This window comes from Aedes aegypti, chromosome 2 (genome assembly GCF_002204515.2).
Source record: "Aedes aegypti strain LVP_AGWG chromosome 2, AaegL5.0 Primary Assembly, whole genome shotgun sequence".
NCBI lineage: Eukaryota > Metazoa > Arthropoda > Insecta > Diptera > Culicidae > Aedes > Aedes aegypti.
Window position 1 is genome coordinate 76,096,883 of NC_035108.1, and position 144,179 is coordinate 76,241,061.

Here is a 144,179-nt window from a genome sequence, read left to right on the forward strand (position 1 = left end):
TGTGAACTTCAATTTACCAATCATTGTGATTTGCAGCCGTGTTCGCATCTTGCATTGTACAGAAAATCCTATGAATATATTTAAATAAAAGACGACAGATGCAGCTCGAGAATTGTTATAGCAAGCTTGGCACACTTTGGCGCTCTGCAGGCACAGTTCAAAAACATATGTGCCGACTGAGTGTGTAGAGTGACCGCCCCCTTGAGAAAACATGCCAACTGAAACCATTTGTCCAGGATAAAAACTATCACCATTGGGAGATAGAGGAGTATCTTCCCTTCACCGTAACATTGTTTAATAACGTGTAAATCCATTCGTTTGCTCGGTAATCACAAGCTACACACTCGTTTACCAATGGCTTTTAGGGCGAGATCACAAATTATGCGAGAATTGTACATACAAAAAGCGTTACGGAGGGGGATACGATAACCTTGACAATACAAAAGCCAGTGCTACCAGTACCCTTTTCAAGCAAATCTTAGCTGTGTTCAACGAGCTGCTCGAACTTGGTTGCAACCACTTGCGAGTCAGCTTTTGGTGTTCATTGAGCCACTCCAACCTACTTCGAGTCGCTCGGGTTTGTGTTCATTGAGCCGAGTCTAACCAACTCCGAGTCGCTCGAAACAGGTTGGAAGCTAGAGTCCGAGCTAGTTCAACCAGCTCGCAGTAGCTCGTGTTTTTGACGTTTAAAACGTAAACATTGAGAAAAAAAGCAAAATTCCGAAGCGATACGGATTGTTAAGTGCGCGAATTTTTTTTTTCACGTGGAATTCCGGTAAATTAGTAAAAAGAGTAAAAAGAGCGTTCATTGAGAAAGCAGCTTGGAGTTGCTCGAAGTAGCTTTGACAGATATTTGTTGACAAAAAATACGAGCTAGTACAACCAACCCCGAGCAAGTTCGATCAAAGTCATTGAACACAGCTCTTGTGAACAAATTCAGACATCAAGGTTCGTTATTTGTTTGTTTCTTGCACGTTTCATTCATTTAGTTCAATAAAAGATGCTAGCTTTTTTAAATCAGGTTAATATTTGAAATATTTATCCCGCGGAAGAGCCGAATTGAGTTGGGTTGATTTGTGGCTCCACGCAGGTACACCACTAAAATGGTACATTGAATTTTATGTATACACGGGAAAAAATTCTGTAGTAAAAACTACTATTTTAGCTGACTACGCCCATTCTTAAAACTACCATGGAATTTCATGACATTTTACCATGTTTACGGTACAGCCCACCACATTACTGGTACATTCGACAGAAATAATTTCCTCTAATCTGATTTCGACTACAGACATGGTAAAATCTAGCGCATTTCTGGTCTGCTGAAAATTGCCGGTGCGAGCGCTTAAGTTAACCCCCTAGAATGGTAGTTTTTACCGCACAATTTTTTTGCGTGTAGGGCATTCACTCTGATTCAGCCTTCCGTCCTTCGGCCTTATGACGCAATCCCCAAAAAAAGCTGTCAGATGTGTCAAATTTTAGCTGTTTTGTGGCTGCGCTTTTGCTGCTTGTTCTTGTTCGTTGTCGTCGTCGTCGTCCGCTCGCAAGTCGCGCAGGGGGACGGAAAAAGTGAAACAAAAAAGGGATTAAGAATTTTTCCACCGCCGAAAAACTTCCCGTCATCCTTCCTTCCGTGGGAGCAAAACTAGGACGGTACGGTGCTAGTTCCGGTGCGTGGATTTCTGTGGTTCCGTTCGTTCGACACCGTGCGTTTTGCGGCGATCTGCGGCTGCCCGTCTTCTCCGGTTTTTGAGCACCAAGGTTTGTGTGTTAATTTTTCGCGGTGAAATGCACTTTTTGTTATTGGCAGTGGGATTTAATTTTTGCGATTGATTTGCAGATTAGCTCGTTTGTCTTGTGTTGAATGTGCGGGTAAAAATCTACGCGGACAATGACCACATACGCTACTGATAGCCAAGGTGAGTTAATTGTGGGATATTTTTATTCGTGAGTTACGTGAAACTGTATTTCCGGTCCTCCCGCAGGGAAGTTCATCCCGTCAACGCAGCGTCCGGATGGAACCTGGCGCAAACCGAGACGGGTACGGGACGGTTACGTTCCCCAAGAAGAAGTTCCCTTGTACGAGAGCAAAGGCAAATTGTTCGCCCAAAAGCCTCTGCTTCCGCCGGGGATGTCGCCGGAAATGGCTCAAAAGTCCCGCGAGAAACGCGAACGGGAACAACGAATCAAGCAGCAGCGAGAGGCGGACGCCAACCGGAGACCACCGCAGAATCCCGTGCCGGGATTGCTCATTCTAAACGGGGATAGCAAGATTAACCAACCGCAGCAGCGAGCGGCCAAATCGGCCAAGCCCAAGAAGAAAGCCGTCGAACTGCCGGATGTGTTGCTGGAGCAGAAGCAGAAGGAAGAGCAGAAGCAAGTTCGCCAACAGCAGCAGCAGCAAAAATCACAAAAGGTACGTAGCAAAAAAAGGCGTTGGTTAGATCATTCTATGGGTACAATAATGTCGATTTAAGTTGCTAATTTGTTAAGAATAATATTACGGACATTTTCCGGCGGTAAAAAACCAACTCATATGTGCCCCCTAATTCATGGTATGATGCAGCTTTAAGCTTACCTGTAGTAGTACGATGAAAAAATCGATCCACTGATGTGAACATACACTTCATAGTTGCTACTCCGTGATCAATCAGGATAGTGATATTGTACAAAAAATCACTGGATGGAGCTTGGGATTTGTAGCTTTTTACCATCTTCAATGCATAATGCCTCTACCCTCGATATTTCTAGATTGATAACAGCCATATCGTCCTGATGTCCATCCGGGAGAAGAGGAAATGTTAATTAGATAGCCGTTGTTAGTTGGAAACTAGAAAATCTTTTGCCACATCTATTTTGAAAGTACCTATTTGGGGCACATTGACTTGTCGAGTTTGATGCTTGAGCATTGGATTCATTAGCAGCGCAACTGCTTTGGAATTTGTCATGTTGAATTTCAACTGATATAAGCTTTCAATTCCGATTTCGTCTCTGCATTGTTCGTGAACACCAGAAAATCATTCAAATATGTCGTCACGAATAGCATCATGCCGTCTTCTTCTACATAATACAAACAGGGATCTACACTGGAGCGAATTAGTCCGAACTCCATCCGAGCTACGTCCAGCTGAGTGTTCCACACCCTGCTCGATTGCTTCAGTCCGTATAAAGCCTTTTGTAACTTACATACCTTCGTGGAATCGCCGACGTAGCCTTTGGGTTGTTCCATGTATATCTCTTCATCTTCGAGTTTTCCTTGCAGAAACGCTATAACTGCATCAAGCTGCTCGATGTCGAGATTATGCTGAACTGCTAACGTCATGAGGAAACGAATGGTAGAGTATCGCACTACAAGGGAATAGACTTCATTATAGTCGATGCCGGCTCGTTGGGAACATCCTTTTATTTATTTATTTGTTCATACCTCAACTCATCGATGTCTTAATGAGGATTAAAATGGGAAAAAGCCCTTTTGCATGAACTGTAGTCCAATCAAAAAGGCGTGAAAACCATATATCTTTTCGACGACAAAATACAATGGAATACATACAGATTAAAAATAATGAGCTTGAGCTTGAGCTTGATTGGCCGCCCGTGGTTGCTACTCCAGTATCGCCAGATCAGTTGCACTTACACAAGGAACCAACCAGATGACTGCTTGGGATTAACAGGCACCCTCAGTGTATAAGTGCTGGTGATCATCTATTTTTAGGCGACAATGGTGCCTGCCACGTCAGAATGCAGACCAATGAGGGGAAGGGAAAGGAATTGATGATGCATTCAACTGGCTCCCACGGTTGACCGTATATACTACTGCATCAACGCCAGTTCATGCGGGAAGGGTGAAAGGGTGGGGTAATTTTTATGGCAGAGAGGTTTGCTGGTTTGGTTAGCAGACTGCCTATGTATCAGGCGTAAAGGAATAGCATGAATGATGAACGAATGGAAGCGTAAGGAAACGGTTTATTTCTGTCCGTCTCGGGTTCTAGCAAACGCTATGAACTGTGAGAGATATACATCAACTTTGATATGCTAAGGTGATTATAAAACGAAGCCAAACTTTGAATTTTCAAGAGCACAAGACTGGAGAATGTGACAACACTTCGCGTTAAAAATCAATCAAATTGCTTGCTTGCTGATGGTGACCAATAGGATAAATTTTCAACGCGGAGAGCTGTTTGGTTCTCAAGTCTTGTGCTCTTGAAAATTTGAGGTGTGGCTTCGTTCTATATGGTAGATAGGAGCAAGTGAAAGATACAACTACAAAGTACGAGGAAAGGGACGGGCCTGGGATTGATTCTGCTTATGAAGTAGAAGCGGTAGCCATTAGACCACCAACCCCGTCGATTACATACAGATTAAAAATAATACATAAAAATATAAAATTCAAATCGACATTTCTTCGCAATCAGGCTTTGGAAAATGTAACGATCATTGACACACGAGTCATAATTTCATCCAATTTATTCGGCTGCATTCATACAACATGCATGAAACTTATCGTTCATGGAATATAACGAGCCATGAACGAAAACAAGACAGTGACACACCATCCACTGTTTGCAACCCCCTGCAAAAAGCGCTAGTTCTTGAAGCGTACCACCATCTGTGTGGCGCTATTGCTGGAGTAAACAAATTTAGGCTTTGCCCTCATCAAACCCCGCACGGAAGCGACAAATGTCGTATGAGAAAAACATTATACTATTGATAATCGTATATTGTTGTGCCTAATAAAATGTGGCTAAATCTGATGTGTAGTAACCAGCGACTTATGTTAGCTACGCAATCAGATCCTTAGCTACGCCATTAACTTTAAAAACCTAAGCTAGTTATTTGAAATAAATATTCATTAGTCTTCCAATCTTCGAACCAGAAGCACCTATTTTATTCAAGCTCTGCTAGAGGTTATGGGCCCAGCCGGTAACCGGAAGAAGATTTCAAAAATTCAAGATGGCACCACCAACAGGAGCAAGTTCCGGATCTCAAGCTGGCGGCGGAAACGGCAGTCGACCCGAAGCAGGAAGCGTTCGAGTTACGTGGCGATGCCGGCCATAGAGAAGTTGAAGGGACGCGAAAATTACTCCACAAGGGCATTCGCGATGCGGATGATATTGATTCGAGAGGGAAGCTTGTGTGCCATCGAACCGGCGGAAGGTGAAGTTGTAGCTGCTGATGTCAAGATGCATGCGCTGGCGACAATCTGTCTTAGTCTGGAGAGCTATAATTATAGCCTCGTCCAGGACGCGGCGGATGTAGCGGAAGCATGGAGGAAACTCGGTACAGCATTTCAAGACACCGGGTTGACACGGAAAATCGGCCTACTCCGAAAGTTGACGTCCATCCGGTTGGTGAGTAGATCAAACGTGGAGGAATACGTCAACGAGCTGATGAGCACAACCCACAAGCTTGCTTCGATTGGGTTCAAGGTGGACGACTCGTGGCTGGTGGCGTTGCTGCTGATGGGGCTACCAGAACATTACGAGCCCATGATTATGGGACTGGAGGCCTCCGGAGCAAATCTGACCTCGGATGCGGTGAAAGCGAAAATCCTTCAAGATGTGAAGTTCGAGAGGGGACCAACGAACAGCAACGATGAAGGTGCACTGTACACGCGAGGCATGACTTCGACCAAATTCAAGGGGCAAGCCAAGAAGAAACCCGAGAAGACGTGTTTCAACTGTGGCAAGCCAGGCCATTTTGCGTCGAAAAGTCCGGACAAGTTGGTCAGCAAGACGAAATCGAAGTCGAGCGGGCTCTGCAGTATTTTTGCGATCGGCGATGTTCAAGCAGACGCCTGGTACTTTGATTCAGGAGCGACGTGTCACATGGCCAGACCGAACCAGGTTTTCATGGACGAAACAGCACTGCAGCACGCGGTGGGGACCGCGAACAATGGCAGCATGGAGGCCATGTCTAGAGGAACGGTTGCGTTGCAGATTCCGGATGGCACGATCGATGTTCACGGAGTGCTGAAAATTCCCAATTTGGCAACTAACCTGTTGTCGGTAAGTTCGATCTGCAAGAGAGGCCATACCATGAAATTCACTGCAGACAAATGTGAAGTGCTGAATGAGGACGGTGAGCTGGTCGTTTCCGGCAAGGAAGAAGGCGGCTTGTACCGTTTGAATCAGTCGGAGCGAACGTTTCTGGCGAATGGAATTCAGTTGTGGCATCGGAGGATGTGCCACCTGAACGATTCAAGTCTGAAGCAGCTCAAGAATGTGTCCGATGGCGTGGATTTTCAAGGCGAGAAGGATGGCACGGTGTGTCCCTTCAACAATCACGAAGACCATTTCCCAAGAGCGAAACCAGCGCATCAGAACTGCTAGAGCTGGTGCATTCCGATCTCTGCGGACCAGTGGAGATTCCTTTCATGGGTTCTATGGGTGGCAGTCGATACGTTTCTCGATGACGCAAGCAAGAGAGTGGCCGTTTACTTCCTGAAGGCGAAAAGTAAAGCCCTGGCGGCGTTCAAGTTGTTTCGAGCGAAGGCGGAGCGGCAAACAGGTAAAAAGCTAAAAATCCTCAGGACAGACAATGGGCGTGAGTTCATGAACGACGAATTCCGGAAGACACTGGAGAAAGATGGCATCCGTCATCAGAGGTCGTGTCCATACACTCCGGAACAGAACGGCACGGCAGAGAGGATGAATAGAACCCTTGTGGAGAAGGCTAGATGTCTACTGAACGATGCGCGCATGCAGAAAGAATTCTGGGCGGAGGCAATTTCGACGGCAACATACCTGGTGAACCGATTACCGGCCAGGTCCATTGGGAACAAGACACCGGAAGAACTGTGGACTGGCAAGAGGCCCGATTTGCGCCACCTGATGGTTTTCGGTACGAGTGTGATGGTCCATGTTCCCAAGGTAAAGCGTAGGAAGTTCGATCCGAAGACGGTGAAGGGCGTTTTCGTAGGCTATTGCGAGGACACGAAGGGATTCCGGGTTTACCTCCCGGAGAGCCACAAGTTCGAGATCAGTCGTGACGTGGAAGCGGTTAACGAGGACGGGCAGGTTCCCCGAACCGAGAGTCCTCAAGAGGTTCGACCGGTGCAATTCATGGAGCTGTTAACTGAAGAGACCATTGTGCCCGTTGAATGTCCAGATGTGAACGCCAACAATTCCGATGATGAGGAGGAGGGTGCAGCAATCAACAACACGCTGGAGACGACTGGCGATGATTTTGAAGACGCCTGCAGCGACCACGCGCTCCCACCGCAACAATTAAGACCAGTTGAAAAAAGTCAGGGTTGAGGCGCAGCGGTCGGGAGCGCATTTGTCCAGGCAAGTATGATGATTTTGTAACTTGCGGTACGTTTTCTGGCGAAGTTATTCCCCCCCAGCCATCTGCACCATCGATGCTTGTGGAGGACGTTCCACAGAGCTACGACGAGGTCATGCGGCGACCTGATCGTGATTGCTGGATTGCGGCGATGAAGCAAGAGATGGCGTCATTGAGCGAAAACCAGACCTGGACGTTATCGAATCTGCCAGAGGGACGCAAAGCCATCCGAAACAAGTGGGTATTTGCTATCAAGCGAGGACCTGATGGAAGCCTGGAGCGACATAAAGCGCGGCTTGTCGTGAAGGGGTGTTCCCAGAAGCCTGGAGTGGACTACGAGGAAGTCTACGCCCCCGTAGTACGCTATTCGACCATTCGGTACCTGATGGTGGTGGCAACGAAGTTCGACTTGGATGTGGACCAGATTGACGTGGTTACCGCATTCTTGCAAGGCGAGCTGGGTGACGAGCAGATTTTCATGGTCCAGCCCTACGGATTCGCGGTTCCAAATGGCAAGGACTGCAAGCTGAACAAGGCTTTATACGGTCTGAAGCAATCGAGCCGAGTATGGAATGCGAAGCTGGACGAGGTGCTGCGAGAATTCGGCCTGCAAAGATCGCGGGTAGACACCTGCCTGTACTGGATGCTGGATGGAGAGAAAATGCTTTTCATGGCGATATACGTAGACGACCTGTTGATATTCACAAACGACCGACGATTGAAGAATAGGCTAAAGGATTTTTTGATGCAGCGATTTAAAATGAAGGACCTGGGTGAGGCCACACACTGCCTTGGCATTCGGATCCAGCGGGATCGACGTGAAGGCAAGCTTTCGTTGGACCAACAGGCGTATATTGAGGAGATCGTTCGTCGTTTTGGAATGACGAATGCGAATCCGGTAGCAGCTCCGGCGGATCCGAGCGGTAGACTGGAAAAGTCGATGGCGGTTCAGAAGACTGAATGAGAGAAAATTGAGATGAGAGATGTGCCGTACAAAGAAGCAGTAGGATGTTTGTCGTTCGTGGCCCAGACAACTCGACCCGACATTGCGATAGCTGTGAATACGGTAAGCCAATTTTCATCGTACCCTGGTAGGCAGCATTGGGAAGCTGTTAAGCGTATCATCCGATACCTGAAGGGCACGGCTACGAAGAAATTACAGTACAAAAGGGACGAGAATGGACAACTGGTCGGATATAGCGATGTCGATTGGGGAGGAGATCCAGAATCCAGATAGCCGCAGATCGACAACCGGCTACGTCTTTACGATGCAGGGTGCTGCCATAGCCTGGAATGTGAAGAAACAGCCGACCGTAGCACTTTCGTCATGCGAGGCGGAGTATATGGCGCTCGCCCGGAGCATTCAAGAAGCCATGTGGTGGAGCAATCTTCGGTCGGAATTCACCGACGTTGGACCGGTTACGATGTTCTGCGACAACCAGTCAGCAATCAGCATCGCAGGCAACGGATCCTATAATCCCAGGACGAAGCATGTTAGCATCCGCTATCATTTCGTGCACGAGAGTTTGGAGAACGGCGTGGTCAAACTTGGCTACACGCCCACTTCGAGCCAACCGGCAGATGGATTCACTAAACCAGCAGAAGTTTTGCCATTTTATAGGCGTCGCAGATTAGGGAGGAGTGTAGTAACCCACGACTTATGTTAGCTACGCAATCAGATCCTTAGCTACGCCATTAACCTTAAAAACCTAAGCTTGTTATTTGAAATAAATATTCATTAGTCTTCCAACCTTCGAACCAGAAGCACCTATTTTATTCAAGCTCTGCTAGAAAATCATTTAGCAATTACAGAAAAACTGGATAAAGTAATAGGCACTCAACACCATATTGATAGGTAAAATATGAATGTCGCATTCGAAAACGAGTGTGTCTCGTGCCTAAAACGGTATTTTTGGACGAGCTGTCAAATCACCACCTTCTCCAGCACCAAATTTTTGGCTTCACTTCAGTTGTTCGTGGATGACAGCCGTTTCAGTCCTGTAAATTTCTCCAGGCCGAACTTGCTTCCATCCATACCGGGAACGTGGAAAAATATTGATTACGGGGTGAAAATTTTTCTTCTCAAATACTCTTTCGAACTTTCTACTAAATGGCCTATAACCTATGGGATGTGGCCGTAGGTCGGACCGAAAGCAATAAAACAACTTGAGTGCTAGACGGTCAAATTAGAACTAACATAATTTATTCAAATTCAAATTACATTAAAGTCATGGCATGCTGGGGTTTTCAGTTGAATCAACTTCTACAGTTTGATTGAATGGGAGAGCTTAAGGTAAAGCTGAATCAAAGTCAAACCTTAAATGTTCAAGAGCACAAATCTGGAGAACCAAGCATCCGTTTAAGTTGAAAACTTAATCGATTGGTCATTAGCTGGTAGTGACCAATCGATTAAGTTTTCAGCTCAAACAGATGTTCGGTTCTCCAAATTTGTGCTCTTGGAAATTTGAGGTTTGGCTTCGATTCATCTTCACCCTAAGTGAAGACAACTGTTCTATCCAGGTAACCGGTAAGCATTTTAATAAGCCGCCCAGCAGAATGCTTATAGCACTTGATCTGCTTTATGTTTTATCTGAGCAGTTTGGATGCTCAGCTGTCAGAAGAAGCACTGCTTTCTAAAATTACTCTGTTGTTAATAAGCATTTTTACTGCAAGGGATGTTTTCAGCTCTGAGCAGCCGAAATGCTTGTTTGTTGCTGTACAAGTGTTAAGAAAGAAGAGTACAGGTTGCATGTTACTAATTATAAAGGTGTTCCGTCTCTCTCATGTCAATGCCTCAGGTGTGGGATGGCTTAGCCATCTAATGAAATAGCAGGAGATATATTAAAAACAAACATGATGGCCATTGCGGAAACCAGAACGTAATTACTTTTCGTTCTTTCAACTCTTTAAACGCATGCCGGCTTCACAAAAAATATCTGCTGAATCAAAAGCTGAGGCCATACGGGGGAATGAAATCATTTGCACAATTTCATTTTATTTCAATTTTAATATCATTAGAACGCGCCGGTATCAAGCTCGCTCTTACATATTCTGCATCCGACTGCTCAGAAACAAATCAACGGGTAGCTTAAGAAGTTAGTTCTTTACCATCCACCAGTTCGTGAATTTGGATCTCAATCCAGAGTAAAGTCAACAAAAAAACTGCACCACATCAACAACAAAACATCAAAAATATCAACGGCGACAGAAAGGGAAAGGTCTTTTCTCCTTTCCATCCTAGAGATAAAAAGTATACTGCTTCGCGTTAAAAAATGGGTTAACCAACGTGCGAAGTTTGATTGTTGACTAACTTCGCCGCGTGGCAACTCGATTCTCAATAGTGAGCATAATGCACACGGATGAACACTGAGAAAACGGAACGTATGAGGTACATAAGAATTTCTTATGGAATAACGACATAAGAAGTATTTTGTTCTTCATTCGAGAATCTTATAACATTCCACAACAGACTTATGAAATAACACTCATTACATAGACAGATATAATTCCATAAGAAACTCTTTTTGGATATCAAACGCATTGATCATTGGCATTCATAAGACAATCTAATGGAATACGATTTTCTTAACAATTTCATACGAAAATCTTATGGATTACGTGGAGAGATGCTAATAACAAAATATTCACGATTGAGATTCATAAGCGCGCGTATGACAATGATTAGTAACACTTGTGAAAAACAGTCGACTTCCTATCAAAAATCACGTAAGAATTTCATACGAAATTCTTTTGGAATAAAGACATAAGAAGTATCTAATGAGACTCGTAAGAAAAACTTGTGAACTTCCATCGATCATTGGGTTCATAATACAAATAGGTATAATATCATAAGATACTCTTATGAAGGATCATAGATATCAATTATGGAATTCTTTAGGACCATTATGTATTTAGAGAATCGCTCTTTGAATTTAGGAAAATAAAGATATTCATAAGATCTCTAATGATAACGACAAGAATTTCTTGTGAATATCGGACGTTTTGTGTTTCATAAGAGTCTTATGAAAGAGAGAAAACCAGTCAAAAAATCAATTCGCAAGCGTTCTCTTATGAAATTCGTACGCAATTTCTGGCTCAGTGAAGGCATAGATGCACACTATAGAGAAGTGACTCGCGACGCAACAAAGTTGGTCAAAAATCGAACTTCGCACGTTGGTTCATCCATTTTTAGTCGCGAAGCAGTATATTTTTATTTTGTTTTGCTCTCCATGGGTGGCGTTACTCTTTTTTGACAGTAATACACAACGTTTCTGAAGGAATAGCATTGAAGCAGCCCGTTATTTCGCCAAAACTTGCTTTGGCGAAGCACTAAAGGCAGCTATAGGTTCAAAGAGCATTTAATGCATTGTCGTGCTGACGCATATGATGCTGTATGATTGCTTATTGATTACTTGGGTAATTTCGGTTACCTTTAAATTTAAAATTTGTCTCTAGAAATTTCGACGAAAATTGCTTCCATGGTATCTGGAAAATAGTTGATTCTAAAACAACTTGATTATTTGCGGGAGGCTTCTTATTGGTGATACTTTTGAAGAACAAGCCCCTTGAATAAAAAAAATGGATTGTCGAATTTTCAGCCATTTTTTAATCATCATTAATTTGAATAACTTTCAAAAATCGATCGTCCTAAACGTTGTTCTTTACCTACGAGAAAAAGTCCAACACGAAAAGATTCACAACCAGCGGGACTCGAATTTACGACCCCACATATGGTCTTAAAGAATGTAATCCTAAAAATATTAGAATTAGAATAGGTGAAAGAATGTCTGGAAAAATCCTGAGGAAATCTCAGGACCTTAAGGAAATTTTTAAGCAAATAATAAAGTTCTTGAAGAAAATCATAAAAAAATACTCCGAAAAATGTAAAAAAAACTCCCTCGGTGTCTTATCTGGTTACCAGATTTTGACTATTTGCCGATACAGATAAGCGACCAACTTCTCCGGGCTCATATTGATAAGTTCTGCTCCGATAGCATCTTTTCCATCTGCTTTTAATCGGTATGATCAACTTTCCTTAAAATGAGAGTATGTTGATTACTAATGTCTAACATTCCGATGTCGTCATTTCTGCTGCTGCCGTGAACCTCCGTGCCTGTGCTCCCAGCGCCATTTAAATGTTCGGTGTAGTGCTGTTTCCAGCTTTCGAACACCTCGGGTTCATCCAACAAAATGCTCCCGTCTTTACCGCCGAAGATTAATAATTCTGAGCCACTTCTTTCCAATTACAGGATCACAAAAATACCAAGCCTCACCACCAGGAGCGCATCGAGGAGGTGGCCAAGGCTATGAATGGACTTCAACTAACAAATAACCACGTAGCCAGCGCCTCCGCCGCCGATGCCCTACAGACTGATCTCAGCAAAAAGCTACGCAAACTGCGCAAGAAGATCCGCGAAATCGAAATCATCGAGGAGCGATTACGATCGACCGATGGCGGCCCCCGTCCGGACAAGGACCAAATCGACAAGGCCAAACGGAAGCCGGAGATTTTGAAGGAAATCGAAGAGCTGGAAAAAGGCATCGCGAAATGATGGCCCACTCCGATGGGGACAGTAGCTTAGTTGTCGTCGTCGATGTCGTTCTAGAAGTCCTGGAGATCGCACTTGTCGAATCTTCAACCATTCTCGGTGGTGTACAAAACGCAAGCAAGAGTTGCAAACAAATCTAAACCAGTCCAGCTTTCTTTGTGGAAGAGAGAGAGGGCGAGAGCTAGGGAACCGCAATCTTTAGAATCAATAGTGTGAGATAGTTTTAAGTTTTTTAGCTTTCTATGTTTTTTTTCTGCCCCCCTCCGACTTGGATTAATTAGGATCGCATGTTGTTGTGCACGCTTGCTGCTTATTAGACTTAGTTTTCGGTCGCTCAACTTCGATGTTCCTTCCGCCGCGCTGGTAGGCTCAATGTACTACATACTCCTATATTTGCAGATTATTTTCTTCTATGTTGATTGTATATGCTTTTTTAGTAAAAACAAAGATATTTATTTACAGTTATCTTGGAAAACAGTTTACACCTAGCAATCAAATCATTTATCTAAAATCGTTCTATTTCGTGAATTCACTTGTTTCACTCTACGTGCTGAAATAAATTTTAAAACAATTAGGTAACGTTTACAAAACTTTTTAACAAGAAAAACGAAATATTTTCGGCGGCATTGAATGGCTTAGTGACTGGCCGTGTGGCTCACGGCGTCAATTACGATAATAATTACCGTAGGAAAGACTCCGTAGATTCGTACCATTTCCGTAGCACCTGATCGGACACCGTCACAGTCAGGGAGCAGGTTCTGACACATTTCCAGTAATTTCGGTACTAAACAGAGTGTAGTTAGTAGCCTCATCCTTTTTGGGTGGGAAACATCCAGAACACTTGAAGAAACTATACATAAACCATTTCCAGAGTAGATTCTACGTAGAATTTGGAAAAGAAAGTAGATAAAACACGAATAGCAAAACCGTGTCAGCAGGATTGGAAATGGAGCGTGCGGTCACCTTTTACCGATGCAAATTGTGACGAATGAGAGTGAAACGCAAACAAATATGGGAAAACATACAAAAGAACAGTGAAGCACCGAACCGCGTGAAGTTTGCAGCCGTTTTAGTCAGTGACCCCCTCATAGACGGATGGGAAGAAAGTTTTAAAATGTTGACCGGCGGAGGAAGAGTAATAACATTTAAATACCTAAACATAATTTACACCTAAGTGATTTAACTAAGGCAGTAACAACAATAAATGTTTGAAAAGTATCGTCCTGGCCTTTCAATCTGTTCTAAGCAGCCTGTATGGAACTATATGGAAGTAATCATGAACCAAGATCAGTGTTGCTCAGACTCATTTCCCCGAAAATACCATTTTCCGAACTACGAAGCCACGAACTACTACAACCATGCTCTATCCTCCTAAGATAGAAAAGCAGATGGTTAAGCTTGAGTACTGCACACAAAATCGATCAATTTTGATCCCAGAGAGCCACAATTCAAGTTTCGGTGAAATGAAATGAGTGAGTGAGTGAGTGCGAATCATTTCACCGAAACTTGAATTGCGGCCCACCGAGATCGAAACTGTCGCATCCCATGTGCAACACTCAAGCCCAACCACCTCCCCCTCCATCTCAGGAATACAACGCACAGTTATAACAGTTCATGGCTTCACAATTCGAATTTCGGGGAAATGAGTCTGGTCAACACTGACCAAGATCAAGAATTTTAGGGTTGGAGCAGTTTGTCCGTATTTGATAGGCTTGCTGTCACCCGGGAGCGAAACAAACTGTGGGATTTCTATAACGTTTCACTGCGGTTCATCATTATGTTCAATCCATGGGGGAGGGATTCAGCATACTCTGGAATTCCTTGACTAACTACAGTATTGGACAAAACATTTGCAACTTTTTCGATTTTCCATACAAAATGACCAACTTTGGTAAGCTAGATCTCAGTTATTTATGGACCGATTCGAATGAAATTTTCACAGAACCTCAGATATAACTTGAATTTTAACATATATTTTTGAATAATTTTTTCAATCACGAGTTTTTAAGTAATAACGGTTTGACTAAAGTGGAATTTTCGACGAAAAATTCAAAACTTTTTATCTCAAAATCTGATAGCCCTACACAAAAACTGTCTTCAGTAAACTTATTCATCTCGTTAAAATCTACAACTTTGCTGAAGATACCATGAAGCTATTCCTTCAAGATGTTTAGTTATGTCAATTATAAAAAATCGTCAAAAAATTCACTTTAGTCAAACCGTTACTGCTTTTCAACTTGTGATAGGAAAAATCACTCAAAAATATATGTTTAAATCCAAGTTATGTCTGATATTCTGTGAAAATTTCATTCAAATCGGTCCATAAATAACTGAGATATAGTTTATCAAAGTTGGTCATTTTGTATGGAAAATCGAAAAAGTTGCAAATGTTTTGTCCAATACTGTATGTCGTCAATTTATGAGTGGGGAATCCGTCTGCCGAAGTGATTTCTCGCCTTTCTTTTCCTGGCTTGAGAATTTTCGGAAGTCCTTTGATTTGTTGAAGAATTAGGTTTGCCTCTTTCAAACGAGCCTCGCCAATGATCGCCTTGCAGTTCTTCAGAGTTTTGTCCGTAAGCTTCATGAGTGCGAGTAGTGGATCCGTTTTTTTTTTTTTTTTTTTTCATTTGCTCGTCGTAATCCGTCTTGTCCGTGATCTTCTTCTTCTTGGCATGACGTCCTCACTGGGACAAAGCCTGCTTCTCAGCTTAGTGTTCAATGAGCACTTCCACAGTTTTTAACTGAGGGCTTTCTTTGCCAAAGCTGCCATTTTCGCATTCGTATATCATGTGGCAGGTACGATGATAATCTATGCCCAGGGAAGTCAAGGAAATTTCCATTGCGAAAAGATCCTGAACCAACCGGGAATCCAATCCAGGCACCTTCAGCATGGCTTTAACCACTCGGCTAAGGAAGTCCCCAGCTTGTCTTTATCCCCCTTGATGTAGAACACTAGTTTCTGCTTAAGTTCTTTTACGAACCTCGTCTCGCCCTGGTCTCCTCTGATACGTTGTCCTGTTGTAATGGCCTTTGCAACGATGTTCCCTCCTGTGTTCTAGTCCTTCGCTGGTACGGTTTGTATAATTGCTGATTTTACCCACATCGTAGTGACTGCCTATCCTAATCCTTGTCAATTGTTCCACTGTTAGCTGCGGCGTCGAATGGTTAACTACGAAATTTTCAATGGATTCTACCACCGGAGTAGGAACGCGGTTAACTTCCGTCCTCTAAGATCGTAGGTTGGCTAGCTTCTTCCTGTTTGCTCCGCACTCTTCCGCTCGTTTAACATTGGTCAGGAATAATGGAAATCCTGCCGGATATTCCAGTGCATGTTCTTCTATCAATCACATAAAAATCATAAAACATGGGACTCAGGGCCGATTTCTTCACCTGCGATTAAGCCGTAAACCACGTTTAGCCATATGGTTATGATAGAACTTTAAATAATGGATTTTTTACAAGTTAAGCACTCTAAGATTTAACGTCCAACCGTTTACAAGCATGGTTTATTTCTATAGCGCAAAATTTTGAACGCGTCCTATGATCTACGTTATACCTTGACAGGTCATCCATTAATATCCAACTTCGGAGGGCTTGATGCGCAGAATGACGGGAACACTCGTGCACGGAAGGATGGCCACTTCCGTTACGACGGCCGTCACCAGCTCTGGTGGTGTCACGTCGTAGTGCAAGTTGAGCGGCGTCAGATGACTGATGGACTCCCATTCGGCCAGTGGATTGCAAGATCGGTTCTCCCGAGTGCCCGAGTTCAGGATAAGGTCGTTTGGATTTCCTGCAAAATGAATGATTTAGGTTAAAAATATCCTTCTCTGATTACAAATGAGAGCATACCGATTTCATTATAAACGAAAGCATCCGTCTGAACGCGCTCGCTAAACTTATGTGTTTCGCAGCACACCAGCACCGGGACGTTGTAGGACTTGGCCACCAGTGCTATCTGGGCCGTTCCTACGCGAGACATGACGCATCCATTGGCCAGGAGCGCGTGGGCACTCAGAAGCACCTTGGTAACCTCCGGCATGACGTAGCTGATGGCGTTGATAAGTACGCAGGTACAGTCGATTCCTTGCGCCACCAACTGGCGAAGCATTTCGTGCTCTTGGTTACGCGGTCGCGAATCTACGATGACCACCCGGAAGTTTTTGCGCCGAAACTTGGCTTCCTCCAGAATGTGTTTGATTAGTGAGGAACACCCGTAGGTGAGAATGACGTCCCCATCGTAGATCTTGTCCTGCACTGAAATGCTAATCGCTTCTTCGGCTTTTTCAATCTGGTCCCTCACGTAGGTATCGATGGCTTCCTGGAGACATACCTTTTGCTGAAAGATGTAATGAGTTTTAGAACCGACATTCTCGTTACTTTATTTAAAAGTGGCCACAAAGAACTAGGAATTTATCCGAGGATTTTCAAGGAATTTTCGCCAAAATTTTCGTGCGGTACTTTAGTAGAATTTCTTAAAAATTCCCTCATGAATTTAAACAAGATAAAACAAAACCTGGTCACAGAGGTTCATCCCAAACAGAAACAAGAATTCCTCTAATGATACATCCGGAGATTATATTTCTTTAAGGGGATTGATTCTATAATATCTCCAGAAAAACTTCCGAACATTTTTAGGAGAATTTTGACTGGAATTCAAGCTGATATTGAATACTTTCAGTTAAACAAGAACGGATTTTTGGAATTCCCCCCAAAATTATTACATAAAATCCTAATCAAGATTCCAATCAAGAATATTTCAATGCATATCTTCAGGAATTACTTCATAGCTTGTCTGAAATTTAATTGAAAAAAAACCAGGAGTGTTTTTAAAAGACATCCTTAATCTGATAAAGCTCCTTGAACAACATCTCTGGTTCAATTATTTTGAAAATAATGATAAGAAAAATCATCAAACGCAACTCTGAGTTTTCTCTAGGAATTTTTAAAGGACATCGTTTCGACTCATGGTGAAAAATCGGAGAAATTGCTAAAATACTTCATGTAGCATTTCCTAAAGGAAGCCCTAAGTGATATAAGGTACCGCGGGGCAAGTGGGTAAATGGGGTAAGTGAAAATAATTGGTATATTTAACTGAATATGTGAATTAACGTTTTAAATTCATGCGTAAAACTTTGACGCCATTGAGAACATTACGTTAGGCAAGAGATTTCTGAGATTTTTCAGCCATTATTGCATAATAGAGCGAAAGATTATCACTCCGTAACAAGTTGGCGGCGTGCAATCTGATTTTTATATTTTCAGCGGAAAAAAGTTGCGGAAAATAAATTTCTGTACCACTTCTAAGTAGTCTCTTCTGACAGTTTTAAACTACAATAAAAAAAGTTTTAGAATTAATTCGACATAGACCTAAAAATAACTAAATTGAAACTCCGTCAATTTTCTACTCACGTGGGGCAAGTGAAAAGTATCTCATTAGAGATTGAATTTGTGTTTTCTCGTCAGGTAGCTATAAGTATACAAGGTTCGCAAATATAATAGAACAACAGGACGTGCTGATAATTCAAGAAACATTATACTTAAAGCGTTAAAAGCTATTATCATGGCCATACCATAGAACTTCTCTAAAAAAAAGGTTGCCAAATATTACGATATTAATATGTTTACTTCGGACAGCCGATTAAAAGAAAGACGTTGATTGAAAAGTTCCAATATAAGAAAACGCACGGAAATCTCGTGGAATGTCTATGTAAAGCTAGTTCAAAACATAACAAATGGGGTATAGGTGTATCCACATAAGAAAGTTTCTAAATACTTTATTGAAGGATTCCGTTTGATTTCTCCCGAAGAATTATCCGACGTAATACCCGATTTTCATAACAAATAACGAGCGGTATAAATTCTACAAAGTAGAAATGCAATTGCTGTCCCATGATGTGAGAACTAGCATTGGAAATGTTGCAGTTATAATGTTGTCGAATCATTTCAACAACCATAACTGAACAGTAGAAAATTCAAGTAACAAGAATAAATTTTTCTTTGTTCATATGTTCCTTATGTTATTGTTCATTGGGACGCCTTAACAAATGTTAAAGGTAATAGAAATCGTGAATATAACTGTTAGTTTTTGAATGTATTGTTCAAAACGGTAAACTTTTCACTTACCCCACTTGTGGGGCAAGTGAAAAGTAAAGAGACGTTTTTCAAAAACTTTTTCTGTACTTTTTTCTTCAATTTTACATAAAAATATATTTCAGCATATTGCTTATATTTGGTGGGAGTCAAGCTAAAAAATATACACGACCTCTTCTTCTTCTTCTTTCTGGCGTTACGTCTTAACTAGGACAAAGTCTGCTTCTCAGCTTAGTGTTCTTATGAGCACTTCCACAGTTATTAACTGAGAGCTTTCTATGCCAATTGACCATTTTTGCATGTGTATATCGTGTGGCAGGTACGAAGATACTCTATGCCCAGGGAAGTCGAGAAAATTTCCAACCCGAAAAGATCCTCGACCGGTGGGATTCGAACCCACGATCCTCAGCATGGTCTTGCTGAATAGCTGCGCGTTTACCGCTACGGCTATCTGGGCCCCCTACACGACCTCATTTGTTTAATTTAAACTCTCGAGGATTTGAAGAATCCCAACTATGCCCCACGGTACTTTATTGATATATTACTAATGCTTGAATGAAATTCCGGAGACATCTAACGAGACATATGTATCTGGAGCAATTTTCCTGGAGTTATATTTAGAGTAATTACTTACGCAATCAGAGGAAAAAATTGTAATTGTAATTGCTCAATCCACACCCTGGCAGACAATTATCCGCCCATCTAGACACGGGCTGGGTGAGGACCTACCAAGCCTCCCCCGTTAACATGTCCTATACCGTTTAGCAGCAGGGGCAGCAGGGACGAAAGTCCAGGGGCTTAACGGACCCCCCCCAGGACCTCTGCGAGTTGGGGAGTTGCCCAGGATGTGGTGAAGTTCGCAGTGGGCTCTGATGAACCTTCATAAAAACCACAAAAATCCGAATGCAACTCTGTCACAGCGACCGGTGCCGCTTAAAGTACCCTAGCCCAAACTAACAGGAGTGCCAACCGGCACATCAGGATTGATGCCAGTGAGATCCTGATTATGGCATACTGGTCGCGAAACAAACGGACAAGGCATGGAATTACGAGTAGGAGTGCTTCGAGCACATTGGGACCAACGCCAGTACGGCCCCAATTATGTATACTGGCAGCGCACGACAAAGGACAAGTAACGGCATATGTACTAGATAATATGCTTTGAGGCTGACAGCGGCGACATTCTACTCCCTTAGTAGGGTCGGGTGACACTGGCCCGAAACGGCGAGTGGGTTAATGGCGCAGGCTGCCCCCGTCCCGTAAAACCGTGGCAGGCCTTAGAGTACGTTCCAAATCCGTCGCCTGGTTGTTCCAACTGGGCGGGAGTAGGCTCAGATGCCATTACCTGACCTGCGCCGATCCGGCTCTGAACATAGTACCCCATAAAGGACTATGTCAACCCTAGCATGGCCTCCCTGCTTGCATAGATAACCATGGGATTATAAAGGCGACTATTCCAGCGGAGATGGATAGCGGCTCTTAGGGGGACCCATAAGAGATGATAAACCAAAACAAACAACTAGCGGAATGTGAAGGAGAGGCTTCTGGACCTATCAGTAACCGGCTAAGGTTCCCGCCAAGGAAGGAGGCGACCAACTTTATTGAAAACAGTGTGGGCAAAAGCCTAGATACTGTGACGACGGCAGGCACTGGCCGCTCCAGTGCAACATGTGTGGTGACCGATGGCCCGGGACTAATCGAGGCCATGGATCGCAATAGGGAGTACCTCCCTAAAATGCAGGTAGCTGCTGAGCAACTTGATGTCATCATCGAGTATGTTAAGAGCAAAACAAATATCAGCAAAGACTTGAAAACAAGTCTACTGAAATTGCGACAATCAGTCCTAGCTGCAAAGCAGGACTACGAGAAAGCCAAGGAACAACTTGGCAAGGTAGAAGGCCAAAAAGACACTAGGTCGTGTCAGACCGAAGTGTTTTCCTTCACAGGCAACGCGAATATATCTGATGATATTATTCGATACGCGATGCGGAAGAGGGAAGCTTCCGGGGATGAATACGTGGCGAAAAGACGTATGGTTGCTAAGGGAAAAGTGACCTACGCGGCCGTCCTCCAGAGCGGAAAAGCTGGCACGAGCCAAGCCCCGCGATCAAGAGGACATGGCAACAAAGGAGAGGCCAACACCAAGCCTAAGGCCAAGAAAGCCAAGAAAAAGGAGCCACGGGTTAACCGGAACCAGGCAATGCATCCACAGGAACCACGGGCGCAAGGCAACAGCAACCCGTGGATACGAGTTGGAAATAAGAAAAAACAGAGGAAACCGAAAACGGAGCCCAAGGAGAGCGCTAAACCGAAAACAGCGAAACGTAGGAATTTAGGCGAAGCCCTCGTTATCAAAACGGAGGAAGCAAAATACGCCGAGGTTCTGAAGGCGATGCGAAGCACAGAGAAGCTATCGCCATTGGGCGCAGACGTGCGAAGCATAAGGCGAACTAGGATTGGTGAAATGATCCTAGTCTTAAAGAAGGACGCCAAGGAAAAGGGTGCAGTCTATAAGCAACTGGCACAAGAAGTACTTGGTGACGAGGTTGATGTAAGATCCCTTACTGCTGAAGCGACTCTCCAGTGTAAAAATCTGGATGAGGTCACCGATGCAGCGGAGGTCTCGGCTGCCCTCAAAGAGCAGTGTGACATCGACGTAGCCAGTAAGGCCATCCACCTTAGAAAGGGCCCGCAGGGCACCCAGGTGGCGGCGATCAGGCTGCCGGTCGCAGAGGCCAACAAAGCGAAGAACTTGGGCATACTCAAGGTAGGCTGGTCGGTTTGCCGGCTGAGCATACAACAGCCTCCTGAAGTTTGCTTCAAGTGTTTCGGGAAGGGCCATAAGTCGTGGAATTGCAATGGTCCCGACAGAAGTAAGATGTGCAGAAAATGCGGCGCTGAAGGCCATAGGGCAAGCGATTGTAAGCAAATCGTTAAGTGCCTAATATGTGTCGACAGAGCAGACAACGGACACTTAACGGGCGGACCCAAATGTCCGGGCACAAGCGGAGTATCAAAGCAGCCAAAACGGAAGTAACACAGTTAAATTTAAACCACTGTGATGCAGCCCAGCAGCTGCTTTGGCAGTCAGTCTCGGAAACCAAGACTGACGTGGTGTTATTATCGGACCCATACCGCATACCAGCCAACAACGGGAATTGGGTGGCGGATAGGTCTCAACAGTTAGCAGCTATAGGGACGACAGGACGATACCCAATCCAAGAAGTAGTCTCTAGCTCAAATGACGGTTTTGCGATAGCAAAAATCAACGGCGTGTTCTATTGCAGTTGTTACGCGCCCCCAAGGTGGTCGATTGAGGAATTTTCCCACATGGTCGACAGGATGATAGCCGAACTAGCTAATCGGCAGCCAGTAGTGATAGCTGGCGACTTTAATGCATGGGCAGTGGAGTGGGGTAGCCGCTGTACCAATCAAAGAGGCCAACTATTGCTGGAATCCCTGGCCGCTTTAAATGTAGAGCTGGCAAATGTGGGTACAGTGAGTACCTTCCGCAGAAATGGTGCAGAATCGATTATCGACGTGACGTTTTGTAGTCCTAACCTTTTAGGTACCATGAACTGGCGCGTTGATGATGGTTATACTCATAGCGATCATCAATCGATTCGCTATAGTATAATACCAGGCGGGCGGAAGGCGGCGCGATGTAACTCGACCCAAACCCGAGGATGGAAAACAGCGCGCTTCGACGGCGAAGTATTCACTGAAGCCCTGAGGCGCGAACGGAACACTCTGGACCTAAACGGTGAAGAGCTAGTTGCTGTGATATCACGAGCGTGTGATGCTTCCATGCCGAGAAAAGCACCTCCTAGAGAGAACAGGCCGCCGGTGTATTGGTGGTGCGAATCAATTGCAAATCTTCGAGCAATCTGCCTTCGGGCTAGACGAAGAATGCAACGCGCACGCACAGAAGCACAAAGAGAGGAACGCGGTGCAGCATTCAGAGAGGCAAAGTTGGCTCTCAAAAAGGAAATCAAGAGTCGAAAACGGGCATGCTTTGAAAGCCTATGCGAGAGTGCCAATTCTAGTCCATGGGGTGACGCCTACAGAGTGGTAATGGCTAAGACCAAAGGAGCCATAGCGCCCCAAGAGAAATCGCCCGAGTTGCTGCGATCGATAATCGATGTACTCTTCCCGCACCATCCCATAAGCCCATGGCCCCCAGCGCCGTATGCGGCAGATGAAGAAGAAGAAGTGGCGAGAGTGACGAACGAAGAACTGGCAGAAGTCGTGAAATCATTCGCGTCAAACAAGGCACCGGGACCCGATGGTATCCCGAATGTTGCCTTAAAAGCGGCAGTGAACACGGATCCGGACATGTTCAGAACCACGATGCAACGCTGCATTGATCAAGGAATCTTCCCGGATGTATGGAAGCGACAGAAATTGGTGCTACTACCAAAGGCGGGGAAACCACCAGGTGATCCGTCGGCGTATAGACCTATCTGTCTACTAGATACGACGGGCAAGTTATTGGAGAGGTTGATTCTCAACAGACTAGTACCGTATACGGAGAGTGCGGACGGCCTGTCCAACAACCAGTTTGGATTCAGAAAAGGTAAATCTACTCTGGACGCCATCCAGTCGGTCGTTCAGACAGCTGAGGTGGCAATCGAGCATAAAAGGAGCGGCATCCGTTACTGCGCGGTTGTCACTCTGGATGTGAAGAATGCGTTCAACAGCGCAAGCTGGGAAGCAATAGCACACGCGCTTCACCGCCTCAAGGTACCGGTGCAGTTGTGTAAGCTTCTAGAAAGCTATTTTGATGGTAGGATTCTACTGTATGACACAGAGGAGGGGCAGAAAAGCGTTCGAATTACCGCGGGAGTACCTCAAGGTTCAATCTTGGGCCCGCTGTTATGGAATGCGATGTACGATGACGTACTGAGGCTGCCCCTCCCGACGGGTGTTAAGATTGTTGGCTTCGCCGACGATATCACCCTAGTGGTCTATGGTGAATCGATGGAGGAAGTAGAGTTGACAGCAGCGCACTCTATTTCCCTGGTTGAGGAATGGATGAAATCTAGGAAACTAGGACTGGCCCGTCACAAGACTGAGGTGGTGGTGGTCAACAACCGCAAGTCCGAGCAACGGGCGCTTATCTCGGTAGGTGATTGCACCATAGAGTCCAAACGATCCCTTAGGCATCTTGGGGTAATGATCGATGACAAGCTGAGCTTCGCTAGCCACGTTGAATATGCCTGTAAAAGGGCATCTACGGCTATAGCGGCGCTTTCGAGGATGATGTCTAACAGCTCTGCTGTAATTGCCAGCAAACGCAAGCTGCTGGCAAGCGTGGCGCTATCCATACTAAGGTATGGAGGACCAATCTGGTCAAAAGCGCTTAGAACAAGAAGAAACCTAAAGCGGTTGGAAAGCACGTACAGGATAATGTGCTTAAGAGTAGCAAGTGCATACCGGACGGTATCTAAAGAGGCCGTGTGCATCATAGCCGGGATGACGCCCATCGGGCTCATCATCAAGGAAGATGTTCAATGCTTCAACCAAAGGGGTACCAGAGGAGTCCGCGACACGTGTAAAGAGGAAACGCTCAGAAGCTGGCAGCAGGAATGGGATAACTCCACTAAGGGTAGATGGACCCATCGGCTAATACCAAATGTGTCAGATTGGTATGGTAGAAGGCATGGGGAAGTGAACTTCCACCTGACGCAGTTTCTGTCAGGACATGGTTGCTATAGACAGTACCTGCATAGGTTCGGGCACTCAGAATCTCCTGCGTGCCCCAATTGTGCTGGTGTGGAGGAAACAGCGGAGCATGTCGTGTTCGATTGCCCCCGTTTCACTGTTGTGAGAGGTCGCATGCTCACTACATGCGGAGGGGACACGTCCCCCGACAATATTATAGAGAGAATGTGTGCGGATGCCGAGTGCTGGAATGCAGTAACTACGGCTGTCACTCACATTATGTTAGAATTGCAGCGTCTATGGCGCGCCGACCAAGAGTTGGCTGCAGAGGATTAGCCCTGCCGAGGCTGGTCCCTTGTAACATTGTTTAAGTCGGCTAGGAGAAGCAGTTTGCCTAGGCTACTTCTGCTACACGTGTTGTGCTATATGCACTGGTCCCTTCCCGAAGAAATACCGTAAGGTGGTTCCGGGGAGATGAGGGTCTGAGTCCAAGGGTCATGTCGATGCACTGTTCACCACTTGAGCAATTCTAAATGAATTGCTCATGCACAGTGCATAGGCTGGTTTTAGCGGGTCGTCGTTGGTGCGTCATCCCCGCATTCCCTGAGTTATCTTCTCAGGGGATCTGTTTGCAGATTTCCCCCTTGTAAAAAACAAAAAAAAAAATACCGTTTAGCACACAGGGATCTTCCACAAGCAGGCGCCGGAATTAAAGCGGTCCCACAAGCTTCAGATACATTAAATAGATATAGTCCCTCTGGCACTAAACCGAATAGCGGCCTTCATATCATCACTAGCACTGCCTATCCCGCACGCCAAACAAAATGCCGGAAGTAGCGTGCCGTGTAGAACATCCGATGTTCTGCACAGCACATCACCTCCGACACCATGCTCAACGTACAGCAAAGACATCGCTAATAAAAAGCGGAATGCGTCATTCGATTCAGTGCCAGAGGGACTATAAATGTAACGAAGAGGAAATGAAAAGATAGTAGAGATGGTTTGGTTGTTGGATTGCTGAAACGAGAAGAAATAAAGTCATTACGTTAAAACGTGGTTTTTATAGTTGAATAAATGTATCGATAGTTTCTCATCTGTTTCTTTTCCGTGTCGTAGTTGCGTCGATTCTATCCACCTCGAGTTTTGTCGTCTCCGCTCGAGCAATGAGGACCGCGATGAAATGAAAATATAAAAATATGACCATTAGTGTTTATCTATTATTTAATGTGGTTCTCATTTGCTTTTAAATACCTAAGTAACATGTGAACTCTGCCTCTATCAGAAAATTCTAATGAATTATATTTTATTCTCCTGCACTTTCCCTAACACAAAGTATTCCTATTTAGTAAGACATTTACAAGTGCAAAAGCGCAAATAAAAGTGTGGGACCTCATCGAATCATGTTGATGCCCTCAGAGCACTCATTCTTCGATTTGCGAAAAATGAGTCCGCTGAAAACACCGACCCGACTCGACGCAATCGCGCACCTCTACCAACGCCTCCGCACATGTAAAAACTTCTGCGATAAACCTGTGGTGTGAAAGAAATGCGCAATATTATTTTAATTTCAATCCTAACTGCATGACCCGTAGGCTCTATGCGTATGATTGTTCATTATTTTAGCTAAATATACCAGTTATTCCTGTACATCAGAAGAAAAGAAAAACGATTAAGAATATCTTGCAGCGTAAAGTTTTAGTGATCAAATATTAATCCTTTCTTCGAGCCTAATTTCATTATACATTGGGTTATGCTATGCTTCGCGTGTGATACGAACAATTAGATTTATCAATATAATGCATTAGCATCCAAACAAATACCCTAGAAAATTTTCTTATTGTCCGACAAACATTTCAAAACAATTACGAACTGCAAAAATTCAACGGTAACTTTACTCAACAAAGCTTTCATTCGATCACCCTTAAAATACACAGTCATCAGTAGACCATGCACTATAATATCCTCCTAATATAACGCAGAGCTAAAAATCCTCTCTTGCGTTACCCAATCTGAACAAGAAAACATTTTCAAATACTTCCCATAATTTGTGCACGGCAAAACAGATTCCACTTTCTACCTAGTATGAACAGCTGCCCAACTCTCCAGACCTGCGCCCTCCAAGATCCAAGGTGCTGCTGCCTTACGTTCAAAACTTCTTTCCTCAAAGTCTGTCTATCAATTCCGAACTCTATTGCATACTACCATACCAATCAGACCCTATTCCTGACAAGACACAGAGTCATAACCACAATGTGATGGATTTACCCAGTAAATCCACAACCTTGTCCTAACCCCTCTTACCTCTCTTTTTCAACCATGTCCCTCCACTTTATCAATACGAATGTTGACGAATCACGATAATCTGAAGATCGTGACCAGAACGGAGGTAGGATAAATCACTAGGGACCAACTACCACCAACCACTTCCCCTGGCGTATTCTTCCGATAATACATTTTCTTCCAGGGATTAATCCCTGGAATTCGTCCATGAACACCTTCACCGTTCCCTATGGGATTTTTTTTTTTCAAATATTCCTTCGAGAATTCTTTCATTTTAGCAGAATCTTCTGAGAGGATTCATCTAGTTTTTTTTCTTCAATGATTCCTCCAGTAATTCCTTTGTGAGTTCCTCTACTTATACTTTGAGGTATCATTCCAATCAAGCATTTAGTACAGTAATTTTCCCATAAAAATTCCATTACAGACAATTCAAAGTTTTTACACAAATATAAATTGAAAATAATATTGCGGGCTTTGGCTTTTCTTTCTCATGGAATTTCTCAAGGATTTATCAAGAAACAAAAAAAAAGGGTCCAGAGTTTTTTTTCTGGGATTCCTGCAAGAATGTTGCCAGAGATCCATTCATGAGTCATTCCAGAGACTCTTCCAAAAATTCCTTCAACTGATCTTCTAATATACAAACTATAATTATTCTTGAAATATCTCCAAGGACTCCTGACGGGATCCTTCCAGGACTACTGTTATTATTTCACTGATTACTCCACATATGCTTGAGAGAAATCCACTACAAGGAATTCTGCCAGGGATTTCCCAAGGTAAAAATTTCTGAAGGATTTGTTTATGCGATTCTGACAAGAGTTATCTTCCAGCCAGTATTCCTTCGAGAATTACGTAACATTTCAGTGGTCGCGCTTTGTACAACACATGTGGGAAAATTTTGTTTTCCATGTACAGTATCAGCGATGTGGTTTTGACGATTTTTAATCGCACAGCATACGAAAGATCAAGAGATCCTAACAGAAATTCTGTCAAGGTTCCCTTCCATGATTTCTTCTACAATCCGTCAAAAACTTCTCTAGGAATTTCACCAAAAATCCAGTGACCTCGTGTCATATTGCTGTTTTTAGATTGTTGTATGCGCTCCTCGAGGGAATATATCAGCAACTTCTACTAGGATTTATCGACGGTTTTTTTTTCTCAAGGAATCTCCGGGAATTCCTTCAGAAATACTTACTCTAATCCTGGTACGTTCTGCAAGGATTTCTTCTGAACGTTCAGCTTGGCTTGCACCTACAATTACATGAGAATCTTTCAGGGCTTTCGCGGAGAGGATTGCTCCATGAATTCTTCCAGAAATCCCTCCAAGTAATTCTGCACGAATTTTCCCAATATTATTCCCCCAGATATTGCTCTGGAATCCTCCGAATTTACGTACGGGAATTCCCCAAAATAATTTTCCGAATTCTTTATGATATTTTCAGGGACCATTTCAGGATTTGTTTTGGTTTTGATCTAGGTAATATGCCCAAAGATTCTTGACAGATCTTTTTTAAAGATTCCTTCAGAAATCCCTCAATTAGTTCCTTCAAAAGATTACATTAAGAATTATCCCGAAATTCTGCAGGATTGCATTGAGCGCTAAATTCAGAAATTCATCTAGAACACTCTGGGGGAGACACTAAGCCGATTGAATGAACAATCACAAGGAAGCAGAACCGGGATGATGGGTGGACCTGGGTGATTGTTTTGCTGACAGATCGTAGGACGAGCTCGGTGGCAGGCCTTAGAATACGTTCCAAATCCGTCGCCTGGTTGTTACAACTAGGCGGGAGTAGGCTCAGGACTATGTCAACCCCGCTTGCATAGATAACCATGGGATCACAAAGCGTCTATTCCAGTGGAGATGGATTGCGACTCGTAGGGGGACCCATAAGAGATGATCACAAACAACTATCGTAATTTTAAGAGAGGCTTCTGAACCCATCAGTAACCGGCTAAGGTTTCCGCCAAGAAAGGAGGCGACTAACATCAACTTAAGTAAGAACAGTGTGGGCAAAAGCCTGTAACGACGGCAGGCACTGGCTGTTTCAGTGCAACATTTGAGGTGATGGATGGCCGCCCGGGGCTTACCGAGGCCATGGATCGCAATAGGGAGTACCTCCCAAAAATACAAGTGACTGCTGAGCAACTCGATATCATCATCGAATTTGTTCAGAACAATAGCAATATCAGTAAGGACTTGAAAACAAGTCTGCCGAAATTGTGACAATCAGTCTTAGCTACAAAGCAGGACTATGAGAGACGATATTATTCGATACGCCATGCGAAAGAGGGGACCTTCCGAGGCTGAATACGTGGCGAAAAAAAGTATGGTTGCTAAGAAGAAAGTAACCTACGCAGCCGTCCTCCAGAGAGGAAAAGCTGGCACGAGCCAAGCTCATCGATCAAGAGGACATGGTAACAGTGGAGAGACCAACATCAAGGCCAAGAAAACCAAGAAAAAAAGCCACGGATAGGAACCAGGCAGTGCAACCACAAGAACCACGGGCGCAAGGCAACAGCAACCCGTGGATACGAGTCGGAAAAAAGAAAGAAAGGAGAAAACCGAAAACGGAACTCAAGGAGAAACAACGAAACGTTGGAATTCAGGTGAGGCCCTCATTATCAAAACGGAGGAAGCGAAATAAGCCTATATTCTGAAGGCGATGCGAAGCACGGAGAAGTTATCGCCCTTGGGCGCAGATGTGCGGAGCATGAGGCGGTCTACGATTGGTAAAATGATCCTAGTCTTTTAAGACTTCTTTAGAAGGACGCCAAGCAAAAGGGTGCAGTTTATAAGCAACTGGCGCAAGATGTACTTGGCGACGAGTTTGATGTAAGATCCCTGACTGCAGAAACGACTCTCCAGTGTAAAAATCTGGATGAGGTCATGCAGCGGAGATCTTGGCTGCAGACCAGTGAGCAGTGTGACATCGACGTAGCCCGCAGGGCACCCAGGTGGCGGCGATCAGGCTGCCGGTTGCAGAGGCCAACAAAGCGAAGAACTTGGGCATACTCAAGGTAGGCTGGTCGGTTTGCCGGTTGAGCATACAACAGCCTCCTGAAGTTGGCTTCAAGTGTTTTGGGAAGGGTCATAAGTCGTGGATGTACAATGGTCCCGACAGAAGTAAGATGTGCAGAAAATGCGGCACCGAAGGCCATAGGGCAAGCGATTGTAAGCAAATCGCTATGTGCCTAATATGTGTCGACAGAGCAGACAACGGACACAAAACGGAAGTAACACAGTTAAATTCAAACCACTGTGATGCAGCCCAGCAGCTGCTTTGGCAATTAGTCTCGAAAACTAAGACTGACGTGGTGTTAATTGTAAATCTTCGAGCGAGCTGCCTTCGGACTAGACGAAGAATGCAACGCGACAGCACAGAAGCAAAAAGAGCACTCTTCCCGCATCATCCCACAAACCCATGGCTCCTAGCGCCGTATGCGGCAGATGAAGGAGAGGAAGTGACGAGGGTGACGAACGTAGCGCTGGCAGAAGTCGTGAAATCATTCGCATCAAATAAGGCACCGGGACCCGATGGTATTCCGAATGTTGCCCGAAAAGCGGCAATGAATGCGAATCCGGACATGTTCAGAAGCAGGATACAACGCTGCCGAGATCAAGGAATCTTACCGGATGTATGGAAGCGACAGAAATTAGTGCTACTACCAAAGGCGGGGAAACCACTAGGTGATCCGTCGGCGTATAGACCTATCTGTCTACTAGATACGACGGGCAAGTTATTGGAGAGGTTGATTCTCAACAGACTAGTACCGTATACGGAGAGTGCGGACGGCCTGTCCAACAATCAGTTTGGATTCAGAAAAGGTAAATCTACTCTGGATGCCACCCAGTCGGTCGTTCAGACAGCTGAGGTGGCAATCAAGCATATAAGGAACGGCATCCGTTACTGCGCGGTTGTCACTCTGGATGTGAAGAATGCGTTCAACAGCGCAAGCTGGGAATCGATAGCCGAAGGTACCAGTGCAGTTGTGTAAGCTCATAGAAAGTTATGTTGATGGTAGGATTCTACTGTATGACACAGAGGAGGGCAGAAAAGCGTTCGAATTACCGCGGGAGTACCTCAAGGTTCAATCCTGGGCCCGCTGTTATGGAATGCGATGTACGATGACGTACTGAGGCTGCCCCTTCCAACGGGTGTTAAGATTGTTGGCTTCGCCGGCGATATCACCCTAGTGGTCTATGGTGAATCTATGGAGGAAGTAGAGGTGACAGCAGCACACTCTATTTCCCTAGTTGAGGAATGGATGAAGTCTAGGAAACTAGGACTGGCCCGTCACAAGACTGAGGTGGTGGTGGTCAACAACCGCAAGTCCGAGCAACGGGCGCTTATCTCGGTAGGTAATTGCACCTTAGAGTCTGAGCGATTTCTTAGGCATCTTGGGGTAATGATCGATGACAAGCTCAGCTTCGCTGGCCACATTGAATATGCCTGTAAAAGGGCATCTAGGGCTATAGCGGCGCTTTCGAGGATGATGTCTAACAGCTCTGCTGTAATTGCAAGCAAACGCAAGCTACTGGCAAGCGGTGCGCAATCGATACTAAGGTATGGAGGACCAATTTGGTTAAAAGCGCTTAGAACGAGCAGAAACCTCAAGTGGTTGGAAAGCACGTACAAGATAATGTGCTTAAGCGTAGCAAGTGCATACCGGACGGTATCTAAAGAGCTTCAACCAAAGGAGTACCAGAAGAGTCCGCAACGCGTGTAAAGAGGAAATGCTCAGAAGAGTGCAGCAGGAATGGGATAACTCCACTAAGGGTAGATGGACCCATCGGCTAATACCAAATGTGTCAGATTGGTATGAAAGAAACCATGGGGAAGTGAACTTACACCTGACGCAATTTCTGTCACGACATGATTGCTATAGGTAGTACCTGCATAAGTTCGGGCACTCAGAATCTCCTGCGTGTCCCAATTGTGCTGGTGTGGAGGAAACAGCGGAGCAGTATTTCAGTATTTTATCGTCAAGAAATTTACTTTAGTCAATTCGTTATTACTTTTGAACTCATGATTGGAAACTCTCCATAACTCGATATTGAAGGGACCATCGAGTTAAGGTGAAGATGAAACGAAGCCAAACTCCAATTTTCAAGAGCCAAATCTGGAGAACCAAACATCCCTTTAAGGTGAAAACTTAATCAATTGGTCACCACCAGCTGATGACTAATCGATTAAGTTTTCAGCTTAAACGGATGGTTGGTTCTACAGATTTGTGCTCTTGAAAATTTGAGGTTTGGCTTCGATTCATCTTCACCTTAAAAAACACACACAATCAACGCGATTCAACGGTCCATCCGAGGAAGCCATGAAAACCAACTTTTACTATGGTTCTCTAAATCGATATCGAGATACGGAATATCGAGTAAAAGAGAGTTTGCTGCATAACGCAATCAGAGGAAAAAATGCATGAAAAGTTGCTGAGGAATTTCTGGAGCAATTCTTGAGAGAATTCGAATGGGAAAAATACGGGGAATAAAAATTACAACTTCTATACAGAAATAATTCCTAAAGATCACATCTTGAAGGAATTCCCAAAGAGGTCGCTTGGAAATTTCTGAAATGTACACCAATATTCTTTGATTTATCCTTTAGGATTTACACACGGAATTACCTCGGTAATCGTGAAAAATTCAATCTTAATAACTCGTGGAATTTGCACAAGATTTTTCGCACCAATTTCTTTTATGAGTTTGTTTCAGATACTGTTTCCATCAGCCATTCTAATAACAAGTTTTCCATTACTGGAAATTCTTTGCCAAGGTCTGCTGAACGAAAACTGGTTCAGACGTTGCTTCGGGAATTTCGCTTATGAGACCCACAGGGTTTTCTTCAGAAATGTTTGAAGAAACGCTTCCAAGAAAATTCAACTAGAAGTTATTCTAGGGCTGATGGCAGCCATGTATGCATGTCATCAATATGTTGTTTCTAAATTCTCATCAGATACTATCTGATCCAAGTACTCAAAGCTTCCTTCAGGTATTACTACGAAAATTTCTTCAGCAATTAATTTATTGATTCTTTAACGACCTTTTCAAGGAGTTCCTTAATGAATTTCGTATGATATACCTTCAAGAATTCCTGTATTTCTTTAATAATAACAACACATATTACTTCAGAGAACTCAACATGAAGACGAGTTCAAAAATTGAATCATACATTCTTCCAGACATACCATTACTAATTCCTAAGGATTTCCTTTCAAAATGTCGATCGGGATACCTTTATCACCCCTATTCTTGTTTACGTTCGAATGATCTTTCGATCGAAACCCGTTTTGCATTCCCATTTACGCCTGCAAAATCAAATGAGCTGTGGATTCGAACGAATAGGATTCGATCGAATGTTGGATCCGCCGTAAACAAGAATGAGGGGGTATATGATTGCAACCATGAATTGTGAACGATAATTTTTAGAAAACATTGGAAAAATTCCTGTTGAAATCCGGAGTGTTTCTAAAATTCTGCTTCAAAGGCTGAACAAAATAAACAAACGGATCCTTTGATCGATATCCTGGAGGATTTTTTATGGAATTTCTTTGAAAAAAAAAATTGATCCCCGAAGAAGTCTGTGCAGGAGTCCTAGAATGAAATTTTGATGAATCCATGAAGATTTACCTTGACAAATTGCTTGGAAAAACTGCAGGAGTAATTCGTGGATGATTTGTTGGAAATATTTCCTGGAGGAGTTTTAGAACAATTCCTGAGAAAAACCTTGGATCAATTCATGAAGAAATTCATATGAAAAGTGAAGAGTAACTGGAACAATCGGCTTAGAAAATCTTCTTAAAGAATTCTTGAAAACGTTTTTATTCTTAGACTCTGGAATACAACTTTGGAGATGTTTTTTTTTCTGGAAGAGCTTCTTTGAAAGTGCTGCAAGAGTATATTCTAGTAACTGTTGTTGTTGTTCTTCTGCTTCGGTCTCAAGTTCACTTGAAATAAAAATTCAGGGTAGCCAATCGTCGTCGTCAAATGGAAATAGTCAGCGACGAAACTAAAAGAAGCATCGTCATCGTCACTCAACAAGCGTCGGATGACGATTATGCAGTCACATACGATTCAAATACGATTCTTTCGTTATGGGAGAATCTTCGTTCGGGAGCACTGAGCCGACTAAAAATATGAATCGTGTCTTCGACAGGTTATGAGCATATATTGAAAAAAAAAAAATAAACAAGACAATAAAACGCCTGGAATTGAACAAACGATCTCTAAATCGTCAACCCCACGCGCTTACCAACAGAGCTATAATAGAAACTTGAAAAAAGTAAACTTGACGTTCCATACTGCAAACTACCGTCAAACGGGGTGACTTGCAACACGTTTCAACTTCAATCAACCAAAACCATGATCTAAACGTCATTTAAAAATCTAAATTCCTCGTAGAACTTTGAATGGCCGGCCCGCTCACAGAATGGGATGACAGAAGATTGAATCGGATTATTTTGTCATATCAAAAATCATCAAAAAGGTGAAATTTTATAAATGTCCTTGTGCGGGGTGACTTGCAACACTCAATGCTAATTTAGTTTTTGCCTACAAAATGTTGATTTTTTTTTATTAGTCACACTTGTTAAGTATTGTTATTCATGTATTTAAAGCATTCGAACCAGTACAAGAGCATTTTGAATATATTTTTGTAAGAAAATAATTGAACTATTTTTGTATGGGAAAAAGAGGCGTTAAATCATCAAGGTCCAATATCTTAACTGAACAATATTTTTAACGAGTGTTTGTAGTTGATTGATGAATTATTACTCTTTTAATTATAAAGTAGACCTAACACAACAGTTTTTAAATTTTATAAAACTCTAAACTGCTTAGAAATAAAGTGTTGCAAGTCACTCCGCACAGGTACATTTATATAAAAATGATTTTTATTAGAAAGTTTTTGCTACAATCTCGTAAAATAAAATTCGTCATTTTATCACTCATTAGTTATAGAAACATCTTCTTCTTCTTATTTCTGGCGTTACGTCCCTACTGGGACAGAGCCTGCTTCTCAGCTTAGTGTTCTTATGAGCACTTCCACAGTTATTAACTGAGAGCTTACTATGCCAATGACCATTTTTGCATGTGTATATCGTGTGGCAGGTACGAAGATACTCTATGCCCTGGGAAGTCGAGAAAATTTCCAACCCGAAAAGATCCTCGACCGGTGGGATTCGAACCCACGACCCTCAGCTTGGTCTTGCTGAATAGCTGCGCGTTTACCGCTACGGCTATCTGGGCCCCGTAGAAACATCATGTAGAGTATTACTTTTGTAAATTAAATCTATCTCATGTTTTCAGGTCACGATTTTAAACCTCCATGAAGCATCCGTTTTCAAGACATTTATAAGAATTATGTTTAATGTATAAACATATCTACAATAACAGCTTTAATCGTGGCCGTTACTTGAATTGTGAGTCACACGTATTGAAGCACCGATATAAAACAAATTTTCTTTTGAAATTTGGGTTTTATAATGAAATTTAGTTGTAAATAACAAAGTGTTGCAAGTCACCCCGCCGTTGCAAGTCACCCCGTTTGACGGTATGAATAAAGTCAAACCTCCATGAGTCCGAAGGGGCCATCAACTCATGGACATATCGAGTCGTGGAAATGAATGCCTTGGGAAACCATTTGAGAGGACCATCATAGTAACCATGAAATTTTGGTTTTAGTATGGTTTCATGAGTCGATATCGAGTCATGGAACATCGACTCATGGAGGTTTCACTGTAACATGTTTTGCTGAAAAGTGTTATACCTCCACATTTAATAAAAAAAAAATATGTTTTTGAGAGCTCCCTTGTTCACGTAGGTCTGAGAAACCCTCTCTTTGTAATCTTAGTTATGAAATGTTTTGTAAATGTAAATACCTAATGTCTCCAACAATTGCCTTTCAACTCACTTCGAGAAGGGTACGGAGTTCTGAAGGTTACAGCTGCAAAATCATTTCTACCAGAAGAATTTCCCGTTTGATAACGGATTTCCCGACTTTTCCTCGCATATTACCTACCCCAACATGTGACCACCCCTTAATCATCTGTACTTACGTCAGAGTCCGAATCCTTGGGGTTCAGCTGCCTGGTGTACATCTTGATGTACTTCAGCGCATTGGTCATCGACACCGAGAAGGGGCGACACTTCTGCAGGAAGGCAATGTTCGGATTCAGCGTTTCTTCGAACCCTCGGGAAAATTCCTTCTCCGGGGGGGTTTCATAGTCGTTGATCATTTGCGTCAGAGCTTTCAGGAAGGCCAAGCAGCGAGCCTTGGAACCGGCCATGACTCCCTCGGCGTACTGCAGACCCAGTGTCGTAATGGCTGGATGCAGTTGGCTCGAGTTAACGATCTCCGAGGCCGCAAACTTCTTCGTGTAGAGGTGGTTGAACAGTTTGACCATGTGCGGTTGCTGCTGTGGGGAGTCCGTAGTTTTGACGGATTTTTTGACCTGTTTGTTAGCTGTCGGGGTGGTTTCCTTTTTCGCTACTGGAGTGGCGGCTTTGCTAGAGGATTCTGTGCTAGCTTTAGGGGCAGGAGCAGCCTTCTTGGTCTGGGCTTCTGCTTTGGCAGCTCGTTGGGCTTCCTGTAGGGCTCGTCGTTCGGCTTTAGAAGTGGCTGGTTTCGTTTCGGCTTTCGGTTTGGCCAAATTCGGATTCTGCGCTTCGAACTGTGCTTTGCGTTCAGCTTTGCTCAGCTGCTTGGTAGCTTGTGAAGGCATCTCGACAGCTGGTTTAGCAGCTGCAGGAGGATCTGATATGTGCAGTTTGTCGAGCTTTTCGGAAAGACTCGAGTCCGTACTTGACTTCTGCAAAGGAGTGCTTTCTGCCTGTGTAGCTGGCTTTGGGGTTTCCTTGCCTTTTCCCTTAGCAGCTGCCTTGGCAGCTTTCTTAGCTTCTCGTTCAGCCATCACTTCTTCTCGTGTTTTCTCAGTCTTCGGGGGATCCATGATTTGTTCCGACCGTTGAACAGGTGGTTCAGTTCGATTAGAATCTGTTGGAAAAATATCTCTGCAAGCAATATCTTGCAATCCAGCAATGATTTGTGCCTTCTTTCGACGCTGAACCTTCGGTTGTACCTTGATTGTTTTCAACTTCCTCGGTACAGCATTATTCTCAAAGTTGTAAATCTCAGACGTTGGAAATATCTCTTCCAACCCGATATCCTCAATCGCAGAGGTATTTGATTTCAACTTCTTTGAGTCAATGACACAAACAGGAAAGATTCGTTCTGGTTCGATATTCTCGATCGTTTTATTCTTCTCGAAATTCGATGGCCTCTTCGGCTTCGGAGGCTTACTCTTACTAGTCGTTTGAACCGTTTCCTTTCTCAGAACCGTTTGGTTTTCCAACGCATATTCTTGTGCGTTTGGAAAAATCTCTGGTAATTCAATCGATTGAATTTGCTGATCGCTCGTTTCCTGCTTTTTGCCTCTGTTTCGCTTCCTGTTGCGTTTGCTGGGATTTCTGTTCAGTTGGCCGTTCGGTTCCTGCTGAAGTTGCTGTTGCACGTTTTCCTTGTCCGTCGTTGCTTTAGACTCCTTGGAAACTGTCTCTGCTGGCTGAAGAACTTCGTCCTTCGGGAGCTGCTGCTGTTTTGGCTTGTGCTTTCGGGGACGTCGTTTCTAGAAGGTTTCAAAAGAATTATTCAGATTCGCATTCGCACACAGCCATTTAGTTTAACTGTTAATCAGACCATCTATCAACACTACAAAGGATCATGCAAATTTTGAGAAAGTTGTGCAAACAGATGTCATGCCTAGTTGGATACAAGGGCTGGTAGATAGCGATTAGGTGTCTTGATCTTGATTAAATTGGAACTTTAGAGATCTCTTACTTAAAAAATAGACCAAACAGAAACCAAAATGAGACAAAAAAGGGATCAGACAGGTACCAAGAAAACAAAATCTAACAGGAACTAACATTACGATAAGTATTGCTGCTCGTATTTCTGTATGTTATTTTTTATTATTTTTTTCTAGGAATTGATTCTGGTATTCAATTCACCCAAAAGTTTCCTTCCGATATTAAAAACCTCTTCAGGAATTCATTCAGTAGTTGTTACGGACTTCCTAAGGAATCCCTCTAGGATTTTCGTATTAGATATCTTCAGGAAAAGATTCCATCAGAAATTCCTCCAACGATTCATTCAGAAAGTCCTAAATCCTGCATGAATTAATCCAATAGTTCTACCATCGTTTTCTATAGGACTCGCTTAGAACATCTGTTAGAATTCAATCAGTATTCTCTCCAGCGATGTTCTACAAAATTGTCTATCAGGATTTCTTTAAGGTTATTTCAATCAAAAGTTTCTCTAAGAATAAAAATTTAGAAATTTCTCCGGGTCTCCATTCCACCTAAGATTTCTTCAGGATCCAGAAATTATTTGAGAAATTTCCCAACGAACTCTACAAATATGTTTTCCAGTCATTTTTCCTGCCTCCAGGAAAATGGCAAGGATTTTTTCAGTAATTGTTGAATAAGTTCTTTTTCAATCCGGGAGGTATTTCGAAAGGAAATCTTATATGTAGTAACATCGGATAAAACTTGATTAACCTTCTAATACACAAATTTTTATTTTCGATCTAAATATCATTTTCAATTATCTAAAATCGTTCTAAACACGTTTTGGGCAATGATTTATTTTTATTCGCAAATCTATGAATTTTGGTTTTTGATTTTTATAATTTTTTTTTTTTTTTAAATTTCTTTATTAGTATCATTCCAAACATTACATTCATTATTTCTTATATCTAGGTGTTCTGTGTTATTAGACAACACTATCATCCTAATTTGGTAAAACAAATCTAAGATTTTATTAACATTTTGTTAACAACATATTACATTTCATTTGCCGTAGCAGTTCAGATTTTTTACAGGTGAGTTGATTTCACCTGCTTATAAGAGAAAAAAAAAGTTTTTAATATACTTAACCTAACTTAACCTAAACATATAACGCATTAATCGTGGCAATAGAAGATTGTAACGATTTTTGCCTGAAATTATTGATTATTTTATTTGACATTTGTTCCAATGTTTCAACATTGGATATCCTATGTAACTCATTGGTACTATACCAGGGAGGAAGCCTCAGAATCATTTTCAAAATTTTATTTTGAATTCTCTGCAGAGCTTTCTTCCTGGTATTACAACAGCTAGTCCATATTGGTACAGCATACAACATGGCTGGCCTGAAAATTTGTTTGAATATCAAAAGCTTGTTCTTAAGACAAAGTTTTGATTTTCTATTAATAAGGGGATAGAGACATTTTACATATTTGTTACATTTGGCTTGAATGCCCTCAATGTGATTTTTGAAAGTTAAATTCTTATCTAGCATGAGTCCTAGATACTTAACTTCATCTGACCAATTTATTGGAACCCCTCTCATCGTGACAACATGTCTACTTGAAGGTTTCAAATAAAGAGCTTTTGGTTTATGTGGGAATATTATTAGTTGAGTTTTGGAAGCATTAGGAGAAATCTTCCATTTTTGCAAGTATGAAGAAAAAATATCCAAACTTTTTTGCAATCGACTACAGATGACACGCAGGCTTCGTCCTTTGGCGGAGAGGCCTGTGTCATCCGCAAACAAAGATTTTTGACATCCCTGAGGTAACTCAGGTAAGTCAGATGTGAAAATATTGTATAATATTGGTCCCAAAATGCTGCCTTGGGGAACACCAGCTCTTACAGGAAGTCTTTCAGATCTGGAGTTCTGATAATTAACCTGAAGTGTACGATTTGACAGATAACTTTGAATTATTCTAACAATGTATGTTGGAAAATTAAAATTTTTCAATTTTACAATCAAACCTTCATGCCAAACACTGTCGAATGCTTTTTCTATGTCTAGAAGAGCAAGACCAGTAGAGTAGCCTTCAGATTTGTTGGAACGGATCAAATTTGTTACACGTAAAAGTTGATGAGTGGTCGAATGTCCATGGCGGAATCCGAACTGTTCATTGGCAAAAATTGAATTCTCGTTGATGTGGGCCATCATTCTGTTCAAAATAACCTTTTCAAAAAGTTTACTGATGGAGGAAAGCAAACTGATTGGACGATAGCTAGAAGCTTCTGCAGGATTTTTGTCTGGTTTTAAAATTGGAACAACCTTAGCATTTTTCCATTTGTCAGGAAAATATGTTAATTGAAAACATTTGTTAAATATATCAACTAAAAATGATAAGCTACTTTCTGGAAGTTTCTTGATGAGGATGTAGAAAATTCCATCATCGCCAGGAGCTTTCATATTTTTGAATTTTTTAATAATAGTTCTCACTTCTTCCAAATCAGTCTCCCAGGCATTTTCGAAAACGTTCTCTTGATTGAGAATATTTTCGAACTCCTGAGTAACTTCATTTTCAATTGGACTAGTAAGTCCTAGATTAAAATTGTGCGCACTTTCAAACTGCATAGCAAGTTTTTGAGCTTTTTCGCAATTAGTTAGTAATAATTTGTTTTCCTCTTTCAATGCCGGTATAGGCTTCTGAGGTTTTTTCAAGATTTTAGATAATTTCCAAAAGGGCTTAGAGCCGGGGTCCAATTGAGAAATATTATTTTCAAAATTTTTGTTTCTTAAATCTGCAAAACGTTTCTTGATTTCTTTCTGCAAATCCTGCCATATAATTTTCATAGCAGGATCACGAGTGCGTTGAAATTGCCTTCTCCTCACGTTTTTAAGACGGATCAAGAGTTTAAGATCATCGTCTATAATCACGGATTCAAATTTTACTTCACATTTTGGAATTGCAATGTTTCTGGCTTCAACAATGGAATTTGTTAAAGTTTCAAGAGCATTGTCAATATCAATTTTAGTTTCTAAAGAAATGTTAACATCAAGATTAGAGTCAACATACGTTTCATATATATTCCAGTCGGCTCGTAAATAATTGAAAGTGGAGCTGATAGGATTGAGAATCGCTTCATGCGATATTTGAAATGTAACAGGGACATGATCAGAATCAAAATCAGCATGAGTAACTAATTGGCTACAAAGATGACTAGAGTCGGTTAAGACCAAGTCAATCGTAGATGGATTTCTAGAAGAGGAAAAACATGTAGGGCTATCAGGGTATTGAATTGAGAAATATCCTGAAGAGCACTCATCAAATAAAATTCTGCCGTTGGAATTACTTTGAGAATTATTCCATGACCGATGTTTGGCATTAAAGTCACCAATGACAAAAAATTTTGACTGATTGCGAGTTAATTTTCGCAAGTCAGTTTGAAGCCAATTAACTTGCTGTCCAGAGCATTGAAAAGGCAAATAGGCAGCTATGAAAGTATATTTACCAAACTGTGTTTCAACAGAAACACCTAAAGTTTCAAAAACTTTAGTTTCAAATGACGAAAATAGTTGATGTTTTATACGCCTATGAATGATGATTGCAACTCCCCCACATGCCCCATCAAGTCGATCATTACGATAAACAAAAAAGTTAGGATCTTTTTTAAGTTTGGATCCAGGTTTTAAATAAGTTTCGATAATAACTGCTATATGCACGTTATTAGCTGTAAGAAAATTAAACAGCTCGTCCTCTTTACCATTCAGAGAACGAGCATTCCAATTTAAAATATTTAAATTATTATTTGGATCCATTAGAAAAACGTAATCCAATAACAATTTTATTTGTAAATTTTACACCTACTTGGACTGCTTCAGTCATAGTGGTGGCTTTGAACATTGCATCAATCATTAGATTCAATTGTTCAGTTAGAAAATTAAAATCAGAGGCAGACATATCATCTGATGATTTCCCATTGGAATTTTCGGTAGACGAAGAAGCGGGGTAGGAGTTACCTGTGGCGGTAGGGTTTTTTCCATTTGATTTGAAACAAGTAGAATGGGTACTCATGGAACGAACAGGGGAAGAGTTCAAATTACCTGCTACGATATCGGCAAAGGATTTACCGTGGGTAGATACATTCGAAATTGAAAGATTCGAACGGCTACCCAACGGATTAAAATTTGTTTGTGAATGAGCATGATTATGATCTTCCTGGTGGGTATGATTCCTAATCAAGCGATCGTTAACTGAAAAATGAGCATTGTTCGATACTCTACCAGGCAAATTCCGGAAACGACCGTTATCGTAACGGACATTATCCTTCATCTGCTTGGCACGAGCCTCAACGACTCTTTTGCGTGAAATGCATTCCCAAAAGTTAGCTTTGTGAGGGCCCTTGCAATTGGCGCATTGAAATTTTCTGGTATCTTCTTTCACAGGACAGTCGTCCTTAGCGTGAGAAGAACCTCCGCAAATCATGCATTTAGCATCCATGCGACAATTTTTTGTACCATGACCCCACTTTTGGCACCGACGGCACTGAGTGGGGTTCTGGTAATTTCCTCCAGGTTTCTGGAAATGTTCCCACGTCACACGGACATCGAACATAAGTTTAGCTTTTTCTAAAGCTTTAATATTATTTAGTTCTTTTTTGTTAAAGTGAACTAAATAATATTCTTGAGAAAGCCCTTTCCGAACAATGCCAGATTGGGTTCTCTTTTTCATAATGATTACTTGGACTGGGGAAAATCCAAGTAAATCATTTATTCCATTTTTGATCTCTTCAGGTGACTTATAGTCACTTGAGAGACCTTTCAAGACGACTTTGAACAAACGTTCAGTTTTGTCGTCATAAGTAAAAAATTTGTGCTTCTTCTCTTCAAGATATCTGAGAAGAAGTTCGCGATCTTTAAGAGTTTCCGGCAAAACGCGACAGTCTCCTTTCTTTGCGATTTGGAAGGAAACCTTGATTCCCCTAATGGAGTTCAAGATCTCCTGCCTAAATCCCCCAAATTCGGAACAACTGACCACGATAGGCGGCACTCTTTGCTTCCTCACTTGAATCAAAGAGCCTGGGCTAGAGGCTGCTTCGATTTGGTGTTCGGAAAATTTGTCTAGAGCATCGAACTGATTGCTCATTTCAATACAATTATTCATTTCACCCTTGGAAGAAAGTTCGCATTCCGGGGAAGCGTCCTTTCTTCCATTCTTGCCACGTGTAGTGACAGTTTTAAAACCCACTTTTTTGGAAGGAAGTAGTGAATTCAGAGATTCACCCTTCCTTTTGTTAGTTGTTGATACCATGTTTAGTTAATAAACGAGAAAGACGTGACCTTCGAGAGGTTTTTTCCCTAGACGGTGTCCAAGAAGGATTACCACCGCTAGCTTTCGCCAACGGGTCCAACGAAAAATCGAAGGCACGGGTCCAAACAAGGATCGTAAAGGGATCAATAGTAGAAAAAATAGTACTGAAAAGTACTGTTTAAGTAGCACTGAAAAGTACCGTTTTTAATTTTAGCACTGAAAAGTACTGTTTGTGTAGCACTGAAAAGTACTGTTTTATTGCTTTAGGTAGTTTTTAAGAAAACTTCCAAGAGCAGAGAGAATTCGTGTACGCACAGCACGAAGGTACGATGCGCACTGATTTTTATAATTTTTATTTTTGAACATCCCTATCCTTTTTCATTTTTTCTTGAAGCCTCTTATAAACATTCAAGTTTTTACGGTACTTTTAAAAATAATTAATTTGAAATATTTTTCTGAAAATATTTTTATTTTGCGTGAAATTAACGGAAAAACAGGTTTGAAATTATTTTAATCCCACCAAGCTCTTCTTCTGTTATAGGTTAATAGTAGAAAAATATAAAAAAGTACGATTTTTTATATTACACGTTAAATTTGTAGGTTATATAAGGATACAATTTTTCAAACAATTTTTTAAAATACAAAAAGGTTTCCAAAGTTATCAAAAACTTTTCTCATGTGCGTGTTATGAGTCAAGGTGTAAGCCAAAAATAAAATCATTTTAATTTCCGAGTCACGAAAAAATACACAAAATTCCAAAGTGTACCCCGTCTAAAGGCGGGGTTGGGTATTAGAGGGTTAAGTTCAAAACTAAGAAATCCCGGATTCTTGACACTCTTGAGGGAATCTTGGAGTATTTCCTAGACAAAATGCCAGGACAATAAAAACAAATCAATTAAATCTCTGGATAACATCCTGCGGGAATACCTTGAAAAAAATTGTGTAGGCATGAATTATTACCTTAGGACTAGTTAATGTTAAACCTTAAATGAACTTTTAATGAATCCATGAATGTTTTATTTTAGAAAATACTAGAGAAATTGTATGGAACAACTGCAGGAGTAATCCTTGATTGAAATGCTGGAGAAGTTTATGGAGGAACCCCATTAGGTCGTAAACGTTGAGGAAATCTTGGAAGAGTATTCAATATATATTTCTGAATTTAGCAACAATTGCTGGGAGAACATGTGGATAAATTTCTTGTAAGAATTCATATAAAATGCCGGGAAGTATTACTGGAAATATCGGCGTAGGAATTCTTGAATATTTTCCTTAGAAAAGCCATAATTTTTTTTCAAAACCTCTGGAATGAATCATTGCGGATTTTCTTGGAATAAGTCTTGTAGGAATCTTTGATAGAAGTAGTCAAAAAATATCAGGAGGAAATCTTGAGATAATCTCTGGGAAATTACTGAAGGTAATTCCGTTAAAAATAAAGACCAAATCCGTAAACAATTTCTGGGAGAATATAGGTAAAAGCATCACTAGAGGAGTTTCTGAAGGAGTATTCCTAAAGCTTTTCCTTAAGGAATCTTAAAACAAATTTCTGAAGAACCTGTAAAATAGTCTAAAGGTCTCTGGTACCTCTTAAATTTGGCAATAGATCATTTTGGTTAATATAGAGACTTTTTAAAGTCTTGCTTTAAAATAAAGACCAAGTCTCAAAAAGAGATGCTACCAGCCCTGCTAGATGTTAGAAAGTTAAATAAGGATAATCGGGAAATTATATAAGTTAAATAAGGTTAAACAAGGATAATAAGGAGCTCAGAAACGGAAAGTAAAAACGCCAATCAATCTAAATAGCTACTATAGAACACCAACAACTTCGTGAGTTCACAACAAGGCTAGATACCTGTTTCGGGGGAGCTCCTGTGGTCTCCATCGCTTTCCGGTTCGGATAGAATCTCTCCTAGCGGAAAGTTGTTAGGAAAACAGTCAGTGGGGAGAATGCGAGAATCGAAATTGACGAACTGGAGGAAAGGGATCAATACACTATTAAAAGATACTTTTGTTAATCGCGAAGGCAATAAGTATTATTAGTATACTGTTGGTTTTAGACCATTGATCAAACAATGCACTTGGACTAGATTAGGACTTTCACCTTCACCTATTCCTCTCTGCAAATCGGGATCCTCATTTGCAAAGAAATTGTTCTCTACTTTACTCAGTGCTCTTACTGGAAGAAATGATGTTGATTATTAGTTAATATTTTACCTACCTGGCTTATAAATTTGGAACCACAAGCTAGATTTTTAGAAAACAGCCACAAATTTCAACACAAAAACCATACTTTCATTCGGTAAGGAAATTGACGTTTGTGTCAGCCACCATCAGACGATTTTTTTTTTGTTTTGGTGACGAAACGGGCTACGTTCACAACTTTAAACAAACGAAAAATTTAGTACCGTAACCGGGGGCAAATTGATCTGTTTAATAAATACATGGAGAAATGAAACTACCCTCAAATATGAGTAAATTGCATTTATTGTTATTCTCTTTTGCTTCTCTCGCAAAACCAATGTTGCCGAAAACAGTCGAATGTCCGTGGAATAAGCTAAATTTGAGTTTTATGGGTTTATTCACAAATTTCATAACGCCGAAAATAGCCATTTTCGATACCCACCCACCCCCTCGTAACACTTTTTGTATGAGTATCCTACGAATTTTGTATGAGCTGTAACATGTCCTCACCCACCCACCCAATTTTAAGGAAGCGTCGAAAACTAAGCGCGCTAGGTGAAATAAACTTCAAACGTAATGATAGCGGAACGGCAACGGAAAGGACGCAATTGAAATATTATTCTCACAGTTGAAAACCGGAATTTTTGGCACGCGAAAAACGAATATTCTACGCCGGGCAAGATGCGCTGGGTAGTTCACTAGATCCGCTGTCCAGCGCACTATGCCCGACGTTAGGTTCAATGCATAGATTTTGAGAAAAATCTATTGACGCGTGTCGATGATTCCGGTTTCCAACTGGAGTCGCGATATCACAAAATGAAAAAAATACCATGACGCGAACATGTTCAACGATATGATTCTACCGTAGCCCAACAATATCTGCAACTTCCTGCTGTTTCTGAACCATGCATGCCATAAAACGTTTCAATACAGAGTCAGAATTAGGGCGAATGTGAAGACTAATACATTCTCAGTAAAATCGGTTTGAAGTTTGCGGGTTTAATTTTAATTCTATATTATGTTTCCGATCGATTTAATCGCATGATGCATTTTTGTAGGATCCATTACAATATTACTTTTGTAGCAAAATATTTAACTTATTTAAATATTATGAATAACATGTTAAAATAAATAAAAATCCATCATGCGCCATTCAACAAAATTTAGAGCTGTTGCGCCCCTCGGTTTTTCGTCATCTTCAGTTTGACAACAGCGATTGCGCCTTTCGACCTCGTCCTTCTGGTTTGACTATCATCAGCTTCGCCGTTCTGCTACGCTCTTTCGCACGAACCTTTATCACTAACGCCCTTCTGCACACTCAGTTTGAAATGCGCCCTGCTGCCACACTCAAGCTCAAATGCGCCCGGTTACCGCAGAGGGGGAAGATGGGCGAAATTGACATCAGAGTTCGAATCGAAAGAGAGTATCAAATGCGCCTTTATGTTTTTCTTACTTATTTCGTGAAAAACGTTATTTTTAGGGGACAGAGGTGCATTATATGATTGCAATTTATCAAACAAACTGTTAGGTGAATAAAACTACGTTTGTTTACAATTGTCAGTTAGGCCGTTAATCTGGTACTGTATTGGTTTGACTTTCACTGTGCACCTTGTTTTCAAGTTGCCCGTGGGAAAGGGGTTCATTCAAATATTTCATAACCAAGGGGTGGATCACTCTTGCAGTGCACATCTAATGTGCATCAATTTGCATCAAATGCATTTTTTTTTCATTCACATCAACTTAGCCCTGATATCACTATATCATCATAGCAACACATCATTGTTTGTTGTGATAAATTGTGAAAGTTTATGTTTTTTCGTGGTTTGAAATATTGGACAGCTAAACACATTAATGGTATATCTATCAATTAAAATCTTAATCGTTAGTTAACCTTATCATTATTCCTTCCAGGTCATAAATTGAATTTAAGGCACATCTGGTACAACGCAACATTTTGAGGCATGCTAATCATGGAATTTGATGGGCTGGCTAGTGAACAATTCTTACACAGAGTTTCTGTCTGCATTAATGTGGTTTGATAAACACTTCTAAAGACAAGAATATAAATCGATTGGAAAAATAAATCCAGGGAGCAGAAAAAGAACTGATATAATTATGATATAATAAAGTTTCTAGAAGTATGAGGTTGTTTATTATGTCTAGACTTTCGAATAATTTGAATGCTTTAATTTTCTATCAGCTAACATGTGGCTGGCGTTCTGCTAACCATACCTGCGGCTTTTTGGATGGCAAATGCCAGTTCAGATCCTTGTCATATGAAAAAAGGCAGTCCGTGAAAATCCCGGAAATGGCTCGTACTAAGCAGATTGCTCGTTAGTCAACTGGAGATGGGGCTCCTCGTAAGGAGTGTCCATCTGCGTTTTCAAGTGTTAAAGATTGCGTATATTGAACTCGTAATCGAGACCCAGATTCAATGCCACTTCACCCTACAAAAGAATCCTGATAAAAATTGTTCTTTACTTTGCAATATGCTACATATATATCAGCCACATAAAATCAGTGCACATATTTGTTTCCTCGCAAGGTATGTCAACTTTCCAATAGTACGGCCGCTCTCTTGCATCTCTGGCGAATGGTCCTTTCTGAAGAATGATATTCTGGCAAAACTGATCGTGTTTGACTTTAAAGCTGCAATAAAGAATATTTAACTATTATAATCAAGGAATAGAAATTGCCATGAATATTCGATTCTCCATCAATCAATCAAACCCAAAAGGGCCATTAAGTACTTTTTGGTTGGACTTTTGACACTTCGAAAACGATAAAAATCAAACATTGTAGCAATCCATGGATTAGCAAAAAATCGTGCATTTAAATGCAATCAAATGCATCAAAATCTACTGATGCATCAAATACATCAGAAGTGATCTGCCCCTTGTTCATAACGCTGAAAATGGCAACTATTGACACCCACCCACCCCCTCGTAACGCTTTCTGTATGAATATTCTACAAATTTTGTATGAGCCGTAACACCAGCAGAACACCCACCCACCCCCTTCAGCGTTATGAAATTTGTGAACAAGCCCAAGAGCGAGACAGCACCAACACATGGCGCACAGTAAAAGCACAGATAACAGATGTTTATGCAAGAACAAAAATTTGCTGAAAACCTGTGTAAATATTCAAACAGAAACTCCTTGCAATCACTAGCGCCGCCACACAATGAATTGCGTCAATCAGTGGTGGATATAGGTATCTTGAAATGTTTCATATTCACCACTCACATCGCCATGGGATCTTAGCGATAACAGCGCCACCACAGTGTTGCTACTTGTGTTGCCAAATAAAATGACCGTTTATTGTCTTACACAGTTTTGTAATCGGACTTGAACATCTGTTATCTGTGGTAAAAGTGAAAAGAACAAAAGGATTTATGACACTGCAGAGGCCCATAGGTTCATGTCAAACGATTTTAGAGTGTGCCATAAAATTAGCTTCGTTCACGCAACCTAGCACGCAACCGGCAACACTGCAACAGTTGTCAACAACAATCACAAAGTTGACAAAACGGGACAAAGCTTTCGCACCCAGTCATTCATCTCATCGTTGTCGTATCGTATCGTATATCGTCATTGATGGTTTCGGAAAAAACAGAAAACTTTTTTTTGACTTTTTTGCATACAAATTGTAGTGTATTAGAAATTTTAATTGAATCCGCTTCTTTTGATTTGTAACGTAATATTGAAAGTTTGCACCTGGCCCGGAACAGCACGAAAAACGATGTCAAAAATGGAGGATATCGGGAGAATGTTGGTAAATGTAAGTAGAATGAAACTTGTCGGAAGGTAGCAAAGTGGAGAGGGAATAACATTGATTAAACAATTATCTTTTGATTGGCATTATCATCCGCGGACAGTATATAGATCCCACCGCAACCAGGAAGGACGTTTCCGATTGTCTGAAGCAGTATAAAGCGCTGAGCTGCCGGTACGAGGAATATGGTGAGTCACTTATATTAGTTATTGGGCTTCAGCCCCTTCAAATCGGTTGTATTTGAGCATAGGTCAATAGTTTTTCATGAAATTTTCTTTTCATTAAATTTTGTGGATCGCTTCATGAGTGATAGGAAGGTATAGATTCGTAGTATTATAGATAAAGTTATTCCAGAACAACTATGGGTCAGATAGGGTTAAAAGCACACGAAACTTCCTATCATTTCGAAACAAAATGTTTTCTCACAAAAAGTGGATAGATGATAGTGGAAGTTTCGATGGGCCAGGGGATTAAGAAAAAAATGTATATTTAATCTAGAGCAAGACTTGCAATTGCAACAGGTCACTACTTTAACCAAAATTGTCTCTAAGGTACCGTGGGCAAGTGGGTAATGGATTTCGCATAGGTGGGATTCTTCAAATTCTAGAGACCTTAAATTAAAACAAATAAGTTCATGTATATTGTTTAACTTGACTCCCATCAAATATAAGCAGCATGCTGCAATTTATTTTTACATAAAATTGAAGAAACAAGTACAGAAAAAGTGTTTGAAAAACGTCTCTTTATTTTTCACTTGTCCCTCATGTGGGGCAAGTGTAAAGTTTATCGTTTCGTGCAAAAAATTCAAAAACTAACAGTTATGTTCACGATTCCTATTACCTTTAACATTTGTTAAGGCGTTCCAATGAGCAATGACATAAATAACATGTAACAAAGAACAGTTTATTCTTGTTACTTGAAGTTTTTTTCTGTTCAGTTATGTTTGTTTAAATGATTCGACAACATTATAACTGCAACATTTCCAATGGTAGTTCTTAAATCATGGGACAGAAATTACATTTCTGATCTGTAGAATTTTCACCGCTCGTTTTGAAAATCGGATTTGACGTCGAATAACTCTTCGGGAGAAATCAAACGGAATCCTCCAATAATGTATTTCGAAACTTTCTTATGTGGGTTTTTTTATGTTTTGAACTAGCTTTACATAGACATTCCACGAGATTTGCGTGCGTTCTCTTATATTGGAACTTTTCAATCAACGTCTTCCTTTTAATCGGCTGTCCGAAGTACACATATTAATATCGTAATACTTGGCAATCTTTTTTTAGAGAAATGCCATTATAATAGCTTTTAACGCTTAACAGAACGGGCTGATAAATCAAGAAACACTATATTTGAATTATCAGCATGTTCTGTTATTCTATGATAATTGCGCACCTTATATACTTATAGCTACCTAAAGAGAAAACACAAATTCAATCTCTAATGAGAAACTTTTCACTTGCCCCACTTGAATAAACAATTTGACGTGTTTCAATTTAGTTATTTTTAGGTCTATGTCGAATTAATTCTAAAACTTTTTTCATTGCAGTTTAAAACTGTCAGAGGGGACAATTTAGAAGTGGTATAGAAAATTATGTTCCGCAACTTTTTTCCGCTGAAAATATTAAAATAAGATTGCACGCCGCCAACTTGTTACGGAGTTATATTGAACAGGTTAACAATCTTTCGCTCTATTATGCAATTATGGCTGAAAAATCTCAGAAATCTCTTACCTATTTTAATGTTCTCAATGACCTCAAAAATTTACGCATAAATTTAAAACGTTAATTCACATATTCAGTAAAAAATACCAATTATTTTCACTTACCCCATTTACCCACTTGCCCCGCGGTACCTTATAATCTATTTCTCCATATTCTGCTTACTGCACGCAATCCAATTTTTGAAGAAATTCGTTTAGGAATTCTAACGCTTTTTATGCGAATTCATACGTGAATTCATTGAAATTTGAAAACGGAAGTCAACATGATTCTAAGCTTTGATTTTTCCCGACATTTTATATAAAATTTCGATATTTGATTTGATTTTCAAAATATTTATTCATTATTCATACAGAAGGTACATCAAACAAAATTATCAAATTTAAAGAAACATGTTCAAGGTTTTTGTTATAAAATAATTTTGAAATAAATTTGAAAATACTGTGAATTCAAAACGGTTTGAATTTCAATAGAGTTTTGAACAAAAAGATATGAATGATTTATTGAAATGTTTAGAACTATGTCCCTAAAATACATATTATACAATTATATGAACCAATTTCTGCTCTGTGAAGTTTGTAGGTGCCATTATTTTATAGACTGTTTCAATTTAAGGCAAGAATCCATAATTCAATCATTCGCAATCATCAAAAATAAAAACTAGTTTTTTTTGTTCAAATTTGAAGAAATCTTTGTGAAAATATATCATTGCATCACAAATAGCCAGTGCAATGCAATGATAGATTTTCTTGAGCATTGCTTCAACTTTGAGCAAAAAAACTGGTTTTGAAAATTTGTAAAACGATGATGGTTATTTTCCTCTTAAGGCGAATTAGGCCGTCATTGAAATTTGTACGTGTCGTTGATGATTTTTTTTTCTATTTCTCGAAAACTTATTCAAACAGACTCAGGTCAAAAAAGTATTCAAACTTGATAATAATTCTTCGAGCTGTTTAGTAGAATACCTATAAGTAGATGGAAAAACCGAATTTAGTACTATAACATTTAATTCCACTAGTTTGTATCCTTTGACAGATACGCGTATTTCGACCTCAACTGTAAGGCCGTCTTCAGTGGCGTGTACTAGACTCGACTTTCAAACTTACTTTTTCGATTCTACGTGTTTCGCAGACGAAATTCTACACATTTTGCTCTAAACCAACTCGATTTTTCATTTTTAGAACGTTTACTTTCCATATTTACAAAACGACGAAAGTAAGATTTTCAACTTTCGCTACCTAACCACTACTTTCGCCGCTCCGCTGTATAGGCCTTTTCATGTGACAGATCCGTCTATGCATTTGTTTACATCGGTGGAGGACCGGTGCTAACACGGGCCTGTCATTTTCATAGAAGAACTCAATACAGAGTCAGAATTAGGGCGAATGTGAAGACTAATACATTCTCAGTAAAATCGGTTTGAAGTTTGCGGGTTTAATTTTAATTCTATATTATGTTTCCGATCGATTTAATCGCATGATGCATTTTTGTAGGATCCATTACAATATTACTTTTGAAGCAAAACATTTAACTTATTTAAATATTATGAATAACATGTTAAAATAAATAAAAATCCATCATGCGCCATTCAACAAAATTTAGAGCTGATGCGCCCCTCGGTTTTTCGTCATCTTCAGTTTGACAACAGCGATTGCGCCTTTTGACCTCGTCCTTCTGGTTTGACTATCATCAGCTTCGCCGTTCTGCTACGCTCTTTCGCACGAACCTTTATCACTAACGCCCTTCTGCACACTCAGTTTGAAATGCGCCCTGCTGCCGCACTCAAGCTCAAATGCGCCCGGTTACCGCAGAGGAGGAAGATGGGCGAAATTGACATCAGAGTTCAAATCTAAAGAGAATATCAAATGCGCCTCTATGTTTTTCTTACTTATTTCGTGAAAAACGTTATTTTTAGGGGACAGAGGTGCATTATATGATTGCAATTTATCAAACAAACTGTTAGGTGAATAAAACTCAGTTTGTTTACAATTGTCAGTTAGGCCGTTAATCTGGTACTGTATTGAACTGTCAAAGTGCTTCCCGATCAGCTGATTTGAGACGTCATGTGAATAGGCCTATGGAGAGACAAAGTGACTTAACCACGAATGAAAACAAAACATTACTTGAGTCGATTTTACACTGGTAGAAAAACGTCGAAAGTAACTGAATAAATCGGCTTATCATTTTGTAATTGTTACGTACGCGCCGGCGGGGTGGTCGTGTGCATATTAACACATAAAATTAGACGCGAACGTACACGATAAACATACTAAAAGTTTATTAAAACAAACGAACTAAAAGTACATGTAATCGCGGGAAGCGCGCGGACTATACAATGGCTGAACAGTTGTTGTTGTTTACTATTCGCGTATCTACGGGTAGCAGTCTAGCTGCTACCAGTGAGCATAGTATAGTGATAGTGGTGGTAGCGATCGGTTGATCACTATGTTGGTCCAGTGATTCCCAACAGTAATGCAATTTTTGTAGGAAATAACAGGAACTGCCTAGTTTTTGAATGCGAGCTTATTGTATGCAAAATTTAAGCAATGTACACGGCGAAAATATGTCAAAAAGGGGATTCATTTTAAAACAGTTTTAGAAGACAGGTTGTGATTCTGCTGAATAATTTTCTCAAAACCGTATAGAAATTACTTACGTCGATTTGAAAAAGTAATCGAGATTTCTTTATTTGGAAGGCTCAAGCGCGCTAGGCATAACGGAGCCGAATAGTCAAATCAATTTAACAAAATGATAATTCTCGCATAACTTCTGATCTCGCCCTAAAAGCCATTGGTAACCATGTGTGTAGCTCGTTGTTTCTGAGCATTTGAATGGATTTTATTGCTATTTAGAAACGCTATGGGGAAGAAAGGATCATTATCTACCTGCCCGTGATGTTGGTTTGGATGCTTATTCCTTCTTTTGCTCAGAAACAACAAGCTACACAGGTGGCTACCAATGGCTTTTAGGGCGTTATCTCAGAGTACGCGAGAATTGAATTGTATATCCCTGCCTATATAATTCCTCTATCCTTTGGTTTTCCTCCTCGATGTATTGCTGCCGAAGAACAGGGTCATCAATATGCGAGTATGAACCACGTCGCACTCCAGTTCGACGGGCAGCGGGGGGAACATCAGAAACAGCTTCGTTGCTATCACTTTCGCTGGAGACGAGGATAGGTGGCGCGGCACGTTTCGATGCGTTGGTGATTGTTCTATCCGAATCAACTGATCTCTGTCGTTTTGGCTCCTGCTTGTTGTTGGTTTGTTTTGTATTACTTTTATTCACGGTCTCCGGCTTGGAGAGAGATGGCCATTGTTTTTCAGTAAGCGGTGGCTGGTTGACGATTGTTCAATTTAACTGGTTGCTGTTTGTCGATAATAAATGCTGCCGCTTAAGAACATCGTAGCTTTGGATGTTCTTTAGCTCCAGTAGTTGCGTATTAATTACTCCACAGCAACAAAAATTCATGGTATTTAAATTAAACATCCTTCAATTATTTAGTAATAGATGGTGGATGGTAATAAAAATGAATTTGTATAGGAGTGGCGTGATGTAATATTGAGAAACTGTGGTAGTGAAAAGTGATAGAATGGAAGGTACCTGATATGTAAAACGAAAGTCCATGAATGATAATCGGTTATATAAGTGATAGGTAGTATCAAAACAAAAGTGTCGACAGCAAAAGTGTGGCAATTATGCGACAGTGACTGATAAAATGAAATGGAGAATGAAACCCTTTTAATAAAACTATTTTGTTGTACACTTTAAATCCCCTGGTCCACCGTAACTTATCACAAATCACGTTTTGTAAGAAAACATTTCGTTTCCAAACGATAAAAGAGTTTTGAAAGGGAGTTTATGTGACCTATACGACCTAAAGATGTTCTGCATGGAATAACTTTGTTCACAATACTCCGAATCTTTACTTTCCCATTACTCATGATACTACAACTAATAGTGAAGCGTTCGTCAAAATTTCATGGTTAATTACCGTTCTAAGTGCTGGAAGCTAAAAAAATATTGTTCATTTCAGTCTTCAACGACGGAACGGTGAAGCAGTTGATCAATCTGCAGGGAACAATCCCGGTGCGGTACAAGGGCAACACCTATCACATTCCCATCTGTATCTGGCTGCTGGACACGCATCCTCGCTATGCTCCGATTTGCTACGTCAAACCCACGTCCGACATGCACATCAAAGTGTCCATGTACGTGGATCACAATGGGAAGATCTATCTGCCGTATCTGCACGATTGGACCCCCATGCAGTCGGATTTGCTCGGGCTGATTCAGGTGATGATCGTCACGTTCGGAGAGTATCCACCGGTGTACTCGAAACCGAAGCAGCCCAAGGAACAAGCAACACCCTATCCGACGCGTGAGTATTCAATTGATGACAAGGGCCTATCCATTAATTACGTAAGACAGTTTTTGGGATTGTTCAGTAATTATTCTCTAGACTTCCTCCCCCTCTATTTTAACACATCTTCCAGAACTGAACCAATAATTACTTCAGGGACCTATCTCCAGTATTTTTTTAGAATTTTCTACAAAATTGCCGTTCTAAAAATTTCAATCAGAAAATTATCTAAGGAATTATCTATTTTTAAATATTCATTAAATATGTAGTATAAATAGGACAGACTTAATCTTAACAGGCCGTTTTGGTAATCTTAAAGTTAATCCTGACGTAATTCAAACATGATCGGCAGAAATAATGAACGTAGGAAGTTGCTCATATTATTTTAAACTTTCTGCTATTTCTTAAACTTTCGTTTGATGCTTCTTTGGCAAGTTTTGTGCTTTCAAAGTTTTGTTACATCTTTTGTGAATTCATGTGAAGGACAATCCTAGGACTGTCATACACAGTCGTTTTTTGTGCGTAGGACAGGTCCTGCCCACCTCTTACGGCACGCAATGCAGTTAGTTTGAGCTCATTTTTTTTGGTTTCAGAATCGTTTATGCCACAGCCGCCTCCAGTCACGCAAAGTCCGTATTGCCCGTACCCAGGTCAACAGTTTCCACCGTATCCGCAGCCAACTGCTGGATACGGAGGTTATGGCCAACAGGCTCCAGGAGGAAGCTATCCACCGTACATGCCACCAAGCATGCCCACAGCTTCCGGATATAATTCAGGCTATGTATAAATCATTACACTCACCATTAGTCCAACTTGGTTAATCTCTAGATTCTACTTTCAGAATCCAACGGGTCAGGGAACGGGTACCATTACCGAGGAGCACATCAAGGCTTCTCTAGTCAGCGCGGTTGAAGATAAGCTGAAGCGCAGAATCCAGGAGAAGGTGAACCAGTGTCAGGCGGAGATTCAAACGCTCAAACGCACCCAGCAGGAGCTGAACGAAGGCCAGAGCAAGATCAACGACATCATCGGGCGGCTGGAGCGGGATCAACAAGAACTGACGAAAAGCATTGCAGTGCTGCAGGACAAGGAACAGGAACTGCAGCGGGCGTTGGAAAGCCTGGAAAAGGTAGACGGCATCGATGTGGATGAGGCGGTGACGACCACTGCTCCACTCTACAAACAGTAAGTTATTGGATTTCTATCCCTATTGGTAGGCTTATCATGGATTTCGTTTCATTCCAGACTACTGAACGCCTACGCCGAAGAGGCTGCCATCGAGGACGCCGTCTACTTTATGGGCGAAGCCCTGCGCAGCGGTGTTATCGATCTGGAGGTATTTCTTAAAAACGTTCGACAACTGTCGCGGAAACAGTTTATGCTGCGAGCGCTGATGCAGAAATGTCGACAGAAGGCCGGATTTAGTGCTTGAACTGGAAAATAGATATCGAGATAGTTTGCTGAGGATTTGAGAGTCGGTTGTATATATGATTCTGTTTGGTTAGCCAACGGCACGGCAACGGTGTCATTTCTACGAGAATTATTACTATTATAATCTTTGCTAGTATACTTTACGTTTCATTGCCACGGATGTCCTGTGCTTTAAAGTGTTGTTCTTAGGATCGGCATTACCTAATATAATCGGTTTGTTGAGATACTATTGCGTATTAAACGTTCCTTAGAGAGCAATTAGTACAGTTTTATTGTTGTTTCTAACTGAAGAATACGGGAAGATGCCACCAAACTACTTAACTTCCCATGATCCACCTTACTTACTTGATGGGCTACAATCCGCTACGTTGAATCTACGCCGAATGGATAACTCTTCTCCACTGTGCTCGGTCTAGAGCCAGTCGCCCTGAACGTTGAGTGCCCTTAAGTCCTCTTCAGCCTCGTCCGGGTTTTCTACTGAATATTATTTTTGCTTGTCGTTCTTCCGACATTCGTACCACGTGACCAGCCCAACGAAGCCTGCCGTGTTTTATGAGCTTGACAATTCAAGACCAACAATTGAAAAGGCCTCAAGTCCAAAATGTAAACAAATCGGTTTTCTGCTGATTTTAGTGTATAAGAGCCTATTCTTACTAAAACATACAATAGTCATTTAAAAATATGCATAAAAGTTGAAAAAATAACATTTTTCTAAAAGGCCCCATCTCATTTTCCGCTAACCAGGATATTCATCGCAAATGCGGCCTTTTCTCAAAAAGGCCTCATTTCTATATCTGACGGGAACCGAGTTGAGGCCTATTAACCCTCTAATACCCGACCCCGCCTTTAGACGGGGTACACTTTGGAATTTTTTGTATTTTTTCGTAGCTCGGAAATCAAAATGATTTTATTTTTGGCTTAAGCCTTGACTCATAACACGCATATAAGAAAAGTTTTTTATGGCTTTCGAAACTTTTTTGTATTTTTAAAAATTGTTTTCAAAATTGTATTCTTATATAACCTTCAAATTCCTGGGTTTAAGTTAACGTGTAATATAAAAATTCGTACCTTTTATATTTTTCTACCATCAACCTATCACAGAAGAACAGCTTGGTGGTATTAAAATAATTTCAAACCTGTTTTTCCGTTATTTACACGGAAAATAAAAATATTTCCAGAAAAATATTTTAAATTTAATATTTTTTAAAGTACCGTGAAAACTTGAATTTTTATTATTGCCAAAAATCAGTAACTAGAAGAGGCTTCAAGAAAAAATGAAAAAGGATAGGGATGTTCAAAAATAAAAATTATAAAAATCAAAAACCAAAATTCTTAGATTCACGAATAAAAATAAATTATTGCCCAAAACGTGTTCAGAACGATTTTAGATAACTAAAAATTATATTTAGATCGAAAATAAAAATTTGGGTATTAGAGGGTTAAACAAACATCAAAATTTCAATGTAGATTGCGAAAAACGTTCCAAATTCGCTAAGTAGATGCAGGTTATACTACAGAGCGACTGCTCCTTGTATTAATTTATACAGAGGTTGTTTAAACGACGAACATTATCAAATTTTCCATCGGGTTCCTGTAGACTGATGTATTTTGTATCATACTACCTTATAATACCTGTGTCAGCCTGTCTGTACTTCACAACTTATCAACAAAACACGATTTGGTTTCAATTGCATGAAAATTAACGTTCAATTGCTACATTATTTCAATTGAACCAATATTTCCATACATTTTCTCGACGACAAACTCGCGTAGCACATACATAATGTTCATGGATGACGAAGGGTTCAATCAATCACATATTTAATCGACCGCACGAATCTTCTCTTGCTGTAGGGATCTCCATGTACTTTACTGCCCATAAATGCATACCAGTCACACTAGCAAAACAGCGCACCCAAGAAAAACGCGATAGAAGTCGTGAACACCTGCATGCTTTCTTTACTCCAATTATATTGAAAATGCGATGTTTTCGCACCCAAATTTGAACTCAAATGGTGCAATGAACTATTGATTACAGTATTACATACATTTTGTTTATTAATTTTCTCAAATATTTAGTTAATATACGGAAAAATGTACGCGTGACTGATATGCGTTTATTTGCTCTTGAATGTACGAGAATAAACGCATAACAGTATCAGTGCTTACTATGATGCATCGGTCTTCACATGTGTATTATTGTTGTTTTGATAGTTTAGTGTCCGCATTCAAAGTCGCGAAAATGTCTGCTCTCGATTATTTGAAAAGTTATGGTACTTCTGATAGTTCCGAGGATGAGTGCAGGAATTTGGCCGATGGCGTCCCGTTGGACAATGACGCGGGCTCTGAAGACAAGTTCGCTGGCTTCGACGATAAGGACGGCAATGCTGGCGGCGACAACATATTTCAGTTTCCACCGAAGACGTAGCATTGGGTAAGCTATTTAAAATCCTTGGAGGACACTATATATGTGACGGGGACTGATGAAATGGGTTCAGACGGAAGTCAAAAAGCCGTTGATGAATTTGCCAAAAACGCAAGCGAACAACAAAATGAAAGCGACACACAACGCCAAGAAGCGTCGATTATCGCATCAAGTAAAGCTTGTCACTTGTGGGCGTAAAATGAACTACGGGCTTTAAATACCGAAGAAACCCCGTATTCGTTTTAACACGTTGCTCTAGGCATTGGATTCACGAGAGCAAACCAGCTATATACGCCAGTGCGTGAAACGAGGGGAACGAGTGGATGTTCAAAGACAGCGTCGGTACAAGTACGAGGAAGACGATCCAAGGAAATCCAATAGCTTCATCTGGATGAATCAAACAATTCTTCCGTTTAAGTGTGTCGTAGATTTTTTCTGACCACTCTGGGTTACGGCAACAATTGTGGATAAGTATATTTTCCTTTACTTGACTTACTTATCAACACAATTTGTCGCAAGTCCTTATCACACAAGTCGCGAGACTGACATGCGTTTATTAGTAACGTGGGACATACCAAGTTCGATTTTGTTTTTAGCATTTCTAGAACAAACGTATTATTTTCTTATAATACAATGAAAGTACATGCAATTTAATGACGTTTCCCGTCTTTAACTAAAAAATGACAAAAAGTCACGTGGGACTGTTATGCATTTATGGGCAGTTTACTTCACCACTTAACACTCTTCTACACTTCAATTTTCTTATTTCATCATCAATTTTGAATGATTTTCAAAAGGCCACATCTGAAGATGATGAAAAAACAAGCCAGGCGTCAACTCACAGGCCTCATCAGCGTCGGCCGGCGTCTATGAGCACAAATGAAAAGGGCTGCACAGCTTTTGGTGAAATAAAAGCCTCATTTCCTTTGACTCGTTTTTTAGCAGGATTTTTTACTAAAATGATAGTAATGAATATTCATAGCTATAAATCAGTTTATCCATCGACTTTTTGGACGATAGAATAACATACAATGCTTAAATTCATAATTTAAATTTGATTTATTGTTTGACAAAACAAGATTGCATTTTTCTCATTGTTTACTTTTTTGGAGATGAGGCCTTTTGAATTGTTAGACGGGGTTGGTGGTCTGATGGCTACCGCTTCTGCTTCATATGCAGAAGGTCATGGGTTCAATCCCAGGCCCGTCCCTTTCCTCGTACTTTGTAGTTGTATATCTCTCACTTGCTTCTATCTTCCATTCTAAATATATCACACTCAAAACTATTCGTTCATAGCAAAACGCTAGAACCAGAGACGGACAAGAAACCGTTTCCCTAACGCTTCCTACTTCCACGCGCACGCCTTTCTTACGCCTGATATATAGGCAGTCTGCTAACCACAAAAGCAAACCTTTCTGCCATGCCTTTCCCCCAATCCATACACTCCCGCATGAACTGACGTGGAATATACGGTCTACGTGGGAGTCAGTTCAATGCATCATCAATTCCTCCCCCTTCCCCTCATTGGTCTGCATTCTGACGTGGCAGGTGCCATTGTTGCCTAAAAATAGAAGATCACCAGCACTTATACACTGAGGATGCCTGTTAGTCCCAAGCAGTCATTCGGTTGGTTCCTTGTGTAAGTGCAGCTGATCTGGCGATACTGGAGTGCATCCACGGGCGGCCAATCAAGCTCAAGCTCAAGCTCAAGCTCATGAGGCCTTTTGAATTATTAGTCTTGAATTGGGTCAAGTGGCGTGAGGTGAGAATAGTCGGTGTCGTATAGTGACGTGACAAGTCTCTACTCGAGTGGAGTGACTCGCCGTGCAAATCAAATGGAGAGTCAATTCACTCGAGTCGAGCCCCAGACAACCAGAAGTCGCATAACAGTTTACGAACAAAGTCGTTTATTTACACAAATTCCATCACACCCGCACTACATGGTGGTTAATATCGTTTGATCAATGGAGGAAACATAAAACGCTATTTTATGAGTTCATAAGTACATTTCGTTTCGTTCCGTATACTCGTACAAAGTAAGTCGGATCAATCCGTAGCAGCTGTCAAGTCAACTTTGTTATCATAAATAAAGTCGCATAAGAGTACAGACTAGTTCGCTAGAAAATCTACACACTTGCATTACATGTTATGTTTCATCATATTAAATTTGCACGTATATCGCCTCCACCTTTGTACGTATAAGGCATTTTCGCAACATCTTATACGTGAAACTTTACGCATATAAGCATCGCATAACGCAAAAGGTGATTTTGTTATACGTACATTCTGGTTGTCTGGGGCATTGTCACCTCACGCCACTCGTAGAATAAACCCAAATATCTGCTTCTTTATATACTTGGTACAACTCATTGTTCATTGTTGTCAACGCAAGTTGGTAATGATTACAATTTCGTACAGTGAATTAAAATGTGACGAAGAAATCTTCGCGAGTGTAGTGTTCTATTTTGTTGTTGCCAAAGGTCATTGATGCCGATTCCGGTTTTTTTTTCGATGAGTTCGATGAAACAGTTTTATAATAATTAATTTAGTATGTTACCCAAACGTTGATGTATATATTTTTGTCGACCTACAGCTGGACAATTTTTCGACAATGGCTGTTGATTTGATAAAAGCTTTTTTGTAATTTCTCATCGTAATAGGCTGTTTTTCATCACGCCAATCTGTCATGAAACGGCCTACTTTCCTACACTGAAGTATGCAGTGCGGGAATAGTCATTACCTAACTGAAACCAGTGCTGTAATGGTTCATTACGCAACGCTTTCTCATTACGCAACTGTTTTGAGTTGCGTGACGACTCACTACCCAACTATTTTCAGAAATTGCAAAATGATGGTGCAAGCATCCAGATGTTATTTCTGATACCCTCCAGTGGTGTTCTACGAAATTGCAAAAAATGGTGTACGCAACTCGTTGCAGAACTCGATTTTTTCAGCACTCGTCGTAGTTATCCAACTCGGCAAGCCTCGTTGGACAAATGTACGACTCGTGCTGTAAAATTCGTCATTCTGCAACTTGTAACGTAAACTACTATACATAACCTTTAATTAGCAGTGCTAATTTAGCACCATTCAGGTTGACTGAACAAAAGTTAAAATTGTAGATGCAAAGAAGCTTGTTCAACTTGATATCCAGCTTTGAGTATACTGCTGAATAAGAGTGTTTAATAAACTTTTCTTCAAATTATTTTTCAGCTGTCACGGTGTTCAGCCTTGTACACCATTAATCAGCCATTGTTCAGCAAATACTCTTGCTGTTCAGCTTTCATTGTTACTTGGGAGATAAATACGCTACTTCAAAATACAATCTCAAAAATAAATAAAAATTAGTCATTCTTTTCTATAATTTTTTGGATTGATACGAAGGGCCCTAACATAAACGAATTGTAATAATACTTATTGTTGCGGATACTGCAAATAATTTAAGAAGAGCTTCTTTATACTGTACAAATCGCTCCCCGCCAATCCCACGGAGATATATTGTAACCTTAACGGAGATATCTTTTGACCATACTGTTGAGTGGAACTGCAAGCAGAGCAAGACTCAAGCAAGGATGGTGGCTATATCGATAATCGTATGCTTTCAAGCAGCTTCCAACATAAGTACCCAAGAAGAATTACATCTAAGTAATTGGTTTGTGTAAAAGGGTCACATTGGATTTTCCAGATTGATAAGCATGTTGAATCACAAAGGGGCATGTTAAACAAAAAGACATCACAGATGCAAGGCTGGTAGCGTCCAAGTGTCCCAAAGGCAGGAACTTTAGAGACGCTATGTTTGAAAATGGAATTTGATAGCAATCAAATACGGGCCATAAAACACTCCTAATAGTTTTAATGCGATTTCTATCAAAAGTCTTATCTTAGAATATCTTTGGGGATACCACGTGATATTCACTCAATGCATTTTTCATGAATTTCTCCTGAAATTGGATTAGAATGTATGTATGTAGTTCAATTTCCTTCTGATATGACTGCAAAGATTTTCACAAAGGACTTCTCAAAGAATTTCACAAAGATTTACAATTCGAATACCTTAAGAATTCAACCAAGAGTTTTTCTGAGGATACCTCCAGACATTGGTTCATGAATTTCTTTGCTGCCTCTATTCGTACAATAATCCCTCGTTCTTTGTGATTTCCTATATACATGGGACAGTTTTGCGAACAGGGGCAGTTGAATGCATTCAACTTGCATTCATGCTTGCAAGAATCCCTGGTTAAATCACTGGAGGATGAATTCCTGGAGTAATCTTTAGAGGAGTCTCTAATTAAATCCTAACCAAACATCTGGAACCTGGGAGGGAATTCGTGAAGAAATTACGTAAGGTACCGCGGGGCAAGTGGGTAAATGGGGTAAGTGAAAACAATTGATATATTTTACTGAAAATGTGAATTAACGTTTTGAACTCATGCGTAAACCTTTGAGGTCATTGAGAACATTACGATAGGTAAGAGATTTCTGAGATTTTTCAGCCATTATTGCATAATATAGTGAAAAATTGTTAACCTGTCAACTGTTACTCCGTAACAAGTTGGCGGCGTACAATCTTATTTTAATATTTTCAGTGGAAAAAAGTTGCGGAAAATAATTTCCTGTACCACTTCTTAGTTGTCCTCTGTGACAGTTTTAAACTGCAATAAAAAAAGTTCTAGAATTAATTCGACGTAGACCTAAAAATAACTAAATTTAAACACCGTCAATTTTCTTATCAGATGGGGCAAGTGAAAAGTTTATCATTAGAGATTGAATTTGTGTTTTCTCTTTAAGTAGCCATAAGTAAACATGGTTCGCAATTATCATAGAAAAACATAACGTGCTGATAATTCAAGAAACACTATACTCAAGCGTTAAAAGCTATTAGAAATTATGGAAATTCTCTAAAAGATGTTGCCAAACATTACAATATCAATATGTCTACTTCGGGCAGCCAATTAAAAGGAAGACGTTGACTGAAAAGTTGCAATATTAGAGAACACACGGAAATCTCGTGGAATGTCTATGTAAACCTAGTTCAAAAGATGAAAATGGGGTATAGGTCTATCCACATAAAAAAGACCCTAAATACGTTATTGAAGGATTCCGTTTGATTTCTCCCGAAGAGTTATCCGACGTCATATCCGACTTTCTCGAAAACAAATAACGAGCGGTGGAAATTCTACAGAGCAGAAATGCAATTGCTGTCCTATAATGTAAGACCTAACATTGGAAATTTTGCAGTTATAATGTTGTCGAATCATTTCAACTAACATAACTAAACAGAAGAATATTGAAGTGAAAAGAATAACATTTTCTTTATTTACATGTTACTTATGTTATTGTTCATTGGAAAGCCTTAACAAGTGTTAAAGCTAATAGAAATCGTGAATATAACTGTTCGTTTTTGAATTTATTGTTCAAAACGGTAAACTTTTCACTTGCCCCACTTTTGGGGCAAGTGAAAAGTAAAGAGACGTTTTTCAAAAACTTTTTCTGTATTTTTTTCTTCAATTTTTCATAAATATCAATTTCAGCATGCTGCTTATATTTGGTGGGAGTCAAGCTAAAAAATATACACAACCTCATTTGTTTCAATTTAAAGTCCCTAGAATTGGAAAAATCTCAACTATGCGAATTCTATTACCCACTTGCCCCACGGTACCTTATTTCAAAAGAAAAGAGGTTAGATTGATTGATCTGCCACTTTTTGTTACTTCATACGATGTATGTTTAATGAAATTGATATACGTTAATTGAGTATAGCTTGTTTCGCAGTTATGGTTTTCATCGAATAAATACACAGCGTTTGTAAAACTTCACGCGGCCTTCCTTCGAGAGAACTTTGCGCCGCACAAGGAATTCTCGCGCCAATGGTCTCGAATACGGTTGTCAATTTCATAAACCGTTTGATGTCTTCTGCATAGGCTTACAAGACGAATATTTCGAAAAGGAGTACATTTTGCCTTACTGACTTAGAAAAAGGAGAACATTTAGAGCTTTTACTAAAACTGCTTGGGAATTTGAAAGTATACTTTCAGTTTCAAAATACTGCTTAAGTATTTTTTCAGGATTTCCAATGTTTCCCGAATTTCATTATTCAGTTATAAACTTGTGAACTGATTGATGATTTAAAAAATATTAAAAATAGAAAATTTATGGCTTGGGTAATCGAAACACATTTTGGCAAGATTGTGGATTTTCAATGTCTATCGAATACGATGTATGAAAATAGAGAATTATTATTTTCCAGGTGATATGATTTTAGAGTTTTAGGTTTTCTTTTCCATAAAAAATAAAATAGAAATTTCTTACATGGGTCCTGATTTTTTTCCCTTTCCTTCTAAGAGAGACAAAGTGGTTCATGGATGGCCCCTAATCATAATCTTTATATTGATAGTTTTGAAATAGTTCCAAATTCAGCAGGTCAAATCCAATAGTAATTTGATTTTTAAAGAACAAATAGTTCAATCAATGTTATAGTGTCTAATTTATAATATACGTTTACGAATAAAATATGATGAAAACAGCCCAATAATGATCAACATCAATCACAATAACGTTTTGAGTTTTTACCAAGCAATATCATATGTAAGATGTTTCAACAGAGACGTAAAATTAGTTAAATAGGGATGAAATATACCTACACCTAGGCAAAAATCTCGCATGATTTTCATAAGATGGCACTAGTGAACGCGTTTTTTATTATTTGTTGCTGGTTCATAAGACACTTGTGTATTTCATTCGACGAGATTGAGTGTAATTTTTTCATAACAATCAATCATCAACGTCATAAGAACGCTTATGAGCAATGGGGTTCATATCATTGTGAAGAACCACGTGATGCAAATTTTCTCGGTACAGTCATTAATAATAATGCTGGTTTTGGTGTGTATCATGTAGATGTCGCACATTTTTTCAAATTGCAATCCCCTTGTTCCATTTTTGTTGCGGAATTGTCAAATATGTGGTAATGAACAAGCCGATTATTTAGCTAAGATGGGTGCAACTCGTGGTATTATTTTCCATCGTGATATTCTCTATTCAGAATATTTTAAAAAAATTGAAAAGAGTCACAATGGACTTCTGGCAAATTGATTGGGATTCTAGTGATAAAGGTCGTTGGTGTCATTCTATTTGTCCAATTGTGCATAAAAATCCCTGGTTCAAGTATTTATCTGTTGGTAGAAATTTTATTTTCCTTTTTTTTCCAGACTTATTTCTAATCATTATATGTGTAATAGTCATTTATATCGCATTAATATTGTAGATTCTAAGTTATGTGAATGTGGCGAATCTTTTCAAGATATGGATCACATAATTTTTCATTGCAAGAATTATGTTTTGCCTAGAAAGAAAATTCTTGATAGTCAAACATTAAGTCACTCTGTATCTACATCCATTCGTGATATTATTGGCAGTAAATCCCTTTCTATGATGAAAATTATTTTTCATTTTCATTTTGCAGCGTTTGGTGGGGCAATGAGAGCGCAAGTCAGTCCAAAGCCGGGGTAAGGGATAGGTAATGGCCGTAATAGTCTATGCGGACCACTTGAACACCATCGGAAAGGATAAGAAGGGTTGGGGTAGGGTATAGGGAATGGAGAAGACTTGACACAGTAATGCGATTAATGCTGCAAAATGTAAATGTGCTGAAAGCAATTTAATTTGAGTTTTGAAATTTGATTTGACTTATTAAAATTCCAATTAGATCGGCCATTGTACAAGTAAGAAAGAATATGCTGATCGCTTTCTAGAAATTTTATAAACAACAAAATAATAACAATATGAGAGTGATGCTAAGGGCTGCTGATGGCACAATGAGACGCTTTAGGAGATTTTGATACTGATTGAACATTACTATACAGAGCGCAATTTAATCGATGGTGATAACTTTACAAACTTTATCTGTTTTTACACTGATTGACGATGCTGATTTATATAAAAATATTTTAAAAATATTTGATATTAGTTCATTTGTTTGTGTGATCTAGGTGTTAATAATGACAAAATTTTACATACCCTTGATGAAATACTTCCCTGACCAGAAATATTATATTTTGAGCGCCCTTTTCGAAGCTATTCTATCCAGGTATCCATGTACTGCTTTCAATCCTGAAATTATTCTTATTGTGCATGCTCATGCATTATATTAGTGATGCTCATAATCATGCAACAGATAAGAAGGAGAGAAAAAAAAGAATATAGGAACAGTGATTAGTAATGAGTTAATTATGTAGTTTTGTTAGAATTATAAACAATTAAACAGCAGTAATGAATAGCTTATAAAATTACTTTGCAGCATAGCTGAGCCTTTCGGAACGTAAGACCGATGTATAAAAATAATTTGTTTCGAAATTGTCCGCGTGGTCTTCTAGTGCCCCTATTAGATAAGAATCAGTCATAGACATACATACCGAATGCTCGCCATGACCCTATGACTAACATTTGTATATGTATAGACTTAGCTGATGTGGCTTTTCTAATAGGTAGTTCTTTCACTCATTGATTGTCTTCAAAACCTTGTCAAGTATAGAAAATTGATTTTATTTCATTTATTACTACATTGAAGCTACATTGTACTTATTAAGTATTAGGTATTATTTTATGTTTTTATCACTATTGATATTATCAAGGCCAGAATTCCCAGTGAGTGAAGAATTTTATAGTACTAGAACACCATAGAAGATCGCTTAACATTACCTAATCATGGAACGGCTTTTTGCTCTATTATTTTAGGTAGATGCTATTGATCTCCCTTTGCTCCTATCCGCAACCCGGTGCACGCGCCCTGTTGGTTTTCGAAAACCTCGTAGAAGATTACAAACCGTCAATGGCATTCCCAATTACTACCCCACATTGCACATTCAAGGGTCTGATTGTGCTCCTAACCCACCCTCAGTTCGTAATCTTCTCGCCATCTTGAAATTATATTTTCCCGAAGTGAAAGTAATTTTGATGAGTGATAGCCTAGTGCAGCCCAACTGCATAGTACAGTAGTTTAACCAGAATCTTAAGGTCAGAAGATAAAATCTAAATTTTGTAATAAAAAGGTTGCCATTGCTTTGAAATTTACCCAACATCTAATCAAAACTACTAACAACAGCGATCAATTATCAAAATTCATCGCTCCCTGGAAAATATAATCCCAAGCCCAGGGATCCCAAGCCCAGGGAACTTTCTATGATGAAAATTATTTTTGAGTATTTAAATGAAAGTTGTTATGTTGTTTGATACTGCCTTTTTTAATATCTTTTCAGAGTTCAAGAAAACAATCTCCTCGTTTGTCCGTTGATCACAACAGCCCAATGATGTTCTCCTTTCAAGATCTTAGCTCTGTTATGGATTATTTCCGGTCGAGCCTTTATTTTTAATTAGTCTTATTTTATAATGTTTTTGAAAAGATGAAGAGGTTTTGCGCCCTTTTGAGAAATATTTGAATAAAAAAACTCAAAAGGACTTCTCCCTCTTTCATTTTTTTTTTGTAAAAACCAATAAATAAATAAAGTATAACCGGACAAAAAAGGTGGACATGTCCACCAAAGTGCAAAGTATACCATCTGGTGAGCCTAACAAAAATCTACAATTGAGGGTTCATGCTAAAATTTTAGTTCAGTCAAAAATGAGGATTTCTCAAATTTTCTATGAAAATCCAATCCCTACAGTTTTAGGTTCACTTTTGGACACGAAAGTCCGATTAAGCCTAATAGGGAATTATTATTCAAAAAAAAATCTTATCAATAGCCTCCCTGTAAATTCTTCTCTTCCGAAACAGGGAGAAAATGCATTCACTTCAAGCAGTTGGCCGATCGCTGATTTTCGCATTTCAGCATTCCGTCCTCTCCCTCTCTTCTGGAGGAGGGAACCGAAAAAACACCCATTTGCAGTAATGTTCCTAGATAGTAGATTCGTAACTTACGGAATAGATTTTTTTTGGGAGGTCGATTGATGATGACGAGGTTCTCTTTTCTCACCGGCCACTCCCGGCAGCTCACACGTAGATCCCCACCGAGAGCAACAGGAACAGCACCCCGAATCCGAGGAAGATCGAAGCGAACAGGGAAATGAGCAGTTCCTTGAAGATGACTCCTTCCTTACCGTTGCTGCTGCTGCTGGACAGTTTCGGCCGGGACACCTCGAACACGAAGAACCACGCCGTGAAGAAGGTCCCGATGAGCAGCAGAACACTGGCCAGATGGGGGAACACGGCCGGGTTCACCGGCGAAATGTAGCGAACCATTGATTCCATGATGTTTTGGACTGTTGGGTGTGGGAAGAAAGCTTTACTTTCGAAAACAATTTATATTTTAGAAGTAATTTAAAACCCCATTCAAAGCAAACAGAATCCTTGCAAGGACTTCATATCTTACTTACGTTTTAACGCTTTTAACGAAATAAAATGCAGATAAATCGAATAAACTTTCCGATTGAATTTGTTCGGAGCTGCTAACCGGCCGCAAAATGATTTTGTTGAAGAAAACACACAAAAATTACGTGGCGAAACGTCGTTGTCAGAGTCGCGGACGAGAGGCAGCAGTGGCGTTGCAGTTCTCAAGTCGAAGTGGGGGCACTATAAAAGCGTTTTAAGGCTGAAGCTAAGTATGCTGTTTCGCTCAAGAAAAGTAAAGAAATTTCTTGATTGAATGGGTCAAGAAATTTCCTACAGAGAGCCCCATTTGAAATGACATTTCTTCTCAACTGCATACTGCGATCAGAAAAATGTGATTTTCTGGACCATTTCTTGGAAGAAATTTCCCACGCATCGAGATAGGCGATTCCTTGTCTTGTCAGTAGCAAACCAACCTTAAGTAGCAGGAATGCCAAGTCAATTTTTCAAAAATCTGTGAGATTTTGAAAATTTGTCTGGAAAAGTCTTGATTGCTTATGTTGTGTGTGGAGAAACTTACAAATTATTCACAAAATCTTACAAATTAATTTCAAATTTCATCTGGATCTCCCAGATTTTTGTAAAATGGGTCTTCAAAAATCTGGAATTTTCTAGACAACTCTGGAAGGTTTTCAACGCTGCTAAGTAGCCCGTCATTCATTTTGGCAACTTTTCAGCTTCCATTTCAAAGTGATAAAACTTAGCCTTCACAGTTTGGTGACACAGACAAACAGACGTAACACTTAGAACAAATCTCGATCAAAATCACAGTCACGAGGACATGTATGCCCCATGCTAAAATTGGTGTGTTTGGCCGACAGGCCAACAGATGGCGGTAGTGTGTAAACGTCAAACACGAACAAAAACGATGCGAGCGCTGCGGGTGGCGGATTGGCCACATACCACATTTTTGAATCGACTGTTAAAAAGGTGGTCGATGGACTATGATGAGAGTGTGACATATGTTTGTCTGTGGTATCACTGTACGCGCTAACATGCATTAATTATGCTGATACTTTTTCAGGTGTGCAAATCCAACAAATGATGTATTGAGTTAGAAATACTTTATCCATATTGAAGGTACTAGGTGTCATCTATTATTTGGAAATCACAAGATGTTTTCATTTACATTCATCTTTGGATTAATGGAAAACTATTGGATTTGTGTCAAAAATTCATCAAATTCCATATTCGTACACCAACATTCAAAACTAAATTTTAATGCTCTATTTGATTGCTGAAGTGCTTTATTATGATGTACAGATGGAGTAATGTACATTTGGGCAATTTATTAGCGGACATATATGAAACTTAGGTAAAATTAGGAGAAATGCCAGTTCTCCAATAATTTTTGCTATAAAATCCAATAATTCGAACAATAACGTTCATTTTTGACAATGGATCCAATCTATTCATTATATTCATTAGCTTTGAAAGAATTTTGGTTGATATGGATTCAGTTTACAGAAATCATAAACAGATTTTAACCCTTTAGAGTTCCGAAATTTGTTTTGTCGTAACTTCAAAACTCTTCTAAAATGATATTTTTACTAAATTTAAACCAGATTTTTATTCTAAATAACAGGTAAAGGTTAATTTTGAACTTCCCGCATAAACAAAAACTATATCAGTACAGTTTCCCGAAAGGTCCACAACCATTTGCAACAATATCTGAATGATTTTGGTTACAATGAAAAATAACAGTATATCCACCATACCCGAAACGTTTTTAACAATTCGACAAACGTTAAATAGGAAAACCACAATGTGGGGAATAGGCGGTTAAGTTATGTAACCATTTGAAAACGTCGATTTTCTCGAACAAAATTTCTCATCAACAGTTTTCCAAAAGGTAGATATATTGTCCAATTTTCGACAAAATCAATGTAAGCCAAACAGTGTTGATACATTTGAACCATATGTTTCTAAGGGAAATAAATAACGTAAGCATAATTATTGGATTACGGTTCTTTATTGTATTTTACCCTATACTATTCTGTTATGTAATATAATGTCTGGAGCAAGCACTAGGATAATTTCTGAGGCTTTTTCTCGAGGAATTTAAGAAGAAATTTTTGAATAATCAGATGAATAGTTATGTAATCCAGCTTTTTACGCTAGCTATAAAACTACGGGGGAGTGAATTGAATTTGACATGTTTTGTCTACAAATTTTATAGCTTGTTCTTAGTGCTGGAATTTAAGATTGTTGATTGAGCTGTCAAGAATTTTCACTGTTTACATTTGTTTGTACATATCATGGTAGTAAAAAGGCTTCATTTTCTGATTTTCAGTAATTATACTATCTTTCTTGTAACTAATTGCATTTATTTTTAGGAATACGAAAAGAGCAACCGAAACACCGCAGAATTAAAAAAAAACAATAAACTTGATAAGGACATTCACTTTTCAATGATTTACACATGAGAACATCCGTTCTGGCCAGAGTGATTCTGACGAGATATTCGCAAAATGTGCAAAGATGCAAAAGTTAAATGATCTAAGATGTTCAAAAATATGTTTACGTCTAGATCTATGTGGGTTATGAACAACGCAATGCATAACCAACATGGTATAACTTTAATTAGGTATTCCCGACTGGGGTTTACCGGGGAACTGTTAAGGATAGGATGTAGGAATGTGGGGAAAGGTATTATAAATAGCATTGATAACTGGACCCCCCCCCTGTAAGTGCGAAATCGCAAATAAAAGTGCGGGATTGCAACGGAGCGGTCTGATGTTTTCATTTCACTTATTCGTCATCTCATGCTGAATAAGTGCGGTGAAGACACTTGACCGTTCCGTTGCCATCCCGCACTTCCATTTGCAAATTCACACTGCTAATTGTACTTGTTATTTGTGCAATGTGCTTTGATTTTTTCGTGCTCCATTTCGAGCGCAAGTTCGAAAAAAATGCCATCAGGAATCGTCCCGACCGCGTTTATTCATTTCAGTAACATTTGTTTACCGTCATCGTTGGCTCATTCATGATAACAACTCTCATTTTACAGGCACAATTGCAGCCAAAAGTCATGTTAATAAGCTTTCAATAAATCTGAAAGAATAGAACCATTATTAGGTATACAATAAGAAAATATAAAATACTTTTTCAATTTTCTCCAAACCCAGCTAACAACATAATGAAAATATTTGGCGTTTCTTTGACAACATAATAATAATCAACAATCGCAAAGCTTACTGCGACCCAGCTATAAAAATTATAGTGGTGGCAAAAAATGTCAGAAGGGGGTGAATCAAATTTTATAGCAAGCTAGCGTAAAAAGCTGGATTAACCTCTTAATTTAGCACTTTTTAAAGACTCGAATTAAAATAGAAAACCAGACCCGCTACCAGCCCTGCGATGATTCAATTGCAGTTAAATATCACCTCAAGGATATTCTTTCATTCTTTCTGAAGCTCACGGAATATCGCCTTCCAATGCATCCATGTATTGATCGATTCCCTTAAAAGATAGCATCTAGCAACCGGAAGCAGCGCTGCAATCACTCGCAATCTTCCACTTGTCGCCCTGGGCTGTAACCGTGAATGTCTTCTGGAAATGTTTGGTAGAATTGTCCTGGAAGATGACCGTTCCTCAAACCTTGATGACGAACGTCAGCTGCGAGGGCACAGCGTCGCCAATGATCGGCTGAGCGACCAGGGTGTTCATAATGTGTTCGAAGCGGGGCAGTTCCTGGAAGTACTTCTGGATGTTGACCTTCCCGTTGGCACCATTTCCGTTCCACACCAGCAAACCGTTGTCCATGTAGAGCCGGGTCATCTGATGCCACTTCTTGGCTACTTTTTCGTTGTACAGTTTGGTGAATTCCTCCTCCATCCGGCAAGCGGTATCGATTTTTGGTGCGCAGTTCCTACGGGGATTGGGTTTGAACTAAACATCCAACAGATTGGCGAAAGATATGTACTTACTGGGTCGATCGCAGTTGTCATTTTTTTATGTGAATTACTGTTTTGTAAACTTAATTTCAACTCGACTTTTATAAATTAATGCAAGCCTTGAACAGTTTCAATATTAGAATAAGAAGTAAACAATACAGCTTGACAGTTTTCCTTCGACGGCACACTCATTCTGCACTCAACGCTAGATTAAATGTCGCCTACAAATACCAACAAAATGTAACTATTTGTCGTACTGTTAAAATGTAGTTCAAAATTTTCAAATGCAAATGTGTGAGTTTGTTGCACAAATTTAAACAAAAACAATTTGCCGAATGGTGGCGGTATATTTCCACCATATCTTGCTTGAATCCATGCCCATATAATTTAACAATATCAGAGCAGTATCATATATTGTTACTGATAGGTATGGGTTAATCTTACTGTTTGATGTTACCTAAGATTCTGAAATATAAGCTGTCGATATCCACTCGTAGCTACTCTAAAAGTGATTCTAAGTTTTTGAAACTTGTGCAGTAATCGCAGTAATCATTTTTAAGGAAGTGATGTTGAAAAAAATATACGTTATTTTTTGACTTATCGGATATTTTTGCAATAAACATTGAAAAAGTTGTATTTTTCTTAAATTTACTTAAGTTTCAAATATGTCCACTTATAAATTGTTCAAATGTACTCTACTACACATGAACAACATAATGAAGAACTTAAGCAATCATCTAGTCCATTGAAAATTAGATTTGAATGTTGTAAGTTTGTTTTTTGATAGGTGTACGAATATGAAATTGAGTCAATTTTAGACACAAATTCAATACATCTCCATTATCCCAAAGATTTAAGCAAATGAATACAGTTTATGATTGCCGCACAATAGATGACACCTATGACCTTCGTTATTGATGAAGTATATCGAAGTCCAATGATCTTTTAATTGTTTTATACTAACTTGATATGAAAACAGTGCCTCGTACGAAAATGAAATTGAGTCACTGTAAATCGATCGGAAACAAATTGCGGCGTTCATTTTAAATCCACATCTAGCGGCGGCGGTAACGCGGAAAAGATATGCGCGCAATTCAAACGCAACGTCGAAATTCAAGTAGGCTTGGATTTTTTCGTTCTTCATGGATGCAAATGTTTCGAATTTGCTAAATCTGAAACATTTGGTGATTTTTATTATCACTGCGACAGTATATCGACATTTTCATATAATCGCATTACGTGGATTTATCTTGCAGAGCACAATAATATCTCGCATACTCTGAGATAACGCCCTAAAAACCATTGGTAGCCACGTGTGTAGCTCGTTGTTTCTGAGCAAAAGAAAGAATAAGCATTCAAACCAACATCACCGCCAGGTAGATAACGATCCTTTCTTCCCCATAGCGTTGGTAAATAGCATGAAAATTCATTCAAATGCTCAGAAACAACGAGTTACACACATGGTTACCAATGGCTTTTAGGGCGAGATCAGAAGTTATGCGAGAATAGAATTTAAATTATATCCGCTGAACTTCAAACCGATTTCACATTCGTCCTAATTCTGACTCTGTATTAATTTTATAGCACACCCAACCTAATGACTAATGAAGACTCGGGTGGAGATGCTCTAATACTTGAGAACTGTCAATAGTTGAGAACTGTCAACACCGTCTGGGGCGGCCGATCGATTTTTCCTCCTCTCCTTCTTTGCGTGCGTTGTTCGTTCGCAGAAGGATTCTCTCTCGGTCGCATGTGTTTTTCGTGTCGCGAGGTGCGCATTGACGACGGTCTGTAAAGAAAAAGGTCTCGATCCAAAAATTTCGGTGCGAAATTCCGATGTAAAACACGGCGGACTGGAAACGTGAAATATTTTTTGTGTTTTGAGTTCAAACGAGCAAGGGATTTGTCGAGCGACGACACTTTTGAATACCGCGACGCAGCAGGCTCTGAGTGTGAATGGATTCCGATCCCGGGGTCGTGCTGGTGGAAAAAGTGGAAGAGGACGAAATTTCTACGGATAAAGATAGCGGAATGGAATCGGCCGGCAACAGCAAGGATGACACCCCGGAACGCAAAACGGCAACGGTGAGAATCGATCGCAATTTTCCTTTTGACTGTGGACGCAGAGCGCGAAACATGATTATTCGATCGATAGAAGAGAGGCTTTTATATGTCTGACAGCCGGTGCGATTATGCAATGGAATAAATCGCTGCTTTTTTTATTGTGCGCTTTTAGTTAGAGGATTTGCTGCAGGATGACGAGATGGACCCGATTGTGGCTGCTCCGGCGCCGAGTGCACCGCCAGCACCTGCACAACAACCGGCGGCACCAGAAGTAGCAGCAGCACCAGCACCAGCAACACAAAAGCCACAACCTACAGCTTCTTCGACGGCTTCGAAAGCTTCCGCTCCAGCTGCCATCAAAAGCAAGGATGACGATTACGATGACGTAAGTATCACCTAATCTATGAGCTCTGTGTGGCTTGATGTCGACACCCTTCAGCTGTATAATGTTTTGGGGAATGCACTTGGAAGGATCTTCTTTACTGCCGGCCTTTCAGGGCTGGTAGCGAGTCGCTTTTCAGTGACTTGGTCACTAAAAAGTAACTTTCTGAATCGAAAAGACACTTTTCTTTAGAAAAATGATAAATAACATCCCTATGTTCGTGATCTGACGATAAATAAACTAGAAGCTGGGTCAAGTATCGGGTATCAGAATGTAGCCTCCAGATGCACGCTTCCCGCCTATTGGGAGATTTGTGTCATCGTCATATTTGAGCCTATTTTCATCTGGAAAGGAGATGAAAGGGTAAGATGGGAGGAAATAGGGGTCCATTGAAGAGGGAAAATCTCATAGACAAAATGAGAGCATGTAGCTCCATACCATAATGGGATTTAAACAGCGCCCTACAAAGAACACCACAAACGTATGAGCGTACACAGAGCCTATATACCACGAAATTGTGAAATTAATGCTTAACAGTTTAGGAATTGTTTCTCAGACATAAATTAGTGAAAAACTGTTATGCGATGTTTTAGTAAGAACGACTGATTGTTTTTTTCGAGAATGTGAAAATTGTAATTCCAAAGAAAATATTACAGGAGAACTAATCTCGCTTTTAGAGGAAAGCGACAAAGGAGATGTAGTTTTTCAGCAATGGCTCACCACCGATAGCTGTAACTTAGAAACTATAATAAAGCCTATTGAAGAATTTGTTGCGTATTTCGTGGAGAAAGTTGATAAGCTCATAATTCATGATTTTAGTTGCAAAGAACAGTCTTCTTTTCTACGAAACAAAAAAGACTCCTTAAAACAAGGTGAAATACAATACCCAATTCTAGTATTTGGTAGTTGGCCGTCGGGCCACTCGTGGCGCTCACACAACTTTTGTTCGAGTTTGACGTTTGCTCACTACCGCCACCTAGTTCGCGGTTGGCCAAATGAAGTATTTTTAACATTGCACTAAATGTTCACGTGACTGTGTTTTAAATTGATAATTGTTCTAGCTGTTACGTCTGTTTGTCTGTGGTTTTATCATACAAAACGCTGCTCAAGGAGGTCACTGAAATAATTCCCAAGATACGATACACCCATTCGAGATTTACCGTAAAAAAGATAATAAATTGGAAAACATTAGTTTTATTATAACATCAGAAGTGTTGGCCCATGACACAGTAGCAGTTCAGCTATTTATTTCAAAATTGATAAATTTTGTGAAACAAAAAATAAATTTCTCAAAAGTTATTTTTATGTCAGATGGAGCTGCAGCTCATTATAAAAAAAAAATTGTCAGCTTATGTAATTTCAAAATATATGGATTGGAAGCAGAATGGCACTTTTTTGCCACATCCCACGGCAAAGGCCCCTGTGACGCTATTGGTGGCACTCTCAAGCGAATGGCAAAAAGAGCAAGTCTTGCAATAGACCATGGAAACACAATCGCAACTCCGCGAGAACTATTCGACTGGGCAGTGAAACAAACTGATGGCAGCCCTGCGCCATTCAGCATCGCGCGCCAATCGAGTGTAAAAGGAGCTGACTGAATGAAGCTCAAAAGGGAATGGAAAGGAGGAAATGAATAAAGCTCATTCAAGTGTTTTGCCTCGATCTGTAAAGACGTGTTTTACTGTTCTCTCTGCTAATTTACCCCTCTAATAGGTTATGGGCCTGTGAAGTAGCCATTTTGTTTTTGTGCAAAGTGAACACGTTCAGACAAGTCGTGGCGCGTTTGTTGGAATTTTTCCGGAAGTGTTAAATTCAACAAAAATGGAGAAAATTGGTATCGCGAAGATAACGAACGATAATTACGATTCGTGGAAATTGGAAGTCGAGTTTTTGTTAGTGAGAGAAGGACTTTGGAAGTATGTCTCGCCGGGAGTGAAGCCGGAAGTGGCTGCTTCGGGTTCGAACGTCGCGGAACTGGCTGCCTGGGACGAGGGAGACCAGAGAGCGCGCGCGACGATCGGTTTATTGCTGACAAAAAGTCAACACGGGCATATCCGGAATACGAATTCCGCGAAAGCAGTGTGGGACAATTTGGAAAAGCAGCACCAGAAGAAGACGCTTACGACCAAAGTGCATTTGCTCAAGCGAATCTGCAACATGGAGTACCACGACGGGGACAACATCGAAGAACACCTGATGGAGTTTGAGGATTTGTTCGAGAAGCTGGCTAATTCTGGAACAAAACTAGACGAAGATCTCCAGGTGGTTTTAGTGTTTCGAAGTTTGCCTAGTTCGTTCGATGCCTTGACGACGACGCTAGAGAACCGAGCCGATGATGAGCTAACGATGCATCTTGTGAAAGGGAAGATCATAAACGAAGTGCACAAGCGTCGTGATCCGTCGGTAGTGGATTCGGTTGTTCTCAAAGCGGAAGACAAGAAAAACTCGGTGTGTTTTTTCTGCGAGAAGCCCGGTCATAAGAAAGCAAACTGCAGCTTGTGGCTGAGGCAGAAGAAAGAAGAAGGTGACAGTAGCTCAGCAGTGAGCAGGCACAGCGAAGTGAGAAAAGTGTCGAAAAAGCTCGCGAAGGCGAAGCTTGCGACGTCGCGATCGGAAGAATTTACTTTTCTTGCCAGAGAGTGCGTGACGAATGGTTGTGTCGTCAATTCCGATGTGAACGTAGAACCGAGAAATAGTGCGTTTGTTGCCAGTGAGTGCGCGGCGAAAGACTGGATCGTCGATTCCGGTGCGAGTTCGCATATGTGCGCAAATCGGAAGTTTTTCGTGTCGTTCAATGAACCGCGGATGGACACTCCGAAATCGGTTACGGTTGCCGACGGTAAACATGCAGCGGTGAAAGGCGTCGGATTGTGCCAGATTTTTTGCATCGGAGGTGGTGGCGCAGAAACGCGAATTTTGTTGAGTGAAGTGCTTTTCGTTCCTGATCTCGACATGAATCTCGTGTCCGTTGGCAGGCTCGTTCAGAAGGGAGCGAGCGTAATCTTCGACAAGAACGGATGTAGGATTGCGAACGGTGATAAGATTGCTGCTATTGCGCCGTCAAGCAAGGGTCTGTTCCATCTTCAAATGGTTGAACGTGCTAGTGCAGTTTCGGATCAGTGTCATACGAAGAACTGCATACACGAGTGGCACAGGAAGCTGGGACATCGTGATACTCAAGCTATCCTGGATCTGGAGCGGAAAGCTTTGGCAACAGGCATCAAGGTACGTAACTGCTCTGTTCGTTATTCTTGTGAACCCTGTTTGGAGGGAAAGATGGCAAGGCGACCATTTCCTAAGAAAGTGAGGCGTAAGTCGAAAGCGGTGTTGGATTTGATCCACAGTGACTTGTGTGGGCCGATGAAAACGGCCACACCTGGAGGTCGTCGGTATTTTCTTTCGCTGATCGACGACTACAGCCGCTTTACCACTCTATACATTCTTAGGAAGAAGTCGGATACCGTGGACGTTATCCGAGATTTCGTACGTTTGATGAAAACGCAGTTTGGTAGACCCCCGAAGATCATCAGATCGGATCAAGGAGGAGAGTACCGCAGCGCAGAGTTGGTCAAGTTTCTCAAGCAGGAAGGAATTCAGCAGCAGTTTACGACAGCATACACGCCACAGCAGAACGGAGTTGCGGAGCGCAAAAATCGTTCGCTGGTAGAGATGGCACGGTGTATGATCATCGATTCTGGGTTGCATTATCGTTACTGGGCCGAGGCGGTTAACACGGCCAACCATCTGCAGAATATGTTGCCAACGAAACCGGTGCAGCAGACGCCTTACGAGATTTGGCACGGTACGAAGCCGGACATGAGCATGATCCAGATTTTTGGTTCGGAAGCTTATGTGCACATCCCGAAGGAAAAGCGGACGAAGCTGCAATCGAAGGCGACAAAATTGACGTTTGTTGGGTACTCCCAGCAGCATAAAGCGTGGCGTTTCATCGACTTGAAGACAAACGAAATCGTTTTCAGTCGTGATGCTCGTTTCTTGCCGTCAAGTGATCGAGAGATTCCGGATGCAGTCGATGACGAAATTTTCGTGGTGCCTCCGGTGAAACCGTCCAGCAACATGGAGCATGAAGAGTCGGACGAGTCCGATGAAGATTCCGAAGATGAGCCGGACGCAGATAGTGACGATGAGGAAGAATTCCGTGGGTTTGAAGAAGAATCTTGCGACAATTTGGATCTTGGTTTTGAAAATCCAGCAGATCGGAGTTTATATGAAGATGCCAATGGTAGTGTTGTCTCTCGACAGGACGACGAACTAGTTTCGATCCAGGGGGAGTCGACTTACTTGCAGGAGGAGCAATTCGCCGTTACACCTCGTCGGTCTGGAAGGTCAACGAAAGGTATTCCACCTGAACGTTACGTGGCGGATGGTAAACTGGCTCGGAGTCAGCAGTGTGAACCCCGAAGCTACCAAGAGGCAGTGAGTGATCCTGAGAATGGCCATTGGAAGGCCGCCATGAACGACGAGCTGAAGTCATTGCGGGAGTGCAAGGCCTGGGACTTGACGTCGTTGCCGCCAGGAAGCAAGACCATCGGATGCCGCTGGATCTATAAGAAGAAGCAGGATGAGCAAGGTAAACTAGTACGATATAAAGCGAGATTAGTAGCGCAAGGTTTCACGCAACGATATGGCCTGGACTACGACGAGGTATTCGCCCCAGTCGCGAAGCAAGTGACGCTTCGTACACTGCTGACCATCGCTGGACGAGATGAGATGCAGATCAGGCACGTTGACGTGAAAACTGCATATTTGAATGGCGATCTCAAGGAGACCATTTATATGCGGGTACCACCCGGACTACGAGTGGAAAAAGGACAGGTGTGTCGTTTGCGTAAGAGCCTATATGGTTTGAAGCAATCAGCCAGGGTTTGGAACCAAAAGCTGAATGATGTTATGAAGCGACTGGGATTCCGGCAGGCGGATGCTGACCCGTGCTTATATGTGCGGAAGACGAGCGGCGGCACAGTGTATATCCTGGTGTATGTGGATGATATGCTAATCGCTACATCACGTGATGAAGACTACGAAGGAGTTGTGAAGGCTTTAGCTAGCGAGTTCCAGATTACAACACTTGGTGAAGTGAAACATTTTTTGGGAATAAGAGTGACGCGAAAGAACAACGCCTACTGCTTGGACCAAAAGGCTTATATCGACAAGTTGGTTGCACAGTTCGGACTTGCGGATGCTAAGGGATCACGGATTCCTATGGACGTCGGATACCTACAGCAAAAGGAGGAGCTGGAGAGTCTACCGAACAATGAGAAGTTCCAGAGCCTCGTCGGTGGTTTGCTGTATCTATCAGTAAATACCCGGCCAGACATCGCTATTAGTACATCCATTCTTGGAAGGCAGGTAAGCAAGCCAACGAATGCGGATTGGACGGAAGCAAAACGGGTTCTGCGCTACCTGAAGTCTACGAGTGATTTGAAGTTGGAATTGGCTGTAAACAGACAAGAACTTCGAGGATACGCGGACGCAGACTGGGCCGGAAATGTGAAGGACCGAAAATCGAATTCGGGCTATCTGTTTCAACTGGGTGGTGGCCCGATTTCATGGTGTGCCAGAAAGCAATCGTGTGTGGCACTTTCATCGACGGAAGCGGAGTACATTTCGTTAGCTGAAAGTTGTCGGGAGCTGCTTTGGCTGAAAAAACTATTGAAGGACTTCGGGGAGCCTGTACAGGAACCAGTACAGATCTTCGAAGACAACCAAAGTTGCATCAAGATGTTGGAGCAGAATGCAGGACTGAAGCGTTCGAAGCACGTGGACACCAAATACCACTTCGTGAAGGATTTGGCTGAAAACGACAACGTAAATGTAACTTATTGCCCATCGGCGGATATGTTGGCGGACATTTTTACGAAACCGCTGAACAGGGTAAAATTGGAGGACATACGCGAGAGGATTGGATTGCGATCTCTGCGCGATGAGGAGGAGTGATGGCAGCCCTGCGCCATTCAGCATCGCGCGCCAATCGAGTGTAAAAGGAGCTGACTGAATGAAGCTCAAAAGGGAATGGAAAGGAGGAAATGAATAAAGCTCATTCAAGTGTTTTGCCTCGATCTGTAAAGACGTGTTTTACTGTTCTCTCTGCTAATTTACCCCTCCAATACAAACTGATACATGCATCACCAAATTAAATTTCTGTTATATATCTAATGAACAATAAAAAAATGTTAAAATGTCAGGGGAATTGGTGGAATTGAGTCCTAAAATGTTTAATGAAATCCTGTTTTTATTTAATAACACAAAAGAGCATGTTACTGTAACTCCTTTAGCAATTTTTCCCGCACAAATAAGGACTATATCATGTTTAAACTTTAATTTAAAAATTTGGTCCAAGAATGAACCTTGACACTTTTGATCATGTTTGACGTTCGCTTAGTCGTCAAAAACACCACAGGGCTTTTAGTTTTAACACTGGGGTTGTTCCTATCTGACATTTCGGAAGGGACACGGAAAACAAAATATACCCAAAAATTTGAGTTTAAGCCAAGGGGTGTGACAAAATCTAAAGAAACATGAAAAATGGTTTTCGGGCTCAAACCAACGGAGAACATTAAAAAATTGAGTAAACATGTGTTTTTGGCCTAATCTTAAGCGTTTAGCACTAAAATTGGGACAGGGCTTTAGGACCCTATTGTTTGATAAGGTTAAAACTGTCCCTAGTACCCAAAAATATCATTGTTTTATGCCTATTAGTGTGTGTGTGTGTGTGTGTGTGTATACAATCCACCTCCCACTGACCGGCAGTGCTTTTATGGAAGAAAATTGTATGCATGTATTTATTGATACCCTTCGATATCTTTATATCTGCAGACAATTTTTTTTTTTTTATTTGTTTTATGCCTATTAGTGGTACACAAATTGAAGCCAAACGGTATACCAATTCAGAGGATGAACCGAAAATATTTAATTTATTCAGTAAAGCCCAAAATAATGTAAATATTCATGTGCAGATACTACGTTTTAGGTGGCGAGTTTGAAGGGTTGGATCGGAATCGCAAGTCAGTCTCATCTGTAAAAAAGCAGCATTGAGAAAATGGGCTTTGAAGTTTCCAAACTCGTTTTCTATACGAATATTCAAAAAATTCCACAGGATTGAAAAATGTTCAAATCCTAATGAAAGTTTCACAAATTGCTTTCCACTATGATATCTCGCGGAGAAAAATATAAAGATGATCAAAACATGGTTCATTTTTGCGTTATACGGTGCAGAAATCTGTAGTGGGACTGATATGCGGTTACTTTTCATTATGGGACAATTTGACTTGCTGGTTTTTCCTATTTTTTCCGAACAAATCATATTATCTCATTAAGGCAGCTGAAAGAGCATTGAAAGATATGTTAAAAACTGAACTCAACTCAATTTTGACGAAAATGCAGATGGGACTGACTTGCGATTCACGACAGTATAGCAATAATAATTTGTTTTAGGATACATAGCAATAATATCATGCATTATTATGATAAAAACAAACCACGACATAAGCATAATATTGACCCTTTCCAGACACCTGTTAAGATTGGCTTTGACCAAATAAGAAATAAAATATCATTGTGATATCTTTCCAACCATAAAAAAACCCATTGGAGTTGATTTTCTCATAAGTGGTTTGGTGCGAGATCAATTGTATTGAATTTAAAAAAAACTGTATAATTCCGTTTTATTTCTTTTAACTACTCCCAATAAAACAAATATAATCTATTTTGTAATTAAAACTCATTTATCACTTGAAAATATGATCATACTAGACTATTTAAAGCGAAATAGAAATAAAATAAAAAAAAAATCATTTTGGACTTAAAAAATTCGGTGTTAGAAAAACTTTTTCCCTAGAATATGCCCAATTTGCAATCTATGGACAACTTTTAGTAAATTTAATTACGAAACTTTTTGCTTGAGGATGATTAAAATCTAAAATGGCCGTTTAAATCGACTTTAAAGTTTTGAATCATTTTTTTTTCAGTGTAGAAAATGTTTTTTATGTTTTTAATAGGGTAACCAATATATTTTGGACCCCCTGGTCCATTTTCTTGCAAATTTCCAAGTTTAATTCGAAATTCGCATGCCATATGGAACTTTTTTCAAATTTCTGGACTGAAAGCGTAGAATTTCTTCGGTTTTCCATTGTCAATCGATTGATTAGACTATGGGCAAGCATATTATACTTTGACTTTGTCGCCAAACGATAAAAGCACCGGGGGTCCAAAATATATACACAGACAAACAGACGTCACACTCTCATCACTGTCCATCGACCACCTTTTTAACGGTCGATTCAAATATATTGTAGTTGGTCAATCCACCTCCCGCAGCGCTCTCATCGTTTTTGTTCGCGTTTGACGTTTACACACTACCGCCATCTGTTGGTCCATTGGCCAAACACAACGATTTTAGCATTGGGCGTACATGTTTTCTCGATTTGTTCTAAGTGTTACGTCTGTTTCTCTGTGATATATACTTTGAGGGTCCAAAATGTATTGGTGTGTCCAACATAATGAGAAGCAGTACATCACAATTCAATTATTTTCTACGTTTTCTGGATCCTACATGACCGTTTGGGCATATTTATCTTGTAAAGGCAGTTTTTCTCTACATTTTGGCATGTTCTTTGACTTGGTTACGCTGTACAATTAATTAATTGGGACAAAAAGCTAAAATCACTTCCTTAGGGGGTCCAAAATACGACCGTTACCCTATATTTTTTTCTAAAAGTTCAGGAAATTTCACGACAGTCCCCAATACAGCACTTTTTTGTAGGTCTTACCGTTTTCGTGTTATAAGGGTTTATAAAAAAAAACAAAAAAAAAAACCTTGACCCTTTCCAAATGTTAGTCTAGATCGAAATTTCACTCTGATGGAATACTTAAGTAGTACAAATCTAGGATTATTGACGGATTTGACGCCAACTCGACACGCGATTGGCAGCACCCCTTCAGAATTCAATTAAACTTTGAAAAAACAAAGTATGTAAAGTATCTTAGTTTCACATAGTCTTCACACCCAGAAAGTTTAATAATCCTAGATTTGTACTACTTAAGTATTCCATCAGAGTGAAATTTCTCAAATTAATATTTAACTCAAGGGCGGTCGCGCATTCAACCATCGCCAGCGCCATCGCTTGAGTTGTGTATGAAAAGTGAGCTTTTTTAAGGTGCGTGTACTCAGTACATGCATGCGACTGATCTAGGGTTAAGCCACAGACAAACAGACGTCACACTCTCACCGATGTCCATCGACCACCTTTTTAACGGCCGATTCAAATATATGGTAGGTGGCCAATCCACCACCCGCAGCGCTCGCATCGTTTTTGTTCGCGTTTGACGTTTACACACTACCGCTATCTGTTGGTCCATCGGCCAAACACATCGATTTTAGCATTGGGCGTACATGTCATCGTGACTATGATTTTGATCGGAATTTGTCCTAAGTGTTACGTCTGTTTGTCTGTGGTTAAGCTTTTCTAGATGATGCGATGAGCATGAGCATCTCTGCCTACAATCAGCGGAAGACCTTTTGTTAGGTAGTTTACGATAATTTATTTCAAATCATCCGTTTGGAGATGGTTCATCGTGTGGTAAATACAACGAACGATAGGTAGTAGTATTTCCTATGGACCTTTGCACGAGTTCACTAATTTGACGCTTGAGCGGTGCCGTATTCACTAGTTACTATGGTCACGTAAATAGCAAGGCACCGTTCAAACGTCAACGAGTGAACTCGTGCATTGGTCCATAGGCCAGGGGAAGTGGTTCACCTAGAGTGAATTTATGGCCCATGCGCGAGTTCACTTATTTGAAATTTGAGCGGTGCCAAATTCACTGGTTACCATGGCCACATAAAGAATACGGCACTGCTCAAACGTCAAATAGTGAACTCGTGCATTGGTCCATAGCAGAGAGAAAGTAGATGTTGTATGAATTTTGACAGGAAAATGAATGACAAGTTCATCCACTTCTCCTGGCCTATGGACCAATGCACGAGTTCACTAATTTGACGTTTGAGCGGTGCCGAATTCACTCGTTGCCATGGACCGATGCACGAGTTCACTATCTGACGTTTGAGCGGTGCCAAATTCACTCGTTGCCATGGTCACGTAAATAACACGGCACCGCTCAAACGTCAACGGATGAACTCGTGAACTGATCCATAGGCCAGGGGAAGTGCATCGGTCCATTGAGATCACTAACAGAAACATCAATTGTGACAGCAGACTAGAGTTAAATGGTAAATAAGTAGAAATTAGTGTAGCGAAGATCGTGCTATTTATGAGCATGCATACACGAGTTTGCCATTTATGGTTGCTGAAAGTATCAGAAGGCCGGCTCCAAAGGCACGTTCCCCACCAGTTGGGAGATTTGTGCCATCGCCATATTTGAGCCTATTTCATCATCTACCCGATGGGAGAGGAAAGGGATGGGAAAGATGGGAGGAAATAGGAGTGGGGTCCCTTGAAGAGGGAAGATCGCATAAGCGAAATGAGAGCATGTAGCTCCATACCACAATGGGTTCGAACAGCGCCATTAAAAGGGCGCTGCAAAACGCATGAGCGTAGAGAGCCTATAGCTCATTACCACAGCGGGTTAAGAATAACAGAATGTCCTGAAGATTCAGGCTTCTGTATTCAGTTTCACTTAATAAGTGTTTACCAAGTAATTGGAATCGCATTTGCGCAAAAACTGGACAGTTACATATCAGGTGATACGAAGTTCCATAATCGGAGTCACAACTATCACACACAAATGAGTCAGCACGCTGAATATTTGCCATGTGATAGTTGAGTCGGCAGTGGCCGGTCAACGCTCTGACCAAGAGACTGCAATTCTGCTTTGACAGATTTGTTAAATACTTTGCCACCCTTGGAGATGGCTCAGTAATGTACAATTTTGTTTGACGACATGACTCCAAACTATTCCAATATTGCTTGTGCTGAGTTGCCGCCCAAGAGTTTATCTGAAGCTTCACCCAGCACTTCGAAATTGGAATAGCCGGCTCAGGGCCAATGAAGTCATGCGATGCTCCATCGCGAGCTAGCTCATCAGCCAATTCATTTCCAGCGATGGAAGAATGGCCTGGTACCCATACAAGGTTTACAGAGTTGACTGAATTCAGTTCCTCAATTTGAGTTCGACATGCGATAACAAGCTTCGACCTTGAGTTGGCCGAAGCGAGAGCTTTTATAGCAGCCTGACTATCTGAACAGAAGTATATGACTTTACCCATTAAACGCTGTTGAAGTGCTGATTGCACTCCACACATAAGGGCAAATATTTCCGCCTGAAAAACGGTGCAGTTTCTACCAAGTGAGTAAAACTGATTCAGCCTTAGCTCACGAGAATATACTCCTGCACCAGCTCTACCTTCAAGAAGGGAGCCATCAGTGTAACATACTATATTGTTTGATATACTTCTTTCCAAATAGCCAGACGTCCACTCTTCCCGTGAAGGGAATTGTGTGGTAAATGTCCTGTAAGGAAAGTGACAAGCAATTGTGAGATCACTTGGAGCAAGGACAATTTTGTCCCAATTCACCAAAAGTGGAAACAACGAAGTGTGTGTAGATCTACGATTCACTGGATTTTTCTCCAGTAGATCCAGTACCCATAAACGGTAAGAGCAAGAAAGTGCTTCTTGTTTAAGATATATGTGTAGTGGCGCAACGTCGAAAAGGGCCTCGAGCGCTGCTGTGGGAGTTGTAGAGAACGCACCAGACATCGCCATCAAGCACATCCTTTGGAGATGGCCCAATTTTGATTGGATTATTCTCACTTCGCCCTTTTGCCACCACACAAGACATCCATATGCCAATATTGGTCGAACAACTGTTGTGTAAATCCATTGGATATATTTGGGTTTGAGGCCCCAAGTTTTACCAAAGGTTCGCCGGCATTGACCGAAGGCCATGCAAGCTTTTTTGACTCTGAAATCAATGTGAGGTGTCCATGAAAGTTTGGAATCTAGAATGACTCCGACATACTTTACTTGATCAGTCACATTAATCTCAGTGCCAAAAAGACGTAAAGGTCGAATTCCATCGCGGTTTCGTCTTTCCGTAAAAAGAACAATAGATGTTTTATTCGGGTTAACCGAAAGGCCATATTGGCGACACCAACTCTCGACTACCTGAAGAGCACTTTGCATCAGGTCGAATAGGGTGCTTATGCACATACCAACTATCAGAGCTAGATAGTCGTCGGCAAATCCATAAGTTGGAAAACCGCAATTATTGAGTTGCCTCAATAGCGTATCTGCTACGAGATTCCACAAAAGTGGTGACAAGACTCCCCCTTGGGGGCATCCGCAAACACTCAATTTTCGAATCGCTGCTTGACGCAATGTCGAGAAGAGATGTCGGTTTTTGAGCATTTGATGAATCCAATTGGTAATCATTGTAGGTAGCCCATGGTTTCGTGCTGCTTCCAATATGGCATCGAAAGACACGTTATCAAAGGCACCCTCAATATCCAAGAAAACACCCAAGCAGGATTGCTTCTGAGCGAATGCTTTCTCGATATCGTATACAACTTTGTGTAAAAGAGTCACAGTGGACTTTCCAGATTGGTAAGCATGTTGATTCACATGAATAGGCATGTTTGCCAAATAAACATCACGGATGTGATGATCGATAATGCGTTCCAGACATTTCAGAAGAAAAGAGGTCAGACTGATTGGTCTAAAACTCTTCGCTTCTTCATACGACGCACGTCCTCCTTTCGGGATAAACTTTACAGTAATATCACGCCAGGATCTGGGAATGTACCCGGTAGCAAAACTGCTTACAAATAGCTTTTTCAAAACATGTTTGATAGACTCAAATCCCTTTTGGAGCAGAACAGGATAAATCCCATCCGCTCCTGGAGATTTGAAAGGAGCAAAACTATTAAGTGCCCATTGAATCGATTCAGTAGTTACGAAACTGCGAGCCGAGGCCAGAGACTCGTAACTACATGAAAAGACATTTGGTTCATCCGTAGATGCTATGTCCACACATCCGGGGAAGTGTGTATTGAATAAACATTCTAAAACTTCTTCATCGGAAGAAGTAAAGTCACCATTAGGTAAGCGAATTTCGTTCACTTGGAAATCCTTAGACTTTGCAAGGATTTTGTTCAGCCGACTGACTTCACTCAAACTGGAAACATTTGTACAAAGGTTTTTCCAGCCGGATCGTTCAGCAGAACGAAGAGCCTTCTTGTAAGCCTTGCGAGCCGACTTGAACGACTCGGATCCAGCTGAACGGCGTCTGTTCCAACTCCTTCTACATTGTTTCCTGAGTCTAGTCAGATCGGAATTCCACCATGGGGTCCCTCTTGTAGTCTTTATAGACCGCAGAGGACATGCTTCTTCAAAAGCTTCCATAATGTAGGATGTTGTAGTATCAACGGCATCATCCAGATCACTTGGATTTTCAATGGACGGAGAATATCCATGAAATTTGGTCGCAACCAATTCAATATAGAGTTCCCAGTTTGTTGACCGGGGATTCCTAAAACGCAAAGTCTGCGCAGTTACATTTGAATGTTCAAAGAAGATGTAGCGATGATCAGATAATGATTCCTCATCCGATACATGCCAATTCGTCAACTCGTGACTGATTCTATTCGAGCAGAGCGTTATGTCTAACACTTCTTCTCTATTAGAAACCATGAAGGTTGGGCGATTGCCTATGTTAAGTAATCCAAGGTCTGTACTACTTAAGTATTCCATCAGACTGGAGCCTCTCAAATTGATATCCGAGCTGCCCCAGATGATGTGATGAGCATTGGCATCACTGCCCACAATCAGCGGAAGGCCTTTTGTTACGCAGTGTACGACAACTCGTTTGAAGTCATCCGTTGGGGATGGTTCATCATGTGGGAAATATACCGAACAATAGACGTATTTCCTGTTGAGGTCACCAACAGAAACATCGATTGTGACAGCACATACATCTCTGGTAGTTAACTCAGAAATGAGTGTAGCAACGATTGCTTTATTAATGAGCACGCATGCGCGGGGCATGGAGCGCGAGTTTGCCGTTTCAAGTTTGCTGAAAGTAGCAAAAACTGGGTCCACAAGGTTACCTAGATAGAAGTTCCCTCTACGAAAGTAGGGTTCTTGAACTAGCGCCACTTGGGCTGCACCATTTTGCATGAGCCTGCAAAGATTGATCGTTGCTGTTCTTTTATGCTGAAGATTGATCTGAGCTAACCTAACCGTAGCCACTACCCAAACTAGGCAGGATTAAGCTTTTTGCAATCTCAGCCACACGAAAAAGACCAGCAACGAAAAAACCAGATCGGTATCTATTTAAAGTCGCCAAAGGCGAAAGAGCACAGAATACACTGTGTAAAACGCATAATGCGAATCCATATAGGTGATAATTTAAATTAAATGTCAACATATTCATAATCCCACCCTTATTAAGCCTCAGGATAGAGACTGAAGAAGGGCAGCCGATTATCTCGGAGAAACACAAGGTCACCTGCACCATTGCTCCGGGTAGCACAGGAAGGACTCAATACTGTGGAGGGCGCCCTGGTACCCCACAGGCTCCGTTAGCGGTTAGGTTTTATTTAGACCCCTCTAACCATTCATTCCTAGGCACGGTACGCATCACACCATAAATTAGGGGTCACCTGTGAGGTGGACTTTTACCACCGGAACAGGCAGTCCGTAGTGTTAATTCTTAGCCAGTTGAAACAACCGCTACCGACACTACGCGGCTATCTAGGCTGCTCGGGAAAAGGATGTTAATATTGATGATTAACTCCTGACGTGCCCAAGCAGCCAATAGACTATCTGACGTTTGAGCGGTGCCAAATTCACTCGTTGCCATGGTCACGTAAATAACACGGCACCGCTCAAACGTCAACGGATGAACTCGTGAACTGATCCATAGGCCAGGGGAAGTGCATCGGTCCATTGAGATCACTAACAGAAACATCAATTGTGACAGCAGACTAGAGTTAAATGGTAAATAAGTATAAATTAGTGTAGCGAAGATCGTGCTATTTATGAGCATGCATACACGAGTTTGCCATTTATGGTTGCTGAAAGTAGCAAAACCTGGGTCCACCAAATTACCAAGATAGAAGATCCCTTTACGAAAGTAAGGTTCATGAACTTACGGCACTTGGGATGTAGAACTTTGTATGAATCTACAAAATTGAACTCATGTAGCTACTCTAATGTATCAATTTTCCTACCCACAGGAACCGGACGAGACGCTGGGCGAACGCCTCTGGGGTCTCACCGAGATGTTCCCCGAGACGGTGCGGAACGTGACCGGGGCAGTGACGAACTTCTCCGTGGCCAGCGTAAAAACCGTGTACAAGCTCACCTGTAACGCATCGTGGATCTTCTTCACCAGCTCGATGATTCTGTTCGCCCCGATCGTATTTGAGGTGGAACGGGCCCAGATGGAAGAGATGCAGAAGTCCCAACAGAAGCAAGTGCTGCTGGGTCCGGGTTCGGCTGTTGGCGGTGGTGGTCCAGGTGGTATGCCGGCGATGCCCCCGATGGCGGCGCGATAATCGTCCTCTCCCCCGAATACAAAACTCATACATTTGCAATTAATTAGCCAGTAGAGGAAACAGACTCATACTATGTCGTGTTTGCCACGGGAACGGAAAAGTATGAGGGACAAATTTCAAGACTACTGTTGTTACTACAGACAGATTCAATAGGTTATATTCGAGCATTCGAGCGATTCAAGCGGAGTCCAACACACACATCCACACATGATGATACGTTCATTTGGACAGGTTAGTTCCTTGGTGGCCTCCTTTTTTCTTGCTCTATCGAAATCTATGAAACTTATAAATATAATGAAGCATAGGCCAACTTCCTGTTTCAGGCGGACAACCTTTTTTAGTCACAAATCGAATGATTACCGCTTAATGGACATTTAACTGATTGATTGTTGCTAAGCAGTAGTACTATCCTAGAGGATCAAATACAAAATACAGTATAGAGGATAACTTGTGGACGAGATGCTTTATTGTAGTTAAAGAACAAAAAGAAAGATCCGTAGTGTTCTTTTGAGAGCAGTTTTAATTCAACAGTAGGTATAGAGAGATGCAGGTTAAGTTCTAAAACGGTTTAACAAATTAAAGCAAGATCATCTCACGTCAGCCGATAGCTGCGGAAATTTTTGTAGTGCTGCATAATGGACAGCATAAATCCTTCGGTGCTGATAATCTCAATCGACGGGTACTTCTCTCGGAAGCGGGGCCACATATCCCTGTCTTGTTGGTCGGACACGGCAAACATTTTGTCCGCGTATTTCGGTTGCTGAGCTGGAAATTTGATCACTCGTCCACCGGCACTGCTAACAATAACTGTAAGGAAAGTTTAAAAGAAATTTATAACAGGTAATTGGACTTCCTCCCTTTCAAACTCACGCTGCAACTCTTCCGGAGGAGGTTTGGTACTGGGCGTCACAATGACGGAATAATTCTGGAATATCTTGGCCTCCTTGGCCAAGGCAAGAGACTTTTTCAGATTGAACTTGAAACGCCGTTCCATTTCGTGATCTTGCAGAATGTAATCCCACGGATCGACGAAATCTCGGTGGGCTTCCGTTGCCTCCAGGTACGCTTGGCCAACGATTGGGATACCCTTGGCGATGGCACATAGAAATTTGTACGTTCGGTAGACACGGTCCGACACCAGCACCGAGGCCAGCTCCGGTAGGTCGACAATAACGCCGCCTGTAAAATACGAGATTGAAGTTCGTAAAATTTTGTTCATGAGTGAAAGAGCTCATGTGAGTTTTGTACAACGGATATGAATATCTTAGGTGGTTTTCATGCGTTGTGGTGGTGTGGTGGATTACTTACCTTATAGTTTGGTAGTGAACTTAAGAATAGGATTTTCACAAAAAAATGTTCTTTTTATGGACTTGTAAGATAAGCTTCGAACCTACCTATTTCATATTTACCATGAATTGTAAGTCGTTTTTAATCATTACTTGAACTTTTACTATTATTTTCGAAACAAAAATATAAAAAAGCTTACATGATACATTTATATGGATATCTTAGATGTTTATCATGCCTTATAATATAAGAAGTATGTAGTTACTTACCTTAAAAATGTCTTCAGGATAATGAAACACAGTATGGCCCAAAAAATGCGAAAATCGTTTGAACGTGAATTTTGCATACACAAGCGTTGATCTACCTAACACCCTTGAAATGATTTCGCTTTATCAGGTCTGAACCAGCTGCTGATGAAATTTGACACCCAAACTTGCCAATTAAAATATAATAGGGTCCTAAAGCCCTGTCCCAATTTTAGTATCAAACGCTTAAGTTTAGGGCAGAAACACATGTTTACTCAATTTTTGGATGTTTATCACTAATTTAAGTACAAAAAACATTTTTCTATGATTTTTGAGATTTTTTCACGCCTCTTGGTTTAAACTCAAATTTTGGGTATATTTTGTTTTGTGTGTCCCTTCCGAAATGTCAGATAGGGACAACCCCAGTGGTAAAACTATAAGTCCTGTGGCAATTTTGTCGAAAAAGTGAATGTCAAACATGATCACAAGTGTCAAGGTTCATATTTGGAACTATTTTTTAAATTGAATTTTAAAAAGGTTATAGCCGTTATTTGAGCTAGAAAAATTGCTAAAGTAGTTGCAAGAACATGTTCTTTCGTATTATTAAATAAAAACAAGAATTCATTAAGCATTTTAGGACCCAATTGGATTGTTTGGGATCGGTTACATGCAGGCCCAATAAAGAACCGACAAATTACCAATGACATAGCTCTGGTCCTCACAAGCCCCTACCTCACGCTTTCACGGGTCTAACGATGACAAAGACTGCCAGCTAAGGGTTTCGTACTTAGCTGGTTGTGCTACCTTGGCAATGTAGGTACCGTTAGCACATTTAGGAAAAACGGACGAGCATCGATCATTGATCTTACATGATGTAGCCCATCGCTGACGAGCAACATGAACTGGAGGGTAAGTGAGGAGTATACCCTTAGCGATCAACAGACAATTCACTATTCCATTGGCCGACAGGACTGCGCGGCAACGCCAAGAAACACAACTATCATGCAGCAGTGGAAGACGAAACGCCTTCGACAGGGACCTTTTCGTCGAAGCACTTCTTGTAGACAGCGATATCCCGGATCTCGATGCAATGGACCTGACAAGGGCGATGGTCAGGGTGTGTGACATAACAATGCCAAGAAAACGGAAGCCATCAAACAACCGGCGTCCCGTATACTTATGGATCGAGGCACTCGACACAACCGGAAGTCACCCTTCAACAGGAATTGCAGGATCGACCTTGGCTCTTGGCCCACCACCATCGAGTCGGATTAGGCTAGATCCTCCGCTGGGGACTAGCTGAGTAGATCGTGAAACATTATCGGCAAATGGTCGTCGGGGCGCCTGTGAACCGGAAGCATACTCCCACAGGAATCGCAGGACCGACCTCGGCATCTTCCCGGCATCGATTCGGTAGTTCTTCCGCTGCCGCGGCAATCTTCGTCGGAGTAGTAGTGATCCACCGTCGGGGGCTATTCTGAGTAGTACGAGCGTATCACCGGCTTGAGTCGTCGGAGCGCCAGTGAACGGGAAGCCATCCTCCAGATACTCGAGATACTCTCCAGCGGAGTAGGCTAGCTTCACCGTCGGAACTACGCCGAGTAGTATCGATCACGACGAACCGTCGGCTTTGGGTCTTCGGGGCGCTTGCGAACCGAAAGTCACCCCTCAACTGGAATCACAAGGCCGATCTCAGCATCCGACCGGTCCGCTCGTAGAGCATAACGAGCAGAGTAATGAGTCCAGCGCACCAACAAACGCAGTATCATCTATCGAAAAAAGTCTCACATGGCGCAGGAGTGTGGCCGGTCCCAAAATTTGAGTGACGTTGAAGAGACAAATTGCAGCCAAAATTGAATCACCCCTTGTTTAATTATAGCTAGCGTAAAAAGCTGGATAGAGCAAGAAGTGACGAAAAGGCTTAGAGCAGGCCTGCCCAACCTTTTTGGCTCTTTTTGGACATAAATGGTTGCCGCGTTCGCAATAATAGTTCGATTGGAAATATTTGTACCTCAAATGAAAGCTTGATATTATATCTGGTCGATCCATGTATAAAAATTCAAAGTTATATTATACTCTTTGCTAGCGATGTGGACAAAGGCAAAAATCAATCCGGACCAATTTTTTGACCTAACTGCATCTGTAACGAAGAGTTTGAAACAACTTAAAATTTTTGTACATGGATTGATCAGATATCATACCAAGCTTTCATTTGAGGTATAAATATTTCCAATCGGACTATTATTGCGAACGCGGCAACCATTTATGTCCAAAAAGAGCCAAAAAGGTTGGGCAGGCCTGGCTTAGAGGCATCAACAAGCCCTCCGCCCCCTGAAGTAATACCATCAGGTAGTTCCAGCGGGACATCGGACTTGTAGCCCACGCCAAAGAAAGGTGGCGTGATACAGAGTTGTTTTCCCCTTTTTTTCTCTGTTACCGCACTCGAGACGTGCATCCGCAGTAGACCGTTGAGTAATAGAACCACAGAGCCTAAAACCCATGTGCTCCCAAGATAGCCGGGTTAGGTGAAAGTTTTAAGCTTTGCTAGAAGTGCGAAAACTCTATAAAAAACGCGTCAGTCCAAACATCTACATGGTTTAGAAGGAATAAAGACGAAGATAATTCTGCCAACATTGAAGAATTATGCATTATGAATTTTAGTCAATTTGCTGGGCGGATATGGGCTAAGAATATTAGTGTTGGGTTCTTTTTAATTATGATTTCTAGCGTAACATTTGAAAAGGGCCTAACTGTAAAATGTAAACAAACTTGATTATTCATTATTCGTATCATTTTTTACGTAAATTACTCCTACATACTATTACGGGCATGCAAAATGCATTATTAATGGTAATTTTATTCAAATTTAAAAGGGCCTATCTGAAAATGATAAAACTAAGAGGGCCTAACTGGTCATAAAAGGGCCTAACTGAAAATTTCCATCAAAATCAGATTGGCCCTTCCGTGCATTTTTAATTTTCCTCCATATTTTTCTATATTTAGCCATTGTATAGTGTTTTTCTCACATAATGGAACCTAGTGAAATATTTGAAAAGGGTCTATCAGCATAACGTAAAAATTGAGAAATGCTCGATTGAAGATTCTGTAACATATTGATTGTTACTATTTTAAACTGATTGCTATCTAATAGTTTTAAACTTTTGTTCGACACTCATAGTCTATTACTGGGCCACGTAACGTTTTAAATCTAACATAACATAAAAACTGGTAAAAAATGTTGAATTCAAACATCATCGGCAGATAGGCCCTTTTACGAGTCTTTAAACCAGTTAGGCCCTTTCAATTAGGCCCTTTAATTGAACATGGTTTCAGTTAGGCCCCTCCAGTTAGGCCCTTTTATTTAACATAGTTCCAGTTAGGCCCTTTTGGAATTTGTTAATTTTATTAATTATTGAATAGATTTCCAAAGTTTTAGAACAAAATCAATCGATTATGTGAGAAAATCAACATTGAATATTGAAAATTCTTTATTGAAGATTCAGTACTATATTGATTATTCATAATTCAAACCCTTTCTCCTATTTACTAGTTTTATACTTGTGTTCGACACTCATAATAGTCTACTAGGTGGCCCATAACGTTTTAAATCTTAAATAACAAAACAACTCGTGAAAATGGTTGAATTCAAACATCATCGGCAGATAGGCCCTTTTACGAGTCTGCAAACCAGTTAGGCCCTTTGATTGAACATGGTTCCAGTTAGGCCCCTCCAGTTAGGCCCTTTTATTGAACTTAGTTCCAGTTAAGCCCTTTTGGAATTTGTTAATTTTATTGATTATTGAAGTGATTTTCAAAGTTTTAGAACAAAATCAATCGATTAGGTATGTGAGAAAATCAACATTGATTAATAATAATTCTTTATTGGAGATTCAGTACTATATTGATTCCTATTTCAAGCCCATTCTCTTTTTTACTAGTTTTATCATAATCTTAATGCGAAGTTAGTTGAAAAACTGATTTTTTATCCTGAAAAAAATCAATCATATTAATAATTTTGTATAATTTTTATTTGTTAATATTTATTTGTTGCCTCTAGTTGTGGATCGAGCTCCAAAAGTCGCGATTTTCACAAAAACAAATTCGTTTGTTTTTGTAACAGCCCTGCAAGAATTCTTCTTATACTTCTTCTTGGCATTACGTCCTCTCTGGGACAGAGCCTGCTTCTAAGCTTTGTGTTCAATGAGTACTTTCACAGTTATAAACTGAGAGCTTTCTTTGACAAGTTGCCATTTTCGCATTCGTATATCGTGTGACAAGTACGAAGGTACTCTATATTCAGGAAAGTAAAGGAAATTTCCTTTACGAAAAAACCTGGACCGACCGTGAATGGAACTCAGATACCTTCAGAATGGCTTTGCTTTGTAGCCGCGGACTTAAACTGCTCGGCTAAGGAAGGCCCTCAAGTATAAAACAAGTAAAAAAGTGAATGGGTTTGAAATAGATATAATCAATAAGGTACTGAACCTTCAACCGAGAATATCCAACATTTAGCTATTACATTGTTTTTCTCTCGCTTTATTTTATTTAAGAACTATGAAAATCACTTCAATAAGCAATAAAATCAACAAATTCCAAAAGGGCCTAACTGGAACTATGTTTAATAAAAGGGCCTAACTGAAACCATGTCCAATCGAAGGGCCTAACTGAAAGGGCCTAACTGGTTTGATGATTCATTAAAGGGCCTAACTGCTGATGATATTTGAATGCAACCATTTTCACGAGTCGTTATGCTATTTGAGATTACTAACGTTCTAGGCCACGTAATAAACCATAATGAGTGTCTAACACAAGTATAAAACTAGTAAAAAAGTGAATGGGTTTGAAATATCAATAATCAATGTTGCTGATTTTGTATAGAATAGTTTCCAATATTTAGCTTGTATGATATTGTGTTGTTTTCTCACATAATCATTAAATGTTGTCGAAGAATTATGCAAATCACTTCAATAATCAATAAAATTAGCAAATTCAAAAAGGACCTAACTGGTTTGAAAATTCGTAAAAGGGCCTATCTGCGGATGATGTTTGAATTGAACTATTCTTACAAGTTATTGTGCTATTTCAAATTCAAATCGTTGTGAGCCACGTAATAGACCATTATAAGTGTCGAACACAAGGGGTTATCCGAAAATGACGTCCATCAATTGGGGCCTCCTCCAATGGGGGGATGTACGAAAATGTGACAGTGCATGGATTGGGTATTGGAAAAAGCGTGACAGAGGGGGTAGAAGGGTTCTAGAAATCCCGAAAAACAAATTATAAAAGGGCCTAACTGAAACCATGTTCAATCAAAGGGCCTAACTGAGAGGGCCTAACTGGTTTGAAGATTCATAAAAGGGCCTATCTGCCGATGATGTTTGAATTCAACAATTTTTACGAGTTGTTGTGTTATTTGAGATTAGAAACATAATGGGCCACGCAACAGACTTTAATGGGTGTCTAACACAGGTATGAAACTAGTAAAAATGCGAATGGGTTTAAAATAGGAATTATAAATATGGTACGGAATCTTCAATTGAGAATTTCTCAATGTTTACGTTTTGCAGATAGGCCCTTTTCAAATGTTACGCTAGATTTATCGTTTTTACGGCTAACCAGTCGAATGGAAGTTTTAACAGCTATCGTAAAACTAAACATTACGTATACTGTGCAAGTGGACTAAATGGACAAATTGAAATGCAATTAACGATAAAGTTTCACCATGGGTCCTTTCGTGGCGTAGCGGTAACGCGACTTGTCTAGGTAATTGGGCGTCGTGAGTTCGATTCTCACCCAGAAGAGCTGTAACTTTTTCACAAATTTCACTTCTGCATATTTGTTCTGCGGTCCATAAGGTTTACATAGAACATGGGACATGTGGGTGTAGAAGGGCTGTGTAGTTAAGTTGGACTATTTAAGTTTTCAAAAATGAACAATCCGTAGAGCATAGTTGATGTAGTTCTCTCCAAAAATTTTAATGGGTGTTTTGCGGTTAACCGTTACAGAAAACCAATCTCTTTAGTATCTTCCATTGAACAATCAATGACAATCAAACGAAACGTGCTTTTTATTTCAACAAATATAACTTAACATATTCAAGCAGTGGTTGTGAAATGGTGGAGTTTGACAAAACAAAAAGAATAAAACGACTGGGAACTAGCTAAAAATCTGACCGCTTCTGGGAAGCACTAAGATATTCATATCCATTGAAGCAGCCATTGAACTTAGCGTTGACTCTTTCTAGCGGCTACAAGGCAGGGGAAAAGGGAAAGCGAAACTCAACATTACAATCTACGCCGTGCTAAGATGCATGTGTTTGTGAATGAAGATGCAATAGCAATTAATCTACTTACCGGCCCTGGTAATCATCCGCTTGTACGGCTCCGGACTCATTTTGGTAAACATAAGCCGCGGTTTGCTGGCTCGGGACGACTTGCGAGTGCCACTGGACGAGTCGGTCCCGGATGCTGCGCTGCCAGGCTCATCCTCACTTTCGACGGATTTCGACGATTCCATGGTCGTTTTCTTCGATCGCTTATTTGGAGCGGCGGGTTTCTCTTCGGACGTAGTTGCCGAAGGGCCAGCCTTCGGTTTGGGTTCTGATTTCGGGGCGATCTTCTTCGATTTGCTGGCTTTGACCTCCGGTGGTGGTGGAGGGGGTGGATCTACTACGGGCGGAGGTTTCTCTTCGGCTGCCTTACGTTTCCGGGTATTCTTGTTGACCGGGGGTTCGTAGTCTACGGATTCATCTACCTTCACTGGTTTCGGTGGAGGCGGTGGGTTTTTTACGATCCGTTCCGGTTTACTTTTGCTTTTGGGCTTCTCATCTTCGTCATCCGAGTATCGGGAGTTCCTTTTCTTACTTCGTTTGGATCTTCTCTCCGGGAGTACAGCGGTGGATGTGGATTTAGCCTCACTGGTGGTCACGCTCTCGTCCTCATCGAACTTCATAACGCGGACCTTGCTGTCCTCTTTGAGGAACATCGGCGCCGTTGGGTCCTCGTCTTCGTCGGAGCTGTCGCCGAAAATGTATTTGTTGCGTTTGGCCAAACTTTCCGCCCGTGAAGGGCGGCTAGTGATCAAGTCAGAAATGGCAAGGATTTTCTCTTTCTTAACAACGTCCAGGAGCGGATGCTCGGGCGTGTTGAAATCGAAGGTATCGGTTTCCGCAGTGCCGGTACTGCTTGATGCCAGTCTAGATCGGGGCGTTTCATATCCGGAAGGGAGCGAACTCTTCGTACTGGACGCGGCACTGTTGTCCGGCTTTTTGAAGAGGGGCTTCTGATTCCGGTCAGATCGTTTGCTACACTTGGGATTGGAAGTCAAGGCCGTGGATGCCGTGGAGTCTTTGCTACTAGCATCGGCCATCGGCAATGTGGCCGCCAGACAGTACTCCTCGTCTAGACCCTCATCGCCCTCGAGTTGGGACTTACTGTGCGTCAGACTGTGTGACTTGAGCCTGACGGCTGCTAGTTTTTCCGGGTCTCGCGATTCATTTACTTCCTCCCGATTTTCCTTGTTGGAAGATGGGGAAATATTAGTAGCATCATCGTCCTTGGAATCCTCCACGATGGGTCCCAGCTGTTTCACAAGCAGTGACTGCCGGTAAGTGCTGTTGACCTGGGGCCGGAAGTTCTGAGTCATTTCCGGGTCGTCGACGACGCTGGAGGCGGAGTGTTGGGCGAGCAAGGGTTGCGTTTGAAGGTCATATGCGTCGTCGTTGTCTGCCGGTTGATCGGCTATTTCCAGTGGAATCGTGTCGTTGTTGTCTTCTTCGGGCAGGAGTTGCGTCTGGAGGTCATACAGGTGGTCAGGGGGGTTGTTCGCAGAAAGTGGTTGAGTGGCCAGTTCGAACGGATCCGGATGCTCTTGGGGTTTCTTTGGTTGGCGTGCGGATGATGACTTCCGTTTAACCTTACTGGTAGATGGCGGTGGAAGGTCAATAGGTACGGTGTCATCTGCGGATTGAAGAAGCGGTTGCGTTTGAAGGTCATACATGTCCACTGGATCGCTTTTCGGAAGAGGCTGCGTGGCCAAATCAAACGGATCCAGTTCGATCTGTTTGTTGGCCCTGATGGAGGTGTCTTTCATGGATGATTTAAGGTTTACCAACCCAATGGCAAGCTTTCGCAAGGGACGTGCGGCTTGGATGTCTTCTTCCAGCATCTTCTGCGTCAGAAGGTCATATGGGGACGCTGAAGGCACTTTGAGCGATTCCGTTTCTGCCTTTTCCGGTATCAAAGCTTGAGTAGCCATATCATATGGATCAAGAGCGCCTTCCTGATTCAGAGATATCTCCGCCTCTTCATGCCCTCGCTCTTCAAAGACCAAATCAGGCGTAACTGACTCCTCTCTATCCTCGGGTTGTTTTTCAACCTCAGCAGTTACCTTAACCAAGGACAATTTGGAGCCGTTTTCAGACACTTCCTTCTGTTGCGGAGTAATTCGATCGAACTCCAAATCCGGAGTGACCGACTCAACGCGTGGTTCCTCCGTATCTAGTATTGGATTGCGAACTACAGTGGTCGCCACTGGTTTATCGAATTCCAGTTCGGGCGTTACCGATCCTTCCCGATCTTGCTGATCCTGATCCGTATTCTTGGTCTCGTTCCACTCAATCTTACTCAGCTCATCATCCGTCGTATCCGCAGGCAGCTTACCCTGAAAAGATATCGAATCCACGGACCGATCTGGAAGAACGGACTTACGCTGCTCAGCACCGGCCATATCCCGTTTGTACGATTCGTCCAGATTGTGCAACAAGTTCTGCGACTGCTCAACGTACGGGTTGTTGAACATTCCATCTCCCGTGTTTTCGTCATCCATGGTTTCGAATCTTAGGAAATCGTCATCCTCTTTACCACTCCGCCCTACCAATCCGCTTATCGGTTCGATGATTTGCGACTCATCGGCCACTGAATTCTGGTTCTGTTCCTGGGTTTCCGGGATGTAGAACATGTCATCGTCGTCGTCGTCGTCTTCGGTTGTCTGCCTTCCACCAACAGCTAACTGACTTTCGTTGGCTTGCTGACGAATTGAGACGTTTTTCATAGAACCGTCTGCAGGTTGCGTTGCCGGGATCACGAAACTAGTGTTATTCGTAGTATCTGGAACTTGGCTGATTGAGCCATTTGGCAATGAGTTTGATTGAACAATTTTCCTTGGTTCTGTTCGTGATTTGGTTTGTGGAGCTTCCTGAAATCGAAAATTCAGAAGTTAAGTAGACTAGAAATGGTTGCGACTAAGTGTCTTTAAAGGAGGAACTTTTGAGACCTCTTGCATTTTTTTCAAAAATTAGGTCTCCAAACAAAAACCAAGAAAACTACATGAAATTTCAAAAGAACCAGAAGATTAAGGTGATTATGAAACGAAGCCAAACTTTGAATTTTCAAGTGCACAAGACTGGAGAATCTGACAACAGTTCGTGTTGTAAACCAATAAAATTGCTTGTTTGCTGGTGGTGATCAAAGGGATAAATTTTCAACGCGGAGCGCTGTTTGGTTCTCAAGTCTTGTGCTCTTGAAAATTTGAGGTGTGGCTTCGTTCTATAATCACCTTGATTCTCCATGATTCTTCATAGCAATAATGGTTTAACAAAAGTGATTTTATTTGACGATTTTTTAAAACTGGTATAACATAACAAATTTAAGGAATAGCTTCATGGTACCATGCCCACACAGTTACGGATCACTTTGGCGTTCAACATCGGATAACTCGCTCAAAATATAAACGTTGACGTAAAACATACTTTTCCCATGTTATACTATTTGTACTAGGCGGTGCTAGTGGGCATCGAAATTTTGTTTTTCTGATATCTCAAGATCCAGACTAGGGCAAGTGTACCATTAGTGGTGCACCTAAGAGAAAACTGCTAAAACACGGTGTTAAGATCATGAAATATATGATTTTAACGTATCATTCGATAGATCTCAAATTTTTCTATCATTCAAATGTATAAAAATCACGATTCATTTGAAATTTCCCTGCAAAAAGCCTTGCACCAATAACATGAACACTGTTCCTTTAGTGGAGGTATATTTTAAGGATGGTTCCTTTAGTGGCGCAAACCATTGATTTATTATGGGACCCTCCACTATGGGTACTGATGCACCACTATAGGTGCAAAGGAGCAAAAAAATTAAGCAAAATAATTGTTTTAAATAGTTTTACGGTTAAATTTCATGAATATTATTCGATTACTTGTATCATTTTTGCATCGTACATAATACAAAAATATCACATAATCATTTATTAGCGCGAAACATGCCAAAACACACTACCTCCACTAAGGGAGCGTTTGCCCTACTTAGAAATTTGTCGTCTTCGGCAAAGTTGTTCAGTTGCTCAAGCGCTATCATTATTTGAGCCAGGAAATTAAAAATTTCACCGCTAGGCTGCGCTAGTGAGCCTGATTTTTTTACGGTTATCTCGGGATCCTGACCACTTAGGCAGACGGCGTCTTCGACAAAGTTGTTCAGTAGTTCAGACGCTATCATTAAAAAAGCCATGAGGTTCGAAATTTTGCCACTAGGCGGCGCTTGAGAGCATGAATTATTTTTTTGTGATTATCTCAGGATCTTGGCGTCTTCGACAAAGTTGTCCTGTAGCTGAAGCGCTATCATTAGAAAAGCCAGGAGATTCAAAATTTTGCCACTAGGCGGCGCTAGTGAGTATGAAATTTTTGTTTTGCGGTAATGTAAGTATCCTTACCACTTAGGAAGATGACGTCTAAGGTATAGTCGTTCAGTAGATAAAGGACTATCACAAGTCTCAGGCCCACCATACCACCTGGTTGCAAAGTTTTGATTCAACTAGTTTGAACAATGATAACCCTTGACTAACAGAGTAGATTTGCCGAAGACGCCATGTTTGGGAGATAGTTGCAAAACAAAAGGTTCATATTTACTAGCGCTGCATGTTGACAAAATCTTGAACCTCTTGGATGGAATAATAATAGTCCTTGAGCTACTGAATAACTTTGCCGAAAACGCCATCTTTTTAAGTGTTCATAGTCCTGAAATATTGGCAAAAAAACAAAAAGGTTCATGCTCACCAGCGTCGCTTTTAGTCGCTGATAGTTTTTGAGCAACAGTTGAACAACTTTGCCGATGACACATTTTTTTTAAATGGTCTGAACCCTGACATAATCGCAAAACTAAAGTTTCATTCTCACTAGCACCTAGGTGGCACCTAGAAGAAAAATCGCGAATCTCTTAGTTAGAATAATGATTGCTCATGAGTACTTTGCTGAATACGCCATCTCTTTAAGTGGCCAGATTCCTGAGATATCCGCAAAACCAAAGTTTCATGCTTATTTGCGCAGACTGGTGGAAAAATCTCTAACCTCTGAACTAGAATAATAATAATGATAACCCTTAAGCTACTGAAACACTTTGCCGAAGACGCAATCTTTCCAAGTGGTCAGGATTCTAAGATAATCACAAACAATAATTCATGCTCATTAGCGCCGCCTAGTGGCAACATTTCGAACCTCATGGCTTTTACTGAACAACTTTGCCGAAGACGTCGAAATTGAGCTACTGAACAACCTTGCCGAAGACGCCTTGCCAGCCACATGAGCATTTGTGTTTCGACCGACTGTATGTCTCGCAACACTTCCTTCAACTTTGGTGAACATTCAGTATCGTTATCTTTAAGATTTGTTGGTATTTGCATATAACACCTCCATATAATTGGCTCTTTTGATAACATTCGAGCAGTGTTGCCATCTATTATCAGAATATGATATTTGTATGGCCACTTTGGAAAGTTCTCAATCAGTGCTTCAACTTTGCCGTATATCTCGGATCAGTATTTCCTCATCTAGGTGTTGTATTTTTCAAAGACATGATTATAACCCTGATATTTTTACGACCAATTTTTTTACGACCCCCCGATAACGATCGTAAAAAGAGGTTGGGGTGTACTAAACACTTCTATCGGGCTCTGAAATCGAATCGAAAAAAAGGCAATAATCAATCAGTTTATTGATTTTTGATACTTGGTCCGCTCTGTCTGCACAGAAATTATTGCAATTTCTGATCATCCAACCAAGTATGAAAATTGGTCAAAAATCAAACTCGAAGCATCGAATTAAGTAGTATTTATGAATTTCTATTGATAGATGAGGAGAAGAATCATTTGATGTCGAAAAATTTGCCAAATTTCTTTATATGTATTTTATTTCCTTGCATTCCTCAGCGCGCTGAGCATTTTCGCTGATAAGCACTTGGTCCACTCTTCTGACTGCATACTTTTATCGTTTTTCATTAATCGTTCAAAGTAAATTTATCACATATCTCTCGCACTTTACAACATTCATCAAATCTGATCAAGGCCAAATGGAGGAAAGAGAATATCGCATCGAATGAAAGGATAATCAATTTTGTACTTGGTCCACTCTGACTTAACGCCGACCATTTATGCAGCAGAATATTCGAGAATTTTCCGTAATACTGAGATAAGAACATTACAACGGCATCTCTCCAATGGGCCAAATAGAGCATAAATATAGGCGATTTTGCAATCATTAGTACAATGCGTGTACCGATGTCTAGTAATGTTAATTAATCATCATGTTTTGTACAACAAAATCACCTCCCTGACACTGAAGAATATTGTTTTTGGGAATAACTTAAACATTTGCGATTATTTACGGAAAAGTATCGATTTCTATAGAAATTTCAAGAGTTGTCCAAGATGTGGATCAGTGGAAGCAAAGGATCTTTATTAACACTCGTTTTTTTTTTCCATCGGCGGCGTGTGTGTCAAGACGAGTCGCTCTCACCTCGAATGACGTGAGAAGACTAATGTTAATCAAATGGGAGCGAGTCGACTGTTGTCAGTTGACAGTTGTCTCACCTCACACGCCGCGCAGAATAAGCACGAATGATAATATTTGATGGTTGTTCGAGTTTGACGGTTGCGCATTATCGCCACCTAGTTAACGGCTTGCCAAACACAATATTCTTAGCATTGCAATTTATCGGTGAGGTGAATCAACTCTGATCCATATCTGTGAGCTTTCCATAACTGTAGGGCAACTGTACTAGGACGAAGTCTGCTTCTCAGTTTAGTCCTCAGCTTAGAGCACTTCCAGCACAAGTTTGTCATTTTGCATTAGGTTCTTGACCAATGTTTCTTTCGATAGTACTCCACAGATTCCTACAGGAATTTGTTTAGTATTTTTTGGGGTCTTTCTAAAGATTGTTTCCAATAATTTAGTTTTGGGTTACCTTCAAGAATACAGTGTAGTGCTTTTTCAAGGATAACCATAGAAATTACCTTTAAGATTCCATCAGGTTCAAATTTTTAAGAGAATCCTAAGTCCTCTACGAATTTATTCAGAGATTTTTCCATCGATTTCCCTAGGACTTCTTCCACGATTTCCGTTTAGAATATCCTCAAGAATTCAACCAGTAATTTCCCCTAAGGGTCTGTCCATAAACCACGCGGTCTTTTTTTTATTTTCGGATCCCCATATTTTTCTCTTGTGGTCATTAGTTTGCACAAAAACTGTTAAAATGTATATGGTCTTTGGCCAGTGCTCATAAGAACACCAAGCTGAGAAGCAGGCTCTGTCCCAGTGAGGACGTTAATGCCAAGAAGAAGAAGAAAGTCTTTGGCCAGAGCCCTTCCCCCTATATGACCACGTCGTTTATGCACAACCCCTAAGATGACTCCAAGGTTTTCTAGGATTTCCTACAAAATTGTGATACTGAATTTTTTGTAGGGTTTAATTTTCAATGAACTCTTCGAAGATTTTTTTCAGGCATTTTTCAAAGGATGTCTTCGAGTGATTTTTCTGAAATTATTCAAGATATAGAGCTGATTTTTTTCCACAGAACTACAAACATGCTTAATTATGTAACCACAAAATTTCAATAGGCCCCTGTCGGAAGGTTTTTATTTTTGAAAATTGATTTTGAAATTTTTGTTTTATAAATATTGTCAATATTTTTGTTTAGGGTGTACGTTTGTTAATTAGGTGAAACATTTTCAAATAGTAAGTTATGTAAAATTTAGAAACTATGAATGTAGAAAATCATTCTTAGAACTGCTATTATTTCGAACAATTTTACCTGGTATCTCACATTAAGACAGGGGCTTAGAAAAACTTAAAATTTCATGGTTACAAAAGCATTGCCAAAGTTGAGTACCATTTGTGCACCATATTCCGCTCATTTAGGGCAAGTTAGGTGTTCAAATGTTTATTCGAAACCACATATTGAGTCGATTCATAATATTTTTATGTCAACTCAAAGTATAGGCAATCAGCAGATCGCAGCAGGCTGTGCGCGCGGATGGATGTGTTCTTGCTTTTGCTCACGTTTCATATCGGTTCCTAGATTTTTTTTCTAATTCGGCCGGTGAGAATAGCGGTGCTATGCCATCTGGAAGATATTCGATGTGAGAAAGATTGTGGGAGTTGTTCCGCGTTATTTACAAGCTCGGCTGGTTTAAATTGAATCGGCTGATGGTGCTATGCCATCTGGCAATAATGTAAAGAAAATTCATTTGTAAAGTGACTGCAAATGCTCATGAAAACCTGAAATGTTTAAGAAAACGGAGTTCTGCATAATGCAGGGTGGCCACCGAATTTCAATTTTGAAATTCCCGCTTTTTTCCCGGTTTTCCCGGTATATTTCACCTAACTTTCCCGGTTTTTAACCCTTTTTTCCCCTTCAACTTTAATTGAATATTTCTATATCAAAAATAAAAGAACTTTTCTAAATCGGGTCAAAAAATGTTCGTTGTAATTTGATTGTTTATCAATAGTTTCACTATTAGAACAACAAAGTGACTATTAGATTGTTCAAGTCTATATAAAATCTTATTCTGAAAACTATTGCATAGAATTCATCTCAATCGTTCGTCGAAAATCAATGAAGCTCTGAAGCTACCATGGAAAGAGATGGTTAATTCTCGCATAATATATGATCTCACCCTAAAAGCCATTGGTAACCATGTGTGTAGCTTGTTGTTTCTGAGAATTTGAATGGATTTACACGTTATTTAACAACTCTATCGTGAAGAAAGGATCATTATCTATCTACCTTCGAATTTTTAAGTTTAAGTTTTAAGATCTAGAGAACCTGATAACCGTACGCATTTAAAGTTTGATGGATTGGTTACATTCTGGTGATGACCAAACGATCAAAATTTCAGCTCAGAGCGCTGTTTGGTTCTCGACACTCGCGTTCTTGAAAATTCGAGCTTTGGCTTTAATTTATAATCGTCTTAAGTGCCTTACTGCTGAGTTTCAAATAATTTTAGCCTCAGGTGCCTAAGCAAAATCATCACGATGCCCAAGTAGTTCATTGCCGTAATTGACAGTATTTCATTAGTAATCCTTGGAATTTTCTTCATAAAAATGAAGAGTTTCTGTAGAGAGCAAATAAGTTTAACGGAGGTATGATACAAGGATGTAAGGATATAGAAGCACTTACTAAGAGCTCATTTACAATTTTGATAACACCGAAAATTATCATTTTTGACATCCACTCAACCTCTCGTGATGCTTTTTGTATTTATATTCTATACATTTTATATGAGCTGTAGAAGCTTGAGCCTTATGAAATCGTAAATGGGCCTTTATCAAAACTTAACTCTGACAATGCGAGAACAAAAATATTTTGAAACATTTCTTAAAAAAGAGTGGAACATTTTTAAGAAATATGTCGAAGCATAGTATAAATTAAATCATTACTGTTTGAAAGATATTTGTTCAAAATTACGGATGCCTCATAACAATGACATTAAATAGAACTGCTATCTACAACTTTTTTTGGAGGTTGGTTTGTAGATTGCAGCTTGAAGATGTTCGTTCAAAACTATTTTCCCGGTGATCTTCTCAAATTCCCGGTTTTTCCCGTCTTCTTCCCGGTGGATTCAAATTCCCGTCTTTTTCCCGCTTTTCCCGTTTTTCCCGGTTCGGTGGCCACCCTGATAATATTTAAGTGTTTTCTCTGCGCTTCAGGACAAGTGTTTTTCGGGGTTATTTTCGCGTCTCTGTGAAAACTTTCTTCTCGATTACCACGTTTGGATGGTGCGTGGTGAAACATGTTTGTTTTTGCATCTCCGAACGCAGAACGGGTTTGCTGGACAGTTTAGCGGTGAATTATATAAAAAACAAAACTTCTAAGAAGAATCGGTGAGGTTGTACGAGTACTGCTTGATCGTCTTAGTTTATGTTGATTGCTTTTGCGAGTAGATGAGCAAAACAACAATCAGGATCAGTCATGTTTAAAAGGCAGTGCGCGTAATCAAAGAGTAATGCGGATCGCGTTGTGTTTGATCTCTCGAGTGTTTAGCTCACTCCTGCGGGATAAAAACACGAGGGCGGTTTGAACTCATTTTAGATATCCATTTGATATCTAGATGTTTTCATGCGTGGCTTGCTGCAGTGAAAACGACCTCAGAATGTGTGTGTATGAACAGCCAATATTGCAATGGGTCGATGTAGTAGAGCTCAGCTTCCATCTCCAGGGCTAAAATTGTCTACATCTTGTTCATCGCGTTCAAAGCTACAACTTTTCTGAAGATACCATGAATCTTTTTTTTCACAAATCACTTTAGTTAGACCGTTACTGCTTTTGAACATGTGATTGGAAAAATCGCTCAAAAATACATGTTAAAATTTAAGTTATGTCAGATGTTCTGTGAAAATTTCATCCGAATCGGTTCATAAATAACTGAGATCTAGCTTACCAAAGCCATTTTGTTTGGAAAATCGAAAAAGTTGCAAATGGTTTGTCCTATACTGTAGAAAGGGTCTGGGTCATTTGGCATAAAGCCATTTGGCATAAAGCCATTTGGCATAAGGTCATTTGGCATAACGCCATTTGGCATAAAGGACAATTGGCATAACAGCCATTTGGCATAACGGTCATTTGGCATAATTTTGAACAATGTGAAAATAGAGGGTCATTTGGCATAACGGACATTTGGCATAATATCAAACCATCTGAAAAGTAAGGGTTATTTGGTATAATAATGCAGATACTCCTTTTTTCACTTAGCACTGTTGTAATATTACGCAAAAGAATAAGTCATGTTGAAAAGAAGGGCAAATTCCTATATAAAAAATAACGCGTCGAATCGCTATAGCAATAACCCTGGAAAGAATACCTTATGTTTAAAAGAAGGGTAAATCTCTAGATAAATATCATGACTACACAGGATAACAGAAGATGAACTAGGATGTCAATCAGTGATGCACTATTTTTTAATTTGAAATTAAAAATTAAAAACAAGGTCATGATGCTGCTACAATTATCTTTTAAAAATTGCTGTGTGCGTTTGAAATGCAAATATCAAATGCGGGAACACCAAACGCGGTAAGATTTTCCACAAGTAACCCGATGCCAAAGATAGCTTTTCTTTGCTAGGTTGGCGGTGATGTGAATAATGGTTGCTAGGTTTCCTTTGATTGTTTTGTCTTACCGTATGTGAAGCTCATTTGGTCGAGATTTGCACCTCAAATGCAAACAGCAATAACATTTCGTTTTCCAACGAACCCGATCAACCAGTGCACACTGGTCCAGGAAGCTAATTTAGACGGATATACGGTTTTCGTCTAGATTTATTGATTTTAGAGCCATAGTTGCTTCTGATAATATGTTCAGCATTTTCGGTTCCGGGTCATTTTGCCGAATGCCGTTTGGCCGAACGCCATTTGGTCGAATGCCGTTCGGCCAAAATTGAAAACAAAAGTGAACTACTGTTAGCATGGATTTATAATGAATTTCAAAGAACTTATTCAGCTTATTCATGAAGAAGGTTACATCATCATTGATATACACATAATTAGCTTTTTGGTAGTAGTTCATGAAACAGTTCGTGCTGAAAGAAGAACATCCTAAATGTAAGCAATTATTCACTTCTCTGCTAGCGGTGTTTGCCACCTGCAGATGTTTGTAGTTAGCTTTTGCAGGTAACTAAAAAGGTTTTGGATCGGGTTGCTTTGATCCCTCTGATCGTACTAAGTAATATGTCATAGTTCTAGCAACCACAAGTCTTGGTTTCTTTGACTTAAGTATTCCCCGAGTCGTTTATTGCTATACGCAAGCAACGGTGCAAAGTTCAGTTCACATGTTGCAATCTTAAACTTGGAGGAGAATGACATCTCACCCAAGTTGAGGAAAAATAAATGTTTTGAATAAGACGTAAGAGAATCTGGCGTAATGTGCCCCCCTTGAGGCAAAACAACCCCACGTTGCCTTTTATGATTATTTGTAAAAAAATTGGAAAAGATTCGTCAAGGGCGGATAGGAGTGACATGTGATTTTACAAATCCAACTTCCATAAAAATGTCTAAATTTTTTTTTTTAATATTTATAGAATCCCCGAAAAATCGTTTTACTCCTGGGGTGCATATTACCCCTGATACCCTTATTATAAGCTTTAATATTAATAACTATGAGAAATACTTCACTCTTGAAAGAACAGCCTATGGTCAAAAGAAGGAAAAATCTCTTATGAAAATTTAGGCAAGTGTAATGCATATAATAGTTTTATCAGTACAACTACAAAGAGCTTCAGATGATTTGATGAAGGTAAAATTCCCAATTAAAATATAAGCTGAACTATTTTCAATAGTAATGAAACCAGTATAACTCTAAATAATAGCCTGTGCAAAAGAAGGAAAAAATCTGATGAAATCAATAAAACACTTGAAACCTTATTACACCTTTAGTAATCCAGAGGCGAATTAACCGTCACCTCAGAGTCTTGACGCGATGTGAGGAGTTCACAACTTCGTCCTGAATTAACGGGTCGATTATATCATACTCTTAGAGCTCTTATGGTGGTAAGCTCCATCGAAGTTAAAACGCCAATCGCGTATTATTCTCGATTTTACTATGGTAAAATCGAGGATAATACTCGATTGGTGTATTAACTTCGATGGAGCTTACCACTATTATAGAGTGACAACAAATTACGTCCCGCCACATCATAAAAAATCAACAAATGAAATAGCTTATCAGTTATTGGGCCACACTTATGAAACCTACACACCAGAAGAGTTGTAATTTGATTTTTATGTTCATGATTCGGCCAAACGGCATTCGGCCAAATTACTCGTTCGGCCAAACGGCATTCGGACAAATGACGGGACACCGAATTTTCAGTAATACAAAGTGTACACATAATTTTTTACGAGGATCACAAGAGTGAAGTATAGGCCAAATTCTTTATTTTAACGAATCGTGAGTTGGTATGTTCAGCAAAGTTGTAGCAAACGATCAGAGTTGCTTAATATCAGTCATAACAGCGTATGGCTGATTTACATAAACTATTAATATCAGTTGCGAGCTATCAATATCACTTTGATTTGGCAACCAACAGCAGTGATGCGACATCGCACTCTAGATTATAATCAAGTGACAATTCTCCTTCTCCCTGGGGCCTTCCTTAGCCGAGTGGTTAGAGTCCTCGGCTACAAAGCAAAGCCATGCTGAATCCCGAAACCCGGTCGGTTCAAAATCTTTTCGTAATGGAAATTTCCTTGAGTTCCCTGGACATAGAGTATCATCGTACCTGCCATGCGATATACGAATGCAAAAATGGTAACTTTTGCAAAGAAGCCTTTCAGCTGAGAAGCAGGCTCTGTTCCAGTGAGGATGTAATGCCAAGAAGAAGAAGTGACAATTCTCCAAGCTATTAATTTTCTTCTGTGACCAACACATAGTTTCAATTCATTTGCAGCACAGAAAATATATTGAAATTATGCCAAATGTCCATTATGCCAAATGATCCTCATCTTTCACTTAGTTAAAAATTATGCCAAATGTCCTTTATGCCAAATGGCGTTATGCCAAATGACCTTATGCCAAATGACCTTATGCCAAATGGCTTTATGCCAAATGGCCCGCTCCCCTGTAGAAACTAGATGCAGATTATCCTTAGTGTTATTATATCTGGAGGAAGCATTGAGCACACTTGAATAAGTTTTTGAGCAAATTTCTGGAGTAATACTTGTCGTTATGTCACGAGCAATTTCAAAAAACTATCCTAGAAAAACATGTTTTTTTTTTGTTTTGTGATTCCCAGTTTGACCTCAGGCAAGAGGTCTCTAATGTTCTCATTTTCGAGTCATTCAGTCGTTACAAGCCCTGTATATGGGTTAAAATTACACCTATGGTTCATTCACAAATTTCATAACGCTGAAAATGGCTATTTTTGACACCCACCCACCCCCACGTAACTCATTTTGTATGAATATTCTACAAATTTATATGAGCCGTAACATCATGAGAACACCCACCCATCCACTTAAGCGTTATGAAGTTTATGACTGGGCCCCTAGACATACCTCCAAACTGCAATCGACGATATCGCAAGAATCGTCAAAGAACGACGCCGATCGTTTCCGTGCTCTGGACGACGTGCTCTCGAAGCGGGCTTTGAATGATCCGAACAGGATCGCACCGTCGCAGGTTGCCCGGTGCCATTCGAGAGGCGTTATTCCGTGATGGGCTGACGATTCGGATTCACCTTCCAGCTGTGTTCCCTCGTGCGAGCAAAGGTCCATCACGTGCAGCTCTTGACTATCCGACGACCAACGTAGGGCGGCATGCTTGCCGCATATTGACTGGAAAATGAGAAAAAGGAAGATTGGTATTATTATTATTGTTATATTTATTAAAGTGAGTTTTTCTCTTGGCGAATTAACCACTCAAACAAGCAAGATTAGTGCCGGAATAGGCTGACCATCTACTGCTTGGCATGACGTCCTCACTGGGACAGGGCACTTCAACAGTTATTAACTGAGAGCTTTCTTTGCCATTTTCATATATCGGTATACACTACCTCCACTTAAAGATCGTTTACTCTACGTTATAGTCAGGCTATTAGGCATTTCACGGCAAAATTCTCTCTCTTTCGCTCTCCAACAAAGCTTGAAAACAATGGTGCCAGTACCTGTCAACTTTGACAGGTACTGGCACCGTTGTTTTCAGATTTCCCGAAGGAGGGAAAGAGAGCGATTTTCTGATGACGTCACCGTGCAATGGGCAATAACCGGAAGGACAATTCAAAATCATTCACATCAGTTCACTTACCTTATCTGATAGTCGGATACAGCTGTATCGGTCATTGTCGGCGGAACCGATCAGAGTAATGCCTTCCCTCAGCAAATGCCGGTCGTCTCCGGCAATGAGGTACATCTGTATACCCCGGAAAGGACAAAAAAAAAAAAAAAAAGAACGCATTCATTTCCAGGATGCAAGAAAACAAGTTGGTAAACACACATACCTGACAAACGGAACTGTCCATCTTTTGGAACACAAAATCTGCGAACCGGCAAACGATTCTAGGGCAACATTTATTCGGCACACTGAATAGTTACGAGCACAGGGCGAGCAATAAAACCGGGAAACAATTGGCAAGCACAAATTTGCAACATAAAAAACGACACCAACTTGCTGTTTAAAAACACTTTTCACCGTTTTCACGATTGAACAGGACGTTTGTTTTGCTTCTGTGCTGTCATTTCGGAGGCTGAGCCGGCTGAGATTAGCTGTGTTCAACGAGCTGCTCGAACTTGGTTGCAACCACTTGCGAGTCAGCTTTTGGTGTTCATTGAGCCACTCCAACCTACTTCGAGTCGCTCGGGTTTGTGTTCATTGAGCCGAGTCCAACCAACTCTGATTCGCTCGAAACAGGTTGGAAGCTAGAGTCCGAGCTAGTTCAACCAGCTCGCAGTAGCTCGTGTTTTTGACGTTTAAAAACGTAAACATTGAGAAAAAAAAAGCAAAATTCCGAAGCGATACGGATTGTTAAGTGCGCGATTTTTTTTTTCACGTGGAATTCCGGTAAATTAGTAAAAAGAGTAAAAAGAGCGTTCATTGAGAAAGCAGCTTGGAGTTGCTCGAAGTAGCTTTGACAGTTATTTGTTGACAAAAAATACGAGCTAGTACAACCAACCCCGAGCAAGTTCGATCAAAGTCATTGAACACAGCTATTGTTTTTGGCGGTTTCTCGCAGGGGTGTCGCAAACAGTTACTAATCGATTACCAAATAATCGATCATCTAGCACTGAAGAAAATCTACACGTCAAAAAATACAGCAAGGTTTCTTGAAGGGAGGTTCATTAATCTAAGCAGTCAGTGGATTCAAGGTGAAGTCAGAAACAGTGGAGGTGGAAGAAACAGCTGGCGAGCTGGCTACACACGCAGCGAACTGGACTATCGAATTTCATACATTTTGCCTTATAAAAAGTTGAACGATTATTGCACTATGAACGCTTTATGTATCGTTTTAGCCAGGCTATGGCTATATCAACTGCAGCGATTCGCAGTAGACAGGATGTCCCGGGCTCGATCCATCTGGACAAGCCAATCGAGCCCTCTGTCACCATAGAAGATGGTGTCTCCATCATGTCAATAGCCTGGTTTTAGCACCACTCCACATCAAGGCGTCGATAGGCTCGTGGTGTACGCTCGGGCTTATCGATCGTAAGGTTCATGCACAGACAAACAGACGTCACACTCTCACCGATGTCCATCGACCACCTTTTTAACGGCCGATTCAAATATATGGTAGGTGGCCAATCCACCACCCGCAGCGCTCGCATCGTTTTTGTTCGCGTTTGACGTTTACACACTACCGCCATCTGTTGGTCCATCGGCCAAACACACCGATTTTAGCATTGGGCGTACATGTCATCGTGACTATGATTTTGATCAGGATTTGTTCTAAGTGTTACGTCTGTTTGTCTGTGGTCCATGGTTCGATTCCAGGTTGCCGCGAAAACTTTTTTTGGTTTCAAATTCTGGTTTCATAAGGCAAATTTATGAATTTCAATCCGATTTCTTGTGGCGAATTTTCATAAGGGGTTCCTATGTTTATCGATAGTCCATTTGCCTGAGTGCACTGATAAAAACTATGTGATAATGCAACAGTATGCTCAATTCTACTATGTAAATAAATAGTAAAAATAATCACACATTGGGAGATATTAACTACTTTTTAGTTCATAGCGTTAGCGTTAGCGTTAGCGTAGTTACGGTATACTTCGTAGATTGGATACTAGCAACATTCATGTTTCTTTTTAATAATCTCATCCTGACTACTTTCAAGAACAAGGCAGGGGAGTATACCTTGTTCAAATCATAAACAAGAATACTAAAAGCATGAATATCGCTATTCCCGGCCACGCCCATCTTTACCGTAACTTGGGATAGAGGAAGGAAATGTTGATGTAGCACTTACTTAATGAGAGGCCACCGACTCAGCGACACCCTCATAAGTGCTACGGAGTTGGAGGTTGGGGAAGGTATATTGTCAGGATTCGCCTAGAAAGCTGGCGATAGACCATAAATATTTGTTGTTTAAGCGTTTTCAAATTAATCTTTTGAATGCCGGCAATCAAAAGAGAAAACAATAGCTTATTTATAGTATAAATAGTATTTCGCGAAATGCTTGTCGATTGTGCAGTAATATTTTTGCTCAATAACCAGTAAAAAGCAAAACCGATCCCTCCAGGGTCATCAGATTGTATAAAATAACGATACGCGTAAAAAAAATCACGCCTATTGAAAAACAGTACTGTACTGTATTTTTAGATAATCGAAAAACGAAAGGAAGCGCGTTCGAACTAAACACCCTAGGATAACACAGTCGGTTTTTCTGCTCAAATTATACGAAAAGCAGAATCGATCCCTCCAGGGTCATCGAACGGTTAAAAAGCATCCACAACCGATTGTTAGTTGCGTAACACCCGCCTGGACAGAATGCGCAATCTGAACATAATTATCAAACTCCGAAAATAACATTTTCCGTTCAAGAAACGATCAGAAGTTCCACGACGCGGACAAAAACGATTCGGAAGGCTCACAAAAGAAAAAGTATCATACTGGAACAAACTCACCGGATTGATTCTCTAAATTTATGTGCTGCCTGTCACTTCCTGATGGTTCGGTGAACTAAGGGCAGCCAAAAAGGACACAAATCAAACAAATCACTTTTTCATTTTTCACTTTTCACTATTCCATTTCTGAATGTAAAAACTGTCCTGCTTGGGCTTCACGAAGCACTACCCAGCAAGATGCTCCAAAACAGAAAAAAAAAAAAAAAAAAAAAAATCTCCGGCGACGAAAACATGCGCGAATCCGTGAGCCAAATCTATCGGACGACGCAAAACCGAACTGTCCTGCTTGGGCTTCACGAAGCACTACCCAGCAAGACGCTCCAAAACAGAAAAAAATAAAAAATCTCCGGCGACGAAAACATGCGCGAATCCGTGAGCTAAATCTATCGGACGACGCAAAACCGAACTGTCCTGCTTGGGCTTCACGAAGCACTCGCAAAACCGAACTGTCCTGCTTGGGCTTCACGAAGCACTACCCAGCAAGACGCTCCAAAACAGGGGAAAAAATTCTCCGGCAACGAAAATACGCGCGAATCCGTCAGAAAATCAATCGGACGACGCAAAACCGAACTGTCCTGCTTGGGCTTCACGAAGCACTACCCAGCAAGACGCTCCAAAACAGGGGAAAAATTCTCCGGCAACGAAAATACGCGCGAATCCGTCAGAAAAATCAATCGGACGACGCAAAACCGAACTGTCCTGCTTGGGCTTCACGAAGCACTACCCAGCAAGGCGCTCCAAAACAGGGGAAAAAATTCTCCGGCAACGGAAATACGCGCGAATCCGTCAGAAAAATCAATCGGACGACGCAAAATCGAACTGTCCTGCTTGGGCTTCACGAAGCACTACCCAGCAAGGCGCTCCAAAACAGGGGAAAAAATTCTCCGGCAACGAAAATACGCGCGAATCCGTCAGAAAAATCAATCGGACGACGCAAAATCGAACTGTCCTGCTTGGGCTTCACAAAGCACTACCCAGCAAGACGCTCCAAAACAGGGGAAAAAATTCTCCGGCAACGAAAATACGCGCGAATCCGTCAGAAAATCAATCGGACGACGCAAAACCGAACTGTCCTGCTTGGGCTTCACGAAGCACTACCCAGCAAGGCGCTCCAAAACAGGGGAAAAAATTCTCCGGCAACGAAAATACGCGCGAATCCGTCAGAAAAATCAATCGGACGACGCAAAATCGAACTGTCCTGCTTGGGCTTCACGAAGCACTACCCAGCAAGGCGCTCCAATACAGGGGAAAAAATTCTCCGGCAACGAAAATACGCGCGAATCCGTCAGCAAAATCAATCGGACGACGCAAAACCGAACTGTCCTGCTTGGGCTTCACAAAGCACTACCCAGCAAGACGCTCCAAAACAGGGGAAAAAATTCTCCGGCAACGAAAATACGCGCGAATCCGTCAGAAAATCAATCGGACGACGCAAAACCGAACTGTCCTGCTTGGGCTTCACGAAGCACTACCCAGCAAGGCGCTCCAAAACAGGGGAAACAATTCTCCGGCAACGAAAATACGCGCGAATCCGTCAGAAAAATCAATCGGACGACGCAAAATCGAACTGTCCTGCTTGGGCTTCACGAAGCACTCATATTAACTACTTTTTAGTTCATACAGCATGAACTACATTTTGTAGTCAACTCTGGTGCGAAACAATTTGTTAACTATTTCGCCACAAACTTTTAGCTGCTCAAGAATAGCTAAAGTGGTAAAAATGTTTACCTTCGAGCTGGTCAGCATTACTATGACTTTCTGTTCAGTGTATATCATCCGCTAAGCAAACAAATTGACTGGATCTTGTAAAAATCGTACCCCAGCTGTTAAGCCCGGCCCTCCGCATAACGGTGAGGCCATAGTAACGCGTCTGCGTCCGCGAACGCGATGCGATCAAAGGATTTCCTGTTGTTGATATTCTGCTTTGCGGGCTCGCACACGCGGACGCGTCGCTCGACGCGTTTACTATGGCAGCGCCCTAACACCTTCTTGACGAGCAGACAGAGCAAACCACACAGTGCACAATGGTCGGGCTCCATATAAAGGAGCGGCCAAAACTACCAAAACACTTTTTTGAGATTTTTATGATTTTAATCATTTTAAAATATACCTCATGTACTATATTATTATGATTCTTAATTGAAATTGAGCTGAAATTTGAATTTCTCTGACTTTTATGACGTCAAACTGACTGAAGTCAAAAAATTGAAAAATGTAATAATAAAATAAAGTACAAAATTCATATTTAAGGAATGCAATATTTTCCCAAAGTTACACACTATCTCAAAGCTTATGGTTCAACACTTTTATCGAGCATGAGGATGGAAAAAAATATTTGGTTGAAGTTTTTATACCGTTCAATATTACACTTTGGTAATTTTGATAATTTTGAACATGAAAAACAACTCTTGTCGCGTCATGTCGCCGCCATTTCGAATATCGCACTTTAAAATGCATCCTTAGATCTTACAAAAAACGTTTAAATTTTTTGCAGAAATTTGCTGATTTGCAAGTTAGAGCTATTTGAATAATTCAATATTTTCATACACTTTGACGATATTTTTCATACAAAGTTGATATAAAATATATTTAATCATTCTTCATACATATTTTGATCAAACTCGTTAAAATACAAACAAAATTTGTGCTTTCAGCCAAATTTGATTGCATTTCTAATAAAAAAAGCTTTTTCAAGAATGTTACGTAATATGTGAATAATCCCTTCTGAAACAATAAAAATGCCAAATAACATATTCAGATTACATATTTCATCGATTTAAGCGATAAAACTAGTTTTGGCCAAACTTCGTTTTTTTCCGACCATTGTGAAGCGGTAGCAGCGTGATGTCTTCTTCATCTTCACGTCGGTCGCCTCGATCCTTGTCGTTGGGTTTCTTCTTTTCACCAGAAGCTGGCGTCGCAATCAACACCTCCACTGACGAACTCCCATTCTTCATCTCGATGAACCTTGCATCGCGACTGATGGTGATTTGGTCGGTTTCACGGTCCTAGAAACGGTATGCTTTGTGTTCCATTGAGTAGCCTAGAAAGGTCAGCTTCCTCGCCTTGCTATCCATCTTGGTCCTCTTCACAGACGGCACGTGAACGTAAGCCTCGCTGCCAAAAACACGCATGTGTCCCAAGTCTGGTTTACGCCCCCACCACAATTCATACGGCGTCTGCTTCACTGATCTGGATGGCAACCTATTTTGCAGATACGTGGCAGTACGTATTGCTTCTCCCCAAAAACGTTTTTCTAGTCGCGCATCGAGCAGCAGGCAGGTGCTATTTCGGAAAGACTCCTATTCTTCCGCTCAGCCACACCATTCTGCTGGGGGGAATACGGTTGTATCCCTTCCGCCTGATAAAACTTCCGCAACTCCTTGTTGTTAAACTCGCCACCGCCATCGGACCGAATAACGCGTGGCTTTCTCCCGAAATGTTGTCTACTCATCGCACATATGCCTTAATAGACTCCGCCGCCTCCCACTTATTTTTCAGCAAGTACGTAACGGTAAATCTACTGAAATCATCAACTAGGTTCAGAACCCTGTTTCCGCTGGGCGTAACGTTTGACATCGGTCCACAGAGATCCGTGTGGACGATATCGAGCACCTGAGTTGACTTCCGCTCAATCACTTCGGGGAAAGGGAATCGGGACGATTTTCCCTCCAAGCAGCACTCGCACACAATGCGCAAGTCACAATCAGTCACACTCATACCTGTTGCCAGCTGCTCCTTATTGATCCTCTCGATGGCCGCCCAATCACGATGGCCGAGCCGCCGGTGCCATTGGTGCTGGCAATCCTCCCGGTGGAATCCAGCTGACGCAACCATTGACCGCTCCGCAAGACGCAAATTGTACAATCCACCACTACGATTTCCTGTTGCCACTACCGTTCTACCGGAATCCACAATATGGCAACCTTTATCATTAAACTTTACTTCATGTTTCTTCTCAATCAGTTTCCCGACCGAAATTAAACTGGTCGAAAGTCCCGGCACAAATTTCACGCAACCGAATTCAATTTGCTTCACTTTTCCTTGGCCATCGATACCGAACAGAATACCGGTGCCTTCGCCGCGAATGGCTGTCTTCTTCCCGTCAGCCAACGTTATCAGTCCGCCGTGGAACTCACGCAACGACTTGAAGAAGGATCGGTCGTTTGCCATGTGGGCACTGGCTCCACTATCAATCACCCACGCACGCGAACTTTCGCGACTGACCTCGCTATCGGCACTGAAGCACTACTACCTTCACTTTGCACCGCTTTCGCTTTTGCACCATCATTTCTTCTCGCACCCAATGGAGCACTTTCATTGTCCTTACGCGACGACAAGAACTTGCGGCAATACCGTTTGATGTGTCCCGGTTTGTTGCAGAAATGACAAACGCGCGTATCATTACTCGGCATGTTGTCCACCGATTTCATCGCCTTTTCCACCTTCGAAGTGGAAGCATCCCGTTTCAGACGCCGGTGATATTCGTCCGATAATTTCGACTTCACCACGTCAAGAGATATGTCGTTATCCGATCGACTGTCTAATGCCGTCACCAAACCGTCGAACGATGGAGGCAAACTACGAGCTTACAAATTTGAGTGTCTTTATCGAGCACTTAATCGATTGAACAAATCATCAATTTCCAGAAGGTGCTTTTCAAGGTCACCATGTTCTGGACGATTGGTTGAGCACAATTTCTTCAAAAGAGACACACGTACTGACCGCGACGTTTTCTGATGGTAGGCCTAAAATGCATCTCGAACGAATACACAGATTTTCACGAGCGGTAGCTGGTTGTCCTCCAGCAGTAACACTATTGTAGCTTTTGCTTTACGATCTGCACTTTCCCAACTATCGTCACGCTCATCTTCTCCAGGAATTTCTTAAAAGACAATTTCTTCGGCAATAACATGCCACAAATATTCGCGTGAAAGCAAACTTTCCAGGCGGATCTTCCACGTCTGCCAATTCGTTCCGCTCAGTTTCGGAACCGCAAACTTTAGATCACTCATTTTCACACGGCAGGTCCAAACGTTTTTTACACTACTCGAACCACGAGTCTTTCGCGAGCACACAAACAGCGACGCGCACGAGCTGTTCCGGAATAATGCCTTCACCACCTTCACCATTGTTTCAAAAATATAAAATAAAAATCTTCAAAACAGAAAGCAGAAATATTCAGATTTTCTTTCAAAAAACTATCAAAGTTACCCCATTTTGCGGTACGTAAACAGTAATGCTAGCAATATATAAATCGTTTATACAGCCATTCCATGAAAAACCGATCTAGTGGGTCTTCGAATTCCGTGAAAATTTGCTATTTTGTTCCTTATCCGAAATTAGGATACACGTATTTTTGGATTTTTTGATTAGGGTGACCATTTCCGAAATAGGGTGACCAAAAAAATCGAGATTTTGCAAAATTTTTATTTTTAAAACAATTTTAACTTTTGAACCGTTCGACCGATTTTCAATCTTTTTGGACGAAATGAAGGCTAAAGATTTTGACTTTTCAGGAAAAATATAAAATTTCACAAAAAATGTGTTTTTTACATGAAAAAACTCAACAGTTTTTTCGTGTTTTGAAGGCTTCGGGACCAAAGGGGCTATCGCTGTTCTCATTTTTTCTTGAAAGTTCAGAAAATTTTACGTATACTGTTGAATTTTTAGCGATGTATGTTTTTTAGTTCTTGAGATATATATTTTAGAAAATAAAAAATCAGTCATTTTTTATCGGCACACACTGTAGGTCTCAGCGCATTAGATTTGTAATGTTTAAAAAAATATATAACTTTTGAACAGCTTAACCGATTTCCAATCTTTTTGTATGGAATGAAAGCTTAAAATTTCAACTATTCAGACAAAATTGAAAAATCTGATAAGAATATGTTTAAACGTGAAAAAATATAAAAATTTCTTTTTTCAAAGTTTTCTATTTTTTTCTATTTTTTTCTGAAAAGTTGAGACCTTAAGCTTTCATTCCATAAAAAAAGATTGGAAATCGGTTGAGCTGTTCTAAAGTTATGATTTTTTTTAAACATTACAAATCTAATGCGCTGAGATCTACAGTGTGTGCCGATGAAAAATGACTGATTTTTTATTTTCAAAAAAATATATCTCAAAAACTAAAAAACATACATCGCTGAAAATTTGACAGTTTACGTAAAATTTTCTGAAATTTTAAGAAAAAATGAGAGCAGCAATAGCCCCTTTGGTCCCGAGGCCTTCAAAACACGAAAAAACGGAAACTATTGAGTTTTTTCATGTAAAAACACAATTTTTGGGAAATTTTATATTTTTCCCGAAAAGTCAAAATCTTCATCCTTCATTTCGTCAAAAAGATTGAAAATCGGTCAAACGGTTCAAAAGTTATAATTTTTTTAAAAATAAAAATTTTGCAAAATCGCGATTTTTCTGGTCACCCTATTTCGGAAATGGTCACCCTGATCAAAAAATCCAAAAATACGTGTATCCTTATTTCGGATAAGGAACAAAATGGCAAATTTTCACGGAATTCGGAGACCCACTAGATCGGTTTTTCATGGAATGGCTGTATATGCATAAATTGCAGCTTAAGTAGCACGGTTACTTAAGTATGTCACTCTAGTTATTCATCCTTTTTTGAACAAACTAGCTTAGCTTAGCTTAGCTTAGCTCAGACTGACTACACATATCAATGGTTGCTATTCCGTGATTGACCGAAGTCAGTGAAAATGCACAAAGAATCAACTAGAAGTTTGGCTGGGATTGGCCATAATCTTCTTCAATGTGCATAATTCAGTGCCTCTATTTATACAGGGTCAATAACGGCGCCGGCCACGTCCTTGCAGTCAGGTGGGATTGGGGGAAGGAATGTTAGTGTGTAACCTTTGCTATTTGGGGACCGTGTTTGCCTCTGCATCTCCACAAAGGTTACTGAGAGGGATGTTTGTTAATGGGAAGGATCGTTGGGTCACAGGATTCACTTTGATAAGCGATTAGACCATGATAAATAATGATTTGTGAGATATATACATGCTTATTTGTAAATATAAAATTTTCATTTGATATGAACTATTTCTATGTAGTGGAAAATTATGCCGACACTTGAGGTGACGAACCATTCAAAGTTTGTTGAACAAATACCTAAATGTAACATTCCTACAGCTGTCAGGACGAAAGCATGTGTTATTATATTTTACTTATTTGAAAAGAAACAAAAAACTTGATTGGTTGGAACATCATAGAACACTCTTATTCTTATGCCGACACTTACAGTGGCGAACCATCCAAAGTTTGTTGAATAAAGTGAACTTTTCGCAAGCCTACACTTGTAGCACAGACAAACAGACGTAACACTTAGAACAAATCTCGATCAAAATCATAGTTACGAGGACATGTGCGCCCAATGCTGAAATTATTGTATTTGGCCGACGGGCCAACAGATGGCGGCAGTGTGTAAACGTCAAACGCGAACAAAAACGATGCGAGCGCTGCGGGTGGCTGATTGGCCACCTACCATATTTTTGAATCGACCGCACTCAGAAAAAAAAAGGCGCGCGACCCGAAAAGGAAAAAAAAACTTGGCTTTCTTGACGCACTGCCCAGCAGCAAGCGTCAAGGTCAAAGGATCAAAAAGAACTAACCGATCACGCCACTTTTTCACTTACTAGACCGACGCGCGACATGTTTGATCCTGCCTTCGTCGCTAACCCGCGTAGGAGCAAGTGTCAAGGTCGAAAGATCAAACAGAACTAACCGATCGCGGCACTTTTCACTTACTCTAACCGAACTAACCGATCACGCAACTTTTTCACTTAGTAGAACGACGCGCGACATGTTTGATCCTCTTCATCCTTTTTTGAACAAACTTGCTAAAATAAAGTAAGAAGCGTGTTCAAAATTGGCATAGATTGCAAAAGAAACTATATCTGTATAACAATGAGCTGAATCGTGAGTTTTAACTGCATTATAAGTATAAATTTTACTCTTTGTGGTCATTTTATTCAAAAATCTCATACCTTCTAAAACGCGCACGCATATTTACCGATCTACAGCAATTTGTAAACGTTTTTCAAATATTTCAAACGATAGTCTGAGAATAACATATTATGAAAATAATACATGGAAAATAAATTCGATTTTATAACATCAGAGGTTCCCAAACTTTCTAAGATCGTGGCGCCCTTAACCTTTCGGTTGTCGCGCGAATTTTTGTAACGCGAGTAGTCGCGCGTTGTACTTTGTACAACACGCTTGGTTTTGCGAATATCCCAGGAGCCTGACTACTTAGAAAGATGGCGTCTTCGGCAAAGTTTTTCAGTGGCTCAAGGGCTATCATTGATCGAGTTAATTGATTCTTCATTTTGCCAACAGGTGACGCTAGTGAGCATGAAACATTTGTTTTGCAGATCTCAGGAACTTGACCACTTAGAAAAATGGCATCTTCGGCAAAGTTGTTCAGTACCTCAAATGCTTTCTTTGTTTAATTCTTAAGTTCGAGATTAGCTAAAACAATGATGGCCCTTGAGCTACGCATCAACTTTGTCCAAGATGCCATCTTTCTAAAAGGTCAGGATCCTGAAGGTTGTGGGCTTCATAGCCGTGCGGTTAGTGTCACCAGGCATTTGGCCGCATCGTGCTAGGGAGTGTGGGTTCGATTCCCGTCTCAGGCTGATAAACTTTTCGTGAGAAATGTTTTCCGACTGTGCCACTGGGCGTTGCATGCTAGTCCGTTGTCTAGTGTGGTGCTTCCTTCAAAGGGCATAAATGCCCACTGGAAGCATTAACGTGTCAGTGTCTTTTTAAGTATCCGCAAAAAAAAAAGTTCCATGCTCACTAGCGCCGCCTGGTGGCAAAATTTTGAATCATCTAGCTCGAATAATGATAGTCCTTAACTTACTGAACAACTTTGCCGAAGATGCCATCCTTCTGCAGAACAAAAGTAAAAGTTGCATGCCCACTAGTGCCACCTAGCGGTCAAATTCTGAAATAAATGAGGTACCATCAGATAGCGCTCCACCTTCAGAACAACTTTACAGGGGTTTTCAGTTTCAAAATTATCTGGATTTTGAGATATACCAATTTAAAATTGCGATCTACTCATTAATATGCGACTCCTATGTACATTTGTTGATTCTACCGCATTATAATGAGCTATACTGTAAACAAAAACTGTTGAGTATTGATCTTAAGAAGATTCTTGAGGAATACATTTTGGTTTGATGTCGATAGATATCTTTGTTACAAAATCATAGCATATAAATCACAACTGTTGTACAAAGTTCAACAGCGCGACAGCCCGAAGGTTAAAATTTTTCTGGGAATGGCGTGGCGCACCGGAACAAAACAAAAACTGAAGTGTGAGGACTTTCTTATATATGACCTATATATTTTTTCTTGTATTTTCCTTACTTCATAACCAGAAGTATAAAACTTTCAATATGGACAAAAAACACTAAAATAACTTCGAGTATTATTAGGGTGTTTTATGCAGAGTCTATGAATGGACTCTGGTTTTATGTATGTTGCAAAGAGCGTTACGCGTATGTAATTCAGCCACTTCAATTTGATTTTGCCGTAAAGAGTCAAATTATATACGCGTAACGGTCTATCCAAAATACTTATTTTCACGATTTCAGGGGTTATTGAAATCAAAAATATGTTTAATTTTCAATATCGATTCTCAAACGTTATTGAAATATTCTAATTTATTCCCAAATCTACTCATACAAATATGCTGTTGCTAATAAAATGTGAACTCGTGAAACTTTTGTTCTAATAAGTGAGTATTCTACTTCAATACTAACTAGCGATAAAAAAATGTACTTTTACTAAATAATTACAATCAATGCATACACTCTAGGGGGGTCTGTAGCCTTGAGGTTACGCTTTCGCTTCATAAAGTGGAAGGTCATGGGTTCGATTCCCAGCCCCTCCACAAAAAAACCCGTCCAGGCACTAGAAGATGCATCACGGAGGACCGTGCTTTGGGGAGCACATCCATCATCCGTCAGTATCAGATAGTGACTGAGACAAACTGACCCTCTTCGCAGGCAGCTAGCCTCACTAACAGCAGAGCTCTCTCCTACCTGCTCGGTGTGAGAGTAAAAGAGTAGGAGAGAGTGAAAGTAGATGTAAATATAGATAAGTTGAAAATAGATCTGTATCGGTAAAGAAGCTGCAGATCAACTGATTCCGGCACAGTAGTGGCCAAGTGCACAGAGTGCCTTAAAAAAAAACAATGCACACACTCCAAACCCTCCTGTTTCCTTCATTGTGAACGATTGACAATTTTCTTGAAAATTATCCTGCACATTACATTCAATTTTTTTAAAAATATTTTTTATTGTTCATTGATGCTCATCCATTTTTTTAAACTGTACTTTAGATTGTTGAAACTTATTTATTGTGCAAGCAGAGGAATGAGATAAGAAAAAATAAAATAAAAGAGAAGCTCCAGTTTTCAAAACTCAAATAAAAAGTTGAATTGGACATTCAACAAATGATAAATTTGAAAGCGTGTCATCAAAAATTAATAGTGTTTTCTGAACTGTTAATGTTGAATCAAATTTTCTTGCTCATCTTGACAAAAATATCCATATATTACCAATGGTAACAAGTTAAAAAAACTGCAGTTAACACCTTTTTTTAATTTCTTTATGGCAAAAACCATTTTGCTTTAATATTATTCAAAATTTACAGTGGCAACCAAGCAATCTGAGCAAAAATAGTCTTGAAAGCTGTATTTTGGGACAATCAAATAAATACAGAAATCATAATTTGATCTTTTAAAGACACCAACACATAAACGCTTCTACTGGACAATTTTATCCCTTGAAAGAAGCACCACTTTAGATTAAGGACCAGCATGCAACGCCCTGTGACACAATCGGAAAACGCTTCTCATGAAAAGTTTTCAGGGGTGAAGTGGGAATCGAAGTAACACTCCTCAGCACAATGCATGACGACACTAACCGCACGGCCTTGAATTCCTAAAACGAGTTCAAGTTCAAAAGTTCTCAACAACGAATGTTCAAATGACAGTATTTCCATCGACTGGCTATAATCAGCTTCAATGTCGTCGAAGAACGGTTTTCTTTAAACGAGCCTTACCATTATTTTTATCCGAAAATTTAAAACATTTACTCAGATAATGAGAAGATTTCAAATTTATTCATGATTTAATTTGCGGCGCCCCTGAAGAAGTGCTACGGCGCACCAGGGCGCGGTGGCGCACAGTTTGGGAAATACTGCATTACATTGATGACGCTTCTGAAACTCAAGCGCTTTTTGAAAATAGAAAATATAGATTGTGGACTTTTAAGCCAATTTCTGATAATCATTGATTTTTATAGCCTTTCAACATCGACCGTTCTAAACGTTGTTCCTTATTCGTGTGAAATTTAATTATTTTGGTTTTTTATGACCACAACATCGTACAATATTAGTCGAACAATGTACAAAAAAACCGATCGCGGTTTCATCAATAAATTTGAAAGATATAGCATGCACAAGGTGTCCACTTTACAAAATGAAAAGTTGTTAGAGAATCTTAGTGGCATTGTATAGATTTTATTTGCCCCCATCTCTTCGTAAACTAACTGCCCATCTCTTCGTAAACTAGCTTGGACTTTTCAAGGGGTTCTCCCCTTTAAAATGTCCACGTGATATACCTATGGACGAACCCTAAAAAAAATAAATTAAAATCCACTTAAAATTTATATATATTAAGTTATATATAAATTTTAAGTGGATTTTAAAACATTTTTGTAGTTCAAAAATAAAGACATTATTTGCGGTTTGTTACTGGCGACAAGGTTAAGGTGAGGATGCATCGAAGTCAAACCGCGAATTTTCAAGAGCACAAATGTAGAGAACCATTTGTGCTGAAAATTTAACTCACTGGTCACCAAAAGATCAAATTTTCAGCGCGAACGGTTGTCAGGTTCTCTAGATTTGTGCTCTTGAAAATTCGAGGTTTGGCTTCGATGCATCTTCACCTCAAGGAAGAGCCATTCTTATCTTATCAGAAACAAATAAATACATCTATTCTGTTCTATTTGAAAAACGAATGATAGATCAACAGGCAACAAACATTGAGTGGTTTATATATGCATATAAGAGAACTGCACATGCAAAACTGAGATGTGATACTTCAGTTCAGTTCAACCTTCAACGCGTTCACACAGCCCAGCATCACAGCACACAAAACAACTGAATTAATCTCTGCTACCTCTCTTTGGGAATCGAGCTGGAAGGGCGGCCGGCCTAGCATTTGATAAGATTAGTCGTAATCGTGCAGGCGTTTGAAAGCGCCTCACTTGCACGTTGGTCGCCGTTGGAGAAAATGGTACAATCTTTTGCGTTCGCGGTTTGTATTTGCGTATTCGTTACTTCATTGGTCGCGGCGAATGCTGAGGATAATTTTGTGGTTGTTCAAAGTGGAAATGGTCCAATAAGAGGAATCAATCGCGGTGCGTATTATGCGTTCGAAGGGATACCCTATGCCAAGGCTCCAGTTGGAGAGCTCAGATTAGCAGCTCCGGTACTCAACGACGAACAGTGGGATGAACCGAGAGATGCTCTGGAACAAGGACCAGAGTGCATGCAATGGAGCCATTTTGTGGAGGGTGAAGATCGCACAACAGGCGAAGAGGATTGTCTATTTTTGAACATCTATACGACTTCGTTGGACAATACGGATCCACTGCCAACGATCTTCTTCATCCATGGGGGAGCATTCATGTTTGGCGGAAAGAGTTTTTATGGGCCTGATAACATGATGAAGAGTCCATTGGTGTTGGTTACCATCAACTACCGTTTGGGAGCACTAGGGTTCCTCAGTACGGAAGATGACATAATTCCAGGAAATTTCGGTTTGAAGGATCAAGCCACGGCTCTCAAGTGGGTCCGGCAGAACATTATGAACTTCGGTGGCCATCCAGATAGTATTACACTTTCCGGATACTCAGCAGGGTCTGCCAGTGTTCAACTGCATTACCTATCGCCAATGTCACGGGGGTTGTTCAAGAATGGTATTGGTCACAGTGGATCCGCTCTGAACCCTTGGGTGTTGGTCGAGAAATCCGCCGAGAAAGCCAAATCCATTGCGGCCACTGTAGACTGTCCAACGGAATCCAGTAAAAATATGTTAAAGTGTTTGAGACAAAAACCAGCTCGGGAGGTCGTAAGTGCCGTGGCTCCCTTCTTCGATTTCTTGTACAACCCATTCTCACCGCTTGGAGTCGTCATCGAGAAACAGTCGAAGAATAACCCAAGGCCATTCCTGGCTAATCATCCGTACAAACTGATGAAATCTGGTAAATTCCATCAGGTTCCCTTACTCCTCTCGGTGAACGAAGCCGAAGGGTTGTACCCGGGCGCTGAATTTATCAGCAAACAGGAATACTTGGACTCAATCAACAAAAACTGGAACCAAGTATTGCCGAGCATTTTGGACTATCAAACCTCGATACAGAACGACGAAACCCGGCGAGATGAGATAAGCCAAACCATCAAGAAGCGATACCTGGGAAGGAAAATGCTCAGCGATAACAGTTTCCGCGATTTCATAAGAGTGAGTTGTCAAACAAGTGTTCATACAATATCAGCAGTTCGTTATAACTTAACCTTTTTTATCAATTGCAGATAATCTCAAATAGGTTGTACTTCGCTGGCGTGGTTCGTTCGGCACAGCTGATGCAGAAACACGCTCCCGTATACCTCTACTACGACGCGTACAAGACCAAGTACGCTATCAGCGAGTATCTGTCCAATTCGACGAAGAACTACGGCGTAGCGCACGGTGAAGATGTGCTATTGCTGTTCAACACCGAGTGGCGGGAAAAAATCCCCTACACCAGTGAGGAACTGCTGATGGCGAAGCGTTTCGTGGAAATGTACGACGAGTTTGCGCGAACTGGTGTGCCTAAGTTCGGTGAAATCAAGATACCCCAAATGGATAAGGTGGACATGGTTCGCTTCTTGGAGGTGAACTATCCCAAGAGCGAAGTGAAACTTTCGCGACAGCTCAGTGACGAGAAGTTCTGGAATCAGATAGATTTCAACGATGGGATGCCGGTGGCAGCACCTCCGGCTCCCGTCAAAACCGAACTTTAGGGTAGATTGTTACGGGAGATTAGGAGAATAAAACTATCTACAAAGCCATCCCATTATCGACGAAGCGATGATTTTTTTTATAGAAATAAGCCACTTATATGCATAATTTATGATCTCGCCCTAACTGCTATTTGGTCAGAGGTCCCAAACTTTTTCAGATCCTTTCACCTTTATCAATTTTCTGAAAACAGCATGGCGCACCAATTTGAAAAACTTTATTATGCATGGTTATCAGATACACTGATGTTTTTACGCTATTTTTGCTTTGGTTTTGTGTGTGTTTTTTTTACTTAAAATAACGTGAAAGAACGTGTTATTTCAAAATACGACATGAAACAACCTGTGTTAGAAAACTTTTTCCATAGAATGTTTTACATTATGATTTGTATGGTCATGGAACGTCGAAAGCAAGATGACTAGTTTATGTTGTTTTTTGAAATTATGCTCTTTTACGTTTATTTTTGAAACAACACGATTTTTGCGTCATTTTTTTTTAATAACGCGAGTTTTTTACGTGGTACGCCAACGGGCCGACGTATAAAAAAAAAACTTAAAACTTAACTTAAAGTAGCGTAAACTGAGATTTTGGTGATGAAATATTCCACCTTAGTTGACGACCATTCGACTGTTTTCTTACCGAAATTCCTCCCAAATCGCCATCGAAGACCGGCGAATAGTACTGATGCTACGAGAACTTCTCATTCAATTGTTATTTATTTAGTTGGTGTTACTTTAATTAATTTGATAAAACCTCGTTAACGATATTACGCCAATTTTCTCAGTCCATGGGTGTGTCTCTCCAACTTCGATTTTGGCCCACGTTCTCTAGATCTTGTTGCACCTGACCAAGCCACCTCGCTCGCCTGATCAAGCCACCTCCACCTTCTTGTGCCAACCGGATTCGACGTGAACACCATCTTTGCAGGATTTTTCTCCGGTAGTCCCAGCGCACCCTTCCGGCTTTCGCAACCTTCTGGATACTGGGTTCGCCGTGGAGCCTAGCGAGCTCGTGGTTCATTCTCCGCCGCCACACACCGTTCTCCTGCACTCCGCCAAAGATCGTCCTAAGCACCCATCGTTTGAACACTCCAAGCGCTTGCAGGTCCTCTTCCAGCATAGTCCATGCTTCATGTCCATAGAGGACCACCGGTCTTATAAGCGTTTTGTACAGTGGCGTAGCTAGAGTTTTTGGGGCCCGGTGCGGAGTTCCATTTAGGGTTTCTCAAAATTAAGGTGAACGTCGTCTAAACGAAAAGCGCTAATGTGAAATCGATTGTTGAAGTAAACGAACGTCATTGAAGCAATGCTTCATATACAGTAGACCTGTTCACTTTTTCTAAGGTACCCTTGCCACATCAAATTCTGAACCTATTTCAAAACAAAACAAGTTATCTGTCCTAAAATGAGCCAATTTGGTAAAGTTTTAGAGGTGTATCAAATCGATTTTGTGGTTTTTTGGTCTTTATCCCCGAAGTGCGTTCCTGAAACCAAGAAATATAATTCGAAAATACCACTAGTCTTTTGCTAATGCAATAGTCTATCACTTTTCCGAAGACACTAGGGTGTTTTGATCGCTTCTTCATTATGCTTTTGACGCAATTAGTCAAAAAATCGCGAAAAAAGCAATATATATTTTTCCAGTTTGCCGTATAAATTTCGATAAAATTCTCATTATATTTTGTATCCAATTCAACTATCTATTTGATCTGAGTGTTACGAACATATTGTTCATATGTACATCATTTTCATGTGAGAATTGAATTTCACTTCGAAATTATTGAAAGTGTATCACTCTATACCAGAGATGCTTTTGCACTATGGCTTATCAGGTGGCGAATAATCAAAAAAGTGATGTGCCCCAAATTTTAATTCTTGTTCGTCATTTCATTGTAAACATGTCTGCTAAGAAATCTCCAAAATATTAGGGCATGATTTGCATTGCACACTTAGATATGAGGTGCCAAAGTTGAGCCTATGGAGAAAAACTCGTTTTTATTAACAAAAACTATGGTTTACTCAAATGAATATAACTTTTTTTCTATAATACTTACGTAAAATGTTTTTACACCATTTGAAAGCTTACAAAAAAGGCTTCCTAGAAACAATAAAAAAACTTCAAAATAGTGGCTTTTATGATGTTTTTCAATAAAGCGGGTAAAAAAATCGAATAAGCTTATAGTTAACACATCGAGTACTTTTTTGTCCCAAGTTGTGTCAGGCTTAAATTCAGTTCCAAGGGTACTTTGAGATGTAAACTAAAGGATCGTAAAGAATTTAGCTGCACAAATTTGCACCTTTTTTATTTGAGGGCTTTTTGAATTTTTCCAATATTTTTAACCATTTTCTATTGAAAACAGCTAAAAACTAATTCAAAAAAAAAAAAATGAATTTCGCTAAATCATTCAAATCATCATTTCTATGTAAGTTTTCATATTTATAATGGTTTGCACAACGTTAATCGCATAAATGGCTTATATGCATTATAAGTAACAAAGTTTAATATTTCGCTAAAGGCCCTATTCAAAAGTTAGTCTCGAAAACTTGTTTTTGAAAATAAAACATCAAATTTGTATCATAAAACTCATAAATACGACATGGGATGGAAAAAAATATTTTTGGCCGCCAGTCTCTATCGAAACCGCCCATAGTGTTTTGAAGCGTTCTGTTCATGTTCTGTTCAAAGCTTGTGCTCACGAGAGCTGTGTTCAAGATCAAACAAGTTGCGTTGTTTGATCACAGTACTCCGTTCATCTCGTGGCAACCGTTTCCGTCATTCATTTTTTCCCCCAAACAAATCCAGACATACCAAAATATTCCTATACATCGTTGATTGGTTCGTATAAAGGTGATATTCTATGTGATATTTGAATTGCTTTTTTCTAAATTTATTTTTGTTCTAGCATCATACATTTGTAAATACCAAAATAACTCCTGAAAATCGAAAAAACAGGATAGACCCAACGATAGCGGTATTCAATACGATTTCTGATATATTGCTCATTCCAGACCCAGTAGACAGCTAACTATAGCAGCGAACTGTCGCGTTGAAACCGTTCTCGTATATCGCTTGATTTTTCGTCGCGTTGGTGGTAATAAATTACCTCTCGTCGGTTTATCTTCGCTCCATTTTGAGCCAGTCCTAAATATTGTCTGCTTGAGTAGTTTTGATAGCATTTAGAGCGTAATATCAAATATTAATTGTGCTGTAGCCTCGGATCAAGCTTTTGATTTCAGAGCGCTGTGTGGAAATCAAACAATAGAGCTGATTGCCATTGTCTGCAGCTAAGCAAAAATACCGCCTAGTGAGTGGCATCTCGTGCTGTGAAACTTGTTTTCTCTTTCGAGCTGGTGAACAATAAGTGGTCTACCAGTTCCCGACATGCTGTCGGGGACTAACCCTTTCCCCATCTGGGATACGGGTCCAGCTAATCGTCGGAATGGAGAATTCACAGGACCCCTCTTCCCTGAATGGGGAGATCCGGATGGTAACCTCGGTCAAATGGTAATGCTAAGGATGGAAGCCGTGGAAGGTACTCTTCCCCCAGCACCTATCCTTCTCAGGAAGTCAGTAGAAAGCTACTTGGGAGCGAAGGTGGAGGGAGCTTATCCTGAAGCGAGAGGCACTTCGTATGTCTTGAAGCTAAGGAATACTGCTCATGTGGAGAAATTGAAAAGAATGTCTCAGCTTGCGAACGGATTCCCGATTAGAATCGTGGAGCACCCAATCCTCAACGTATCCAAGTGCGTCATTAGCTGCAGTGAGTCGTGTAACTACTCGGACAAGGAACTACTCGAGGAACTGCAACCACAAGGCGTGAAGGAAATACGCAGGATCACCAAATCTCACGGCGAAACACGCATCAATACACCCACCATCATTTTGACCATCCAAGGCACCACCGTACCCCAATATATGCACATCGGTTGAATCCGCTGTCGAACCCGCCTATTCTACCCTTCACCAATGCTTTGCTACTGCTGCTGGGAATTTGGGCACACCCGCGCTCGTTGCACTCAGCTTAACAACCCGACTTGTGGCCTCTGCTCCGAAAAACATGTGATCGACAAAGACAATCCGTGTACTGCTGCTGCTTTCTGCAAACGATGCAACACTATCGACCACCCACTCTCAAGCCGCAAGTGCCCCACTTATACGAAAGAAGAGGAGATTCAACATTTGCGAGTGGATATGGGAGTTTCGTATCCAGCAGCCAAACGTCAATACGATTTGAATCACAGCTCAAAATCAATGGCTTCCGTCGTAGCCGCTGGCAACGATCAACGTTACGCTGAGCTCTCGTCTAAACTGGACAACGTGCTAAAGGACATGAAAACCAAGGATAACAAAATCGAAGCGCTGATTACAGAAGTCCGAAATAAAGATGCCCAAATTGAAAAACTCCAAGCAGCGCTTAAGGCTACACCGCAAGACAGACTAAATCTGGTGAAGGAACATGGTACGATTCAGGACCTAGTCGACAAGATTCGTTCTCTTGAGTCTGCTCTTGCCAGAAAAGACAGGGAAATTGCCACGATTCGAGACATATACATCCCAAAAAGAACCGCCGATAATCTTTCTACCGACCGCTCCACCAAGAACTACAAAAAACCAAGAGTCGAATTCCACCAAAAGCTCTAACAAAGGTACGAAGAAGAAAGTGGATAAAACTGACAGTTTTGAATCTCTCAATAAACGCACCAAAAATGGCCCTTCGCCATCAGCCACTCCTGAACGTACACATCCTGCCCCGGAGTCCCCCTCGCACACTGTCCACATGGATTTCTCTTCAGGGGATGAACCGATGCTAAACGCATCCGGTTACATATCCGACACGTAAATGTTTCGGCAGTAAGACTAGTTTTCCCTCGATTCTTCATAAGATCAACAGAACCACCAACGACAAACTTCAATGTTGCCCCATCGAAGCAGAATTGAAGCCATCAACCGTAGTATAGATCTGGAAACTAGTCTAGTATCTACTCACACACCAACAACATCAACCACCAACAGCATCTTTAACTTGGCATCCATCTACGGCAGTCAACTTTCCACCCCTTCAACTTCCCCGGCGGAGTTACCGAGCAGTCGAGGCCCCGTCAGTGCGGAAGTCATGACCACACCGGAACTGGCGGACAACCCCCGACACTCCGTAGCGGCCGGAAGAGGGACGGACAAGGTAGGAAACTCCTATCCCCCTGAGGACAACGCGGGACTCAAGACTTCAAAAAAGCCGGCATCCAATCCTGTTAAGAAACAATCCTGGAAACGCTGTAGTACTACTCCATCGGCATCTGGCCGATATCCACAAAGAAGAGCCTTGCCTGAAAGTGCTAGAACCAATGCAGCATTATACGACTTAATACAATTCAAGCATACGAGAACTCCTTTTCCAACAGCGGGACGTTCTAGCTCGCATCTCCACGAATCACAACATGTCAACCAAGAAGAATCGTCCGAAGCACCAAGTCTCATCAGGACTCCACGTTTACCTGAAGCTGGTACTCGCCTATCTATCGCGGAATCATCAATCCTGACAACAAATTCTCCTACTCGACTACCTCGAGACAACTCAAGCAGGCTTACTACCAAAGCTCCGCTGGCCATCCAATGGAACATGAATGGCTTTTACAACAACATCGGGGACCTCGAATTACTTATCCGTGATCAGCAACCAATTATCCTTGCCATTCAAGAACCCCACAGGATCAGCACCGATGGACTAAACCGCTCTTTGAGGGGGCAATATAAGTGGACCCTTAAATGTAACGAAAACGTCTATCACTCGGCTGCTATCGGTATTCTGTCATCTGTCCCCCACTCTTCTATCCCATTGGATACCGATTTACCAATAGTAGGCGTGAGACTTGATTACCCCTTCCCCCTGACAGTTATCTCGGGATATCTGCCTAATGGAAACGTACCGAATCTCGAAACTCAACTCATGGATATATTAAAAAGCTTGGATACACCAAGCCTGATCCTATGGGACACTAATGGTCATCACACAGAATGGGGTAGCCCTTCTTCCAACGCTCGTGGTTCGCTTATCATGAGAATTGCAGAATCGCTTGATCTGGTAGTTCTTAACGACGGAGCTGTAACCTTTACTAGAGGGGATACACAATCTACTGTTGATATCAGCTTAGCTAGTGTGAATATAATCAGCCGACTTGCTGGCTGCTTGGGCACGTCAGGAGTTAATCATCAATATTAACCTCCTTTTCCCGAGCAGCCTAGATAGCCGCGTAGTGTCGGTAGCGGTTGTTTCAACTGGCTAAGAATTAACACTACGGATTGCCTGTTCCGGTGGTAAAAGTCCACCTCACAGGTGACCCCTAATTTATGGTGTGATGCGTACCGTGCCTAAGAATGAATGGTTAGGGGGGTCTAAATAAAACCTAACCGCAAACGGAGCCTGTGGGGTACCAGGGCGCCCTCCACAGTATTGAGTCCTTCCTGTGCTACCCGGAGCAATGGTGCAGGTGACCTTGTGTTTCTCCGAGATAATCGGCTGCCCTTCTTCAGTCTCTATCTTGAGGCTTAATAAGGGTGGGATTATGAATATGTTGACATTTAATTTAAATTATCACCTATATGGATTCGCATTATGCGTTTTACACAGTGTATTCTGTGCTCTTTCGCCTTTGGCGACTTTAAATAGATACCGATCTGGTTTTTTCGTTGCTGGTCTTTTTCGTGCTGAGATTGCAAAAAGCTTAATCCTGCCTAGTTTGGGTAGTGGCTACGGTTAGGTTAGCTCAGATCAATCTTCAGCATAAAAGAACAGCAACGATCAATCTTTGCAGACTCATGCAAAATGGTGCAGCCCAAGTGGCGCTAGTTCAAGAACCCTACTTTCGTAGAGGGAACTTCTATCTAGGTAACCTTGTGGACCCAGTTTTTGCTACTTTTAGCAAGCTTGAAATGGCAAACTCGCGCTCCATGCCCCGCGCATGCGTGCTCGTTAATAAAGCAATCGTTGCTACACTCATTTCTGAGTTAACTACCAGAGATGTATGTGCTGTCACAATCGATGTTTCTGTTGGTGACCTCAACAGGAAATACGTCTATTGTTCGGTATATTTACCACATGATGAACCATCCCCAACGGATGACTTCAAACGAGTTGTTGTACACTGCGTAACAAAAGGCCTTCCGCTGATTGTGGGCAGTGATGCCAATGCTCATCACATCATCTGGGGCAGCTCGGATATCAATTTGAGAGGCTCCAGTCTGATGGAATACTTAAGTAGTACAGACCTTGGATTACTTAACATAGGCAATCGCCCAACCTTCATGGTTTCTAATAGAGAAGAAGTGTTAGACATAACGCTCTGCTCGAATAGAATCAGTCACGAGTTGACGAATTGGCATGTATCAGATGAGGAATCATTATCTGATCATCGCTACATCTTCTTTAAACATTCAAATGTAACTGCGCAGACTTTGCGTTTTAGGAATCCCCGGTCAACAAACTGGGAACTCTACATTGAATTGGTTGCGACCAAATTTCATGGATATTCTCCGTCCATTGAAAATCCAAGTGATCTGGATGATGCCGTTGATACTACAACATCCTACATTATGGAAGCTTTTGAAGAAGCATGTCCTCTGCGGTCTGTAAAGACTACAAGAGGGACCCCATGGTGGAATTCCGATCTGACTAGACTCAGGAAACAATGTAGAAGGAGTTGGAACAGACGCCGTTCAGCTGGATCAGAGTCGTTCAAGTCAGCTCGCAAGGCTTACAAGAAGGCTCTTCGTTCTGCTGAACGATCCGGCTGGAAAAACCTTTGTACAAATGTTTCCAGTTTGAGTGAAGTCAGTCGGTTGAACAAAATTCTTGCAAAATCTAAGGATTTCCAAGTGAACGAAATTCGCTTACCTAATGGTGACTTTACTTCTTCCGATGAAGAAGTTTTAGAATGTTTATTCAATACACACTTCCCCGGATGTGTGGACATAGCATCTACGGATGAATCAAATGTCTTTTCATGTAGTTACGAGTCTCTGGCCTCGGCTCGCAGTATCGTAACTACTGAATCGATTCAATGGGCACTTAATAGTTTTGCTCCTTTCAAATCTCCAGGAGCGGATGGGATTTATCCTGTTCTGCTCCAAAAGGGATTTGAGTTTATCAAACATGTTTTGAAAAAGCTACTTGTAAGCAGTTTTGCTACCGGGTACATTCCCAAATCCTGGCGTGATATTACTGTAAAGTTTATCCCAAAAGGAGGACGTGCGTCGTATGAGGAAGCGAAGAGTTTTAGACCAATCAGTCTGACCTCTTTTCTTCTGAAATGTCTGGAACGGATTATCGATCATCACATCCGTGATGTTTATTTGGCAAACATGCCTCTTCATGTGAATCAACATGCTTACCAATCTGGAAAGTCCACTGTGACTCTTTTACACAAAGTTGTATACGATATCGAGAAAGCATTCGCTCAGAAGCAATCGTGCTTGGGTGTTTTCTTGGATATTGAGGGTGCCTTTGATAACGTGTCTTTCGATGCCATATTGGAAGCCGCACGAAACCATGGGCTACCTACAATGATTACCAATTGGATTCATCAAATGCTCAAAAACCGACATCTCTTCTCGACATTGCGTCAATCAGCGATTCGAAAATTGAGTGTTTGCGGATGCCCCCAAGGGGGAGTCTTGTCACCACTTTTGTGGAATCTCGTAGCAGATACGCTATTGAGGCAACTCAATAATTGCGGTTTTCCAACTTATGGATTTGCCGACGACTATCTAGCTCTGATAGTTGGTATGTGCATAAGCACCCTATTCGACCTGATGCAAAGTGCTCTTCAGGTAGTCGAGAGTTGGTGTCGCCAATATGGCCTTTCGGTTAACCCGAATAAAACATCTATTGTTCTTTTTACGGAAAGACGAAACCGCGATGGAATTCGACCTTTACGTCTTTTTGGCACTGAGATTAATGTGACTGATCAAGTAAAGTATGTCGGAGTCATTCTAGATTCCAAACTTTCATGGACACCTCACATTGATTTCAGAGTCAAAAAAGCTTGCATGGCCTTCGGTCAATGCCGGCGAACCTTTGGTAAAACTTGGGGCCTCAAACCCAAATATATCAAATGGATTTACACAACAGTTGTTCGACCAATATTGGCATATGGATGTCTTGTGTGGTGGCAAAAGGGCGAAGTGAGAACAATCCAATCAAAATTGGGCCATCTCCAAAGGATGTGCTTGATGGCGATGTCTGGTGCGTTCTCTACAACTCCCACAGCAGCGCTCGAGGCCCTTTTCGACGTTGCGCCACTACACATATATCTTAAACAAGAAGCACTTTCTTGCTCTTACCGTTTATGGGTACTGGATCTACTGGAGAAAAATCCAGTGAATCGTAGATCTACACACACTTCGTTGTTTCCACTTTTGGTGAATTGGGACAAAATTGTCCTTGCTCCAAGTGATCTCACAATTGCTTGTAACTTTCCTTACAGGACATTTACCACATAATTCCCTTCACGGGAAGAGTGGACGTCTGGCTATTTGGAAAGAAGTATATCAAACAATATAGTATGTTACACTGATGGCTCCCTTCTTGAAGGTAAAGCTGGTGCAGGAGTATATTCTCGTGAGCTAAGGCTGAATCAGTTTTACTCACTTGGTAGAAACTGCACCGTTTTTCAGGCGGAAATATTTGCTCTTATGTGTGGAGTGCAATCAGCACTTCAACAGCGCGTAATGGGTAAAGTCATATACTTCTGTTCAGATAGTCAGGCTGCTATAAAAGCTCTCGCTTCGGCCAACTCAAGGTCGAAGCTTGTTATCGCATGTCGAACTCAAATTGAGGAACTGAATTCAGTCAACTCTGTAAACCTTGTATGGGTACCTGGCCATTCTTCCATCGCTGGAAATGAATTGGCTGATGAGCTAGCTCGCGATGGAGCATCGCATGACTTCATTGGCCCTGAGCCGGCTATTCCAATTTCGAAGTGCTGGGTGAAGCTTCAGATAAACTCTTGGGCGGCAACTCAGCACAAGCAATATTGGAATAGTTTGGAGTCGTGTCGTCAAACAAAATTGTATATTACTGAGCCATCTCCAAAGGTGGCGAAGTATTTAACAAATCTGTCAAAGCAGAATTGCAGTCTCTTGGTCAGAGCGTTGACAGGCCACTGCCGACTCAACTATCACATGGCAAATATTCAGCGTGCTGACTCATTTGTGTGTGATAGTTGTGACTCCGATTATGGAACTTCGTATCACCTGATATGTAACTGTCCAGTTTTTGCGCAAATGCGATTCCAATTACTTGGTAAACACTTATTAAGTGAAACTGAATACAGAAGCCTGAATCTTCAGGACATCCTGTTATTCTTAACCCGCTGTGGTAATGAGCTATAGGCTCTCTTTACGCTCACGCGTTTTGCAGTGCCCTTTTTAGGGCGCTGTTCGAACCCATTGTGGTATGGAGCTACATGCTCTCATTTCGCTTATGCGATCTTCCCTCTTCAAGGGACCCACTCCTATTTCCTCCCATCTTTCCCTTCCCTTTCCTCTCCCATCGGGTAGATGATGAAATAGGCTCAAATATGGCGATGGCACAAATCTCCCAACTGGTGGGGAACGTGCCTTTGGAGCCGGCCTTCTGATACCTGATGGGACACTAATGGTCATCACACAGAATGGGGTAGCCCTTCTTCCAACGCTCGTGGTTCGCTTATCATGAGAATTGCAGAATCGCTTGATCTGGTAGTTCTTAACGACGGAGCTGTAACCTTTACTAGAGGGGATACACAATCTACTGTTGATATCAGCTTAGCTAGTGTGAATATAATCAGCCGACTTTCCTGGACAGCCGGAGAAGACCCTTTGGGTAGTGACCACCATCCGATTACAATCCGCTTTGACGAACAACCAGTGGCGATTACACGCCGCCCCCGCTGGAAGTATGACCAGGCAAATTGGTCCCAATTCCAAGAAACCTTAGACACGACAGTAGCAGATATGAATCCGAACAACATCGATGATTTTCTGAATGCTGTTCACCACGCGGCATCATCTACCATCCCTCGAACAAAAGGGAACAGTGGCCGAAAATCGCTTCCGTGGTGGTCTCCAGATGTAAAAAAAATAATAAAAGAAAGAAGAAAAACTCTCCGTGCAGCTAAACGATTGCCCAAAGACCACCCGAATAAAGACCACGCTGATGAAGTCTACCGCAAGAAACGAAACGAATGTCGTCAACTTATCCGAGAAGCAAAGCGGAAGTCCTGGGAAGACTTCTTGGAGGGGATCAATGCAAACCAAACATCCTCTGACCTGTGGAACCGAGTCAACGCGTTGAGTGACAAACGAAGAGCAACAGGCATGACCCTACAAGTAGCGGGAGGTCTTACCCGCGATCCGCATTTAATAGCCAACAAGCTAGCAGATTACTTCGAATCACTCTCTTCATTGGGTCAATACGACAACAACTTCATTCGGCGCAATCACGTATCCATTAATAGCATTCAAAACATAGCTATTCCAGAAGACACTGCTGTTCCTCTCCCTATTAACTCCCCATTCCGCCTGGAAGAACTGAACTTCGCTCTACGTCGCAGTAAGGGCAAGTCAGCTGGCCCAGATGAGCTCGGTTACCCGATGTTTCAAAACCTATCCATTAACTCAAAAGCTACTTTTCTTGAGCTTCTAAACAAAACGTGGGCCGAGAACACTCTTCCCAAGAGTTGGACCCATAGCCTGGTGGTCCCAATCCCCAAGGTAGGAAAAGTTACTAAATCACCAAGTGATTTCCGGCCGATCTCACTCACCTGCTGTGCTAGTAAAATTCTTGAGCGAATGGTAAACCGCCGACTGAGTCGATTCTTGGAGGATAACCAGCTTCTTGACCATCGTCAACATGCGTTTCGACCTGGTCACGGAACAGGAACGTACTTCACTGGGCTGGGAGATGTTCTCCAGGATGCCATGAACAAAGAGCTTCATGTCGATATCGCTTCCTTAGATCTGGCAAAAGCGTATAATCGCGCCTGGACTCCAAAAGCCATCAATCAATTGTCCGAATGGGGCTTAAGTGGCCACATTCTCCATTTCCTGAAAAACTTTTTAAGCGACAGGACATTCCAAGTGATCATTGGAAACCACTCCTCTTCAACTCGGAAGGAAGAAACCGGGGTCCCACAAGGATCCGTAATTGCAGTGACTATCTTTCTGTTTTTGATGAATAGCGTTTTTGATTCTCTCCCAAAAGAGATATACATATTTGTATATGCGGACGATATTGTCTTGCTCGTTGTGGGTCGTACTCTTAAGTTTATCCGACGGAAACTCCAGGCTGCAGTCACTGCAGTTGCTAGATGGGCTCTCCACTCTGGTTTTAAGCTGTCCGCTGAAAAAAGTGTAATATCCCATATCTGCCGCTATCGTCATCGAATGCTATCATCGCCTGTGAAGACAAACGGGTCTCCAATCCCAATGAAGAAAACTGTTGTTATACTTGGAATACGATTGGACCGCGAGCTGAGATTTGAGGACCACTTGCGCGATACCAAAATGAATTGCCAAACCAGACTGAACATTCTCCGCACTCTTTCAAAACCACACCGTAGTAGTAATCGAGGAACCCTCCTTAAAGTATCTAAAGCAATCGTAAATAGTCGACTACTTTACGGTATTGAGCTGTTCTGCCTAGCAGAAGATTCCCTCATTTTATCTCAACTTGGCCCTACGTACAACCAAAGCATAAGAATTATTTCTAGTTTGCTCCCATCCACACCAGCAGATGCAGCTTGCGTAGAACTAGGTGTGCTTCCTTTTCGGTACCAAATGGTGGAGACTTTGTGCTGCCGAACAATCGGCTACCTCGAAAAAACCACGGGAGACCACGAGGTCTTTCTCCTCAGAGAGGCGAATAGAGCCCTCGCAAATCTGGCCCATTTAGAACTCCCCCCGGTTGAGCAGGTCCACTGGGTTGGAGCCAGAAGGTGGGACGCTGCAAACCTACATGTTGATCTTTCCATCGCGAATCGCTTCCGTGCAGGAGCTAACTCCATTGCTATGCGCTCACATGTCACCGAATTGTTAGCTAGAAAATATTATACTCACCAACTCCGCTACACTGATGGTTCCAAGACCAGGGGGAGAACCGGTTTTGGTTACCGATACGGACAGCAGCCACTTTTTCCAGCTCCCCAATCAGTGCTCAGTGTTTTCTGCTGAGGCTGCTGCAATACTGTTGGCCATTACAACACCAGCATCCAAACCAATTTGCGTAATCTCCGATTCAGCAAGCGTCCTATCTACGATCAACTCTCCAACAACCCAGCACCCATGGATTCAAGCTATTCAGAAGGACTGTCCCGCAAGAACCGTTTTCCTTTGGGTACCCGGCCACTGTGGTATCCAAGGCAATGTAGAAGCAGATCACCTCGCTGCCATAGGACGAACCGGTCGCATGTTTACCAGGTTGACACCAGGTGCGGATCTGAAACACTGGTTAAAGTCTACAATCCGCGTAGCATGGGCTCAAGAATGGGCCAATGTGAGACAACCCT

At 41.0% G+C, this 144,179-nt stretch overlaps 8 protein-coding genes across 15 annotated transcripts; 4 read left to right on the top strand and 4 right to left on the bottom strand.

Moving 5' to 3' along the window:
• Nucleotides 1-1,483: 1,483 nt before the first annotated feature.
• Nucleotides 1,484-14,051, top strand: LOC5576411 (partner of Y14 and mago). Its single transcript, XM_001656063.2, has 4 exons — nt 1,484-1,761; nt 1,841-1,919; nt 1,986-2,416; nt 12,534-14,051. Exons 2-4 carry the CDS (start codon nt 1,892-1,894, stop codon nt 12,834-12,836), a joined length of 762 nt encoding a protein of 253 aa, XP_001656113.1. The 5' UTR covers nt 1,484-1,761; nt 1,841-1,891; the 3' UTR covers nt 12,837-14,051.
• A 2,191-nt stretch (nt 14,052-16,242) lies between these two features.
• Nucleotides 16,243-45,330, bottom strand: LOC5576412 (translation initiation factor eIF-2B subunit delta). Of its 4 annotated transcripts, none has more exons than XM_021841257.1 (5): nt 45,190-45,330; nt 44,824-44,941; nt 35,934-37,502; nt 16,686-17,172; nt 16,243-16,626 (listed from the first exon to the last, which is right to left on the bottom strand). In XM_021841257.1, exons 2-5 carry the CDS (start codon nt 44,851-44,853, stop codon nt 16,406-16,408), a joined length of 2,307 nt encoding a protein of 768 aa, XP_021696949.1. In that variant the 5' UTR covers nt 44,854-44,941; nt 45,190-45,330; the 3' UTR covers nt 16,243-16,405. The 4 variants fall into 4 exon arrangements, with proteins under 4 accessions (XP_021696949.1, XP_001656114.1, XP_021696950.1 ...); XM_001656064.2 differs by having other exon boundaries at nt 44,824-44,880; nt 45,190-45,327; XM_021841258.1 differs by having other exon boundaries at nt 44,824-44,963; nt 45,190-45,327.
• A 3,366-nt stretch (nt 45,331-48,696) lies between these two features.
• LOC5576413 (tumor susceptibility gene 101 protein) lies at nt 48,697-56,706 on the top strand. Of its 2 annotated transcripts, XM_001656065.2 has the most exons (6): nt 48,697-48,933; nt 49,031-49,115; nt 54,688-55,032; nt 55,608-55,795; nt 55,856-56,199; nt 56,260-56,706. In XM_001656065.2, the coding sequence occupies exons 1-6, from the start codon at nt 48,895-48,897 to the stop codon at nt 56,444-56,446; spliced, it is 1,188 nt and encodes a 395-aa protein (XP_001656115.2). In that variant the 5' UTR covers nt 48,697-48,894; the 3' UTR covers nt 56,447-56,706. The 2 variants fall into 2 exon arrangements, with proteins under 2 accessions (XP_001656115.2, XP_021696952.1); XM_021841260.1 differs by lacking the exons at nt 48,697-48,933; nt 49,031-49,115 and adding an exon at nt 54,116-54,250.
• Nucleotides 56,707-68,529: 11,823 nt separating this feature from the next.
• LOC5576414 (transmembrane protein 258 homolog) lies at nt 68,530-69,398 on the bottom strand. Of its 3 annotated transcripts, XR_002499695.1 has the most exons (3): nt 69,239-69,398; nt 68,784-69,124; nt 68,530-68,716 (listed from the first exon to the last, which is right to left on the bottom strand). XR_002499695.1 is itself a non-coding variant. In XM_001656066.2 (2 exons), exon 2 carries the CDS (start codon nt 69,111-69,113, stop codon nt 68,856-68,858), a length of 258 nt encoding a protein of 85 aa, XP_001656116.1. In that variant the 5' UTR covers nt 69,114-69,124; nt 69,239-69,398; the 3' UTR covers nt 68,530-68,855. The 3 variants fall into 3 exon arrangements, 2 of the variants coding, with proteins under 2 accessions (XP_001656116.1, XP_021696953.1); XM_001656066.2 differs by having other exon boundaries at nt 68,530-69,124; XM_021841261.1 differs by having other exon boundaries at nt 68,530-69,150; nt 69,239-69,374.
• A 3,280-nt stretch (nt 69,399-72,678) lies between these two features.
• Nucleotides 72,679-73,276, bottom strand: LOC110677138 (NTF2-related export protein-like). The gene is made up of 2 exons (XM_021847916.1): nt 73,181-73,276; nt 72,679-73,122 (listed from the first exon to the last, which is right to left on the bottom strand). Exon 2 carries the CDS (start codon nt 73,086-73,088, stop codon nt 72,846-72,848), a length of 243 nt encoding a protein of 80 aa, XP_021703608.1. The 5' UTR covers nt 73,089-73,122; nt 73,181-73,276; the 3' UTR covers nt 72,679-72,845.
• Nucleotides 73,277-74,840: 1,564 nt separating this feature from the next.
• On the top strand, nt 74,841-91,577 carry LOC110675667 (mitochondrial import receptor subunit TOM22 homolog). Its single transcript, XM_021841263.1, has 3 exons — nt 74,841-75,232; nt 75,384-75,596; nt 90,810-91,577. The coding sequence occupies exons 1-3, from the start codon at nt 75,104-75,106 to the stop codon at nt 91,128-91,130; spliced, it is 663 nt and encodes a 220-aa protein (XP_021696955.1). The 5' UTR covers nt 74,841-75,103; the 3' UTR covers nt 91,131-91,577.
• Nucleotides 91,578-91,627: 50 nt separating this feature from the next.
• On the bottom strand, nt 91,628-114,752 carry LOC5576415 (muscle M-line assembly protein unc-89). 2 transcript variants are annotated; one of them, XM_001656068.2, is made up of 6 exons: nt 113,921-114,153; nt 113,728-113,832; nt 112,980-113,258; nt 99,016-101,857; nt 92,001-92,309; nt 91,628-91,937 (listed from the first exon to the last, which is right to left on the bottom strand). In XM_001656068.2, exons 1-6 carry the CDS (start codon nt 113,939-113,941, stop codon nt 91,723-91,725), a joined length of 3,771 nt encoding a protein of 1,256 aa, XP_001656118.2. In that variant the 5' UTR covers nt 113,942-114,153; the 3' UTR covers nt 91,628-91,722. The 2 variants fall into 2 exon arrangements, with proteins under 2 accessions (XP_001656118.2, XP_001656117.2); XM_001656067.2 differs by lacking the exons at nt 91,628-91,937; nt 92,001-92,309 and adding an exon at nt 98,680-98,909 and having other exon boundaries at nt 113,921-114,752.
• Nucleotides 114,753-128,672: 13,920 nt separating this feature from the next.
• Nucleotides 128,673-130,704, top strand: LOC5576416 (venom carboxylesterase-6). Its single transcript, XM_001656069.3, has 2 exons — nt 128,673-130,098; nt 130,170-130,704. The coding sequence occupies exons 1-2, from the start codon at nt 128,869-128,871 to the stop codon at nt 130,638-130,640; spliced, it is 1,701 nt and encodes a 566-aa protein (XP_001656119.2). The 5' UTR covers nt 128,673-128,868; the 3' UTR covers nt 130,641-130,704.
• The last annotated feature ends 13,475 nt before the right edge of the window (nt 130,705-144,179 follow it).

Bases quoted from the DNA above. Each gene is read 5' to 3' on its own strand.
- LOC5576414 (XM_001656066.2), bottom strand. From the start codon at position 69,113: ATGGAATCAATGGTTCGCTACATTTCGCCGGTGAACCCGGCCGTGTTC.
- LOC5576415 (XM_001656068.2), bottom strand. From the start codon at position 113,941: ATGGACAGTTCCGTTTGTCAG. The intron at 113,833-113,920 runs GTATGTGTGTTT...CGGGGTATACAG, and splicing joins TGGACAGTTCCGTTTGTCAG to ATGTACCTCATTGCCGGAGA. The intron at 113,259-113,727 runs GTAAGTGAACTG...CTCATTTTCCAG, and splicing joins GTATCCGACTATCAGATAAG to TCAATATGCGGCAAGCATGC.
- LOC5576412 (XM_021841257.1), bottom strand. From the start codon at position 44,853: ATGGAGACCACAGGAGCTCCCCCGAAACAG. The intron at 37,503-44,823 runs GTATCTAGCCTT...GAAACCTTCTAG, and splicing joins CAGGAGCTCCCCCGAAACAG to AAACGACGTCCCCGAAAGCA. The intron at 16,627-16,685 runs GTATGCTCTCAT...TTCATTTTGCAG, and splicing joins TTTCGTTTATAATGAAATCG to GAAATCCAAACGACCTTATC.
- LOC110677138 (XM_021847916.1), bottom strand. From the start codon at position 73,088: ATGGAGGAGGAATTCACCAAACTGTACAACGAAAAAGTAGCCAAGAAG.
- LOC110675667 (XM_021841263.1), top strand. From the start codon at position 75,104: ATGGATTCCGATCCCGGGGTCGTGCTGGTGGAAAAAGTGGAAGAGGAC. The intron at 75,233-75,383 runs GTGAGAATCGAT...GTGCGCTTTTAG, and splicing joins CGGAACGCAAAACGGCAACG to TTAGAGGATTTGCTGCAGGA. The intron at 75,597-90,809 runs GTAAGTATCACC...TCCTACCCACAG, and splicing joins AGGATGACGATTACGATGAC to GAACCGGACGAGACGCTGGG.
- LOC5576411 (XM_001656063.2), top strand. From the start codon at position 1,892: ATGACCACATACGCTACTGATAGCCAAG. The intron at 1,920-1,985 runs GTGAGTTAATTG...GTCCTCCCGCAG, and splicing joins ATACGCTACTGATAGCCAAG to GGAAGTTCATCCCGTCAACG. The intron at 2,417-12,533 runs GTACGTAGCAAA...TTCCAATTACAG, and splicing joins AGCAGCAAAAATCACAAAAG to GATCACAAAAATACCAAGCC.
- LOC5576416 (XM_001656069.3), top strand. From the start codon at position 128,869: ATGGTACAATCTTTTGCGTTCGCGGTTTGTATTTGCGTATTCGTTACT. The intron at 130,099-130,169 runs GTGAGTTGTCAA...TATCAATTGCAG, and splicing joins GTTTCCGCGATTTCATAAGA to ATAATCTCAAATAGGTTGTA.
- LOC5576413 (XM_001656065.2), top strand. From the start codon at position 48,895: ATGTCAAAAATGGAGGATATCGGGAGAATGTTGGTAAAT. The intron at 49,116-54,687 runs GTGAGTCACTTA...TGTTCATTTCAG, and splicing joins CTGCCGGTACGAGGAATATG to TCTTCAACGACGGAACGGTG. The intron at 55,796-55,855 runs GTATAAATCATT...TTCTACTTTCAG, and splicing joins CCGGATATAATTCAGGCTAT to AATCCAACGGGTCAGGGAAC.